Genomic DNA, 122,194 nt, shown 5'->3' with positions numbered 1-122,194 from the left:
ACACGACTGAGCGTCTTCACTTTCACTTTTCACTTTCATGCATTGGAGAAGGACATGGTAACCCACTCCAGTGTTCTTGCCTGGAGAATCCCAGGGACGGGGGAGCCTGGTGGGCTGCCGTCTATGGGGTTGCACAGAGTCGGACACGACTGAAGCAACTTAGCAGCAGCAGCAGCATTTGTCAAATAGAAACAGATATTTTCAGCCAGGAAACATCAGGTGTTATTAACAAAAGGGAGGCACCTGCTGGCAACACATGGTATTACAACCTAGCACAATCAGACACTGGAAACTGGCCAGGGCTGGGGTCCAACAGCCATCACGGGGGGATCCAGGAATCCACAGGTGTGGCAGAAATCCCATGTCAAGAGAAGATCCAGGATGAGGCTCCAGGAGGAGACATGGAGTCAGAGAATCTATTTCAGCAAACTGAAATCTCCAGCATTATACACCACGTGCCTGACACTAAGGAGATTACATGATAAATGTTAGCGGCTTAAATGATTGATTGTTGGATTGATTGCTTGATTCTTAGGATTCTAGAATGGCACCACTGAGCATTTAACCTTCTTATCATTTTTTTTCCCAACTGGACATATCCTTTATGTTATGAAGTCAATGGAGACACAAGGGATCTCTGTTTAGCTGACATTAAAGTGTTCAATAACCAAGGGAGGTTAGAACATCACGAAATCATCAGGAACAAGATGTCAAAATTTCTGAGTCTCTGTTGTGGACACAGAATTGGGAGAGTAGGACTGACATAGGTATAGTCCCATGTACAAAATAGGTAGCCAGTGGGAAGCTGCTGCAAAGCACAGGGAGCTCAGCTCATGCTCTGTGATGAGCTAGAGGGGAGGGATGGGGCAGTGGGAGGGAGGTTCAGGAGGGAGGGAATATGTGTACACTGATAGCTGACTCACGCTGCTGCACAGCAGACACCAGCACAACACTGTAAAACAATTATCTTCCAATTAAAAAATCATAAAATAAAAATATCATTTGCAACCTAAAAAATAAAAATGGCTTTTGAGTCTCTGGTAAAACATGAAAAAACATCCCTGGTTTTTCCTTTGGCCCACAGTGGCAGGAATGAAAGATGGCCTGCCTAATTGGGAGATGAATCAAACCCCAAATCATTCATTCATCCATTCAGTTCACAAATACTGATAGGGCTGTACGGGAGCCAGGTGGCCACTTACCTGAGCCTTGCACACAAAGGGACACAAAATCCATCCCCGATCTGGAAGTTAACCCACACAGAGCAAGTGCTCAGCAAAGACCTGGACAGGGCAGCCTCTAAGATGTCTCCTGGGGATCTAGGGATCCAAGTGCTGGAATACCTGGGCTACTGGCTGTGAATCTTGACACTGAAGAAACTAGAGTGTAGACAGCGATGCAATTCCAGCGCCCCCAGATACTGGGAGGCTTTTCATGGGATCCGAGCAAGCTGATCAACAGGTCTGAGTCAGGGTTGTATTAGTAATCTGGTGGCCAAAGGCTGCTTACAGGTTGCTGTCCCGAACCAGAGGGGGCCCACAATCTGGCCTAGCTTCAGGGGATGGGAAAGTAGAAAATGGAGAATACCATTTATTACCAGTTCCGCAACAGCCTGCTTTCAAATAGGAAAAAAAAAACAACGGTCCCTCTATTTCATGAATTTTACAGACTCCCAGTCTTGCTCGTAGGCTGTTCTCAGTGTTAGGGAGATAGATCCATTAATTTCTGGGGCCAGGGGCAGACTCATTACCAAGATCCCTTCTCTCACTCCCATCCTCTGCACAAACCCACTTGAGCCCCTTTTCAATTCATAAGTAAGGCATTGTTTCATGACGCTTTTCCCTTAATCAAAAGTTCTCAGATACCCAATAGAAAAAGTAGGCAAACAACTTAGACATGGCAATTAGCCAAATGGCGGGGAAACATGAAAAGGTGATTCACATTAGTGGTTACAGGGGTTACAGATTAAAACTCCAAGTCCTGGAATGTGTACTCACCAGGATGGCTACAATCAAAGCTCTGGAAACATTCGGGGGAGTGAGGCTGGGGAGTAACAAGGGCACACACATCATCAGTGAAAGGGTGGATGGGTCCACGCCCTGCAGAGGCCTGTCAGGTAGTTCTGCTAAAATCAAACATACATGTAACATCCGACTGAGCAGATCCCCTCCTGGGGATGAGCCAAAGGAAAGCAGGGTCCTCAGAAGCACCCATTGCAGCTGAACCGTGAATAGCCAAACCCTAAACTCAACCCAAATGCCCATCTGTGGAAGAACACAGGAATACATGATGTACAGCACCGAAGGAGATGAATGAATTGCTCTTACACGCAATACTATGGATAAAGCTCAAAAACAATGTAAAGGAAAAGAAACCAGACACGAAAGAGCACATCCCATCTAACTAAATTTATACGGAGTTTGACAGTTTGTTTGTGACACTGGGGTCACAATAGGGGGGCAGTGGGCGGTGGGGCTTGGGAAGAGGGCTTGAGGGGCCTCACTGGATGACGGAACGTTCTCTGTGCTGACCCAGCTGGTGGTCACATGGGTGTAGACAGTGGTAAAAATTCATCAAGCCATCCACTTAAGAATTTTTTGTTTTGTTTTGTTTTAATATTTGTTTGTTGGGCTGCAGTGGGTCTTAGTTGCAGCATGTGAACTCTTCATTGCGGGACATGGGATTTAGTTCCTTGATCAGGGATTGAACCCAAGCCCCCTGCGTTGGGAGCATGGAGTCTTAGCCACTGGACCACCAAGTCCCTGTCCACTTAAAATGTGTGCATTTTATCATCTGTAAATGATGCATCAATAAAAAAGTAAATAAAAACAATCAAACGTCTTGGTGACCACCCTTGACAGAGGCATGTCTGGACAGCAAAAGCTCACCTGTACTAGGGTGAACCCATCCCCTGGGAGTTTACCAGGGCAGTCTCAAACACCCAGTCCCCAGGCCCTTCGCAACAGCTTCCATCCTTACTGCTCAGCTGGCACCAAAAATGGCGTGTCTCTTTCCAGCCAAACAGGCTGCAGCACCGCCTGCAGGTCTACAGGGACTCCTTCCCTGGAGTTGTCCTCCAACAGCTCCCAAGCCCCTGGGCCCGAGTGCTGCCGGCCCCGCCCTGGACCGGGAGCCAGACCTGCTCAGAACCTCAGGGTCCTGCTGGACTTCAGCAGAAGCTTATGGGGCCACGAGTACACTGGACACGCAGGGCTGCTCTGGAAGGGAAGGTTAGACAAAGGAAGAAACGCTTTAGGAGGGTCCTGTATTTAAAACTCCTTTGTGTCAATCACTTATGCTTCAATTTTTTAAATTTTTATATAAATAAATCAGACACTTCTTTCTGCTAAAATTGCACAGTTTCAGCCGTGTTGCACCCCAGCCCACAGACCAGGGGATGTCAACTTCAGTTGTACATCAGAATCCCATGGAGCTGTGAAACGTAGGGTACCAGGCCCATCCGCCAGACCAGCTGAATCAGACCCTCCCACACAGTGATGCTCAAGGCGTGCTCCTGAAGCAGGAACATGTTAGAAATGCAAACGCCCACGGAGACCTCCTGGATTCTGGAACTGCTCCCAGCAATCTCTGTCATAATTGTTCCAAGAAGCCCTCCCAGTGACTGATATACGCTCAAGTGCGAGGCCCCCTCCTGTGGTTAGAAATTTGCATTCCTCACGGGTTCACAGGTGGTACAGACACTGATGTTCTGGGAACCATCACTGTCTAACTGTCTAATGGGCAGACCCAGCCCTGAGGGGAGGGGATTAAAAGCTGCCCAGGTGAGTGACTCTGACCCAGGTGAGGGTTAATAAATGCTTCCATGGACTGTAATCGTTGAACATGGCAGGAGACCCACATAGGTGAGGACACTACAGGAGGAGAAATTAAATTTGTTCTGGGGGCTTCTTCTCATCCAGTGAAACTGTAATTTGGGGTTCTCGGTGTGGTAGGACTTACTTTCTAGGTGCCCACCCCTAGTTTCTTCTGGCAAGACAGGAACTGGAGAGGTTTCTGGAAGACACTTTGTACAAAAGCCTCAACTGGGGGAAAAGCCTGGTTTTATCCTCAAAGGTTAATCTGTGGTCCATGATGGATGTGGAAGCAAGGGTGGGGAAACTGAAGAATAACGGGGATGGAGAAGAAGACAGTAGATGTGGGGCTGGGCACGAGCCAGTCAGAGAGAGAGCTGGAGAGGGGGAGGGGAGGGGAGGAGACACATCTTCTTTTCAAGTAGAACTGACTCTTTAAAAAAAAAAAATTGAGTTCCAAGAAGGGTTTGTGTAAGATTAGGGGGAAGAATGGAGTAGGCTGACCTGCAAAGTAGGAAAGAAAAGGATTGAAGTGAGTTCAGAGGGATCTGAAAGGACAGAGGGGGCAAGGAGGCCAGCTGGCCAGGGGGAGGGGTCAGTGGCAGAGGATCGAAGCTTCCTGTTCTCAGACTAATGGCTACGGGTGGAGGGGGAGGAAGGAGAGGGTGGGGGGGAGGAAGGAGAGGGTGGGACGAAGGGAGAGAGTAACTTGGAAGCATATATACGACCATGTGTAAAACAGATAACCAATGGGAATTTGCCATTTGAATCAAGGAACTCAAACCGGGGCTCCTAACAACCTAGAGGGATGGGAAGGGGTGGGAGGTGGGAGGAAGGTTAAAGAGGGAGGGGATACGTGTATACCTGTGGCTGACTCATGTTGATGTATAGCGGAGGCCAACACAATATTGTGAAGCAATTTTCCTTCAATTAAAAATGAATAAGTTTGGGGGGAAAAAAGCTTCCTGTTCTAAGAAGGTAAACCACAGGCTGGCAGGAAACAGTCACCACACATAGACTTTAGGGAAAAACTTGCATTTAGAATATAGAGAATAGTTGCACAGCTCACTGGTAGGAAGGCAGACAACTCAATGAAAAAAAAAATGGGCAAAAGACATGAGTAGACACTTCACAAAGGATACAGATGGCTGACAAGCCCATGAAAAGATGCTCAGCATGACTAGTCATCCGGGAAATGCAAAATAAAACCACAGCCAAATACCATGTAATACCCACAAGTATGGCTAAAATTAAGAACTTGCAATACCAAGTGTTGACAGAAGGGAGAGCATCTGGAATTCTCATATTCTGCTGGCAGAAACTGAAAATTGAACAACCACTTGGGGAAATTCTGGAGTTCCTTTTAACATTAAACATATACCTACCCTGTGACCCAGCAAATCCACTCAGATCTTTCCCAGAGTGCAATTAAAACAAGTATCCACAAAAAGACTTGTGGCTATATTTATATATACCACTCCCAAAAAGTCTTGGCAAGTGCCAAGGAGGAAAAACTTTCCTCTACCTTCTTAGCTTTGTGATTGGGGCCTGTAAATTAAACTGAAAAAGACACAGTAGTAAGAGAAAAAGCAGAGCTTATTTATTCACCCATGCAAGAGCCCTCAATAACAAGAGTAGTCCTTAGAATCTGGGCCTTATCTACTTACACACCTCACTTAGTAGGGGATATGGAAGAGGAGGGAAAAGACTTCTATAGGAAGAACAAGCAGGTTTCTTTAGGAAAGACAAATGGGTTTTAGGAAAACAAACTGGCCATTAGAACATTTGTGATGGTGTTTGTTCATGTAGGTCCTTCCATTTTCTTCATACACTGTGAAACTCTCCCCAGAGGGGATTTTTTGAAGGTTTATTCTTGGTCTCTCTCCTGCCCCAAAGAGGAAATTTATGATGATCGTCATTTCTCAGAAATTTCTCCTTTTAGTCAGATAAAGGAAGCTTCAAGAAGACTTCTTTCTGCATCCGTTGAATCTCAAATATCTTCAGTATAAAATAATCTTATATCGACTCTGGGGCTTTGAGCAGGTCTCACACAGGGATGCACAGAAAGTGATAATAGTGGTTATGTGTTTGTAGGGCAGGAGATGGAGGCAGGTAGAAACTGAGAGGTTGGGGACAGGAATAAAAGGAAAATATTTGGGGCACATTTTTAATTTCTTTTAAATTCTAGAAAGATATAAATGTGTTGCCCATTCAGAAAAATTTAAGGTCTAAGCATGTTTCTGATCCTTTTAAAGATAAGTTTCAACCCCCTATTTAAAAAAAGATGGATTTTTGCCTCATTAGCAAGCCCTAATAGGATCCAGCCCTGCTGCTGGCTGCTGCTAAGTCGCTTCAGTCGTATCCGACTCTGTGAGACCCCATAGACGGCAGCCCACCAGGCTCTCCGTCCCTGGGATTCTCCAGGCAAGAACACTGGAGTGGGTTGCCATTTCCTTCTCCAGTGCATGAAAGTGAAAAGTGAAAGTGAAGTCGCTCAGTCGTGTCCGACTCCTAGCAACCTCATGGACTGCAGCCTACCAGGCCCCTCCGTCCATGGGATTTTCCAGGCAAGAGTACTGGAGTGGGTTGCCATTGCCTTCTCCGATCCAGCCCTGAGGGAGGTGCAAAGATTTTATCATCATTTGCTGCAACTTCTACTGGGAAAGGTTATAAGAATCAGGTTACCCTTTCCACTTTGCCGGGAAGGATACTTTCAGCAATGTCTTAGCTATAAGTCCCAGGACTCTCCCTCATTGTCCCTCCTGGTCTCCAGGAACACAAGGCCAGCTGGAGAGGACTGGGTGGGCTGCTAGTGGGTCTCCAAGAGCCAGCCGACAATGGAAACCATCCCCCTTCAAGCAGATGTCAGCTTATTGCTTGCGTTTTGCACATGGGTAAAAGGACAGGCGAAACTCTGACAAACATCTGCATCTTGTCCTGACATTCTCACTCACTGCCCTTAAAAGAATCAAGGTACTGTCCAGCTCAGAGAGGAAACTGTTCTTGATCTGAAGAAGACCCCAAAATAAGAATGCAAGGTCAATTCAAGGTTTTTCAGATGTAGTTGATGACAGGGTCTTACATGCCCTGAAATTTTAAAATACAAACCAGATAGGAAAAGAAAGGATCAAGGTTCTGATTCTGGGGACACATCTCATTTCCAAAACATGCCAAGCACACTCCAATCCAGAGGGCATTGAACCCCTCGTCTACAATCTTGTCACGTTGCCCCTGCATCTCATCCTGAGCTCGTCCATTTAAATGCACCTCCCTCAAAATACATCTCAGATCATCCTAATATATAAGTCCACCCAAGCAGTCTCTAAAACACATCCCTTTCATCATTTTAGTCTCTTCAGAGTCCATGCGCGTGCATGCATGTTAAGTTGCTTCCGACTCTTTGCAACCCCATAGACTGTAGCCTGGCTCTGTCTATGGGATTCTCCAAGCAAATACTGGAGTGCGTTGCCATGCTCTCCTCCAGGGGATCCTCCCCACTCAGGACTGAACCCAGTTCTCTTATGTCTCCTGCATTGGCAGGCAGGCAGGTTCTTTACCACTAGCGCCAACTTCAGAGTCCTTACCACCCTCAAATTCTTTCTTATTTGCTCATCACCTGTCTCCCAATAAGAATGTCTCCAACAGTGTAGCCATAACTGGCTCCTTCTTCCCCTTCCCCAGTGTTTCCAGCAAGTGCCTAGCACATAGTAAGTGCTCAGTATGTGCTCAATGGATGAATAAATGAGTAAAAGTTCAACCTGAGATGTCTGCAAAATATCCAAGGAGCAATGTCAAATGAGAACTGTCTAAGGTCTACTGTACAGCACAGAGAACTATATTCATATCCTATGATAAACCATAATGGAAAAGAATATGAAAAAAAGGTGTATATGTGTATAACTGAAGCACTTTGCTGTACCGCAGAAATTAACACAACATTGTACATCAACTGTACTTCAACTAAAATTAATTAATTTCTATAAGTATAGTTATGTTGAAATAAACTTTTCAAAAGCAAAAAAAAATTAATTTTAAAACACCAAGAGAATGAGCAAAAAAAAAAGAGCTGTTAAGTGTGGGCATCTTTAGAACAAATTCATTCTTCAAATCTATAGGGATCAGTGAACCACCTGAAGAAAGACTTAATGAAAGAAAGAGTCTGAGCTCCTAGGAACCCAGGCTTTCGAGGGTGAGTAGAGAAAGGGGAGAAAGTGAAGAAGAGCAAGAGGAGTCTGGTGAGGCAGAAGGAAAACCAGGAGAAGCCAGTGTTATGGAGGCTGAGAGACAAGAGGGTTTGGAGAGGAAGGAGTAGACGCCCGTGTGGAATGTGACCGCAGGGTGGGCAGCACGGAGGCGGCAAGGATCTGGGCGAGGCAGGTCCAGTGTGGCGATGGGCAGAAACCAGGCGGGAATAGACAGACGCATGAATGGGCCGGGGGAGGAGTGGAAGCCCAAGTGTCAGAGACTCTATGCGGAAGGTTGGTTGCTTCGATCGGTGGAAAAACTGGGTGTAGCTGTAGGCAGACATGGATCCAGGGAAGATCCTCTTCTGCTTAATATTTTATTGTGAAAACTGTCAAACCTGCAAAAAGTTGAAAGAAGAGTATAACACACATCTCTTCACCCTTCACCTAAATTCATCATTTGTTAACATTCTGCCTCATTTACTACCCCTCCCCTTGACACACACACATAGTCATTTTGGGGTGCGGATACTCCTAAATACTGTAGTGTGCTTTTCCTAGGAACAAGACCATTCTCTTCCGTGAGCTCAATGCCACATCCCACTCAGAGAAACGGACCATTGAATCAATAATATCATCCCACGCACAGACTGTGTGGACATGCTCCCAGCAACAGACACATTCTTTACACTTGCTTTCTTTTTTCCCATTCTGTAGCCAATCAGGGTTCACGCATTCCCTTTGGTTGCCACATATCTGTTCTCTCCTTTAATCAGAAACAGTCCTTGGTTTTTTTTGTTTGTCTTTCACAGCACTGACACGCTTGAAGGGTCTGGGTCGGTTGTCACGTAGCTCGTCCCAAATACTGGGGACTTTGTCTGATTGTTTCCTCATGACTGGACTCAGGTTAAACATTTTTTGGCAGGATTACCACATAGATGATGTGAGCTTCTCAAGGGAGATTTTAAAGATGGAAAAAAAACACTCCTTGAATGATGTAAATGATTCAGTAGATCAGGGACGATGCTGGGGAGGGGCAGAATTGGAGCAATGAAGGAGGTCATGATGTCTTTAAATTTGCTGGGCTGGGGTGGGGGGGCGTGGTTGTGTCATGGGGTCCCAGAATGCAGATTGAATGAATGGATAGGCACAAGCATTTGAGAAATTAAAAAAAACTATAATTAAAAAAAAAAAAACAACCTCTCAGAAAAATAGAAATAGAGAGGAACTGACTCAACCCTAACCCTAGCTGCTGAGCCAGCTAACAACTTCTGCACCCTCTTCAACTCGAAGGGTTTCCCTCCCTTTACTATTTCACGTGAGCTGGGATTCAGGAAGGAGCCGAGACTAATACCTGTGCTCAGTCTACCCTCAACTCAGAAGGCAGGCACTAGAATTTTACTCTCTGTTTGAACCTAAAACCCAAATTCTCTCCTTGACCGCTGGCCCCCTCACACAAGGCTTGTTTACAACCAGCCAGCCAGTCTTCTCCTCCCAGCCTCTCAGGTTGCAACTGTGCCTTCTTTCTCACCAGTCTGCACCTGATTCTTAATGTTCATTTAATCACATCTCACTGCAGGCAGAGTGGGTGGTTTATCCCTCTGTTAGGAGGTAGGGCAGAGTTTGGAAAATTCTAAGTGTAACCTGCCTGCCTTAGATCAACGTTGCCTCAGTTCAGTTTAGCTCAGTCGCTCAGTCGTGTTTGACTCTTTGCAACCCCATGGACTGCAGCACGCCAGGCCTGCCTGTCCATCACCAACTCCTGGAGTTTACTCAAACTCATGTCCATTGAGTTGGTGAGGCCATCCAATCATCTCATCTTCTGCCATCCCCTTCTCAATCTTTCCCAGCATCTTTTCAAATGAGTTAGTTCTTCACATCAGGTGACCAAAGTATTGGAGTTTCAGCTTCAGCATCAGTCCTTCCAATGAATATTCAGGACTGATTTCCTTTAGGATTGACTGGTTGGATCTCCTTGCAGTCCAAGGGACTCTCAAGAGTCCTCTCCAACACCACAGTTCAGATGTCATATTTTTTACATTATGCAAGTAATATTTGGTTGTGTTCTTTTCATAAACATTAAGCCCTTATGAAAGATTCCCCCTTTACTCACCATTCCCAATACAGGCAGATCTTGGAGATACTGCAGGCTTGGTCCCAGACCACAGCAATAAAGCAGGTCACACAAATTCTTTTGGTTTCCCAGGGCACATAAAGATGTTCACACTGTCTTAAGTGTGTGATAGCATTATGTCCAAAAGACAATGTATATACCTTAATTATAAAGTACTTTCCTTTTCACTCAGGCCTGTGATACCAGCAGGATGGGCAACTGTCGCAGCTTTGCACCGCCAGGAAGCTCCATAGCCACTGAGCAGTCTAGAAGTGGCATGATAAAACAGTACAAGAAAGCCCATGTGGGCACAGCACTGAAGGCCAACGCTTTTGGAGGCACTTCTCAGGCCAAGGGAATTGTGCTTGAAAAAGCAGGGGTTGAAACCAAACAGCCAGATTCTGCCATCAGGCAGTGTGCCAGGGTTCAGCTAATCAAGAATGGTAAAAAAGAAAAAAAAAATCACAGCTTTTGTACTCAATGATGGTTGCTTACATTTTATTGAGGAAAATGATGAAGTTCTGGTTGCTGGCTTTGGTCACAAAGGGCACGCTATTGGCGACATTCCTGGAGTCCACTTTAAGGTTATCAAAGTAGCCATGTATCTGTTTTGACCTTATACAAAGGTAAGAAGGAAAGACCAAACTCATACATTCTGATGATGAAAGCACAATAGTAATACATTTTCATATGCCAAAAAAAGTACTTTCCTTCCCACAAGCCACGTGGTACAGCCTCCCAAAAAAAGTTCTTTCTTGATAAAAAATGATAACCATCATCTGAGCCTTCAAGGAGTCATAATGTTTTGCGGTACTAACACTGAAGATCGCCACTCACAGATCACCATCACAAACACGATAATAATGAAAAATTCTGAAATATTGCAAGAATTACCCAAATGTGACACAGAGACACGAGGTGAGCAAATGCTGCTTAGAAAGCGGCACCAATAGACATGTTCAACATGGGGTTGGCACAAACGCTGAATTTGTAAAAAAAAACAAGCAATGCCTGCAAAGCACAGAAAAGTGACGTGCAACCAAACCAGGTGTCTGTACCAGACAGAAGTGTCTCCAGCCCCGTTTTTATACATTTTCACATGCATTCGCAAGCCCACAGGAAACATAAAGTGTTGTTTTATTGTGGGTTGTTTGCTTTTTTTTTTCCTGTTTTTTTTTTTTTTTTTTTACATTTAACACATAAGAACACTGCATCTTTTCAGTTCTGAATCTCAGCCACCTTTCTATGTTCAGTTCAGTTCAGTCGCTCAGTCGTGTCCGACTCTTTGCAACCCTGTGAATCGCAGCACGCCAGGCCTCCCTGTCCATCACCAACTCCCGGAGTTCACTCAGATTCACATCCATCGAGTCAGTGATGCCATCCAGCCATCTCATCCTCTGTCGTCCCCTTCTCCTCCTGCCCCCAATCCCTCCCAGCATCAGAGTCTTTTCCAATGAGTCAACTCTTCGCATGAGTTGGCCAAAGTACTGGAGTTTCAGCTTCAGCATCATTTCTTCCAAAGAAATCCCAGGGCAGATTTCCTTCAGAATGGACTGGTTTGGATCTCCTTGCAGTCCAAGGGACTCTCAAGAGTCTTCTCCAACACCACAGTTCAAAAGCATCAATTCTTTGGCGCTCAGCCTTCTTTACAGTCCAACTCTCACATCCATACATGACCACAGGAAAAACCATAGCCTTGACTAGACAGACCTTTGTTGGCAAAGTAATGTCTCTGCTTTTGAATATGCTATCTAGGTTGGCCATAACTTTCCTTCCAAGGAGCAAGCATCTTTTAATTTCATGGCTGCAGTCTTATAAATTTCTCATCTTTATTTTTTTACTCTTACCTGGATTTTATACTGTGGATATAACATGTTTATATAGTCATTCTTCAATTAATAAATATTTAGGTTCTTTCCTGTTTGTTTTGCAAGCAGCACAGCTGAGCATCACAGCACAGGGTCTGTGGTCGTGTGCCCCTGGCTGGGGGTAAACACTGAGAAACTTCTATAGCAATTTGGTAGAGTGATGCTATGTCAAATCTCACAATAAAAATCATGGGCTTGTATTTTGTAAGCCTTTGTGTTTTAAAAACTTTATTCCTCTAGCAATTCATTTCTACTGTAAGAGTAAAAATGTATTAGTTTGTGACAGGCTGGAAATAAAGGCTGGAGCTTGCTCAGGATCACGGAGAAGTAGTGCTTTTGTGACCAGCCTTACATACCCACGATGTCACGCTTCTGCAGATTCAAAGAAGTGATTCTCTTTGTTATAGGATGTGGACATTTTTGTATTATAATAGACTGTGTCAACTTGCCCCTCAAAGGGGCTAAGACAGCCTCCCCACCTCCACACACACACCAATCACTAGTATTTTCTTTTCTTTTTGCCACCCTGTGCAAGATCTTAGTTTCCCCACCAGGGATGGAACCTGGGCCCTTGGCAGTAAGAGCACAGAGTCCTAACCACTGGACCACCAGAGAATTCCCACAGTTGAACTTTTAACTCACATGTTCCCAAAAACCAGGAAGGTGGAACTTCTTTTTACATGTTCATTGTCTCTTTCCGTTTCTTGGAGCCCAGGAAGTCAGCCAGGCCCTGGACTGTGACAACCCGTTTTTCACTTCGTCTGCTTTGAAGTCCTAGGTGGTCCCAGGAGGTGGGCCAAACCAGGATGATTCCCTCTTTGTGCAAGGAGGCAGGGTTGCACCCGGGGCCCACAACAAACCGCAGACAGCTGATGGCAGGGCCTAGGTCTCCCAGCCCAGAATTCTCACTCCAGACCCAGAAGGAAAGCCCAGGCCCAGGAGCTCAGCAGAACAGGCTGGGAACACAGGTGGGGCTCTGAGGAGTCAGAATAAGAAGCCAGAACTAACTCTAACCCTAAGCTTTGTCTCCCTTCCCCACGTACACCCCACCCCCTGCCCCCCCTCGGCCCAGGGATCACCGCCCTTTAGAAAGCCCTTGCCTTTGAACCCTTGCAACAAGGTCGACTTCTGAGGACACCCAAACTAAGGACCTTCCCAGCTCTCTCAGGAGTTGGTAAGATCAGGTGAAGCTTGTAAACAAAGGTTAAGGTTAACATCATGACCTCTCGGCACCTCCCCATGTGCCACACAAACGGAGCTCCTAGTCAGTGTGACTCCGGTGGCCTCCAGCTTTCAGACCCTAGGGGGCTCCCTGGGGGAACTCCAAGATAGAAGGGACAGGAACTGTGAAAGGCAGTCATTTTGGAGCTGATTTGGACTCTGCCTGGTTTGAACAGCTCCCCATACAAAAGTCACAACTTCCAACTCCACGTGGCGGGGATTCCTTCAAAGACACAGCTCTGCCAACACACCAGTCAACTAAGGAGTATGTTTTACGTATAGTCTAGCCCATAATGGATATCAAACAGGTGTGACCTTGCCCTCAAAGGCCCACAGAACCCAAGCAGAATATCTAAAAATTGGACAAGCGAGAAGAAAGGGCACCAAAATGCTGGGAAAACATAAGGAGCCAGAAAACATGGGGGCTGGTCCACAGGACACGGGAGTTCTGACGGCGCTCCTAGCAGCCAGGGTTGCAGGACTGGGAATAGAGTGAAAAATGATCGTATCAGATTATCACTCACAGAATAGAAGATCCCTAAGTCCATCTGGATAGAAATAGCTACCTGATTAAATAAGTCCATAGAGCAGAAGGAACAGCTTTCCTGCTGTGGAAATCTGATCGATACAATCTGATCAATACACAGAGAAGAAGGTGAGGAGGGAGGGGAAAACAGAGCAATGTTGAAGACAAGATCTGCTGGCTGATGGAGGCTAGAACCATAGAAAGTTTGAGGAGAAAAGGCACCTGAACAGTCTCCAGGAATCTCTCCTGAATTGTCTGTTCATGGGGCAGGGTGAGAAGTGACTCTGACCTCGCAGAGGGAAAGCCCCTTGGGACCACTTGACCAGAGAACCCAGTGTGTGCACACGTGTGCAAGCTCAGTTGTGTCCAACTCTTCTGCGACCCCATGGACTGTAGCCCACCAGGCTCCTCTGTCCATGGGATTCTCCAGGCAAGAATAGCGGACTGGTTAGCCATTCCCTTCTCCAGGGGATCTTCCAGACCCAGGGGATCGAACCCTCATTTCCTGCCTCTCCTGTACTGGCAGGTAGGTTCTTTAACCAGCTGACCCCAGAGAGCCAGGCATCGTTGCACAAGTCAACACCATGACCCTGTGGCCCAGAATCCCAGGCTCCATGTCTGCGGTGCCCTGACCAGGCTCAGGTCCTCCACCCAGCTGTGAGGACCCCACCAAGCCTGGGCTGAGGGGCCTTTGGCCAGGTGACCAGTCAACACACCTCGCAGGTCTTCAGGTCCCGACAGACAAGGAACAGCTTGGGAACCTTTGCCAACGGCAACACAGCAGAGACATAGTACAAGCAGATGCGTGTGCAGGGTACTGGATGTATTCCTGGAACCAAGAAGGACTTTAGTGGAAAAGCTGGCGAGGTTCATGCAGGGTCTCAGCTTGGACTCAGGGTGTTAGTGTCAGTTTAACTTTGACTTGACCACTGGGCTACGTGTTTGTAAGTTTGGGGAGGCTGGTAGAGGAGGATGGGAAGCTTTCGGTACTGTCTTTGCAACTTTACTACCAGTAGTACTTCTTGAAATGTAGTTCAAGTAAATGAAAAGTGTTTTAAGAAGCAGCAAATGTCCAGTTTGCCATCAAAGTCCATCTTAGGAAAGGAACAATTGCCACACCTGTGTTGATGTGAGCAATGCTCAAAACTAGGGCAACGGACCTCAAAATATTCTGCTGTGTGTGGGAGGGAGGTAAGAGCCAAGGTCCCCAGGTTCCAAGGAGGCAAAAATGACAAGATCCCATCTGAACAGGATGACAGAGGATGAGATGGTTGGATGGCATCACTGACTCAAAGGACATGAGTTTGAGCAAGCTCCAGGAGATGGTGAAGGACAGGGAAGCCTGGTGTGCTGCAGTCCATGGGGTTGCAAAGAGTCAGACACAACTGAACAACACCAATATGAATAAATTTGGCAGAAAAAAATGTTCAGTGGCCTGTCTGAGGGCCAGTCACACACTAATCAATAGCATTCCCCAACTCTGGGGTCCCAGCTGGGGGTTCCCGGGCTTGTGTGCTGCACCCACCCAGGCCAGGAGCTGGTTTCCTAGAAAATCACGTGCAAATCTGTTTCAAGAGCACATCCTGTCCCCACAGACTCCATGTGGCTTGTTCAAGCTGGGATCAGGAGCCCTGCTGCAGCCAGGAGCATTTGGGGGACATTTGGGGGGAATGTGCCTGGGACCAGACTTGACACGTGGGGAGCCAGATGACCGGTTCGATGTGAAGTGACCTGGGAGAGCTATGCTAGGCCCAGCAGAGGCAGGGCTGTCCGGGGAGCCTGTTTGCAGAGAGGAGGGAAACCCCCAGGGCTGCCACGTCTGCTCAGCCCTTTAAGCAAATACTGGCCTGTTTGCAGCCAGGGGAGAAACAAATATTGATGGAGTGAGGAGCAGCACAAGGCCAGGAGGCTGAGGCCACAGAGGGAGCCTGGCCGAGGAAGAGTCCTTGGAAGGAGCCCCAAGATCCCCAGGCCACAGAGCTCCCCTCTGCAGGGCCCCAGAGGGGCCTTTACACATGTCACCCTCACAGCTTTTTGGCTGAGATGCTGCTGAGGCACTTGGGATCAGTGGCCAGGACGGGAGCCACGCCAGGGGCTCGGGTGGTGGGCAGTGTTTGGCAAAGGCGTAGCACCAAAGGGCCGCCCAGGTCTGGAAGATCCCAGGTGAATCCAATCCTGCTGCAGCGGGTGCTTCATGGGTCCCGGGGGTGTCCATGGGGGGCTAGGAGCTTCTTGATATGGGTGCAGGGCTGTCATCAGAGGCCCCCCAGGGGCACTGGGTGAAAATGTACTTTGCTCCCCCGAGCCCTCCCACCCCCATACCCCTCCATTGACCCAGAGATGGAGCCTTGGACTGTGCATTTTTAGCACCTTTTCTGGTGAGTCTATGTCCATTCAGGTGTGAGGCCCATTAGACCCATTTCACAGACGAGTAAGTCGAGACCCAGAGCGGGAAGTGGGCGGGCACAGCTTCCTTTGGTTGCAAGTGTTGGGGGAGGGCAGCTAGGGAGGCTGGAGGGGCCAGGTGTCCTCTTCACCTCTCCCAGGCCCCAGGAGCAGCAAGCTTGCTTCCACTACTTTGGCCAGGAATGCCTTTCCCTCCCTCCACCAGGTTGTCCAGACCATCCCTCTGGCGAGGGGGTCTCACCCCTGCCTATAGGACCCCCACCTCCAGCCCAGGAAGGAGGCCCTGGGGGTGGGATGTCAGCAGGGGAGGGGGGAGTCACACTTGTGCAGAAGGAAAGCCTGCAAGACGATTGGGTGTCTCACCTCTCTGCCCTGCCCCTCAGTGACTTCACTTACTTTTCTGTAGTTTCTCCCTTAACATGTAATTTGGGGGAAATTAAACAATTTAAGAAACTTGGGGGACAAGAAGACGTTTTCACAAAAAAAGCACAAACTGTGACATTAAACCAGGCTGAGTTGGAGTCTCTGTGGCCATGTGGCCTTGGGTGGGTCACTCGGAGCCCTGGATGCTCACTTGCAACACAGGGGATTGTAGGAACTTGCAAACGTGGCCTTGATGTCTACAGCACCTCCATCAAAAAGCTGGGTCAAATAGCCCTCCCCTTGAATCTTATAAGTTAACAAAATATGTCAGAAGTGACAGTGCTGGGAGGGTGAGATGAATTGGGAGACTGGGATTAACATATACACTATTGATACTGTGTATTAATATAAAATAGATAATTAACAAGAACCTACTGTATAGCACAGGGAACTCTACTCTATGCTCTGTGGTGACCTAAATGGGGAGGAAATCCAAAAGGGAGGGGATATATGTATATGTATGACTGACTTACTTTGTTGTACAGTAGAAACTAACACCACGTTGTAAAAGCGATTATACTCCAATAGAAATTAATGAAAAAATAGAGTGCCAGTGTCGGTTCCGAGCCCAGACTCACTCTCCTGGAAGCTTGTCCAGGGCCCATGAACATAACCTGGGTGAGGCTTGCTGGGGGCCGGGACTCCACAGAGTCAAGACCACCCTTCCCAGGCACGGTCATTCTAAGCCCCCGCCCCCGCCGGCCTGGCAGCCATCCTTGGTACCAGAAATACTGCCTGGCTGGGTCTAGCCATTAAAAATCAAGAGCTTTTATTTTAAGCTACTATGTGCTCGAGTGGTTGTTACACAGCACTAGCTAACGGATACAGACTCTAAAAATGCCCCACTGGACAACCATCATCCTTGCTCCTTCTTTTTTTTACTTATTTTTTAATTGAAGGATAATTGCTTTACAGAATTTTGCTGATTTCTGCCGGACATCAACAGGAATCAGCCATGGGTATATGTATGTCCCCTCCCTCTTGAATATCCTTGCTCTTTCTTTCCTTTTTCCTCCATCTGGACTCTCTTCCCAAACACTCACAGGCCTCTCTCATCACCTTCAGGCCTCTGATGAGTGAAGCTACCCTTGGCAATTTCATGTAAAATAACGGCTCCAGCCCTGCTCACCCTCCCAGTCATGTGTCTCAGCAAAGCAGCATCACAACACCTCTATGAACCTGCTCGTTTGTTTATTGTTGCTCTTGCCCCCATACTCACAGCAGAATAAAGTCCAGGAGGGCAAGGATGGTGTGTGTTTCATCCCCTGCTGTCCCTCGCGCCCAGCACGTGATTCAGGCTGTTGGTAGAGTGAGTGATGAGTTCTCCTCATGCTCCTGTGACTCCTGTTCATCAGGTTATAGACCAGCCTGGGTAGAGTCATTCTGGGCATCCCCTCCTCGGCCTGCCTCACTCCAGACATTCACTGCCCTGGTCTTTGCCTTTGAACGCTGATGCCTTTAGAGTGTGAATGGGTCTCCACATCGTCTAGTGGTCCTCTTTTGCTCCATCCACCATTGCAGACGTTTCCACCCCTGGGGACACTTCCACTCTTACTTTTCAGATGGGAAATCAGGGGCTGAGTGACTTGTCCAAGGAGATGGGGGTAATTGGAGGCATGTCTTGTCCAGTGCTCGGTCAGACCACTGGACAGAGGCGCCTCCTGCTTCCTGGCCCCGGGCCCCACAGGACCCCCAGCCGGGAGACTCCACCAGAACCCTTTCTCCTGCTCAAGGTTGCGCCTGACCTGCCCTCCCTGCAGTAGAAGCTCTGGCATCCCTGGAGCCTGAAGACACTGACCTCAGCTCAGACTTGTTTAGTGTGAAGCCAACAGCAGGGCTCTTGGACCTTGGCCTCAGGGCCCCTCTGCACTGAGACCTTCAGACACTAAGGGAGAGGGGCAAGGAGGGGGTGCCCTGCCACCTCCGGGCAGCTGCCTCCTGCCCCTCAACCTCCCTCTCGCCCCTGTGGGCCCCTTGAAGTAGATACTGGTCATTCAGGAGAGCTTGCATGCTCGGTCCTGTCTGACTCTTTGTGACCCCACAGGCTGTAGCCTGCCAGACTCCTCTGTAACTGGGGAGGAAAACCACCAAGTGCGAGTCTCTGGAGCTCCTGAGAGCACTCTCTTTCCTGGGGTTCAGGCTCTTCACACGATCAGGGCAGAGGGTGTGGCTTGGGAGTCCTGGCAAGGGGTGTGGAGGCCAGGGGGCCAGGGTCTGGGCCTGTGGACCCCACCTCCAACCCACCCCACCATGGCTGAGGACCCCCAGCTCCTGCCCCTTTCTGGGTGGGTCCCTCCCTAGGGGAGCAGCTGGGCCCCGGGACAGAGGGCCCACTGTGTGTGCAGGGGCAGCAATGGGTGGCCTTGGTGGTTAGTGTTGATCCCAAGGTACCTGCAGTGCCCGGGGGGACAGAGACCAAAGAGTGGCTCCCAGGGGGTGGGGTGTCCACAGAGCAGGGCAGGGGGAGCGGAAGCCTCATGTGGTTGACTCGCCCCCTTCGGGTGAAGTGCTGGGTTGCCTCCCCCCCACCCCACACCCCCCGCCCCCAGCCAAAGGGCTTCACCCACTAAATGGCCCCTGTGGGTATGCAGCTCCACAGTCCGGGGCCGGGGTCTAGGGGCTGCAGGGCCTGCCTGCCTGGCCAGAGAAAAGTCACAACCTGTCAACCTCTGGCTGCCCTCTGGACGCCTGAGATAGGAACCCAGGCAGAGATGGAATTCCTCAGATGGTATTTTTGTTATTGTTTAGTTGCTAAGTCGTGTTTGACTCTGCAACCCCATGGACTGCAGCACGCCAGGCTTCCCTGTCCTTCACTATCTCACACTCAATGAGGAGATGTAAGACATTCAATCCCTGGGTCAGGAAGATCCCCTGGAGAAGGGAATTGCTTTCCACTCCAGTATCCTTGCCTGGAGAATCCCATGGACAGAGGAGCCTGGCAGGCTGCAGTCCATAGGGCTGCAGAGTTGGGCACAACTGAGCATCTGAGCACCTTATTAAATGGCTCTAAACCAGTGGAACAAACAGCCCTAACTGGGAGTCTGCTGTGTGCATGGCCCTCAGCCAAGAGCCGATGGGGACAAATAAGGGGACAACATCACTTTCAAGAAGCACCTACTATGCACTGAGTACTGTGCTTCCAAAGCCTTTGCCTGGACCACCTCCCTCAGTCCTCACAGCTCCTCCAACTAGTTGGGACTATTACCCAGGACAAGACTGATGTTCCAACGCCCCTTAGGTACACACAGGGGGCCCCAAACCTCCCCATCTTAGCCCTCCTGTTGTGCTCAGAGCAACCCCCCAACCACTAGAGAACCCCACCCCCCCACCGACCCTGCCCTTGTCCCCATGCAAAAGTGCAGAGGTGTGAGCTTTGGGAGTGGCTGGTGGAGGGAGGCAGAAGCAAACCAACTGGGTGATGAGAAAGCATCAGAGTCCTCACCCCCAGGAGACACAGACCAGTCAGAGGAATGAGCCTGGGAAGAAAATGAGCAGAATTAAACCCCAACATGAGGCAGGGATGCAGGAGAGGGAACCACCCAGAGCCAGATGCTGGGCATCCGACTGCCATGCCCCTGCTCTCTTTACAGTCCCGTGACGATTCTACAAAGCGTCTGGAAAAGTATCTAGAACAGCACTAGGTGGACCACTGCCTCCCGCTCTACTCCAGACCGCTTGCTAACAGGTTCTCCCTCCCCTTGCAGGGCTCTGCACACAGCTGCAGACCACCCCCCTGCCCCCTAGAGAAGTCAGCCAGCTGGAAAAAGCAGCCCCTTCATTAAGGCAAGGAGGGGACTCCCACTGCAGTCCCCAGGTCCTGGGAAACTGCTGAGGAGATAAAATTAGAGGGAAGGGCAGTGAGCAGCTCACAGGGCAGGAGTGGGCGGTTCAGTCTCTCATCAAGCTGATTAGATGCGGTCTCAGCCCAGGCCCTGGGGAGATATAACCCACCTCCTAGGGGGTTGAGGGCTTCTTCGCCAAAACCCAGGGGGCCCCAGCCACAGCCTTCTGGACAGAGCCTGGCTTCTCACTCTAGGAGGAGGACCAAGCGTTCCCACAGGCACCCTTTGACCTATGTGTCCAGCTGAGATTCATGTTCCTCATCCGTAAAATGGGCCTAATGAGCACTTGGCTCATGATAATGACTGGATTCACCTAAACAAGGGGCTCTGATCCTGCCTCTACATCAGAACCAGGGGTGAGTGCTGTCCACTAACCCCCTACACTGGAATCAGAAACTTGGGGCTCGGCCCAGGCATCAGCAATTCTAACACATTTTGTTGTTTCGTATTTTTTTTGGGGGGGGTGGTAAGGTCGTGTAGGTCTAGGAGTCTAAGCCGCTGGACACCAGGGGAGTCCCCGGGCTTCAGCATTTTAAGTCTCCCACAGTAGCTCTGAGCCAGAGACCACCGCTCTGGACCACACTGAACCTTCCCATCCATCATACGGAAAGTCTTATTGGTCACCAGGGGTCTGGAGATCCCTTCATTCACCTGCCTGGCTCCCGGGCTGGGAGGGCTTCCAGGCTGGGCTCAGCTGGCCCCTCCTGCACGTGGCTTGGCTTCTCCCAGCATTGCAGCTCGAGAGACAGACAGACACTGGAAGAGACCAGAGGGAGCAGAGAGCAAGGCTTCCTCCTGTCCCTACGGGAAGGTTCCACCCACACCCACCCACAGTGCTGCTCTGTCCCATCCCATGGATTACAAGCATGTCACCAAAGCCAGCCTGGGTTCGTGGGGAAGGAGATCAGACTCCTGGGATGGGTGGTCCCATTATAGCACACGTGGGGTATGGACGCCTTGGGAGCAAACCACCTCAGGGCAGCATCTGCACATCAGGTGGGGATTTGCAGTTGAGGACTGGGCCTTTATGTCGCATCAGAAGGGTCTTTTGTAGACCAAGGTCATGATCAGACGTGGCCAGAGTGAACTCCGGCTGAAAGTGCTGGTGACACGGCCTCCTGACAACCCTGACCCCCGCCGCCCTCCTCAGCTTGCGCACGCTGGCCTGCCTGGGGCCCTGACTCTGTCCCAGCCCCGCTCTGTGGGACAAGCACTCTGCAGGCAGTGCGGACAGGTCCAGAGGACTGAAGACACGAACAAGAAACACTTGTGCAAGCCCCACAGGCTTCACAGCAGTTTCCTTCTGGAAAAATCCACCCAGACTTGCCACTTTCTGGGCCAGGGCAGCTTCCCAGAACGAATGGACTTCATCCATCACCTGCCTGTTCAGTGGCTGCGTCTCCCCTGGTCCTCAGGAGCCTCTTCCTGGGTTCTTCCTCCCACTCTTGCCCTGAAGTCCATGCCTGGCCACTTGCCTGCTAGAAACTGAAAAGGTTGATGATACAATCAACTGCCCAGAGCAGAGATGAGTGACTCACCCCCGAGTGACTCACTCAGCTGTCTGCAGGCACCTCCCTTCCCTGGCAGGCCAGGCCAGCGGGGAGCTGAGCATTCCATCACTAGGCCAGGAATTAGCATATTAGGCCTGAATCTGGGAAAAACTGGCCCTAGCCTAAACCTAGCAGGGCTTTAACTTGCTGCTCTGGAATCTCGCCTGGTCTTAGGTCTCAGAACAGGGAAGAGTCCCCTCTCGTGACCTTGCAGTGTGTTGTTCAGTCGAGTCATATCCAACTCTTTGCGACCCCAGGGACTGCAGCACGCCAAGTTTCAGATATACATCGTTCCCACCCCAGTCTTCAAACTACCAAAATGACAAGTCTGCGACATGGAGGTTAAAAAAGAAGGCCAGTCTTTCCTGACGCCCTCAAAACCTCTACCCCTTTGACTGATGCTAAAAACCCTTGTTAGGCTGAGGGTGCACCACATGAATTAATCCAAGAGCTGAAAGGCAGGTGTAGGATGAAGTGGCTGTAGGCTGGGATTACCGGCTCTCTTTTCCCAAGATGAAGATGACAGGTCTCAAGCTTTAAAAAGAGGTTTTGTAAAGCATGAAAGTTAAGACCCAATTAAAATTAAAATCCTCCTAAAATGGCTATGCTAAATCTTTTTAAGTGAAGCCTTTGCAGAATGGAGAGGAAGGCTGCTGGAACGGGGGTGGGGTGTGTGTAGCTCACTCTCACCGCCTCCATACTTGTCTGCAGGGGGTCCTGCCGTTTCTGGTGGGACTGACAGTCCAGACTAAAAGATGCACAAGTGTTCAGGCTTCAGGACTCCAAGGTTCAAGAGACCAAGCCCTGGATCATTTTCTGTAAAATACCAACCACCACATGCATAGGTAGAGGGGAAATTAAAAACATTCAGTAACTGACTTTCATGGGATGCAGTATGATTGAGGATTTCTTCTAGTAGTCAGAAATAAAGATTATAAACAGAAAGTGAACACCTTTTGAATGGCAACAAGCAATCACCTCGCTCTGCTTGAACATGCAGGGGTGCCTTCTGTCCGTGCTGAGGGGTGTGGGGACGGGGAGCCTGTCCTCTTGGCACCAGTTCATCTGGCCCCTGGGGAAGAGCCCAGGTTTGCAGAAAGGCAGTAATGGCTCCACTGACAGACATGGGGTGAGAGGCGATAGGACTAGAAATGCCCGCACCTACCCAGAACCCCATGGAGCTTCATGACCAGCAAGATGTTAGTGCCAAAGGTAAACACAAGCCCATTACCGTGAGGGGCACCTAGTTTAAAGCTCTGCTGCACTACAGACCTGGCTGGCTCAGAAGAGGAGCCCCTTAAGCCACTAAGCATGACCAGAACCTGGTCCCCAGCATCCTGGCCGCCTTTACCACACCCAGCAATGGCTGTCCAAACCAAGTGCCCCCTGTTAAGCCCTGAGGCAAGGTGGGCTGGCAGCCACAACTCCTGGGTCCAGGTGCAACCCCAGACACACCTGAGTGTTGGTTACCGGGCCGCCAGGTGAGCAGGACAGAGACACAGTTAGGAACCCAGACTGTTTAAATCAACAAGAGAGCAGGAACGACCTGTGTCCAGGCCTGTTTTTAGCTGCTTAACTAACTGGGAAGACAAGACTTCAACATCAGTTTAACATTTGCTCAAAACCAGTGTTTTACAACCCCCACACCAGTTACAACTGATTAAGACTGCTAAAAGCAGTGGGGTGGGTGAACTTTTTTACAGTCTCCAAGTGTATCTTTCAAATAATTATAAAAGATGTAATAAAACTTCAGAGGTGGAAATCTGGCGGACACCACCTCAAAGCTCAGTGACAGACGATGGGGCAGACGGACCCTTATGAACAGGCCTGTCCCATGAATGTGAGGATGAGAAGAGAGGCCAGGACAGCGCCAGGCAACTACCCCACCACCCCAAAGCTGGGCTGCAGCCCGGCGCACTGGGCCTGTTTCCCCCAGAATCACTCCACACACAGCAGAGCATGGATTATTTTATTGGATGCTTTATAAAAAGTCCAAGCACACACATACTGTGCCCCCACCAGGAAGGGAGGGGTTCACATTAGTTGTTCTTATACCTTCAGGATAAGCCTCTCCCCAGAAATATTTGTATCCCAGCTACAAAAATGGAGTTGCAAAGGGTATATATAAAGGTATGATATTTTTCTTGCTCTTGTTATAGTACAAACAACTGAAGATGACTACCGATCTGTGAGAGTAAGAAAGGGGAAAATCACTTGACAAAAGGATGGAATGTCTGTTACCTGCAACAAGTAGCTGACTCATCTGCTATTAACAGGCACCTACCCTAAATTACAGGGACCCGGGTGCATGAAACTGGAGATGACAGGTGCGGGGCCCCTGCTGATTACACTCGCTCCAGAACCCCTTCTTCATTACTACAAATTAAAGGAGAACCCAGTACTTAAGATTCTACCCACTGAGGTATTAACTGCATCAAGATTAGTTATGTCCAAGGAGCATGCAATAGAAATATTTTTAAACCAACATGGTTAAGTGTTAAGATCTTTAGAAATCAAAATATGTATTCACATAATTATAAACTGAAGTCAAGATAAATCAAATCAATCTTCTGTGGTAATGATTTAAGTGCAAGTGATGCTGGCTTTCTTCACATTCAGTCCTTCACTCAGTTGTTCTTGAACAGGTCGATGCAGCTTTGCAGGAGGGACACGTTGTTCTGGAAGAAAGGAATCCAGTGAATGCTCCAGACCTCGCACCTCCAAGTCACCTGAGCTCAGGCCTCAGACCCACGGACGTCTGGGCTGGTGCTTGTTTTTCACGCAGTGACACCTGAACCACAAGTCAGTCCCCTTGGCCTGGTCACTGCCCTCAGCACCCTCACCCCACGCCCACCCCAGGTCTGCTCCACTGTAGCCACGCCAATCCCGCTGATGTGGCTGAACCTACACATGATACAAATGAGAGGTCAAAGGCCTTGGAAAGATTGGATAAAAAGTTGCTAAAAATCAGTTGTGGGTGAGATTACAAATGATAAATATTCACATAGGACTTGGCGGGATATGTTTTATGAAGTTCTCACTTTAAAGGAATTCAAATAACTTAGAATACTCAGGACATTACGTATAAATGACACACAGACGATACTTTAAAACCCCAATTTAGAAGGTCAGATACGGTAGGACTGGAAGAACCAAGCGAGGAAACATCTCTGTTGTGGTCAAAATAAAGGAATTCAACACACACACAAATGTCCAGTCTCCCTGCTTTAACCAGTGCAGATGAGCAGTGACACTGACCCAACCGCCCTGGACCAGACAGCACCCTAGGGGGTCAGCATCAGCTGCACCCAGGAACCTCCCAAAGAGCTTTGGGCGTGGGCACAAAAACCCTGAAGAGCTCGAGCAGGACTCTAACGTGCTCCAGCACTGAGAACCACTGCTCTCCATCTCTTCTGGGCTAAATTATCCTACACACATTACATACATAAGGACGTTTTTCTTCCTTTTAAAATCAAAAAGGAATTAGTATCAGAAGTCTAAAGTTAGCAAATTGGCAAACTTAAGCTTGCAATTGCTATGATGGCTGCTTACAAATTACTAGGACAAGCCCTCCACAGCATGGCCCACAGGGCATCAGGAGGGAAGCAGGGTAACTGCCACCAAGAATGCTCTTCTCACAAAGCAGCTTTTCATCAAGACTACACTTCAGATTTTTGGTTTGCAGTGGAAAAAAATACTCCATCAAGTGGCTCTCATCCACCCACAGGGGATTAAGCCACAAAGCCAGCCCCCACTGCATGACGATACTGGAATAGTGAATTGGGAAGTTAATTTGAAAAACACTCTCCAAAACTGACTCGTGTGAAGATAAGACTTACCCTGGCATGCTTTATTTCCAGTTCAGACATTTCAATTAGATTCTTCCTGAACGCTGCCACTCTCTTCCGTTTGAAATTGATTAGCTCTACAAAAGAAAGTTTACCAAGAAAAACTGAGCAATTTCCATCTTTAACTTCCATACCTCATTTTCACAAACAAAATGATCTCCAGAGCTCTGGTTCCCACCACACCTCACCTTTCACTTCTGCCATTGGTACACACACCTGACATGGAAACCATCCCTGAACACCTGGGGTTTCCTGAGCTGAGCTGCTTGGCCTTTTCCCTCCAGGATGCAGTGTGTGTGGGGAGTGGGCGGGGAGGGGGTGGGCCACACAGACTTGCAGCAAGGGTCTTTTTATGGGTTATTTTAAACTTCCTTTGATCAAATCCCCCTCAGCCCAAGAGGGTGCTGAGGGTCCGAGAAGCAAACTCACCCTTTCGAACCTTATCTACACAGCACTGAGTAGAAAAGAAATGTCATGTTAAGAGCCACGTAAAAACTCAGAAACATACTGACGTTAATGACAGTAGTTCAGATATTAATCAGGCTGGTCATGCAGAGTGTCATAATAAGCTCTCCTCCTTCCCTCCAGGACCAGACAGAACTCAAGAGACACCCATCCGTCTCCCAGGATGCCTGCCCACTGTGCTGTGCTTGTCCAACAGCTCCCATCTAGTCAGCCACAACTTGAGAGCCTCAACCTAGGGGCACAAGGCTAAGAGCCACTCATCTTGGTATCCTACAGGACACTGCACTTTTACAGGCAGTACACCCAGGCTTATCAAATGCCATCAGCACAAACCTTCCGCAATAGAGTTCGGCCTAAATTGGCACCATTTTAAGAAAAACACAAAAATTATCAAAGCCACTAACTCTGGTCTATATAATTACCTGAGATTTCAATGTGGTAGTTTTGAAGTCTCCTTTTTCCTTATACATTTAAATTAGCTATTTTTTTTTAAGCTAGAATTTTACTTTAAGTAGACTGCAAGGAGATCCAACCAGTCCATTCTGAAGGGGATTAGCCCTGGGATTTCTTTGGAAGGAATGATGCTAAAGCTGAAACTGCAGTACTTTGGCCACCTCATGCGAAGAGTTGACTCATTGGAAAAGACTCTGATGCTGGGAGGGATTGGGGGCAGGAGGAGAAGGGGACGACAGAGGATGAGATGGCTGGATGGCATCACCAGCTTGATGGACGTGAGTCTGAGTGAACTCCGGGAGTTGGTGATGGACAGGGAGGCCTGGCGTGCTGCGATTCATAGGGTTGCAAAGAGTCGGACACAACTGAGCGACTGAATTGAACTGAACTGAACTGAGCGAGGAGGAGGTGCCTCTCCAAAAGAAATCCCAAGGGCAGCCACATGGGCGTGTCCACAGGCCATGAGCAGAGATTCTGCACAGAGAAGCCCAGTTCCTCCCAGGGAGGGCCCCATGGTCCTGGCCAGACTCAGCCAAAACAAAGGAGCAGAACCCTCCAGATCCACAGAGGAGGGGAACGTTCTGAGAGAACAGTCTTATGATGAGATATGGGTTTCACACGGAAACCTAGAGTTTTGAAGGGAGAGGGTGTCTTGAGGATGAAATCAAGTACACGTCCACCGTAATGCACATTCACATTCTGTAAGACCAGTCTTCAACTTTTGCTCTGCTATGTTCCATGGCCCCCAAGAGCTTCACGGTAATGAGATCCCCTAGGAAAAGGCCACCTATTACACTCATGTTTAATGGAAATGGTATGCCATCTCCCAATAAAGTTATAAAACTATATTTTATCTTCTTATTTTTGACATGTGGAATCTAAGTTTTCTGACCAGGGATTGAACCTGTGCCCCCTGTATTGTAAGTGTGGCGTCTTAACCACTGGATCACCAGGGAAGTCCTAAATTGTTTTAAAAAGCCCATTATCCAGGAATGGTAGAGGGCAAGAAAGAACCCTGGAGATGGACCAGAACTGAGTCACTATCATGGACTCATGATCCCTGAGGAGCAGGTGTGTATGCACACACCCTGACACTTCCTCACTGTCAGTGGAAGGGTCTAGGAGAAGCACCACCCCAGAAGCAATGTACACACAGAGTGCTCAATATGGGCTCCTGGAAGAGATGGTGATTTTCAGGGCTGGAGTAGAAGTCTAAGACTAAAACAGAGTATCTAAACGCTCAAAAATACGGGGGTGTCATAGGACACGCCAGCTTAAAGGCATGCCCATGGGCTCACTCTGGACAGTAGAAACACCAAAATAGCTTAATACATTGAAAAATTTTTAAACTTCTGGAAAATAGGAATCCAGAATTCTAGTAAAAATGATTTTAAAAAGTAAGGGAGAGAAGGGAAAGCTTGTGCTAATAAAGGGTAGACAGCACTGAAGGCTGGCCTGGAAAAGGAGGGCTGGAGTGTAGCTGCCTCGGCTACATCCGGGAGGAAGGGCGATGCCTGGTCTCACACTGGCTCCTACAGTCTGTTCATCAGCGGCTCGCAGGAAAAAAAAGTCAAGTACACAGTGGACAAACCCCTGACTGTGTCATCAAAACACACAGATATGAGGGGATGAGGGACTCAACATATCCTCAAATGTGATGCCCTCGAAAGGACACAATTACACAGCATCCAGAACCCAATCGTGAGGAGATAGACAAGACAAAATTAAGGGACATCTATTAATATTTGTAAAAAGAAACTGGTCTTCCAAAAGACAAATGTGATTTTAAAAAAACCAAAACAAACAAACAAACAAAAAAACCAAACTAAACCTGAGATGTGTTCCTTCCAGATTAAGGGAGATTTTAGAGTGAAAACTAAATGCAACCCACATTGGTAACTGTATTGCAGAAACATAGCCAAGTTTTTACAGATAAAACGACTAAGGATATAACTTAATCTCAAACAGTTAAAAAACAAACCACCCAGATATGTTTATAAAATCACACAAGTAGGAACTCATGAACGTGTGCAGGTGACATAGAGGACATGTGCGCATCTTTTGCACCATTTGGACAACTTCTCTCTGTAAACTTTTTAAATTGTTTCCCAATAAAAAGTGCAAGTAGGGACTTTCCTGGAGGTCCAGTGGGTTAAGAATCGGCACTGCAATGGTGGGGCTATGAGTTGGATCCCTGGTCAGGGAACAAGGATCCCATGTGCCGAGGAGCAACGAAGCCAGCCAGCGTGCGACAACTAGAGTCCACGCACAGCAACGGAATTATCTCACATCCTGCAACGATGATCTGACAGAGCTAATAAAAATATTTTTAAAAAAGAAAGCAAAAAGAAAGAAGTGGCCTCACTCACCATCTTTTGCAGATTCAGAGAGCTGTTCAAACTTCTGGCAGCATTCCTGCTGGTGTGCCTCAGCCAGCTTGACATCTTTGCTCTTTAACCGGGCCTTATCCAGCGCTTTATTTGAATTCTCATAGTCGATGAGGGCTTTGGTGCGTCGGTATAAGAGATCCTAGAAGGCAAATCGACAGATATGATATATGGTAGTTAAACCTATACTGAAAAATCTCTAGAACAGAACAGGAAGACCAGTTAAAGTCTCTAAGAACCAGACAAGTACCTTGGTTTACTGCCTGAAAGGTCAGACGGCAGCCACCTCATGTACTTCCACCCCTTAAGATCACAACATGAGGCAGGGAAGGGCAATTGATTAATGCAATGTTGAGTCTTCCCAGACTTCTCTAACATGCATCAAGAGAAGGAACCAAACAGTGATGACCACAGGGTTACTTCCCAAAAGAAAACATGTCAAAAAACTAATCGCTTAAAATAAAACTAAACTATGGGGAAAAGAATTTTTACTTCCTGATGACCTTTCCCCATTAGCTTAAAATTTTATGCTGCCTAATTTAGTACATTTCATATAAAAATCGTATCAACAACCTCAGATATGCAAATAATAATACCACTCTAATGGCAGAAAGTGAAGAGTAACTAAAGAGTCTCTTGATAAGGGTGAAAGAAAAGGAAAAAGTTAGCTTAAAACTCATTCAAAAAAAAAAAAAAAAGATCATGGCATCCAGTTCCCAGCACTTCATGGCAAATAGATGGGGAAAAAGTGGAAACACTGACAAATTTTGTTTTCTTGGGCTCCAAAATCACTAGACATAACTGCAGCCACAAAATTAAAACATACTTGCTCCGTGGAAGAAAAGCTATGATGAACTTAGCATATTAAAAAACAGAGACACCACTTTGCCATGGTTTTTCATCTATAGTCACATACAGATTTGAGAGTTGGACCATAAAGAAAGCTGAGAGCCAAAGAATTGATACTAACTGTGGCACTGGAGAAGACTCTTGAGAGTCCCGTGGACAGCAAAGAGATCAAACCAGCCAATTCTAAAGGAAGTCAACCCTGAACCTTCACTGGAAGGACCGATGCTGAAGCTCCAATACTTTGGCCACCTGATGTGAACAGCCAACTCAATGGAAAAGACCCCGATGCTGGGAAAGACTGGGGACAGAAGTGGGCCACAAAGGATAGATGGTTGGATGGACATGAGTCTGAGCAACAGACGAATTTGAGATAGTGAAGGACAGGAAAACCTGGTGTGCAGTTCATGGGGTCGGTCGCAAAGAGTTGGACATGACTTAGTGACTGAAAGATGATGACATAAATAAAAATAATTTAAACATGTTGTCAGGACAGTGTGGACAGTGAAGAATGCATGTTCCATTCCCAAATGTCACTCTGCTTACACTTCATCTTGCTTTTGGTTAAGCAATGCTTCATGAGTCAAAGGATGCAGTGACAACTACAATTCAATAAGATAACAAACCCCAAAGCCCTTCCTGCCTCACAAAGAGCCCCGTAGGTGTATGTCCACTTATGTCCCCATCCAGCAGCATATTAACTCCCCAAACTCCTGTCTGTCTGTATTAACTCCCCCAAACACTTATTGGCACCAGCCCTCCTGCTCCAGGGCCCTGAAGAACACACACTAAGGACCTGGTATCACACCTAAGAAGGCACGTCCCTGAGAAGATCTGAACCTGGGGGACACACGCACCCTCAGAGTAGGACGAAGGAACTGAGAGACTAACTTCCACAAACACCTGATGCACAGAAGACCCAGCCTGACCTCCCCTCCCGAACAGTGAGCGCCCAGCCAGTGAGCTTCTGCTCAGGACCAGTGCCCTCAGGCCAATGACATGCCTTCCCAAACTCTTTGTCTTTGCACTCCTTGCCCCAAAGTACAGCCCACTCCAGACCTTCAATGCAATCTCCTGTGGCTTCCCATGCGGCATGCAATTTCTCTGCTCTTCCTGAATAAACTGGTGCTTGCCTCAGTTTACTTCTTTATTTAGGGTGACATCACTTACATGAATGATCCTAACAAATTCCCATCTCCCTTCATTTCTAACCCAGAGAATACACTTGCATCACCAGGCCTTGTTTGGGAGGAGCCCTCACCTTGGCAGCCTCTATGTTGAGCATGTAGTATCGCAGGAGCTCCGTCAGCTTTAAGTCTTCATCTGAGGAGACTCGACTCTCCACTTTCTGTTAAAAAACAAAACAAAAGGCCACCATCATCTAAGAAGAAATCTACAGATTATGAAATGTCTACTATGAAGACCAATGTAAAAATCCTTACCCTAAGTTTTTCAAACAGCTCAGCCACCTTCAACAGGTACCTGCAAATATACACGATTCTGACTTAAGGTCTTAAATATACTACCACCGACTAGCCCAGGCCTAGTAGAACAGGCATTCCATGGTAACAGCTGGGCAGTGGCTCTAGGACCCAGCCCCACCCTGCATGGACCCTAGAATCCAGATGCTCAAGCTCCTGATATATATAATACATGTACACCCTCTTATATATGTTAAATCATCTTTAGATTACTTCCTGTGCCTGATAAAATGTAAATGGATGCAAACAGTTTTAAGTACAATGTAAATGCTATGCAAATAGTGGCTGATGTGCAGCAAATTCAAGTTTTGCTTTTTGGAACTTTCTAAGAAATGTTTTTCTATCTGCAGTTTCTTCTCGTTTGCAGATGCAGAACCCATGGATATGGAGGGGGCCAACTGTACCATCTCATACCAGAAATAACCTGAACAGAGACGCTTAAGAATCTCACTCAGTGACAACTCCAAATCAAATTAATCAAACCACCTGGTGATTCAGGTGATAGAAATCTGCCTGCCCACACAGGAGACAATCCCTGGTCTGGGAGGACTCCACATGCTGTGAAAGGGAAACCAAGCCTGTGTGCCCAACTACTGTGGCTGCATGCCTAGAGCCCTGAGCTCCACAACACAAAGTCCACGCACCATGATGAGAACAGCCCCAGAGCAGTCAAAAATTAACTTTAAAAAAAAAAAAAAAAACACCCACAAAACAGACACATATATGTCTGACAGCAATCAAGTCCTTGACAACAGTTACCACACTTGGTACAGAAGTGCCCTGATTTCCCTATAGATGGCTTAGAAGTACTCCTGTTTGGAGGGTGTATAAAATGCATGCTGGAGACCATCCACCCTCGATGGGCTTGTACTCAGGACAGAACTGAACTATGCAGCCCTTATCCATTATACTCTTAATTGCACAACAGTTTTCAATTAGGGGATGAGAGAAAATGTCTCCCAACAAAAACTTACTTCTTGATGACTGTAGGCTCCTCTAAAGCCAGGCTATGCAAGCAGGCTGCGGTGTGGATATAATCATCTGCGACATCTGTGGGAACAAGGGCAGTCCTTTCATGTGAACAGAGCTGGCACTTGAGCAGAGGTAGGGGGCTAGTGGGTGAGTGCACTCACTTTTATGAGATCTGGTCATCCTGTCAGCCTTTGCACAGGAATCCTTGATCCTGTTGTAATAGTTGATGAGGAAAGTCTTCTCTTGCTCAAAAAAGTCATCTACCTCCTAAAAGGGAAAGAAAAAAGTTTCAAAAAAGCAAAACTTCTACATACGAATATATATTTTATATTTTAAAAATAAGCTTGGGCATAAGAAGTTTAACCTCTAAGGACCAGCGAAATTTAAATAATTTTTTAAATTAACATTTCACACCAGGGATTAGCCAAAGTGAAAGGCTGGCAAGAAACATCGAGAGAACCATTTTGAAGAGCCATTTAGCACAGCCCAGTAAAGCTTGCTGACCTCCTGCAGCAATTCCACTAAAGTGGTGGTCCGGCTAGGTGGGTTGCTACCTTGTCTCAGATACCTGCATTTCTGAAACATGGCCTGGGATGCAATACTGGCATCTGGGGGGCACTGACCAGGGATGCCGAACACCCCTACTATAGACAGGTATCAGCACACCTTCACCGCCACCTAGAGACAGCCCCAGAGCCTCCAAACTTCTGACCAGGCCTGCGTTACCCACATCCTAGTCTCCTTACTCAAGACCACAAGTGGCAAAGTCAGACACCAGACAGTAACTGAGGAGCAAAGAAATAAACCACACCTAGGCTGCTACTGAGAAACCTGGACATCTATTTATGTTCCAGAACAGCACTGTCCAGCAGAAGTAACGTGAGCCAAACGTGCCACTTAGAACTTTCTACTTAGCAGCACAGTATAAAAAGAAGCAGGTAAAATTATTTCTCATGTTTTATGTTTTCTTCATTACTAAAGGCCTACAAATCCAGGGTGTAAACAGAACAGAAACCTCTGTCCCTTAATTACGCCAGGGCACCGCACCAGTCAGGCGCTCAACTCCACACAAGGCTGGGGCTACAGGGACAGTGCAGCTGTGGAGACAGCCGAGACTGGCCACGTAGCTTGTTTTCTTAAGGATAACTGAGTGTCATCTCCTTACAGAAAAGGAGACAACAAAAACCAAAGAGTGAGGCTCTTACCCCTTCTCCTGGGAAAGAACAGGTATTTTGGGAAAATGAGCCAAAGTTCAGTAAGTTGATAAAAATAACCAAAACTTGAAAATATTTCCATTTTGAGAAGCTAATACCATTTGTTTCACAAATACCTATTCTGAAGAAAGAAAAGGTCACCTATTCACACAAAGAGAATTTTCTTAAACAGCTAAAGGCCACTTACCTTAACTCCTGAAAAAAGAACTTCATCAGCACTTTTCACCACACTTTTAAAAAAGCCACCAAACATCTCTTTAGTATTTTTCCGCCTGACACTTAGCTGAAAAGAAATTCAAAATAATTAATGGTACATATATTTTCCATCAAGTTCTGAACACATCCCAAGTAACTGTTCACTAGTATAAGCACATCCAAGACACCTTTAACCCCACTGTAACCACATCTAAAGTGTCAAACAAAACTAAACCTAAGGACAGGTGACAATTCTGACTCAGGAGGTATTCTGAAAAACCATCTATGTATCAAGTCTCATGTGTGTGTGCGTGCTTAGTCATGTCTGACTCTTTTCGACCCCATGGACTACAGCCCACCAGGTTCCCCTGTCCATGGAATTTTCCAAGCAAGATACTTAAAGTGGGCTACCATCTTCTACTCCAGGGGATCTTCCTGGCCCAGAGTCTCTTGCATATTCTATGACTCTGGAGATACTTTGAAAAACTATCTAGGCATCAACTCTTAGTGCCCTTAAATTCTGGGTAGAATTGTTGTTATGCTATTATTCACTGGTTAGAAGACTATGAGGAAATTTGTAAGTCAGTGCTTGTCTCATATATAATGAAGAAAAAGAATGTATTCTTTTAAGGCAACCATATGTCCCCTTTCGATGAAGAAAACTAATGTGGATCAACTTTCAAATAACCCCAAAATTAACTGAAGGGGAAAAGGGAAATCCAACTTTGAAAGTCAACTTTTCAGAAAATATGTATTTTTTTGTACACTGCAATTAAGATTGTGGAAATGCAATTAAAATGACTCACATCTTGATCATATTCCAAAAACACGTGGAAGTTGCGGTCTTTACTGAGAACAGGGTGGGAGGAGAGCCGCTGGAGAAAGACTTCGTGCGAAGACACCGTCTTCTTGAAGACAGCAAGGTACTCCCTGCAACACAGGGCACACGTGCCGCTCAGCCCACCGCCCAGCACCACTCCCGGGATGGCAGCGCGCTGCCCCACAGCTACACACACCTGAACCGGCCCCAAGCAGCCTGGCGTAATGCAGTATCCAGTTAGGTAATGAGGCAGCTCTCATTTGGGAATTTGTGGAATAGCCATGGAAGGGGAAGGAGCCGGCAATGGCACCCCACTGCAGGGCTCTTGCCTGGAGAATCCCAGGGACGGGGGAGCCTGGTGGGCTGCAGTCCATGGGGTCGCACAGAGTCGGACACGACTGAGCTGACTTCACTTTCATGCGTTGGAGAAGGAAATGGCAACCCACTCCAGTGTTCTTGCCTGGAGAGTCCCAGGGACAGAGGAGCCTGGTGGGCTGCCGTCTATGGGGTCACTAAGAGTCGGACACGACTGAAGCGACTTAGCAGCAGCAGCATGGAAGGGGAAGTGACATAACCAGAGTTGATGGACACATCTGTCAAGCCCAAACCCACGTGCAATTACAGCACACAACAATGGCTTCTTTAAAACCATGACAGTCCTTTAATTTTGCAGCCATGTACACAGCCATGTGTCTAACAAAGCTGGGAACTATCAGAAATTACAAAGTGGCTTTATCTCAACCTACACACTCTACGCTCAACAGCAGAAGACCAAGTCTGCAAGTTTGGTGCTCTATCCTCAGAGCTGCCCATGTGGGCCTGGCAGGAGTGTGAGCCCGGGGGCCTAGCTCACCTGGGCCTGTGGCAGCATATTGGCAAAAACTGCTGAAATGGACCCCAATGAATAGGAGAAGGGCAAGAGGAAGGAGCAAGAGGATAGTTCGTGCAAGTCTCCAACTATGGCATAAAGAATCCATTTTTGTTTCAAAGAATTACAATCAGATTAAAATAAGCTTCTTGCAGACCTGGACTTCTTTCAAGCCATCAATGTAGCCATTGTTAGAATGCTTCCTTGTTAACAGCATTTGCTACAATCTAATTTCAACTGTATTTCCAGTAAACAAACGTCAGGGAAGAAAGCTTTTGTACATTACAGTCAAAGGTTTAGTTCTTCACTTTGCCAGACCAACATTCCATGACTCGCATTGTTTACAAAGAGAAAAATAAGTCTATCCAGTATCACCAGGTGGTTCAGTTGCTAAGTCGTCTCCAACTCTTGCAACCCCATGGACTGTACGTAGCCTGTCAGGCCTCCTCTGTCCATGGGATTCTCCAGGCAAGAATACTGGCATCAGTTGCCATTTCCTTCTCCAAGTATCATCAGGGAATCGTTTACAGACCAGGCCCCCACATCCCCATGCAACTCATTGACAGTAGCCATGCAAGTCATTAACTGCTACACTTGAAAACCTTAGCTGGCAGATTCTCTTTGCTGTACAACAGTCATTTTTCTCCTCAGAAGACAGGGCCCCATCAAGGAAAGTCACTTACGCTTCTAGCTCTTGCTTCATCTTGGCAAATTCTTCTTTTGTCATTGACCCTTCACCCTCTCCCAGCTTCTGCATCTTCTCTCGAGGGCCATCGAAGTCGGGCTTGGTCGGCGCCGGCGGGATCTGCAGGCAAGGCACTGACTTCCTGAGCACCCTCACCCCACAGGAGGCGGAGGAAGGGGGGCTCTCTGAAAGTCAACTGTGCTTTTTCTTACCCTCGTTCCTTTTGGCCATTTAAAAAAGAAGGGTCCTTCCTACAACTGGGCACTCACTTTGACATCTGTTCGGTTAACAACTTAATTTATAAGGCAAACTGTATATCCTGCTGCAACTATCTAATTGATATATTACAACCAAGGCTAAAATAAAACCAATGAAGACACAGCATCCAGGTAATAACCTCTGGACTTACAAGGAATTTTTTTATCCCAGGACAAAAGATTATAATTTTGCATGAAGATTCTTAAAACATAAGCTTCAGTACTGATTTTGTTTTAACTATCTGGCCAGATTCTTGGCCTGGCAGGTCAAGCCACATTTCTCTGTCCTTTAAAATCAGCTAAGTCTCTTTCTGTAGCCAGGCATCAACTCTCCACAGCTGAGCACAAAGACAACTGCCTTCTCAGCAGACTACACACACCAACCACCACCAGGAATCAATTCAACCTGACGGCTGAAAGGAAATGCCACACCCAAAAGTAGACAAGACGGTACACCACGGAACTGCTTACCCTCTTAGACTGTAGACTATAAAACTGTGCTTCTAACAGTGTTTTCACTTACTTTAGACTTTACCAGTAACAGCTAACATATACTCTAGTTGACAGATGAACTCAGACTATTTTCACAACCCATTATACAAAGTGGGTAAATCTCTCAAAACAAAATGAATAGCAAAGTATTAGAAACTTGCTTCGATAATTATCTGATTATTCAAAATGCACTTACAATAAGCCCAGCATAGTCTGTAGTTTCAATAAGAGTGTCATGTAGCCACACAAAGTCTTCATGTTGCCTTGTAACGGAAAACTCTGGGCTCTGAAACGTGGGTAGTGTGGTCTGTAAAGAAAAAAACAAAGTGACAGTTAACTACCATTTTCCAAAAAAGTGGTTTGGGTTTCATGCAGTGCACAATGGGAAAAATGCACAATAAATCATCTGGTTTTTAAGAGATCTAATAAAGAACAAAGTGGCAACACACGACCTCCCTACCACCAGGAAAGTCAGAGCTAAGATTCCATGTGTTCTTTAAGGAATTCTAGTCACACAGCTCCACCTTTCAGGTTGACTCACACAGATATACGCACACTGCCTCCTGAGGAACAGGTATGCTAATCACGCACCAGGGCAGCAGAGAAACCCACGAGGGAGAGGACCTCAGAGACACACATGTAGTGGGGAGGCACCCGCCAAGAGCTCTCGCTCAAACGTCCTGCCTCACACTGTGCCTATACCACTTTATCTAGACCTGTACCTCAGATCCTCACCTGTAAGATGGCCATCAGAAAAAATCATAATGGAAATCATGTCCAGAAAATCAGGTCCATGTAACCCCTTTAAAACAGTGCCCGGCATAAGACAAGCACGGAGTACACTTAACTAGCATGGAAGGAGAAAGGCTTAAAATGTTCCTGAAAGGGCTCTGAGAAGTTAAACTTTCTGTAGTTTTCAGACTGGCATAGTGCTTTTGTCAAATGAGAAACCTGGAGAAGAATTAACACAACATGGTAAATCATTTACACTTGAAAATAAAATTTTTAAAATTTGGAGAAAAAGTCTTGAATCATAATAGGTTGGGTGATGGCCAAGAACTGAGCAAAGATGGGAAAAGCAAGCATTTGCCATGCATGCAAATTAGAAACAAAGGTGGAGCTGTGCAGGACTGGTGTGCTTCTCAGGTGGAGCACAAGCCACACTCACACCAGCAAAGTGGGCCCCAGGCTCCCCCACAGTGCACAGGGCTGTAACAGAAGCAGGAATCTGATGAGAGTGAGGAGGGGCCTCACCCAGGAGCACTACCCTTCAGCAGCACTTCGGCTCACACCCACTGTAGCACAGATGTAACCTGGCGCTGTTTTCACTACTGAAGTCATTCTGTCACTTACCTTGGTGTGCACTGTAAATTTGACTTTATCTCTCTCACTGAGTGCATCAGGTATGTCAATCTGAAGCGAGGGATCAACATTCAGGTCCACTGACACAGATCTCAGCTGAAATACATTTTTTAGCTATTAGTCTCAAGTCCACTTTAGTCCTAAAAAAGCATCCATCCAAAAATGGGGAGCTAGTAATAACTTTTAGCAATCTATCCATGACCATTGAGAACAAAGTCAGTTGAGGTATCTATCTGCAACTGTGGGGACAACTGCTCTTAAGTGCATGGGTGGGTCCAGTGAATTCTATAATCTGAGAAAAGCAACTATATGATTCTGATATCATGTGCATTACATACTTTGTGTGAAAAATACATTTAACCAGATACTTAAAGAACTTAAAAAAAAAAAAAGAACTTAAAATAGATAAAAATGAAGTTGTGAACTTCCTACATACATGCCCAAATTACAAAAACATTCAAGAGGTGTTAAAAGTTAGAGGCTGGGATAACTTAGAGACAGAAGGTACAAAGAACAGTTGTGTGGTGTGAGGTCTTGGATGGAGAGAAAAATCCACTCCAGCGTGGACCTATGTATATTCAAGGACTGTCTCAAGGATACGAGAGATCTAGAACAGGAGATGAACTGTAAACACCAACAAAGCCATAAACTATCAGAATTCCACTGTGATTACATATAAATAAAGCAGAAGGGTAAGCACTACCATGGAAACAAAAATACCTGATTTTTGAGAGCTGGAAATTCAAGAGGAAAATAATACTCAACTCCAATTTTGCCAGTTTAAAAAGAATTCTTTAAAGAAGTGTATTTTTGGGGGGAAAGTGGCTAAATGGTTTCCCTTAAAAAAAAATTCCTACTGAATCTAAAATATGGTAAATTCTTTCATTCTTATGACAGATAGGCTGACAGTGGATCTGAAGGCCTGTCAGATGAGAAATTGCATGGATTAAGCATCTCATCCTTCCCCAGGCCCACAACTGTAAGCTAGAGCGGAAGGGAGGCTGCCAGGACACTCTGGGTTACTGAACACAGGAAGATGGAGATGCCAAGTGGAGACTGGACCTAAGAACTAAGATGAGGGAACAGGGATCCCAAGTATTTCCCTCTGAATTCTTTTCTTCAAAATAAAACCACCAAAGACAGAAAAATTGGTTCCATCAGGTATAAAAAGATTAAATATATTTTCTAAAAATGTATGGGATTACTTCTTACTTCTTTGTAGTATCTCAGGAGGAGTCAGTACGTCCCATTTTCCTTCAGCACTGTAACTAAGAAAAAATTTTGATTGCAATAACCAGAGGTAGCCTTATAACAGCTTTCCTAGCTAGAAGAACTAAGCCTCATGTTCTTGCCACCAGAATTGATTTTAACATCAGGTATTTGTGAGACCACAACATACTTAACAGTTCCTGCCATGTCAACCTAAACATGTATTTCAAATAAATTCTTGATGACACCTATGAAATATTTGCTTGTTTGGCTTAATTTTCACATGTCCATTCATGAAATCTCTGCAAACAAAGATAAAGCTTCAAGGTCAGGGATACTTCATTTCATTAGAGCTGCGACTCTGGTTCTTGACACATTTCTGATAAAGCCTCCCTCCTGATAATTCATGACTGGGCAAATACAGTATTCAGAAAGACCTCACAACACACACACAACTCACAACAGTCTGACTGCAGAGAGTACTGGCCACCCGCCTGATCTTATGTTTCTATGTATCAGAATCGGTACATGAATAAAGCTGGTCTGGTTAATGGTGGAAAGAAAGGGCAGACCCGGGGCCAGGACTAAGGAGCATTTTCCTGAGCTCAGCAACAAGGGCCACGTTTCCTGTGACTCTGCTGCCTTGAGGTCACAAATCCTGGCTTCCTCTCAATTTCTGAACATGCTGACAATTCTGTCTAAGTGCCAAGCCCCATAAGCCAGCAAGCACCACCGGCACTGCCTCTGGAATTAGGGCCGGAGCACCCAGGCGGATGTACATGGGCTCATCACAGCAGGAATCAAAGCTGCAATGGGCTTCACAGGTGAACACTGAGGTCGGCCCTGTTCCCACACCTCCAACCTCACAGGTAACTCCAGACTTTTCAGTTTTCCTATCTTCCTTTCTGGTCAGCAAAGCTATTTCATTTTTTACTGTGAGATAGTGTGATAAGGACACAAAATTAACAGAGTCCATTCAAGGTTGGAAAGACTGCACCTTAAGAAGACATCAAGCACCCAGCTTCTTCTCCAGCTGTCATCACAAGAGAGTCCGAACAATCTCACCCCTCAACATGATACAACACCCTTCTCCCACAGACAAAACAATCAACAATTTTAAAAAGACTCAAAACAGATAACATGAAAAGTTTGCATTTGGGCCTTAAAGAATTGTCTTAAGAGTTAGGTGCAAAATTCTGAGTATGCAAACCCTCACCAACTCAAAAACCACCCCTATTCACAAGTCAAAGGAACTTCCTTGTACTGTAGCTCTCCAGACAAGGAAGAGATAAATCACAGAGGAGTAAAAAGTTGCGAAATGTTTCAAGCTTCTAAGTCAGCACTGTATCCTCACTCCGGAAGTATCCAGTGTGATTAAAAGCTCAGCACTCCTTCTGATCTGTCAACAGAACCAACACCCCACAGTCCCATGCCACAGTACCTGCTAAATACATAAACCAACAGGGTGGAGAGTACAGGAGCAGGTGGCACGCCTCCACACAAAGCCCCTACTCACCACCTGTCCCCTAGTTTCAGCAAGCATCCCCAGGCTGCCTCAGCCCCTGGACACTGTGTGAAAGGAGACTTCAAAACCAAGTCTAACCTTAAGCATGTTAATTTTGGTTTTCATCCCCTTAGGCCACTTGTGAGAGCCAAATTTAAAACTTATTTACTCTATGTGGAAGGCAAGTTTAAAAAAAGACTTTCTTTTGCAGATTTCTACAGAAACCACTGCATCACATACAAAGTTTTAGGTGGAATTTCAGTCCCCAAAATACTTATCACATTAACCCTGATAGTAAGGACTACAGTGATCTTTGTGAGAAAAATAGGGAGTAAACAAGCATTTCTTCATTTGGAAAACAAAATTTTAACTGTTTTAAGAAATCTGGGGGGCCTTCCTAATGGTCCAGTGGTTACCAGTTGGTGCTTCCACTATGGGGTGTGCAGATTTGCTCCCTGGTCAGGGAATGAAGATCTCATATGCCTCGTGACCCCCCAGAAAGGGAATCTGAATGCTTGATAAGAGAACTTGAAAAGGAGAAAAAACTAAAACCAAACCCCCATGCACTCTGTCACCTGTTCATCAGAGCTGGGGCACCTGACACTGGCCAAAGGATGGTCTGCAGAGTTCTGAGCTGCTACATGGGGTCCGGATCTCGCACCTGACTCACTTTGGTACAAGGCCAAGTTAACACCATCTGCAAAAACCCCCTCTTCAAAAGGTGAAGCGGTTCAGAGATGGCAAAGAGTACCTCTGTGGCTGGACAACACACAAAGCTCAATTCAGAAATTCAGAACCTTAGGTGGAAGATAAAGTATAAGAAACGTTACCAGTGGCTACAGACTCCAGTTTACACTACTGCCATAGGGCCAAATGACAAAAAAAAATGTGAACAAGAAACCATCTCCACGCTGACTCTCATCTGCTAGAATGAGGTCTAGCTGAACATTACTTAAATCTAACCAGTTTTGTATACATGCAAGAAATTGAATATGCCAGCCCTGGTATTTCCAGCTTAACGTGAATGTTACACGGAAATTGCCACAGGCAGAGGAAAAGCCTGTCTTTCACATTTAAGTGCCTCTCCCTTCTCTAGTCCCGGAGCAGAAAGCACCTGGCCAGCACGGGCTAAACCAGGTTCTTCCCATCAAACTGACGCTCTCTGAAGGATGTTCCTTTGCTATACCTTCACCTGACTGCCTAACATACGGAAGACCCCTACTGGGGACAGGACCAAAACAACAGATAACCCATGGTCTGTAAGCAGCATGGAGCCATTATTTCAGCTGGAAAGGGAGGGATGCCATGCCCAGTCCAATACGCTTTAGTAAGGAAATAAATCCAAAAACGCTCTGCTGCAGAAAATCCAAATTACTGGATTTGCAGCAATTTCTGAAAGCAGATTCACATGATGCATACTTATGAAACATACATTGCTCTGTTACTGTTTCAGCTCACAGGAAGGAAGTGTTCTGTAAGAAATTCTAGTATGACATCTATCTTTCTCTGAATTTCTCTTTATGGTTCAAGTTCTTCTGCCCTGAAGCTAACTGAAACCTGTCTGTGTTCTATGCCAGCTTACCCCTGGAGCACCAGTACATGAAAAACTGAACTATGAGCAACACAAGAGCTCTGCCCTTCCAGGTAGCACTGTATCTGTGGTTTATTTCCTCCCTCCACTACTGTCTCTCCCCTCCCTTTAATTCCAGCCCTGCCAATATCATACCTCAGTCTTCAAGGAACACAGAACCAAAGACTTCCAGAAGATCTGTCTACTCACAAACATAACAGCTACGGAAAGTCACTAATTAAAAACTAGGTAAAGAGCTGCAGCAAGTGATCAGATTTCCACCACTCATCTTGGTGAGATGAGCCCACAGGGACCCATCCCTGCTGACACCAGCCATTCTTACCGGTAGTCCACCAACACACAAGCCGTCCACAGTAGAACACAGCAGACTGCAGGGCATTTGGCAACCACGTAACCCAGAGTTCCCAGAACAGGAACCCAGGCTTGGAAGAAGGTCAGTGCAGCGCACTCAGCGAATGGATAAACTGAATCATCATTTCACAAGGCTGCAAGCCCATGAGCTAGTCAGATGCCAAGATGGAACCAAAGAGATTAAGATGAATCCACTGGCTAAGATGAAATTCATTGAGAAATCCATCTAATTAGAAGATATCCGGATTATTTTCAAGAGTTCACAAGGTGAAAGGCTGAACTACAAGATCTATAAACATCTCCTAGCACAGAAATTCTATTGAGAATCAACATACCACTGCTACAGAGGATGTAGCTGCCACACACGTGCATACGCGCACACACAGACTAGTTCCTTCCTTTCACAGCTGCTGCTGCTAAGTCGCTTCAGTCGTGTCCGACTCTGTGCGACCCCATAGATGGCAGCCCACCAGGCTCCCCCATCCCTGGGATTCTCTAGGCAAGAACACTGGAGTGGGTTCCATTTCCTCCTCCAATGCATGAAAGTGAAAAGTGAAAGTGAAGTTGCTCAGTCGTGTCCAACCCTCAGCGACCCCATGGACTGGAGCCTACCAGGCTCCTCCATCCATGGGATTTTCCAGGCCAGAGTACTGGAGTGGCTAAAACCCTTCATCTACTGCTTCCCTGATAGCTCAACTGGTGAAGTATCTGCCTGCAATGCAGGAGAGCCCGGTTCGATTGCTGAGTTGGGAAGATCCACTGGAGAAGGGATAGGCTACCTACTCCAGTATTCTTGGGCTTCCCTGGTGGCTCAGCTGGTAAAGAATCTGACTGCAATGTGGGAGACCTGGGTTGGATCCCTGGGTTGGGAAGATCCCCTGGAGAAGGGAAAGGCAGAATACTGCAGTATTCTGGCTTGGAGAACAACATGGACTGTACAGTCCATGGGGTCACAAAGAGTCTGACACAACTGAATGACCTTCACCTACTATTTGATCTCATGAAGTCTCCCTACCAAAAGTTCCCACTGTATCAAGTCCACAACTCTTTACAAAGCAGTCTTACTTTATGTTCAACCCAAGATCAAAGAGAAAAATTTGAGGAAAAAAATTTACCTTTACCACCAATAAAGATTACTCAGCAACATGGACAGAGCTGCCTGAGCTTAGGATTGTGTCATCTGAGTTTGAGACACAAAAGGCAACAGAGAGAAGAGAAGGCTGCCTGTTCCTGGTGGAATTCTTGTGTTTAGGTAAAGGTACCACACTTCCCAGGTCTTTCAGATGTAAGCATTTTAACCTCATTTTATCACTCACCAGCTACCCAGCACCCCCCAGCACAACATGCAAGCTTTTTATGTCCTGCTCTTGAGGATGAGGCTGGCAACACTTGCATTTGTGCCCCATACCACAGGCACTATAATGAGACCCAAGGGCTTGTGGAGCTACCCCTCGGAAACAAGTAAACCATAAACTCTTCTGACAGAAAACACGTACCACAGGTTAACATAAGCAACTATTGAGAAAACTACAGTTTTCTCTCCAGATCATGTATCAGTCTGAACAACTTACACCAAATGTGTAAAAAGGAAGAGGGGAAGTCAAGCCAAGGACCCAGTGTCTGTACTGAAAGTCAGTTGCTCTTGCACCTTCACTATTACCTATGTATTTATGTTTTGCCTTTGGGGTACGAGACAGTTGAGAAATTTCACTTTCCCCTTTTAGAGGGGGGTAAATTTCTTCTTACGAGTTACTCCGTAGGGACTTCCCTGATGGTCCAGTGACTGAGACTGCGCTACCCAGTGCGGGGAGGGGGCAGGTTAGATCTCTGGTCAGGGAGCTGGGCAGCTAAAATACATAATCTTTTTTTTTTTTTTTAAGGAGTTAACTCAATGGCTAATCAGAAAATATACAGGTGTTGGGGGTAAGGTATCCTTTCAGGGTGGGGGTTGAAGGAGCAAGTTTCTCACAGTAATGTAAAGATACTTCTCAATTTAGACCCATAGAAAACAAATCTGCTATTCATGCAAGACAAGATGTCCCACCATCCCTTCTCTCTATAAAGCTGGGTTCACTGAAAGGTTGTTTCCGTAAATACTACCTAACTTCACTGCATGTGCCTGTCACCACTGGTCAATGGTACCATATCCACCACTGGTCAATGGTACCATATCCTAATTTCCTCAAGCAATCAGGACAACAGAGAGCAACATATTTAAAAAGCAGGCTTTTAAACCATGTTCTACCCTGCAGCACAGTCTCAGTCAACTTCAATTCTACCCCACACCACTTTGGCATCAGAGCCTCAGGTTTCCACTGTCCAAAGTGGCTGGTGAACTCCAATACGGTAAGTGCAGCAGCCTTTGTAACCCTCCACTACCCAGAACCCTTCACCATCTTTTGATCAGGTTCCTCAATACTGGGTGAAGGCTAATTCTATTAATGTCAAAGACAGTCAACAATGCTTATGTTTTATGCTATTTCTTTAGAATTTATCAAACATCTGAAAAAAACTAGAAACAAACTGGCACATTAAAGATTAGCCTCTAACATAAGCTGACCTACCCCACCATACCATCTTAGAAAGTCTAAACTGGTGATTCTCAACCAAGACATTTGACAATATCTGCATTTATTTTTGACGGCCACTAAGGAAGCCCAAAATGTCTGTCAGTAGTGCTCAGATTAAGAAACCCTGGTTCAAGCTGAAGTCCTACATTATTAGATCTTAGTCTCTTACTAGGTCTCAAACCAAAGGAGAACTTAGATCTCAGAATCCAAAAAATTCTCGCATAATCTCCCTGGGCCATTTCTTCCCACAGCACATCAAGTGGGCAGATCGTGATCTGTCACGGTAGCATTCACAAAGAGAGATCTTAAGACACTCTGTGCAAGCTGCTGATCCAGAACTAAGGCGTGGGCAACTGAGAACTCATACTTCTCGAATTTAAAGTCATGCCATAAACACAGTCAGAGAAGGCAATGGCACCCCACTCCAGTACTGTTGCCTGGAAAAATCCCATGGACGGAGGGGCCTGGTGGGCTGCCATCTGTGGGGTCGCACAGAGTCGGACACGACTGAAGCGACTTAGCAGCATAAACACAGTGGAAAATTCCAGCCCACAAGAATCAGTTACTCTGGACTTTACAGTATTGGTGAAAATTCAGGTTGTCCCTGTAATATAAGTTATAGGACACTCCATCTAGGCTGGTAGAGTGGTGTCCCTACAGACAACTTCCACATGTGTTAACTGCCTGCAGACCAGAGCAGTAGCAGGTGAAACACTGATGACTGGCTCTGAAAAGGAAAACACCATCCAAAGCCTAGGTAACCAACTACTGACAAGTTAAGGTGAAAGTAACAAGGCCAGGCTGCAGTGGGGAGCAGGCTTACAAAGCTTCTGTGTACATTGGCACATTGACTTCAGCTCACTAACAAGAGTCAAAAAATACCCCAGGAGACAATCAGGACCCACACTCCATTTGCCACAGGTTGGCGAGATGCACAGGATCACAACACACACTGAGTCTGTAGGTGGGAATCTAAGTGTGATGTTTAAAGGACCTTGAGGTGAACAGGAGACCTGGAGAACATGCAAATGACTGGAGGCCTGAATAAAATATCTTAGGGGAACAAAGTTCTGCATAACCCAATTTCCCCCCCCAACCATTTAAAAACTACAGACACCTTAGGATGTTGATCCAGCCAGTGTTTGTTGGGCAGGGTGGGGGGGACGGGACGGCGCCTCAGTACTGCACTAATTTATCTTGGAGATGAACCTAAGGGTATCAAAGTTCTAGTTAACTGTTTCAGGGGCTAGACTTGGCAAAACCTTACTTTCCTAAACTTAAGGAACATAACACAATCTTTCCCATCAGTACAGAATTAGTTAAAAACTAAATTAACCATGCAACTGCTTTCTGGGCAAGGGGACAAATCAACACCATCAGCTCAAATGGAAACCACTAAATGGAAGCACCAGGCTACTGGATACAGGCCAATTCTCCTGTTTTGCGAGCCAAAAGTTCTGTAGACGGATTAAAAATCCTCGAGATCAACTATGCTCCCTGACTTATTAGTGGGGCCAACCTTGAAGAACCCCTATCCTCATGGAAATCCCTAAGCAGACAATCGGAAAATTTGAACTTCTAATATTTTCAGCAAAAAAGCAAAACTTTTCAGTTAACAAAGCTATATTACAGCAATATAACTGTCTGCCCAAGATCTGTCCGCCTGTTATTTCACTCTTGTCCCATTTGGAACTCCCTTTTTTGGTGAACATTAAAAACCATTTTAATGTTGGTTTCTTAAAAACCTCAGAGCTCAGTTGGTAAAGAATCTGCCTGCAATGCGGGAGACCTGGGTTCGATCCCTGGGTTGGGAAGAGCCCCTGGAGAATTCCATGAACTATACAGTCCATGGGGTCGAAGAGTCGAACAAGCCTGAACTTTCACTTCAACAACCATCTTAATCCATATCACAGGACCAATATCAGAGATGAGAAAGAAAAACGAAGCTGTGTTAAGAGTAACATTTAAATTTCCTATTTCCTTACTTCTGCAATTAAAAAAAAAAATCGGGGCAATAATTCTATATAGTCCTTTCCTGCAGTCACTAAAACCAGAAGGAAGTAGCCTTCACAATCCTGTCCTGCTGGAGGGTCAGAGGGTGGTGAAGGTACTTAAAACCAAGCAGGGCTATACAATACTAACAAACAGAAAGGTCCACTGAAATTTTAAACGGCAGTGTAAAACTAATTACGGGTTGAAAAAGGAGATGCAAGGTGGGGGATATCAAAATTTCTATTCGGTCATCTAAACTTCTAGAGAGAAAACTACCTTTGGAGTCCCAAGTTCCCACTTCCGGCTTTAGGGAGGGAAAAAAAAATTTTTCAGCTTTCAAAGAAATAAAAACACCCCCAACGAAAACGCTCTCCTTACACTTTTAGTAACTAACCCAGCAGCCGTACAACCGCCACTTATTAGATGAAAAGGTCTGTCCAAAGACCTGTGGACCAAAAAACGTGCTTTGGTTTCTAAAGCGATCGAGTTCCTAGATTACCATTTTTCAATTTTCTGTTAGAAACTTTTTTGTTGACGGTTCTGCACAAACCGCTGTGGCTCACACCAACCCCTGTATTCTCCAAAGTAACTTGTCAAGACAGGACCAATAAAAGCGGAGACCTAATTCGATCTTTAATAGGCTACGGTGACATGCATTTTAGATCTCCAGATTCGAGTGGCAGGGAAGGATAATTTAACATCCACACACGTCTAAAGGGCGAAAAGTTCAGCTATTTGAGAACCTCATAAAATGACACAAGTACCGCAGCGGAGCACTGAGCGCCTTAGTGAAGTTGCAGGGAACACGGGTCCAACTTCGGCCTGGGCGGAATTTCCCCAAAATTTCTGGAGGGGGTGGGGGCGGTTCGGAGCTTCGCTGCACCGCGCAAAGTGGGTCTCACGTGCACCGCCGGGCTCCCCGGGGGAGAGCTGTGTACCGCACAGGCACAGCGTGCGCCCTCTGCCCGGGTCCCGGGAGCGCCCCGGACCACGCGGAGGGAGGGCGGCGGGGTCCCCTGGGGGCCCGTGAAAGGAGCGTGGGGCCCAGAGGCCCGGTGGGGCCTCCCGGCCCGGAGCCCGAGAGCGACCAGGGCCTCACCTTACTGCGGTCCTCCTCCTGCTGCTGCAACACCTCGGGAACCGCGGCCATGGCGACGCGGATCTCGAGCGGGGCCGCCTGGCTGTGCGAGGAGAGAAGAGGCTGGGCCGCCGCCACCGCCGGGGCGCCTCTCAGGGGAAGGGGCGGCCGCGGCCCCGCCTCCGCCAGCCTCCCTGCCCGACGGCGGCGGGAGGCCTCGAGATTCCGCCACCGTCCCAGCAGCCCCGGGAAAGGCGAGCGGCGCCCCCACGTGCTCCCCCAGGGCGGCCTCCCCCGTCCCCGCTGCCGTCCATCTTGGAGCCGGGCAAAGAAGCGACGCGGGGGCCTACCCTCGCTCCGGGCCACCCGGAAGCCGCCAACCGCAGGGCCGCCCTGGGGACGCGGAAACCCAGGGACTCTAGGAGCGAGGTGCGTCTCAAGAAAGGGCAGGCGCGCCTGTGCCGGGGGAATTTATTACTCAGCCAGAGCCCAAGATGGCGACGAGCTCTGACGTCATGAGATCTCGCGAGGAGAAATGGCGCGCTTTGGAGGCGCCCGGGCTCCCGCCGGAAGGGAGGGTTTCCCCACAGAACGCTGGAAAATGCACGAAGCTGGGGGACCAGGGATAGGGGCGGGTCATGAGCGCCGCAGTGCTTGCTGGGGCCGCCCTGCCTGGGCGGGGCCTAGCCTGAGGGCAAAGCGCGGGACGGACGAAAGGACCGGCCCGTGGAGACGTTCGCGCGCTGAAGCTAGCGGAGGGCACCGGCTTCTGAGGTACCTCCCTGCCGGCTGTTCCCTACCGTGATTCTCGCGCGAGGAGTCGCTGCCGGCCTGGTCCTGTGGGGCTCCGCCGAAGCGCGTACATGGCGGCGGGGCCCTACTGACCGCCCCTGGCGATTCAGACCGGTTGGGAGCGCGAGTGCCCAGTCTTGAATGGATCCTAGCGGCGCCCACTGTAGGGGATGTGAGGGGTTAGATGAGAGCTGTCCCTCCATGCTGCTTATCAGAAAGTCTGATTTTCAGTCTTATGGTTACCTGGGGAGAAGGGGGGAGGAATAAATGGCAGATTTGGGAGTGACATATTGTTGCTCTTGTTCAGTCGTGCCCGACTCTTTGCGACCCATGGACTGCAGCCCAGCCGGTGGACTGCAGCACGCCAGACTTCTGTCCTCCACCGTCTTCTGGCGTTTGATCAAATCCATGCCCATCAAGTTGGTGACGTGAGCTTCCCTGGTGGCTCAGACGGTGAAGATAGTGGTGCTCTCTCACCGTCTTATCTTCTCTTGCCCCCTTCTTCCTTTGCCTTCAATCTTTGCCAGCATCAGGGTCTTATTGGAAAGACCCAATCTTTCCTTATTGGAAAGACCGCTCTTCACATCAGGTGGCCAAACTATTGGAACTTCAGCAGCAGCCCTTCCAGTGACTATTCAAGGTTGATTTCCTTTAGGATTGACTGGGTTTGATCTCTTGGCTGTCCAAGGGACTCTCAAGAGTCTTCTTCAGCACCACAATTTGAAAGGGTTGTGGCACATACCCCACTACTTCTGAAGAAAGAAATGGTAACCCACTCCAGTATTCTTGCCTAGAGAGTCCATGGGGTAGCAAAGAGTCGGACACCACAGCACATATGCAAACAAGGACCTGCTGTAAAGCACAGAAAACTCTACTCGATACTCTGCAGTGGCCTATATGGGATAAGAATCTTAAAAGAGAGGGGATATATGTGTATGTATAACTGACTCACTTTGCTCTACACCTGAAACTAATATAACACTGTAAATCGGCTATACTCCAATAAAAAATTTTTTTTTTCCAGAAATCTGATGTTTAGGGATTAGTGGTTAAACTGCTAAATGTGACCACCAGGCCCCTCTAGCGTCCTGTCCTGTGTTTCTTTGTATCACACAGCTCCCTTCATAGGCCGCAGTTGGCACCATAGTGAGTGTTAGGGACACGTTGTTCCAAGCTGTCTACTATTTCACATTTAACAAATGCTGGTGCTTCAAAAGTAGTTTTGTACAAATAGTACGAATTCAAAGCTCAGCTGCAGGACAAGAAATTGATTGATAAGCTGTTGGGACAAGGAATAGCAACTTTATTTGGAAAGCCAGCAGACCCAGAGGATGGTGGACTAGTGCCCCAAAGAGCCATTTTTCCAGAGTTAGAATTGAGACTCCTTTTATCCTAAAAGAGGAGGGCATGGCACTGGTTGTTGCACACTTATTGGTGCAGGAATCCTTTGTTCTTGTAGCTGCCCAGGGAGGTCTGGTCACAATGCTCCTAAAAACCTCAAACGACAATTATTTTCTGTTCTGTAACTTTTTATGCTTGGAAACGTGTTAATACCTTTAAAGATCAGAACTGTGAGAATGGGCCCTCCTGTATATTCCAGGCTATAGGCATAACATTCTCCTACAAAAGGTGCAAAGCCCACATTAAGCCCCGGCAGGGAACTACGGTTAGAATTAAAAGAATAGATCCAATATGGAGTCAGGTTTGTTCTCTGTTAAAACATGTCGAAAAACTTATTGAATGCAATTTTAAAGAGCAGTATCATACCGTTGCAGCTTTCACTTTGATAGTTCAAACATTTAACACATCTAACACCACTTTCTCTTTGATAGGAAAGCAAAAATTAAAAAGGCCTTCAACGTTACAAGTATACCAGAGGGAAGTGAAAAAAAGTCTAAAAATGGAGGTATTTCAGACCATCTGCAGACAGCTTCAGAGTTCAAAGAGATTTTTTGTAGAAGCAGCCCCCCGTGTTGTTTTCTCCACTTCCTCTTATTTGTGTGGCCGGAAGAAAAGAGTGAACCCTTATGAACAAGTGGACCAGGAAAAATACTCTGATTTGGTCAGGTCTGTCTTGTCATTCAGAGGCCATGCTCGGACTCCACAGTCTCTGTTCGAGGAAGATGCTTTACTCTATGGACCGGTGAGTAAGAGTAAGGCCCCAAAGCAAGAAGAAGAAGCAGGAGTTCCACAAAACTGGTTTCCTCTGTTCAATCCAGAGAAAAGCATAAAACCAGACCCGGCAAGGGATCCTTCAGTTCCTCTGAAAATCCCTTTGCAAAGGAATGCGATACCAAGCGTGACCCGAGTCCTGCAGCAGACCATGACGTCAGAACAGACTTTCTACCTGGAGAAGTGGAGGCAGCGCATGATTCTGGAACTAGGAGAGGATGGCTTTGCCGAATATACTTCAAGTAATCTTCTCAATCCTGATTCTTACGGTTATTATGTTTCCCAGAGTAGAAGGCACCCCTATAGCTAAGGAGGAGCTCTTTCAGATGATAGTATTAACAGCGTTTTTTTATAACTCACTTCATTATCATGACAACCCTATGAAGCACAGATACCATTATCCCCATTTTACAGATAAAGCAGAGAGATAAATACTTCGGCTAAAAGATGTATAAAATTCATTTGTTTTATAAGCTATAGACTTAAGTATTAGAATTTCCTGTTTTTTTTTTTTTTTAATGAAATAGTTGATCATCACATAATGGAGTTCTAGTTGTTGCTAGGCTTTCTGTTCAGAATCTAGTAAATGCCCCTTTGGTCTGTTTATCAGCAGTGACTGACTCGTAAATTTAAAGACGCAATAAGTCAGAATGTGTGATCTGTATTTAGATCTTAGTAAACTGAGGTAGATGTTCAGAGCCTGCAACTCCTGTCCTAACTCACTAACTTGAACAACCAAGGAGAATAGCTTTTGTAAAACAGATTCCACCCAAAAGCAAGATGAAAGAAGAGAACGTTAGTACAGGTGAATTCGTTGCTCCCCAGCAGGATCACAGTTGTTAAAGCTAAGTTTGCACTGAGCATCCTTTAGTCCGCACTTCCCAGAGTGCAGGACATGCACCCATACTGGTCCAGAAGCACTTTAATTTTTAATACAGGAGTAATACTTATTTTGAGGCATCTTAGAACAAAGATATGTGTATGCATAACACATTAAACTTGTTGTCACATGTGTTTTAAAGGAAAAATGTTAAGTATTTAGGTGGTGTTTGGATATGGCGAAAATGGTCAAGCCCTATATAAATTCCTCAGCTGCCTCAGCCAAGGACTGCATGCTGGGGCTGACTACCTTCTTAACGTGGTTAATTAGTAACAACAACCAAATTTCTCAGCTTGTTAAACAAGCAACATTTTTTTAAAATATTTTAATGGCATTTTAAGTTTTTTATCTGAAACACTAGAATTTAAAATGGACATTGTTTCCTATGGAAAGTTTTGTTTTGTTATATTCTTTTTAAACCAGAAACAGCTTGTGGGAATCTAAGAAACCTGTTGGGATGTTGTGTACCTAGGTCTGTAGCTCTTGGCACAAAGGAAGGAAGTACTTTGCTGGCTCTTTGATAAAGGAGAGGAGTTGTTTGGTTTGAGCCACCCCAATATCCCAGGAAGAAAGAAAACTGGTTGACTCCATGAAGTCAACTTTATAGATCTAGATTACTATGATATGATTTCTCCGTCAATTTAGGATCAACCTTAAACAGGCAGAATTAATTTTTTTTTTTTTAATAATGGGGCAGTCACATACAGATTCATGTCATGGCCCAAAATAAAGAAGAAAGAAAAAGAGCAGGAAGGGACGTCCCTGGCAGTCCAGTGGCTCCACTGCAGCAGCGCTAGTTCCATCCCTGGTCAGGGAACTAAGATGCCACATGCTGTACAGTGGGACCAGAAAACCCCAAAACATAGGGTCATTTTCCCAAGCACCAATTTACCTTTGAAGATTGCAGAGGATAAGAAAGTCTGACTTTGATTTATACTTGTATTGATCCTAATGGGAAAGCTGGGGTTTATTTTTTCCGTTTTTTTTTTTGTTTGTTTTGCTACATTGAATATTTGTTAATTCTAAAATACCCATGCTTGTCAGTTAGAATATAGGAGATTCATGATTTTTTTGTTGTTAATATAAGACTTGAAAACACTGCACTTTTATTCCTTTAATTTATTCAAGGAACACTCTAACTTAATTGCTATCTGCAATAATGCTTAAATCTTTTAAAATTTATTTTCACAAGTTGAATCATGTTTAATGTTCTTAACTTTACTGTCCTAAGGGATCCTGTAACCCAGATCCTCATGTTTGCTGCCTTGCACTTTACATGTGAAGAGCTCGCTAGGGGTGAAGACTGCACTGGAGAGTGGGTTGTCTCTTAGCTTGGCTCTTAATAAAGCCGTTTTTCTCCTTCCTGTTTTTAACATGTTTGTGTTCTGCTTCATTAAAGCTAATCTGTAGATGAAAACTACACTTCTTTTCCCTAGGTTTTAATTCCATAAGTCTTAAACATTTGTAGGCCTTTTATGTACTGATAAGTCCAGTTAAGCCAGGAAAATTTGGAGTGGAATAACTTAGGTCCTCAGTTGAATTTCACTTCACTTTCTAAGTTGTGTCCCCAGAGCAATTCCATTTTTTGCCAGTAATAGAACTGACCTTTCAAAAATCTTTGTAAAAACAACTTGGCAAAGGTACTATGGTTCAACATTGCCTCATTAGCTGAGATGACTCCCCATTTTCTGTGGGTGTGTCTCCAAGCACATCTGTTTCCTCCTCTGTTTCTGTGTGTCACTCTACCTGATGGCCCCTGAGTTTTCTTCTTGCTCTACTGGGTGATGGGCTGGAGTGAGCATGGACTCTGAGGCCAGGCCCAGGCAGCTTTTTGCTTTTGGGCAGTTTAATAGCCACTGCCTGGGCCTCATTAAAATGGGGGTGAAGAGCCTTATCTTGCCAGGTTGCTGTGTTTGAAAGATAAGTTTGAAAGTGCCAAACTTAGTGCTTAGCATAGCAACACCCTCTGTCTTTCCTTCCTTAATCAAGAGTCAAGTGAATATATAATATATCTCGCACTTGTTGAATGTTTGTGTCCTCTTTTTCTTAACTTAAAAGTGTATGAGGAAAAAAAAAACGAGGACAGAGCCACTATCTCTGCTCTCATCCTAAAAGCAAGCGCAGGTGCAGAATGTCATGTTTTCCTCCCCTCCCCCAAGCCCCACAACGTTAATCCCTGCATGCCTTGATTTTCATGCCTTTCCTGTCACTAAGCCTATTGGTAAAGGACGCCTCCACCAGTGTTCATAAGTCAGATTTGGTTGTAAAAAGAACCATAAACAAGTGCAGTTCTCTAAATGTCTAACAACTGTCACAGCTGGTTAACTTCCTGGTTACCTACATTAAATGAATTCTAAGATTCACAGTGCTGTGTGAATTCACTAGGTGTGGTCCTGCAGCCCCCAAATCTTCAATTCTAGCTTTGGCCTAATTCTACTAGAAATGCTTCATTTTAATCCATTGTATTATCTAAGCTCTTCTAGTCCCTTTTGTTCTCAAAGTGCGTTCTTAGATTTCACAGGAGGCCGAAATACAGTTTCTTAGAGGTTATCACTTAAAGGAAATTCATGTGATTTTTAATTTCACTCTTCAGAGTCTTATAGAGTATTTGTTCTTTAGTACTAGCTTTGTTTGGGGTATTTTTTGTTGTCCCTTTCTTCTGATTTTCTTTTCAGACATGTTTTTACAAGGGAAGCAGTTTCATGAAGCCTTGGAAAGCATACTTTCACCCCAGGGGAACTTAAAAGAGAGAGATGAAAGTCTTCTTGAATCTGGCTACATCCAAAGTGTGCAGCATGTTTTGAAAGACATCAGTGGAGTGCGGGCCCTGGAAAGTGCGGTTAAACATGAGACCTTACAGTATGTGGGTCTGCTGGACTGTGTGGCTGATTATCAGTAAGTATATTTGATTTTTCACATCAAGTGTGGAGGTGAGTTAATTCTGGATGGACGCATGGTTCCCATCCAGCACTAGTTTTTCCTCTCAACTCCTGCTTCAAGGTAGAGCCTGTGCTAAGTCACATCAGGTGAGAGCCACATCATCCTTGTCAATCTAAGTGCCCAAGTCAGGGTGTTTGGCGGAGGAAAGGTGTAACTGTCCAGTATGGCTAGGATGGCCTGTTTTCCAGCATGTCCGCCCGCCCCCCCACCCTCAGGCAAGGTACCAGCCATAAGATCCAATCTGATTCCTGCATTGTTTTTCCTGTTTCTCTAAAAATGACACCTTGGTCCATTGGCCCTGAAAATCAACTTTCTTCAAGGCTTCCATGCAGTGTTTGACATGCATAGGAACACTGAGCTCACTAAAACTTCCTGTGATCTTTAAATTGCTGCTGTTACTGTTTTCCCCACTTACTCCAGATTTCAAGGGTAGATATAATCTGCAGATATCCATATTCCCCAAAAAAGCATGTGAGCAATAAAGACGGTGGGGGCAAAATCTGTTAGTGTAACCTTTGGAACTCTGGTTAAAAGGTACTGGGCTCTGGAGACACGCTGCCTGAGTTTGGTTTCTGGGTTTTCTTCTTAACTTTGGGCTACTTATTTAGCTTCTCTGTACCTCCATTTGTTCATCTGTAAAATAGGACAAATAATAGTACTTACCTCACAGGTTTGTTACAGAGGTTAAATGAGACATTCCTGGTACAGTACTTAAAATGTATACTATCTGTTCAGAAAGTGTTAGCCTTGTTATTTTGACCCTCTTCTGTCTTTTTAACTGCTGTTTAGTCTGAATGAACTGTATCCACTTCCATATTTGGAGCTCTCAGGTTATTTCTAGAGTTTCAGAGTTACAAACTGTAGCAGTAACCAGGTCTCCTTGTGTTCTGTCCAGACAGTTTTTTTCGGCAGGTGCACAGGTTCATTGGTTTGTTTTGGTGAGCAACCTATGAGATATGAGTAAATCCAGTCGATCTGAAGTAGGCCTGGGCACAAATAGTTCTTAAATTCTCCAGGCACTTGTCACTTGCACCCGGGATATCAAACCATTGCTCTGTGGTACAGACCTGAAAGGGAAATTGTGGGGTCACAGGGAACAGGTGTTTTAACACTGTGTCTCATCATTCCAGTCTGCGTTTCAAAATAAATTAGGGTAAGCACCTTTTCATTTGTTAAAGAGCTATTTGTGGACTGTCTTACTGCAATTTTAATTTGGGTTTATACTATTAAGATTTTTTTTCCATAATATTAAGTTCTATAAGTAATAGTACATTTCTGGAAACAGTGGTACATGGCAGAAGTCGATACTGTAGGCTATTTTGATTTTATCGAGAGAACTGGGAATGGCAGCCCCCTGGGGATGCTAGGGCCTCTCTTTGTTTGCAGAGATTGTCAAGCTTTACAGAATGGAAAACAGTTACAAAGATGATGTGTAACCTCTACATCTGCACCATCCAGTAGGGCAGCAGTGGGCCCTATAGACCACTAAGCACTTGACTGGGGCTGGTCCAAACTGACGTGTGCTGTAAATACACAAACTAGATTTCAGGAAGTTTGCACAAAAAACAATGTAAAATATCTCATTAACAACTTTTTAATGTTAATTATATACTGAAATGATCATATTTTGGATATATTGGGTTAAATAAAATGTTAAGATTTTACGTTTCTTTTTGGATGTAACTACTGGAAAATTTTAAATGGTGTGTATAGCTCACATTTTCTTTCTTTTAGATAGCGCTCCTCTAGCCTGGTTTTATAAATACCTTGCATAGGTTCTAACTCCAGGGCTATGTTAACAGGAAGATCTCCCTCTGAACAGCTGGTTTTGAACCTGAAGTCAAGGCAGAGCAGTAAGAGTGCTTGAGGGTCACTGGTTCTCAACCCATCCGCCTTGCAGTCCTTTTGACATGTGCGGTTGGCAAGTGTAAAACCCTACCAGGATGGGGGAGAGGGAGGAATGTACTAGTTATTTTACTAAAAAAAAATGTGGCAGGACTTTTTTTCTTTTCCCAAGATCCCTAATAGAAAGTAATATATCCCTGCCCTGTGTGTAAACTTCTAGGACAGGAACCAGGTCTTCTCATTTGAATTTCTACATATTGCTGGTACCTTTTAAGTGTTGATGGACTTGAGCTCCAGGTTTGCTCTCTGAGGCGCCATGATGCTTGGTCCCTTACAATGGGGACTTTGCTGCTGGTCTTTTGTGGTTCATTCTGATAGACGTTTGAAGCAAAATCAACAAAGATAATAGCAGATGTAGTTTCAATTCCCTTGTCAACTATTAAACTGTAGAGGTCCAAAGAGAAGCCTAGAAAGTTTAGAGGCTTTCTCTGGGGAGACTGTTTCCCAGCCCTGGCCCTGGGCCCTCACTGCAGCCCTGTGGTCAACCCCTTCACACGTCGTCACTGACCTGAATGAAGGGCTCAATACCTCTTCAGTTCCAAGGAAAGCTCAAGAGGGCTGTCTGCTTGGAACTGGGGGCAATGGAAGCCATAGTCATTGGGTGACAAGCAGCAAACTATAGTAAGAAGAGGGTTAACCTAACAGAGTCTCAGTTTGAGCTGTCACCTTCAAGGGCTTCCTTTGGTTTCTCTCTAGGGGCAAGCTTTGTGTGATTGATTGGAAGACATCAGAGAAGCCAAAGCCTTTCATCCGAAACACATTTGACAACCCACTGCAAGTCGTGGCATATGTCGGTGCTGTGAACCATGACGCCAACTACAGCTTTCAGGTCAGGATGCAGAGCCTGGCTTGCTTCAGGCTTTGCCCATGCCAGGCCATAGTGCCTTCAAGTTCTGTCCTGTGTGTATCTGACCTCTTCCTCTGTTCTGTCCTTCTGCACTTCACACAGCACTTTCCCCACTTCCTGGGCTTTTTGTTGTTAATAGTTCTTCAATGATCACAGCGGGTTCTTTATGTTCATCTTTCTGTTCTTGTGTATCATCAGCCCATCTTAGAAACTGAGGCGGGAGCTCTCACTGCTGATTGTTTTGCTCTGGGCTTGCCCTGGAGTGAGAAGGGACCGAGCCTCAGTCCTGGTGCTGCTGCAAACTCTGGAATCACCCTGCTCTTTCCTAGGTGCAGTGCGGCTTGATCGTGGTGGCCTACAAAAACGGGTCCCCCGCCCACCCACATTTCATGGATGCCGAGCTCTGCTCCCAGTACTGGGCAAAGTGGCTTCTTCGACTGGAAGAATATACAAAGAAGGAAAAGAACCAGAATATCCAGAAACTAGATTAGGGGCAGGAAGCCTCATGGGAACAGGAAGCGCTTGTTCACAGTCGGGAAGTTATGTCGCTGTTTGCTGTGATCTGAGATCAGGTGCCATAGGGTCTGAGAGCTGCATCAACACAGGCGCAACCAGTAACTTGGTGGAATTACTGCAACCAAAAAGGTGAAGCCAGAAAAGTTAAATTCAAAGAATCAGACTCGTGCCCATAAAAGACCAGCTCCGCTACCTCTGGCTGGCATTTCCCTGGATAAGGGGCAGGCAGCACTGGACTGGCACAGTGTTGGTGACTCTCAGACCTTCTGTGTCCAGGGCAGGACATTCAGTCTTCACACTGAGACATTCAGGGCGGTGAGGTTTGGTGTGCCAAGCGCTTCCCTGGGGCACACCACGGGGATGGGGCCACACACCCCCAGGGTGTGTATGCAGTGAGAATTCCTATCAGCTAACTGCTTCTGCCAGTGGAGGTTCCTAAATCATGCCTTAGGTTTTGGGGTTCCCTGTATTTCATATGAGGAAGAAAGCATCCATTTACCATTTTTAAAGAATAAACATGTGATCTCTTAGCCTCCAGTAAACATTGCTCTCTGGAAAGATGGTGCACACTCCCCATATCGTTGCATTGCCCTTTGGCCTTCCTCCAGGTAATTCTCAGAAGCAGCTGGGCCCTCTCTGAGAACCGTACTTCTGGGTATTTTGGTAGCTATCTTCTGGTTTGAGTCAAGGAACCGTGTACATGGAGAAAATTGTTTATGGAATTTTCCAGCTACAGGGAATAATAATGACATGTTTTGGGTTGTTTTTTTTTGTTTTTTTCTGTGATCAGTGATAAAATTGATTAGTAGTCACTGGGTTTGGGAAACCTAAATAAACGCCCACTACCGCCCTGAGGGATGGCTCCCTGTTTCATGGAGTAGGTTAGCACTTAAGTTACAGTTGCTATCTTAAAATAGTAGGTGCTACAGTCACTTTTTGCTTTCATTAGCCATTAATTATAAGAAATAAAAGATGAAGTAAAGGCTTTTGGTTTTGCTTTTTATTTAAATGTGTGCATTTACAGGGTGATTTCACAAACCTGGAATTGTTTAGATTTTGTTTGTAAATTCAGAATCTTAACCCATCTTAATCTTGACCCAGTAGCTTTGGGGTGTGTTACATGCATATGCACACACGGTCACCTCACAGGGAAAGTGAGCTTTGAGTGGGGCGGAGGATTGAGGGAGACTTTGTGATGACTCCCACACCTCTCATGCTTTTCAAGCAGCCTAGTGAGTGAGTGAGTGAAAGTCGCTCAGTCGTTTCCAACTCTGCAACCCCATGGACTATAGAATCCATGGAATTCTCCAGGTCAGAATACTGGAGTGGGTAGCCTTTCCCTTCACCAGGGGATCTTCCCAACGCAGGGATCAAACCCAGGTCTCCCACATTGCAGACAGATTCTTTACCAGCTGAGCCACAAAGGAAGCCTCTCAAGCAGCCTGTATTCCTGTAATTTCCGAAGTCAGGAATCACGTGAGACTATTTGGAGTGTCCCAGCTGGTGTGGCCCCAGCCCCACCAAGCACCACCCTGGAGTTCAGAAGCCCAGACCCAGCAAGTTCTCTCTGGTGAAGATAGTCACACCCTGGACCTGTCATTCTGCACCCTGAGCTAGTTCAGTTCAGTCCCAAGCTGGTTCAGTTCAATCGCTCAGCCATGTCTGAATCTTTGTGACCCCATGGACTGTAGCATGCCAGGCCTCCCTGTCCATCACCAACTCCCGGAGTTTACTCAAACTCATGTCCATTGGGTCGCTGATGCCATCCAACCAACTCATCCTCTCTTGTCCCCTTCTCCCGCCTTCAATCTTTCCCAGCATCAGGGTCTTTTCCACTAAATCAGCTCTTCACCTCAGGTGGCCCAAGTATTGGAGTTTCAGTTTCAGCATCAGTCCTTCCAATGAATATTCAGGAGTGATTTCCTTTAGGATGGATTGGTTTGATCTCCTTGCTGTCTAAGGGACTCTCAAGAGTCTTCTCCAACAGCACAGTTCAAAAGCATCAGTTCTTCAGCGCTCAGCTTTCTTTATGGTCCAACTCTCACATCCATACATGACTACTGGAAAAACCATAGATATGACTATATGGAACTTTGTTGGTAAAGTAATGTCTGCTTTTTTAATATGCTGTCTGGGTTGACCATAGCTTTTCTTCCAGGGAGCAGGTGTCTTAATTTCATGGCTGCAGTCACTGGAGTGATTTTGGAGCCCAAGAAAATAAAACTCTCCATTGTTTCCCCATCTATTTGCCATGAAGTGATGGGACCAGATGCCATGGTCTTAGTGTTTTGAATGTTGAGTTTTAAGCCAGCTTTTTCACTCTTCTCTTTCACTTTCATCAGGAGGCTCTTTAATTCCTCTTTGCTTTCTACCTTAAGAGTGGTGTCATCTGCATATCTGAGGTTACTGATATTCCCCCTGCAATCTTGATTCCAGCTTGTGCTTCATCCAGTCCAGCATTTCGCATGATGTACTCTGCATGTAAGTTAAATAAGCAGGGTGACAACATACAGCCTTGACGTATTCATTTCTCAATTTGGAACCAGTTCGTTGTTCCATGTCTGGTTCTACCTGTTGCTTCTCGACCTGCATACAGATTTCTCAGGAGGCAGGTAAGGTGGTTTGGTAGCCCCATCTCTTGAAGAATTTTCCACAGTTCGTTGAGATCTATACAGTCAAAGGCTTTAACATAGTCAATGAAGCAGAAGTAGATGTTTTTCTGGAGCTTGCTTGCTTTTTCTATGATCCAGCGGATGTTGGCAATTTGCTCCCAAGCTAAGGCGGTGCCAATTGTGCCATGAAGGACCCTCAATCTGCCCAGGAAGCCCTGCGGGGAGTGAGGACAATTACAGCCTCCCTGCAGCCCCCACCCCTCAGCCTCCCCAGTGATGGATGCTCAGCCCTGGGGGTGCAGGGGGGTCAAACAAAAAGCAGTTTCACTGCCGAGGCTCAGAAGAGCACATCTAAAGGAGCCACAGCTTTTCAAGAGTCGCCGTGGCTGTTACCAGTGTCTGGATTCCTCCTGCTCCCGTATGTGACATGGCGTATTAACCTCCAGTGAAGTGAAACAGGACTTGCAGCAAGGAGAGAGTCTAATTGAGGATAATTCAATCATTTTGAAAAGGAGGTGCAGATGGCTCTCCTGAGACTTCCTCACAAAAGTGCAGAACAGCCAAACTGCCCTGAGCTTTGAGAGTATCCGGTAGATGGAAAGCTATCTGCTCAAAAACTATTCCCCTTTTTCCTCTGTGATCTTACACTTTTTTTTTTTTTTTTTTGGCATGTGGCTTGTGGAATCTTAGTTCCCTGACCAGGGATTGAACCCAAGCCCCAGCACTGAAAGTACAGAATCCTAACCACTGGACCACTGGGAAACTCCCTATGCCTTATTATTATTATTGCATTTAGCAGCTAGCAAAAGCTCCATGGTGGCACTGAAAGCCAAATTTCAATTTTTTCCCCCTCAGACTTGGCTTCTCACTCAGAGCCATTAGCCCCCATTAATCTGGGACCATTAACCTCTATAAATCTCTTCCAGTTCTAGGAAAGCTTGTCAACAAAATCCAACATAACGATTTTCTAAGCATTCACCCTAGTGAATACAGGAAGCAGGTTAGTCCTAAGTCATTGTGTTTCTAGGTAACCCATTTGCATGGAGAATCCCACGGACGGAGGAGCCCGGCAGGCTACACTCCATGGGATCACAAAGAGTCGGACACGACTGAGAGCACATAAAGTCTTTCTTACTTAATTTGCCTACAGGCTTTAGAAGGAGTTGGAGGGGATAATTTGTTTTAATCACTGATCTTTCCACCTGAGCAATTATACATTTGATTATAACCTACCCTACCCTCCTCCTACACGCAAAAACCGAAGCAAGGTAGGTTGGACCTTTTATGTTTAAAGAAACACCTTAGTCGTTTGGAGTTGGTGCCTAAGGAGAAACACTGTCTTAAATCAAACCAGTTACTAAGTAAAAGACAGAAGTGACTCTCCTGGGTTCCCACCACCTCCTTCCTTTCCTTCCAGGTTAACAAGATGTCCTGGCTGGCATCTAACCGCTCAACTTGAAAGCTATTTACACTAAAGAGAATTTCTAGGGAGACCACCTTATGTGAGCAAAGGCTTCCCTGGTGCCTTGACAATCACAGCTGTCAGGTTTAAGAAATGCATTTGTGAAGATCAATCATAAAACGCTATTCGGAGTTAGAGTGGGATTTGAGATTTTTCCTTTTTGCTCAAGAGGTTTAGGGAGGGAGATGGGGAGACGGAGAGAAAAAAATAATAGGCATTACACATAAAAGCCCTTCTCCCTAATCCTGTTTCCCTCTCCCTTGAGATGTGTGTGTGCCTGTTAAGTCACTTTAGTCGTGTCCAACTCTGCAACCTCATGGACTGTAGCCCGCCAGGCTCCTCTGTCCAAGGGACTCTCCAGGCACGAATATTGGAATGGGTAACCATTCCCTTCTCCAGGAGGTCTTCCTGACCCAAGGATAGAACTCGGGTCTCTGGCATTGCAGGTAGATTCTTTAACCGTCTGAGCCACCAGGGAAGCCTCCCTTGAAATAAACACCATCATAAATTTGGTGCATTCTCTTTCTAGCATGTCCTTTTACAGTCTTAAAACTTAGACCTGTGCTGGTCTCCATGCATAACAGGCAGTTCTGCTTTCTGTGTTGGTTTCTACCTCTATCACAACACGAGTCTCAAGACCATCCAGGTTGATGCCCCTAAATCCAGCGCAGGGCCCCCAGCTACTCTGCATGTCCCCTCCTACTTCACAGTCTCACCCGTGAGCTGTTAGACTGTTCTCTCCCGCCGACAGCGCTGCAGTGAGCACGCCCACATGTGCCTGTTCACAGGACACACGAGGCACACGCAGTGCAGCGGAAGCAGATGTGGGTCTTGGCCCTGCCACTTACCAGCTCCGTGACCTTGGGAAAGTTACCTGACCTCTCTGTGGCTGACTTCCTCATTTGTGAGTTGACGGAAAATGAGAGCATTTCTTTGAGCTGTGCAGATTAAATGTGGCTGCGTACCTCGCACACAACAGGAACCAGTACCTGTTGGCCATCCTCATCTTCATCAAGATGAGACCTGCTGTGTCCACCGGGTCCCCATCGTGCCTGGCGTGAGCGTCACTGCCCAGTCCCCCGACCACTGTGATGTCAGCTCCCGCTCCCACCATGCTAAGTCTTTTCAGTCGTATCCAACTCATGGCAACCCCTCCATGCTCCTCTGTCCATGGGATTCTCCAGGCAAGAATACTGGAGTGGGTTGCCATTTCCTGCTCCAGAGATCTTCCTGACCCATGGATCGAACCCTCCGCTCTTAATGTCTCCTGCATTGGCAGGCGGATTCTTTACCACTAGCGCCATCTGGGAAGCCCTTCCCGCTCCCACCAATGCTGCTGAAATGTCCTGCTTTCCTGCATCTTCACTATTAAGAGTGTGTAACATGCCAACACGATGGGGTGAAAATTTTTACTTTATAGCTTCAAAAGCGTTATTGCTTGAATTGTTGTTTGTGTCGCTAAGTCGTGTCCGACTGCAACCCCAATAAATGTAGCCCGCCGGCTCCTCTAAAATCTGTGTTAAAACAGGCCTGCCACCTAGTGGTGGGAGAAGATGGCCTGCAGTTAGGGCAAGAAGCCCACGTACAGGTGGACCCACGCGTACCTCATTGGGCATTTCAGTCATTCACACACATCTGAACTGGAGCAAACCACATGAGAGTTCTTCTCTTCTCTTCTTCCCATTTGAGGCAGCTTGTGATTCCTCACTTTTTCTGGTACGACAGTGTGGAGACCTTGCTGCTCAGTCCTGGGCAGCCTCTTCCAGCCAATAACTCTGGGTCCCTGGCTCACAAGAGCAGTGGGGTAGATTAGGAACAAAGCTGTTTACAGAACGGTGGCTTCTGAGGCTCCAGCCGGGGAGGCTTTCCCTGAGCAAACATTGTCCCATGCGGGGAGGTTCAGGAGCAGGCAGTCATCAGGGCTGTGCTGAAAAACTGCATCCCGGGGCTGAGCTGAGCCCCAGTCAATGTCCTTCCAAACCAAGGCCTTAGACAGTTTGCTGTTAAGACTTCTAAGATCACAGCTGAGAAAGTAGAGTGCACAAAAATGTTGTTCAGTCGCTAAGTCATGTCCAACTCTTTGCGACCCCATGGGCTGCAGCACGCCAGGCTTCTCTGTCCATCACTGACTCCCTGAGTTTCCTTAGACTCATGTCAGTTGAGTTGATGATGCCATCCAGCCATCTCATCCTCTCTCACCCTTCTCCTCTTGCCCTCAGTTTTTCCCAGCATCAGGATCTTTTCCAATTAGTAAGTTCTTCGCATCAGGTGGCCAAAGTATTGGAACTTCAGCTTCAGCATCAGTCTTTCCAATGAATATTCAGGGTTGATTTCCTTTAGGATTAACTGGTTGGATCTCTTTGCAGTCCAAGGGACTCTCAAGAGTCTTCTCTGACACCACAGTTCAAAAGCATCAATTTTTAGGTGCTCAGCCTTCTTTATGTTCCAACTCTCACATCCACACATGACTACCGGAAAAACCATAGCTTTGACTATATGGACCTTTGTCGTCAAAGTGATGTCTCTGCTTTTTAAAACACTATCTAGGTTTGACATAGCTATTCTTCCAAGGAGCAAGTGTCTTTTAATTTCGTAGCTGCGGTCACTGTCTGCACTGATTTTGGAGCCCAAGAAAATGAAATCTGACACTTTCCAACAAGAAAATATTAATCCATACTAATCGAGGTTATGATACATATTAAAAGATCTCTAGAAAAATGTTCTATGAACGATAGGGTGTTAAAAAGCAATGACTGGGACTTCTCTGGTGGCACAGTGGATAAGAATCCACCTGCCAATGCAGGGGACACAAGTTCAATCCCTGGTCCCAGAAGATTCCACATGCCACAGAGCAGCTAAGCCTGTGCGCCACAACTATTGAGCCTGTGCTCTGAAACCTGGGAGCCGCAACAACTGAAGCCCATGTGCCCTAGAGCCCATGCTCAGCAACACGCGAAGCCACCGCAATGAGAAGCCCGCTCAGCGCAACTAGAGAAAGACCGCACAAAGCAATGAGGACCCAGCACAGCCAAAAATAAATAAATAAAATTATTTTTTGTTAAAGCAATGATTAACATAACACTGTAAAGAAACTGTACTACAATAAAAATTTTTAATTGATTAAATGATTTCCACAGTACAAAAAAAAAAAAGCAATGATGCTGAGATGTCATATAACTGTAAGTCAGGACTGTCACTAAATGAATGGGATAGGAAACAATAGAAAACAGTCTAAACAACAAGCAAAGGTCAACTGTGATTAGAAACATCCATTCAGGCCAGTCCCGTCTATAGCATGGGCTCCCGTGTCTCTGAGCTGTTGTTTGCACCGAAGCCTTTGCCGAAAACAACTTCCCTTCATCCCTTTGTTTGACCGAGCCTTAGCTCTTTAAGTGCTTGGACCTGAGCCCCAGCCTGCCCTGACCAGCACAGAGCGGAGACGGGGAGCCTCAGCATCGGGCGGGCTGGACCCAAGTCCAGCCTTGCAGTGTCAGGCAAGTCACTCCCCTCCCCTGTGTCTCTCTCCTCATCAGGTAACTTGGGGACAGTTCTGCCCCCAGTGCTGTCGGGAAAATTAATTCAAGGAAATGTGTGATGATGCTGGAGATGGAAGGGGTACCGGACAAGCATCCGTTCCATCCTTCTTGGAGCTGGCACCGACCAGCACGTGACGGGTCCACCCTCCTCTGGCCTCCTCTGGAGCCACTGCTTTCACCGCCCGTTTGCATTCTTAGTCGTGTCCTACCGTTTCTCTCGCTTCACCCTTCCAGATGTTTGTGTCGCCTCCCCACTCACAGGACACATCAACAGCACCTGACAGATGCGGGGTCTTCAGTACATCTGCGTATGCGCTCATTAAACTGCCCCACGTGTGAATGCTTCTTTATCCATCACCACGATCAGCAGTTACACACAAGGTGGGGAATTTTTTAAAAATCCAAGACTTGGTGACCACCACAGAACACGACACGAGGGCCAGGTGGGCACAAGTTGTGAGCCTGTGTGCATCCTGAATGCAAGGCCAAGAAAGTGAAAGAGGCTGAAAAAGTCACATGGAACAATTTTAAGAGAGATGAGTGGAAGGGCAAACAACGAAAGGGAGCTAGCCTGCCCGAGAAGAGCAGGAAAAGACCTGGGGGGGTCAGGGTGGCCCCCAGAGACATTCTGGTTAGTTCTGGTCAGCTCTTTGCTGAGAGGCTGTGGCTTCACTCCTGAGCTTGGCAATTTGAAAGGTATTATATGTAGATCTGAGCTCTTCCCTGGTGGCTCAGAGGTTAAAGCGTCTGCCTGCTATGCGGAAGACCTGGCTTCAATCCCTGGGTCGGGAAGATCCCCTGGAGAAGGAAATGGCAACCCACTCCAGTATTCTTGCCTGGAGAATCCCATAGAGAGAGGAGACTGGTGGACTACAGTCCAGGGGGTCGTGAAGAGTCAGACACGACTGAGCGGCTTCACTTTCACTTTTCACTCTCATGCACTGGAGAAGGAAATGGCAACCCACTCCAGTGTTCTTGCCTGGAGAATCCCAGGGACGGGGGAGCCTGGTGGGCTGCCGTCTGTGGGATCGCACAGAGTTGGACACGACTGAAGCGACTTAGCAGCAGCAGCAGCAGACTGTAAACTCCATGTCTGTCTTGTGTCCTCGAAATAAACTCTACCTCTTTTCTTGTTGCTGTTTTATTTTTTTTTTAACGTTTTAATTTTTAAACTTTTTATTTTGTATTGGCAAATAGCCGGTTAATAACACTGTGATAGTTTCAGGTGAACCGCAAAGGGACACAGCCATACATATGCATGTATCCACTTCCTCTCCAAACTCCCCCTCCATCCAAGCTGCCACATAATATTGAGCAGAGTTCCCACTGCTGTAGAGTAGGTCATTTTTGGTATCCATTTTAAATATACCAGTGTTAAACTCTACCTCTTGAAAAGAAAGGCCAAAAAGTTACCTTGCAAAGGTGTGTGAATCCAGGGAAGGGAAGAAATGGGGCTATTTTTACAATTCACCATGCTAATGGCATGACCCAGACAAGTTATACAAAGTCTTTGAGCCTCAGTTTGTAAATGGGCAAGATCATAACTACTTTGTAGGGTTTTTATAGAGATTAGAAATAACAAATGTAAAGTCCCTTGCACATAACCGATACTCAGTAGTAGCTGTGTTATTGTTGCGAGTAATGAAGACGTTTCTTCTCTATTGGGCACGAGTGTTTCCTAAACTTCTGTCAATCCTGTACCACCACCAGGATGTTCACCATACCCAAGGACCACTTAGACAATTATTTACACAATGTTTTTCTTTCAACACTCTCTTATTTGAGGAAATGTATTTCAAAAGCAAACTGTATCTCACCACCACTCTGAAAAAGAGCTATGACCTGCTGTAAACAGGAGGCAATGTAAAATAAAGACAACAGAAATAAAACAGTGCTCTTCATTCTAACTCAGTTCGCTTGCTTTCTGAAGGTCAAATCTGAGGCCCACTTTCTCTTGGTTAAAGAAGCACCAAAAGCTACGGCTACAGAGGTTTTCTTCTTAGTGTAATTGGAGAGATAAGAGGCCTTTTTCATAGTGTGCTCAGGTTATTTGGAGCAGCACACAGAATGGTCTCGAGTTATCAGGAAAACACCAAGTCCAGACCAGAGACCAAAGGGAGAGAATGGCCTGTCTGTCCCCCTCCCACCCTCATGACGGCCGTGGGCCTCTGAGGGGCTCTAAGACGGGGGACATACTGTGGGACAAGGTCTCAGGTGTGGCTCCTGGACCTGTCACTTCCTAGCCACATAACCTTAGGCCCATCTATTGGTAAGTAGGAAACCTTGGTTTCCTCAATGGCAGAACGCAGCTGGTAACTTCTCACGTGCCTCATGGAGTGGCCATAAGACCCAATTGTGAACGAACTTGTATGTCGTTTTCCTTCTTAATCTGTAAACTACTGTATAAACAGAGCCAGTCGTGTGGATAGTCTCTGAGGCCAGGCATGAGGAAGTGGGGGCAAAGGGGTGAAGTTAGAGGAAGGGAGAGCCTGCCTGCTAGCCGCTGGTATAGCTAGATGACCAAGTTGCGGGCACACTGGTGATGGAATCAGTGCCCTTACAGGAAGAAGCCAGAGAGCTGGCTTGCTCTCCTCCCGCCTCTCGGGGACACAATGAGAATTTGGTGGCCATCTGCAACTGGAAAAGGACCTTCACTAGAACATGCTGACCACTGATCTTGGACTTGTGGCCTCCAGAACTGGGAGTAATACATTTCTGTTGTTTCTAAGCCACCCCATTTATGGTACTTTGTTATAGCAGCCTGAGCTAAGGCTTCTTAGTAAGAAGCTGAGAACTTCAGCCTGCAGGCTTCATGGTGTTGCAGGTGGACCAAAGCTCCATGGGGCTAAATGCCCCTAGGGCCACCCTCAGCCAACAGATCACACACAGTGGATGAAGAGCCAGCTCCCCACCCCTCGGGGTGCCCTGAGCCCCCAGCAATAACTTGCTTCTGGTTAACCCTGGGCTGTCTTCTCTTTCCCTTTAACTTCCCTGGGACCACATCACAGCCCCGTCTCCTGCCCGGACAGTCATGATCTGGTCAACTGGATGAATGGACAAGATGCTTGGCAGCAAAGGACAGGGGCACAGCTTGCCCACCGCCCCACACAGGCTGCTGCTCTCAGCACGTCCAGACCACACAGGGCACGTGCGCAGCCTACAGCTCCTGCACAGGAAAAGTGCTTCTCAGCTGTCCCCACCAGCCTGCTATTTGTCATCCCATCCATCTGCTGTCCCCACGAAACACTCCCCCACGTCAGCTAAAATGGTGCACTGGGCTTGGAACCGGTTGAGAAAACGTCAGGCGGATGGAACTGAGGAAAAACCTGAAATAGCAACCCTGTGGACTGTTGTGGCGGCCGCAGGACTCGAGCCTCGGCACAGAAGGCCAGACTCCGGGGCCCAGGAGGCCTCTCCAGGGGGATTGTTCCATGGTGTGGGGTGCAGGGAAGGCCCTGGGAGGTGTGAACAGCTGGGCCATCTCCCTCCACTCATCTACCTGAGGCCTGGTGCCTCCACCCCTTCTTCCAACTTCCTTTCCCTCCTGCTTCTTGTCCCCTCTCTGGGAACAGAGGCAATTCCCCAGACATAAAACAGGATATGTTTAAAGCTGCTATTAAATATGTTTGTCTATTAGTTTTCCAATCAGTCTTCCATGTGGCAGGAGTACAATAAGAATGTGTGGATTCTTGGAACTTCCCTGGTGGTCCAGTGCTTAGGACTCCATGCTTCCACTGCAGTGGGCTGCAGGTGGACCAAACTAAGATCTCTGTGTTCTTGCGAGCTGGAGATTGGATGTTTTGTTCCTCAGAGGAAAGGGGTCATTTTCACCAAGGCTGTTTTGATCTCAGAAGAGTGGGTCCTTACACATTCATCCATTCAACAAGTATGACCTGAGAGCCTACCATGAACCAGGCAGTGTCCTCAGCCCCAGGGATAACACGATGAGCAGAACAAACAAAATGCCCACCTCGTGGAGATTGCAGGGCAGTGGGAGAGACAGATAGTAAACAAATGCATGTATAAATGTCATGTTTTAAGTGCTGTGAAGAAAAACAACACAGGGGAAAGGAAACAGAGATAGAGGCTACCTCTTGAGTGGTAATCAGGCAGTGTTCCAGTTCCACAGGGCAGCATGACAAACCTCCTCAAATCTGAGTGATGGAAACAACAATCACTTTGTTATCATTCAAGATTCTGTGGACTGACTGGGTTCAGCTGGGTGGTTCTTCTGCTCCCTGCAGAGTTTTCCTGGTGCTGCTGTCGTATGGGGCTTCGCTGGGTGGGAACATTCGGGGTAATTCATTTACACACCTGTATCTCGGCTGGATGGTGAGAAGCCCAGGCTCTGCTGGGATGTCAAAAGAGTTGAGCCCCCTCTGCGTGCAGTCTCAGGGCTGTTCCCTCTTCGCTTGGCCTGTCCATATGGCCTTTCCCACAGCCTTTCCAGCAGGGTGGTCAGACTTCTTATGTGGCAGCTCAAGGCTCCCCAAATTCCAAAGTGTAAGGTGCCAGGACTTCCCTGATGGTTCAGGGGTTAAGAATCGCCTGCCAGTGTAGGGGACACAGGTTCAGTCTCTGGTCTGAGAAGATCCCACATGCCATGGAGCAACTAAGCCTGTGTGCCACAACTACTGAAGCCAGCTCCCTAGAGTCCATGCTCCACCACAAGAGAAGCCACTGCAATGAAAAGCCTTCACACTGCCACTAGAGAGGAGACCCCGCTCACCACAACTAGAGCAAGCCCTCACAGCAATGAAGACCCAGCACGGCCGAAAAACAACAAAATAAAATTTTAAAATAAATAAAATTTTATTTAAAAGACAAAAAGCAGAAGCTACCAGGCCACGTTAAGGCATAGGTCCAGAGTTGGCACAGCATCACCTCTGACACATCATGTCGGTTAAAGTAAGTCATGGGACCAACTCAGATTCCACATAGGAGGGGGGCTGCATGGGACAGAGCACTGAGGGGCATGGTTCACTGGGCGCTGGTCACCCAGAGGCCTTGATGATGGTGTGACATTTGGGCAGAGACCAGAATAAAGTGAAGAGGTGAGCATGCTGCTATCCAGGGCGTGTAAAGGCCCTGAGCAGGGATGTGCTTGGGCTATGAGTGGAAAGCAGAGTCCACTGTGGCTGGAGCTAAGCTCTGGGCCGTGAGGTCAGGGGCAGCCTGCAGGCCAGGGAAGGGGATCAGGGAGTTGTGACCTCCAGGACTCACAGCAGTCACCTGGTCTCAGTGCTGCTGGATCCTGGGCTTTTGGGTCCAGACTCCCCATCACTCTCACCAAGGCCCCAGGACTACCCTGTTTCACCTGCAGCCTCCCCTCCGCAGCTCCTCTGCTGGCTGATGTCTCCACAGCTCTGAGCACCCTCTACATGCTTCCAAGTTTTACTCATTTATCTTACCTCTGTCCTGTGTGCATGTGTACTCAGTCATGTCCGACTCTTTGCGACCCAATGGACTGTAGCCCACCAGGCTCCTCTGTCCATTGGGATTCTCCAAGCAAGAATACTGGAGTGGGTTGCCATGTTCTCCTCCAGGGGCTCTTCCTGACCTTCTGTAAATCAAAATGTACTGTGAACAGACAGGCAGGGATTTGGGTTGGCTTTGTGTGCAGGCCCACGAATAATACTTGTGTGAGCAAACTAATCGGTCACTCCCTGCAGCGTCCCCACCCCCATCCTGATCTAACAACGTTTGGGACATATGGGGCGGGACTGCCTAGTAAATAATGAACAACTAAATTAACTTGGCAACAGAATAGCTCTTATATTAATAGTTCCCTCCGTTTATCTCAGTCACCTTCCAGGAAGCAATTATCCAGGGAGAATGAAGAAGTAAAGAAAATAGCCTTGGAAGTAGCCTCAATGGAGACTGCAGGTCACAGGACAGCCTCCACTTCACCTGTGACCCCAGTGTGCCTCACAAGCCAGTCCTCAGACCAACTATCACAGCCTAGAGAGTCCTGGGTTAAAGGCGGAGGGGTGGTGAGAGGACATGGAGAAAGTAAGGCCAGGGCAGGTGTGGCCTCCTGGGCTGCAGGGCATGGAGACAAGCAGCCCGTGGGCCATGGTGGCTCGGGAAGCCTTGCCTATAAATGGTGTGACAGCAGGTGACGTTTATAAAGTGACCGGGTCACTCATAACAGATCAGATTGTGTTCACCGTCTTCTATTTAAGATGAGGAAGTACACACATCTGGGAAAGATTTTCATTCGAAGGGACAGAAAATGTGATAGAAAATACCTGTGAAGTTGTGCCCACCCCACCGCATCCCTCCTTTCCAATGGCAGCTCCTTCGTAGTCCCTGTCGCTGGGCCCTCCTTCACTCTCTACTGCCACGCTGGCCTGCCCACATGCCCATGAACGAACCTACAGCATTTCTCTTCCCTGGAACACTGGCATCTAGCCTCATGTCTTCACGCTCTCTCTGCTCTAGCAAGGCTCAGGCTCTCATATCCAACTCCAATCTCGAGGCAGAGCTCTCACCTTCCCAGACTCCTGGACATCTCATCAACTTGAAAAGATCCAAACCAGAACTTCTGACTCCAGACCTCCACGGACCTAACTCCTCATGCTTGGTCATCCTCAGATCAGTAAATGGCACTTCAACTCTTGCACAAAAGCTCTGGAGTCATCCTTGACTCGAGGGTGATGATCGTGTCATTCATATTTAAACTGGAACTGCCCCAGGCAAAAAAAGATGTATGGTCTGACGATAACCCACATCCAATTCATCAACAGACCCAGTTAGCTCCACTCTGAAAAATATAACCCGGCATCTAGACATTCTCACCACCTCCTCCACTATCACCCTGGTCCAAACATACCTCATGTCCTGCCTTTATTTCTGCAGTGGCCTCCGAGCTGGTCTCCCCACCTCCACCCAATCCTCCCACCTCCAAATCTGTTCCCATGGCAGCCACAACCACCCTGCTCCAACCTCGGAGTGATCACTTTTCTCTTTGGCTCAGAACTCTCAATGGTCTCCCAATTCATTCAGGAGAAAAGCTGCCGTCTTTGCAACAGCCTGCAGTGGCTGCCTGCTGCCCCACCTCTCTGACCTGTCTACACTCGCCCAGCTCTCCTCAGCCCCTGCTCTCAGACATGCTGAGCTGAGCGCATGCTTGTCCCAGCCTCGGCCTTGGCTGTCCTCTCTGCCCTCACTTTCTCCAGGCCACATGTCCCCTCCCACCTCCCCAACACAAAACACCTAAACTCCCCACCTTTTCTGTCTTCCCTTGTCCCACCGTCCTTGCTGTAGATGGCAGATTTTGTTGCCTAAAAAGGGCCACAGAGACATGGACGGTTCTCATTAGCTCATCTAGAACCATCCTCCCACCAGAGGGGAAGACTCATTTCCCTCCCCTCAATGTGGACCGGCCTTAGGGACTTGCCTCTGACAGAAAATGTGGCCGAGGTGACCCAGCAGGACTCTGGAGGCAGCCTCCTCACAGGAGACAGCAGCCTGATGCTCCCTGCACAACATTTCCTAGGAACCCACCACGTCAGAGGAAACCTGCAGAGAGACAATGAGGAGAGACACACAGGGAGGGGAATCCAGGCCCAGGCGACAGCCAGCATCAGGTACCAGATGCTCAAGAGAACCAGCCTTCAGATGGGCCCGAGGCCCAGACTCCGCACAGCAGAGGGCGGCTGTCCCCGCCGCCCCCTGCTGTGCCCTGTCCCCGTTCCTGCCCACCCCCTCCCCGACCCAAGTTTGGCACAGTGTTTATGGTCATAGTAATGGAACACCAATTCTGATCTTCACTATACTATGTAACATGGGAGACTTCCCTGGTCCAGTGATTAGGACTTGGCATTTTCACTGCCATAGGCCTGGGTTCAATCCCTGGTCCAGGAACTAGGATCCCACAAGCCACACAGTGTGGCCCCCCAAAAGTATATGTTTATTGCTTATTTCTCATCTGTCTTCCCCCAAGAGAGACAGTACTCCTGGAGGGCAAGGACTTGGGTCCATTTCTTCCAGCCTTGGTATTCAGTACCACACACACAGTGGGCACTCAGTCAATATTCGCTGAACACACGAATCTCTGCTAATTAAAGAAAACTGCTCCTCACTATAATTCGCAATACCTTCTGCCGAGGCATAAGACCTTTTCCTGAAGACAGCGTTCTCTGGTGTGTTTTGGACCAGCTCCCTGTTAAAAAATATCTCTTGTCAGCCATCTGGAAAATGATAAAGTTGGATCCATACCTCCCACTATACGCCAGGAAACAGTCCAAACGGATCAAAGATTTATACGCAATAAAATGAAACCATTAAAGTCCTAGAAAAAAGCATGACAGAATTCCGATACAACCTTAGAGTAGAAAGGCCTTTCTAACTACGATTCACACTCCAGCAGCCATAAAAGAAAAAGATGGATCAATTCAAACTACAGAAACATCACAAAACTTCTGCTTGGTCAAGAAAAGCCAGCATGAGCAAAATTGAAAGATGAATGATGATCTGGGAGAAAACCAGCAAACAAATTTCTACTGGTTGGACAGAAAAAAAGGCCAACATCCCAACAGAAATATGGTCATTCAGGCAGTTCATGGGGAAAGGAACTACAAACAGGCCTTAATCAAATGAAAAGCATGCAACCTCTTTCTCTCACACAGAATAAGAAAAATGTGAAACAAAACATGTGAGAATTGCACCATAGAGAAGGCTGAGTACCAAAGAATCGATACTTTTGAATTGTGGTGCTAGACTCTTGAGAGTCCCTTAGATAGCAAGATCAAACCAGTCAATCCTAAAGGAAATCAGCCCTGAATATTCACTGGAAGGACTGATGCTGAAGCTCTAATACTTCGTCCACCTGATGGGAAGAACCAACTCACTGGAAAAGATCCTGATAGTGGGAAACATTGAAGTCAAAAGGAAAAGGGGGCAGCAGAGGATGAGATGGTTAGATAGCAGCACTGACTCAGTGGACTTGAACTTGGGCAAACTCCAGGAGACAGTGAGGGGCAGGGAGGCCTGGCGTGCTGTAGTCCATGTGGCTGCAGATGGTTGGACAAGATTTAGTGACTGAACAATAACAACAAAACAAAATTACACTGAGAAACTATTTGTCCCCTATCAGCTTGGTCCAAATCCCAAACCATGGCAAAACAAGGTCGGTAGGGTGTGAGGAGAGGGCAATCTCACACTTTGTGAGACTGCTAATCAAATTGGTATATCTCTGTGTTGGGGAATTGGGCCATATTGATCAATGCTATGGAGGGTCTATCCTTAGCCCTAACAACTGCATTTCTGGGAATTTATCCTACAGATATGTCTGCACATATGTGAAATGACAAATGTACAAAGTTACTCACTGTAGCATTCTTCATAGTAGCAAAATATTGGAAACAACATAAATGCCCATCAGTAGAAGTTAGTGGTGTATCCACAGGATACAATAGCAGGGAGCTATAAAGGAGAATGCGGAGAAGGCAATGGCAACCCACTCCAGTACTCTTGCCTGGAAAATCCCATGGACGGAGGAGCCTGGTAGGCTGCCGTCTATGGAGTCCCTAGGAGTCGGACACGACTGAGTGACTTCACTTTCATGCCTTGGAGAAGGAAATGGCAACCCACTCCAGTGTTCTTGCCTGGAGAATCCCAGTGACGGAGGAGCCTGGTGGGCTGCCGTCTACGGGGTCGCACAGAGTCGGACACAACTGAAGTGGCTTAGCAGCAGCAGCAGCATAAAGGAGAATGAGGTTTCTTTTTTGTACTATTACGGTAAGAGCTATGAGATGTATTATTAGAAGAAAAGTATAGGGGTGGGGAGAGGGATAAATTAGGAGTTTGAGATTAGCAGATACAAACTATTATATATAAAACAGAAACAACAAGGTCCTATTATATAGCACAGGTTACTATATTCAATCTTTTAATAAACTGTAATGGAAAAGAATATGAAAAAGAATATGTATATGTGTAAGTAAATCACTTTGCTGTACACCAGAAACACAACACTGTAATTTAACTATACTTCAATAAAAAATAAAGAAAAAAAGAAAAACGCAGGGTTCCAAAGAGTATGCATGATGCTATATGTTAATTTTAAAAAACAACGGTAGAGAACAAGGACACATATGTTCGTATTTGCTTCTATAGGAGTAAAGAAACTCCAGAAGGTTCCCAAGAAGCTAACAGTGGTTGATCATGATGGATGGTAGAGGAGAGGCTTGGCAGATGAGAGACACGTATGGAGGAAGGACTTGTCTTTGCATACATTTAAAACTATTTTTTATTTCTGTCCCAAACACAAGATAATTTGCAATAAGTGATTCACTCCTTTAGCTCCAAAAGAGGTCCCTTATCAAAACGTAAATATTGGACCTCAATTGGTTTCACAGCTAAGAATCCATTCCTATGATCTCTCCCTCCCTCACCTTGGAAACCGCCACGTGAACCACCCCTGGATGCCAAGAGTGTGGGCTGCTTAACAGCCCGGTGGTCCTGCCTCCCCGCCACCTCCCAGGGACAAGCCACAGCCAACAGCCTCCCTCGGCCTCAAGGTGAGATTCCGTCTGTGGCTCCTGAGATCAGGCTGCGGCTAGACTCCAGCTGCACCCACATCCTCACCTGGTTTCTCTTCGTTGTACCTGGCACCCCTCACCTCCTTCCCGGTTTCTCTTGAGAGCCTCCCCCAGTAAACCACATGCCCTCGATTCCTGGTCTCAGGCTCTGCTTCAAGGAACCCAACCTAGGACATCAAGCACATACAGCACACGGGTGATAACAGATCCCTCTTTCCAAAACAAACCGCTAGGAGGCACTTCTGACGAGCACAAGAATTCGTTTCCATTCTCGGTGCTGACCAAAGATCAACCTACAGAAGAGAACTTCCTGACCTAGCCTGACTTCGTACAGGCTAATGGATGGATTCCGATGAGGGCAGAAGATAACAAAAGTTCATCCATATCCATCCTCACCACTATGGACTTAAGTTTCCAGGGGTGCCAACCTGAGAACCAGTGCCCTAAATCCTGATCCTGGATGCTGTAGTGGGATTTCCTGACAACTGGCTGAGAGCAGGACAAGCAAACAGGTGGGAGGAGGGGACAGAGGCTCGGGTGGTCGTCAGCTGGTTTTGCCTGCGGCAGCAGAATCTACAAGCTGCTCCCGTGATCTGTCCCCTCTGCCCTGGCCTACGAGAGCCCATGGCTGAGAACCTGTGTTCCCTCCCCCGCCCCCACCCCAACATGGCAAAGTCCTCACCCTGGAATATGACTGAAAGGGCTATGTGCCATTTCTGGCCAGCCGATTCAGAGGGTGGATGGGACCTGTCCACACCTGAACCAGACCCAGTGCCGTCCCATCCATGTCCCCTCAGCATTTGCTGTACTTGGTGTATTAACATTGCTCACGGCCAAGCCCTCGGGCTCTGCCTGAGGGGTTTTCTTGGCACTTGAGGCATGCCTGGTCAGTGCACAGGGCAAGATGGAAAGGCCCAGAAATTAATGCTCCCATGCCAGCATCCTCAACCAAACCCCAGGCATGCAGAGCCAGTGGACAATGGCTTGCTGTACCCCTCCTGTGGGCAACTGCCTTCCAGGGACCCCCCGCTGGGATTGACTGCCCACCAGTAACTTTCCTGGTTGTATTTGTTTGTGTATGCTCAGTCGCTAAGTCATGTCCCCCTCGTTGCGACCCCATGGACTGTAGCCCATCAGGCTCCTCTGTCCAGGGGATTCCCCAGGCAAGACTATTGGAGTGGGTTGCCATTTCCTTCTCTAGGGAATCTTCAACTCAGGGATCAAACCCACATCCCCTGCATTGGCAGGCGGATTCTTTGTCACTGTGCCACCTGGGGAAGCCCAACTTTCCTAGTTATGGTCCCTGTATTGCCTTCCTTCTCCTGTCCCACTCCCCCACACCCTACATCTGTTCTTTCCTGGGATCACCTCCTAAGCCAGCAACTTGACCTTGAACTAACCTCAGAAGCAGCTTCTGGAGGAAACCAAACCGCGACAATTCTCTTACTGGCCGAAACCCAGACGCTCAGCTCCAATGAAGCACATATTGACAAGGAACCAGAGCGGCAGGCACGGGAAGTCTGGGTGCCTAAGTAATGGCATGGAGGTGAGCTACCTGCCAAGCCAGAGCCAGCAGGTGAGGAGGAAACATCCCGCTTTAAGCCACATCACGTGCTGGGAATCTTTGTTCCCGCAGCTGTGCCCTGTCTTAGCTGGTACAGTTGCCCAATATCCATGTCCTCTCTGGTCAAAGAACCCTGCTTTCCTGCTGGGTACCCACTCGGACCTCTCCTAGGCCAGAGGTGTAGTCAGCCTGCCCTCTCAGCCCTGCTTCAGAGGAGGCAGGAGCCCCAGGTCAGGCCTGGGCACAGCGCATAGTAATTGGCTGGGGTCAAGGGGAGGCAATGATGAGAGAGAAACTGGGCCAATCAGAGACAAGAAGCATCAGCCCAGGATAATGCCCCATCAGGAACAGTGAATGGTCATCCAGCCCCCATTCGAACCTGCCTGAGAAAGAAGCCACCTGGAGGAAAACTGGATAAAAGAAAAAAAGGTACAGGATCAAATGATTTAAGCACCTAGGCCCAGCCACCCCTGAAGCTGGAAAAACCCCAGACGTTACAGCTAATACATTCTTTTTCTCCATTAAAGTCATTTTAAATGGACTTTTTGTCACTTGCAACTTGTTTAATAAAAATCTGACCCTAAAGAGAACACCACATCAGCTAGTTCACAATTCCTTCTGCAAAACCGGCCACAGGGCAGCTGGTCCAGACAGAGTCACTTAGGTATTCCCTTACAGGAATGTCAGATAACCGAGGAAAAAGAACCAGCCGCCTTCTAGCTTCTCTCTCCTGCGTCAAGTGCTGAGACCCAACACCACTCGCCCATTAGAGCCAGGGTTGAGCCCTCAGCACTGGCTCTGTCCCAGGAGGCTGCACCTGGCAACCACCCCACCCCACGCCACATGCCGCCGTGGGTCCCAGGACCCACGTGGTCCCGCAGTGCCGTCTTACCCTTCACCACTGCCCCGGGGCGGTGACACAGGTGGTGAGGATCCCCCAAAGCCTGCCTTCGTCTCACACCAGCCTCAGGTGCAGCCAACGTTGAACCTGAGGCCTTGTCTTTCCTTTCTGAAGGGAGGGTGGGGTGAGGTGGGGAGAGGCGTTCTAACCAGATTTAGGATCCCTGGACCCTTCCTCCAGCGGCCAGTTTCAACCGCAGCTCCAGGCACAGAGATGCTGACCCTATAGGAGCGACCAGAGAACGTCATGCTTGGCTCGGTGCCTGGTGCATCATAGGTGTGAAAAGAGAATTTATTTCCTCCTTCCTTCTGAAGAAAAGTGCTGCTGACTCTACAGAGAAGTGTTGAGTTATAGGATGTACCACTTAAACCAGACTGTAGCCTGAAGCCTGACCACAGTGTTGGGGGCGGGGGGAGGAAGTGGGGGAGAGAAGGTGGAAGCGACAGGGGAGGGAAGAAGGGGAGGATGATGTGGGCAGGGAGGAAAGAAGAAAACGGCCATGGCCATGCCGTAGGAACGTTCCCAGACCAGCCCCAATTCAAGGTTTTCTGAACTTTCCAGAGGGGGAATGAACCAGTGCGCTCAGCCAGCGCCTAGGGGTCAAGGGACAGTGAGGTGCTGTGGATCGGACCTCCTGCCTGGTTCCGGCAGCTCCTAGGACTGGAATAGACCTCTCCCACCACAGTGGCTCTGGGGAGATCTGGGTCCTTCTTCCCACCCCTCCAGGCATGGGGGGGGGGACCCTGAAAACCTCCCCACACTCCCTCCCTGCCAGCTTCCCTTTTGCTCCATCTCAGTCTCAGGCCGACTTTCTCGCTAACGTCCAGGTGAGGACGTGCAAGTGGCTGAAGGTCACTGTGCTCAGCACTCACAGGGCGTGAGGGAGATACTGATGCCACCATTGTCCCCCCCCACCACCACTCAAGGGCACTAAGTATGCTCCGGGGCTCCTCATGCTCCAGCCTGGCCCCCAGTGCCAGACTCAAGGAGGGTGGACGATGGCCTTCAGCCCTGAGGCCCGGCCCGGGAGGCCAGAGCATCTCCACGGGAACACCCTGGTCACCAAGAGTGTCTGTGAGCCCATGCAAGCTGAGCCCAGTGCCTCTGCCCAGCTCACCAGGCACGTGTTTACCTTTACCCAGTGCTCAAGATTTGCTTCTTCAAACCCACCCACTAGTACAAAACATCAACCCCCAAACAACCTCAAGTCGAAGGTCCCACGATAAGCCCTGGACAGGGAGCACCAGCACTCTCCTGTTGCATTCTGAGCCGGATAATTCCACAAGGATGTTCCCTTTATTAGAATAATTCCGGCCAACGCTTTCAGAATAACAGAATTCGTTTTCCTTGCTGGAGTAGCATTTCAAGTGGAAGTACTTTTATTTCAAGGCACCATATCAATCTCTCCAAGGGTGTGTCTCTCAGAACACCCCTACCCTCCATGTGTGAAAATCCTAAAAACAAAATAAAAATGAAAACTAGACCCAGACGGTGATCACAGCTCTCCACAAGCTTCCATTACTGTGATAGCGTTCCTGAGGGCCCAGGTGACAGAGGCCTCATGCCACTGTTATCAATGATAGCGTTGGCATGGAGCCCCCAGTGAGGCCCCCAGGACAGAGAGATGAATGGACCACTTGGACTCTGGAATAGCACGTGGGGCAGGGGACCTCCAAGACCAGGAATCCGTGGACACGTGGCAGAGTTGGTGTCCTCGCCCCTCTCCTACTTCTCCTCCTCCTCACTCAGGTTGGCGTTTTCCTGGAGCGAGGACGTCATCTTGTTTTGCAAGAGAGCTGCCAGTTTCTTGGATGTCTTTTTGAGGAACGCGCTGCCCGGGTGGGCACCGTTCACGTGCAGGTACAGGTCCTCCTGGGTGGGGCCCGTGTAGCCGCAGTCCTCGCAGACATACAGCTTATCCCGGCGCTGCTTATAGGCGTACTGCTGCTGCACCCCGTGGATCTTCTTCAGGTGGGACTCCAAGGAGCAGCGCTGGGTGAAGGCTTTGTGGCAGACGTCACACTTATAGGGGCGAATGCCTGCAGGGGCGAGGGGCAGACACAGAACTGTGGGTCAAGGCCAAGCCAGAGCCTCCCACTTATGAGGCCATTAAAAGTCATCCCATACAACCCAATGGCAAAAAAAAAACCCCAAATGATTCAAAAAACATGCAAAGGAACTGAATAGGCATTTTTCCAAAGAAGACATATGAAGGGCTGAGAGACACAAGGGAAGATGCCCAGCATCACCAATCATCAGAAAAGTGCAAACTGCCACCACGCAGGTTAGGAGAGCCAACTCATTGGAAAAGACCCTGATGCTGGGAAAGATTGAAGGCAAAAGGAGAAGTGGGTAGCAGAGGATTAGATGGTTAGATAGCATCACCAACTCAAAGGATATGAGTTTGAGCGAACTCTAGGAGATAGTGGAGGACAGAGGAGGCTGGCATGCTGCAGTCCATGGGGTCACAAAGAGTCAGACATGACCTAGCAATTGAACAAGGTAGGAGAAATCACCTCACACCTGTCAGAATGTCTATTATCAACAAGACAAGAGGTAACAAATGCTGGAGAAGGTGTGGAGAAAAGGGCACCCTCATGCACTGTTGGGGAGAATGTAGATTGGTGCAGCCACTGTGGAGAACAAGGTGGAGGTTCCTTGAAAACTTAAAGACAGACCTTCCGTATGATCCAGGAATCCCACTATCCGTATTTATCCAAAGAAAATGAAAACAGGATCTCAGGAAGCTATCTCCACCCCCATGTTCACTGTAGCTTTATTCACAACAGCCAAGACATGGAAACACCTAAGTGCCCCTCAACAAATGAATGGATAAAGGAGATGTGGCACATATCTGCAATGGAGTATCATTCAGCCAGGACAAAGGAGGAGATCCTGCCATTTGCAACAATGTGGATGCACCTTGAGAACCTTATGTTCAGTGAGACGAGCCATAATGAGGAAGACAAACAGTGTGTGGTATCACTTAGATGCAGTAAAGTCCAACTCCCCTGAGAAACAAGAGAAACATACTTGTCAGGGGCTCCCGGGTTGGGGAAACAGGGAGAAAAAAAGGATCACCATAACCAAGGATGAAGAATATGAGGAAAATGGTTAAGGCAGGAGACAAAATTATCCACAGAGCAAACATAATAAAAACAGATGCAAACAGCAAAACTCTACCACCTGGCTTTAAGAGGAGGTGCTCTAATCTTCTCACTTGCCTGCCTTAATGTTTGGGTTTCAGAGTGGGCAGAGTAAACCGTGCTTTTATTTTAGTTTGGGTTTTCCTGGAAAAGCAGGTATTTGGAAGGTGCCTCCAGGAAGGGAGACCCCAGGAACAGTGTGAGGTGACTCCCCACCTTCAGGGGAGGGAGAAGATGACAAGGTTGGGGGGGGGGGTCATCCAGTCAGTGGGCAACCAGGGTTCAACTGGTCAAGCAAGGTACGGGACAGAGGAGAACACATACCTCCGAGCCGAGTCACTCTGCCCCTTGGGAGCTGGGTTCTTTGTCCCTCTGCTCAGGCAGCACCCTGGAGAGCGCCCTTGGTGGGTGGGGCTCTCTCTCCTGGCAGGTCCTGCCTGCCTGGAGGTGAGGGTGGGGGGCCTCCAGCAAGAACGCCCACAGTGGTCAGCTTCGATGTGGACAGATGTGCTCAGAAGTGACAAGGGACAGGGGCAGGGGCAGGGCACTGATGGCATTAGCTACAGTCAGGAAAGCATCCCCAACCTAGATCTCATGCTGACTTTAAATCTGGTCTACTATTAGTGGGGCCTGCCTCCTGGCTGGAGAAGCCACAGGTACCATACAGAGCAAGAAGCTCAGCAATCAAATGACAGTCACCCCCATGCCCCCATGGGTACCCCACCGGGTGAGATGGAGCTTCTAGAAGTCCAGAGAGGTCCATGGAGCAGAGAGGAGGCTGCAAGTAGTTAGACCATCTCAGGGCCTGGTGGTCAGGAGGACCACTTCCCACTGGAATCCCCAAAGCTTTAGGCTCAAAATTTAAGAGTATGCAAAACCATCAATCAAGATAGGTATTTTCAATCCCTGGATTGGGAAGATCCCCTGGAGAAGGAAATGGCAACCCACTTCCTGGTTGGTACAGTGGTTAGGACTCGCACTTCCACCACAGGGGACATGGGTTTGATCTCAGGTAGGGGAACTAGGATCCTGCATGCCCCGTGGTGCAGCCAAAAAAAGAAAAAATTGTTTTGAGTTGCTTAAAAATAATGAAAATTAAAATTCACACTCTAAAATGCTTATTTGACTTATACAACAATGAAATGTATTACGATTTTACTATCCTAGCTTTAATGGAAGCAAACTATTAAAAGATATCTTCGAAATCTACTTTTTTTGCTTAACAATATTCCTAGGGTACCAGTCAGAATGGCAATCATTAAAAAGTCAACAAATAAATGCTACAGAGGGTGTGGAGAAAAGGGAAGCCTTCTACGCTAATGGTGGGAATGTAAATTGGTGCAGCCGCTATGGAGACCAGTATGGAGGTTCCTCAAAAAACTAAAATAGAGTTACCATATAACCCAGCAATCCCACCCCTGGGTGTATATCCAGACAAAACTATAATTCAGAAAAATGCATGCACCCCAATGTTCACAGCAGTACTATTTACAATAGTCAAGATACAGAAGCAACCTAAATGTCCATCAACACATGAATGGCTAAAGATATGGTGCATATACACAATGGAATACTACTCAGCTGTTAAAAAGAATGAAATAATGAATGTCAATTGCAGCAACATGGATGCAAGTAGAGATCTTCACAGTAAGTGAAATAAGTCAGACAAAGACAAATATCATATGATATCACTTATATGTGGAATCTAAAAAGAATATATAAAGTCCCTCAGTTGTATCTGACTCTTTGCAACCCCACGGACTGTAGCCCATTAGGCTCCTCTGTCCATGGGATTCTCTAGGCAAGAATACTGGCTGCTGCTGCTGCTGCTAAGTCGCTTCAGCCGTGTCTGACTCTGTGCGACGCCAGAGACGGCAGCCCACCAGGCTCCCCCGTCCCTGGGATTCTCCAGGCAAGAACACTGGAGTGGGTTGCCATTTCCTTCTCCAGGGGATCTTCCCAACCCAGGGATCGAACCCAGGACTCCTGCATTGCAGGCAGATTCTTTACCATCTGAGCCACCAGGGAAGCCCAAAAAAAGAACATATATGTATAACTAAGTCACTTTGCTATACAACAGAAATTAATATGTTATAAAACAACTATACTTCAATAAAAAATAAAAATAAGTAAATAGTCCTGGAGAGTTTACCATGGTAGTGTTTACAGCCTGATTTCATCCCTTTTTAGCAGCACCACAGTATTTTGTTGTTCAGCTGCACCCAAATCCCACCTTTTAAAGACTACAGAGATTAAGGAAGTGCTGCAGCCCACACCCTCGCATCACATCACGCTGCCTTGTACAACCTGGTACTAAGGTGTGGTCCACCCCACATCACATCACCTAAGAGCTTGTTGGAAGTGCAGAGCCTTGAGCCCCCACCCTAGACCTCCTGATTCAAGTGAAAGCAGTGGTTCTCAAATTTGAGCCCAAAACAGAATCACCTAGATAGAGGGCTTGTCAAAACACAGATTCCGGGACCCCCACCCTCACTGGCGATCCTGGTTCTGGGGTAGGGCCAAGAACCTGTATTTTCTAGCTGGTTTCCAGGTGATGCTGAGGCTACTTATGCTGAGGTCTGAAGCGATGCCAGATGAAGCCATAGGACAGCACTTGGGGTGTCTGAGGCAGACATGCACCCCAGTCTTTTCCCCAAGGTTACAAGTCCCCAGTGCCTTACTGGTGCTTCCTGAAGAGCTATATCTGTTTATGAAGTTACACAGATGATAAAGGAAGTCAAAATGGAAAAAAAAAAATACTCCCCACCCTCATTCAACCACCTGAACAAACTGAATGGCTTCCACTATTCTTCCACATCCAGAAGCCTCCATCATTGCCTCTACACTCAGTGTGAAAAAAATTCCATCAGCTCAGTGTTGTGGTGGGGTGTTCCTCCAGCCCACCCAAGCAGAAGGCAGGCCTGTATTATATTCTGCTGGTTCCAGAAAAACTGCCAAAAGAAACTTCATTATAATGCTCAGCACTCGGCACATAATAGGTGCTCAGTAAATCATTTTTGAATGAATGAACCCTCCTGGCCCAGGAAAAGAAAGGAAGATCCCCTGGAGGAGGAAATGGCAACCCAGTCCTGTATTCTTGCCTGGAGAATCCCATGGACAGCGGAGCCTGGCGGGCTACAGTATGGGGCCGCTAAGAGTCAGACACAACTGGGCAACTAACACTGTCCCTGTCAAATCACTTTTCAATGAATGAATGAATGAATGAACCCTACTGGCGCAGGAAAAGAGAGGTCAGTCACATCTTGGGGGCTAGTTTTCTACAAACGTAAGGGCTATGATGAGACCTGCCCCAAAGGAATACACCACGTAGGTTGCATGTTTGGGCCACAAGGGGCTTTGTGTTACCCAGGCCTCTGGGCCCACATGGCAGCTGGCTTCTACCACCTCTGGCCAATCAAGAATCACCCTGATTTCAAACCCGAAGCTCATCAAGACAAATTCACCCAGAGACCAGCTGCTCCTTTCAGGAGGGATCGGAAACAGCCCGTGACTATTTTAAAACATCCAAAGTCAGCCGGTGAGGAAACCAGCACACTTCCACCAGCTTTAACCTGGAGCAATGACTCCTGGATTCTGGAAGTGGAAGTAGGTGGAAGATTTCCACCCTACTCCTGGGGGCCTGAGAAGAGGGGTGGACAGGGCTGCACTGCTTGTCCCAAGCCCTTCCCCTCGGACAAGTCCACATGCAGAGTCACGTCTCCTTCCTCTCTTCATCCAGCTGCTCAGCTGAATTGTACGGGCACCGCATGCAGCGCAGACTGGATGGCAAGGGCAAGAGGGTATTGGAACCCTGCATCATGTGGACAACAGAGGTGGGGAGGGGGAGACAGAAGGCCCCCACACCTTGTTACTGCAGTTAATTCTGACTTCTGCAAACCTGCTCCCCCCACCCCATCACCACATTCACCCCTCACTCCCTGGAGCAAGCAGACCTTGTCACACAGCAGCTGCCTCTTGGTGACTCTGGGCTTGGGAACAAGTTCCTGCCTCCTGGAGTCTTCCTTTCCCCTACAGACTCAGAGGTCAGCAAAGAAGATGGCCAGAAAGGAGCCCAGGTGAGGGAGACCAACGCCAAGGTCTCCCTGTCTTGGACATAAGTGCTCTTGAACAATGGCTAATCGTGTCTGTGCTGGGAGTGGGGTTCCAGAACTAGAGACACAATCCCCAACACCTAGACAGTAACAGAGTCCAAGGCCACTGGAATTACCCATCAGCCACTCATCAACCCAGTCCATGCCTCAGTTTCCTCACCTGTAAAATGGGGACAATAATTAATACCCCCTTGTAAGGCTGCTCTGATGAGTAATTGAGATCTTATGAGCCAAGGATCCAGCACACACTAAATACTCAACGGGATGCAGTCTCAAGTGCCTACAGTCCAGGTCAGAAGAATACAAAGACACTCTTTAGAACTTCTTGTTGTTTAGTTGCTAAGTCGTGTCTTTTTTAGGACCCCATGGACTGTAGCCTGCCAGGCTCCTCTGTCCATGGGATTTTCCAGGCAAGAATACTGGAGTGGGTTGCAATTTCCTATTCACAAAAGAGTCAGACACGACTTAGTGATAAAACAACAACAATATTTACAGAGGACTTCTTTAATGTGTTACATTTCTTAAATGTAGACATATATTTTTAACGTACACCTGCTGCTGCTGCTAAGTCACGTCAGTCGTGTCCGACTCGTGTGACCCCATAGACGGTATCCAACAGGCTCCTCTGTCCCTGGGACACCTAAGTAATATTTAAGGAGCCAAAGCAATGATTCAATCACAGTATCATTTGTCAATGACAAAAACAAAAGCATGTTAGTTACTGGGGAAAAAAAAACAAAACACATTTGTTAAAAAGCATTATGGAACAGACGTGATGAAATTTTTTAAAAAACGTTAAAATAATTATTAAAAAATCAAAAATTTTAAAAAAGGATAACATTTTAAAATGTGGTCCCTAGAGACTTCACTGGTAGTCCAGTGGTTAGGACTCCATGTTTCCACGGCATGGGGCCTGGGTTCGATCCCTAGCTGGGGAACAAAGATCCTGTATGCCACATGGCACGGCAATATATATAAAATAATAATAAAATGTGGTCCCTAGGCAGCTGGTGGAGAGAGGCAGGAACAGACTTCCTTCCCCAGCCACTTTCAGTGCAGTGCTGTGGGCCTGTATCACCTAGTCCAGAAAATACTGTGTGTGGATTATCACAAAGAGTTCCTTCTTTTCAAATGTTCTATTTCTACTGCCAAATCAACCTTCATCTCACATATCCTCAAAGAAAAGTCTTTGTTACTGGCAATATCTGTTTTGTTCTGCTTGCTGTATCTAAGTCTCCTTTACTGAACTATATTCAAAAGTGGGCTTCCTCGAAAAGCTCTCTGCAGGCCTCCTCGTGGGAGTGGACATTTAGGGCGACATCCGCGAGAGGCACTGTGACCACGCCCATACACAGCGGAAGCAGTCTACCCTTCAGCCAGCTTCAGGGACATTATCTACAGGAAGACAAACACAAGGAGGCAAAGGATATATAAGATTTGTGATTGCATTCTCTAAAATTAGAATAGAGGGTGAGAAACAAAAGAAATAGGGAAGGGAGGAAAGGGAAAAAAAACCTGAAAATGAAAGACAGTGTTACATTTGGAGCAAGAAAAAAAATGACAATGCCTCCATATTTGAAATTACATCATGATCTCACAATGAGAAACGCTCTGACACCCATTCAACAGAGTGGGACACCTCCACCTGTGCAGGCAGGAAATAGCCTCCCAGATAGACAGTACACAAAAAAGCAGTGTGTACTAAAAATTTCTGGGGAAAAAAATTAAATGGTAGTCTGCTTTCAGGAGGGGCTTCCCTGGTGGCTCAAGATGGTCAGGAGTCTGCCTGCAGTGTGGGAGACCTGGGTTCGATCCCTGGGTTAGGAAGATCCCCTGGAGGAGGAAATGGCAACCCACTCCAGTATTCTTGCCTGGAGAATCCCATGGACAGAGGAGTGCGGCAGACTACGCTCCATGGGGTCGGACGTGACCGAGCGATTTCTTTGCTTTCAAGAGTCGAAATAGGGCTTGGTGTGGAGAGGAGGCTTCTTTTTCTTTCTTTAATTCTTTCCCTTTTATATTATTTTTTGTAGCTAAAAAGTAAGTCAAAATCAAAGAGGGGAGAGCTTGTTGAGTGAAGGAGTGTGTGTTCTTCTCCTCAGCTCCCTGGGCTGGGAGGGGTGGAGGTAACTCTATTCTTCCCCAGTGCACCCCACTCAAGCCTCTCCCAGCCTGTGCTTCTCCCAATCCAATCTCTCCACTCCTTTCCTTTCGCCTCCAAACAAAGGACACCATCGTTTCCTCCTCTTCAGTCAAGATGGGATTTGTTGGCCTTTCTTTCTCAATGTGGCCCAGATGGAAGATAAGGCCAGAGGGCCCCTTGGGGGCTGGGGTGGGGGTGGGGGCAGGGCAGAAACAACTGCTCTGGTCAACAGCCCCCCCATTCCCTCAAGTGACCTCCAACCTGAATTCCTCAGTCTCCCCACATGGAACTCAGAAGCTTCCACAGGAATGACAAGCACCTCGAACTGACTCTTTTATTCTAGCCAGAGTTGTAAAGGTATAACCAACATGGTTACGCGCTCTGGAGCCTCCCACAAACTGAGCGGGTGACCCCAGACATGTGTGTCCTTTTCAGCTGGCTACAGCAGCTATGCTTTCTCCTTTATAGCTTCTATGTCGACTGGAGTCTTTCACACAGTAAGTAGTCACTTTTACAAACGAGGAAAATAAAATGCTTTCAATTAAAGCCATATTTGTCTGATGAGCCTGAGACACCTGGTCACAGTAACGAACAACACCCAGACCACACCCCTGACACCTCTGCAGACGTGACTCGGCATTTCCTCTCGCCCCCAGGTGCCAGCGGTGCTCAGGGTCCCCAGGCATCGAGGGCAGAGATGGTGAGTACCAAGTCTGGCCCTTGCTGGTTGCTACATTCTACTCTAAATGACAGATCTCCCCCCACCAAAAAACCAAACCATCTCCTTCCATGGACGGCCAGCTGGTTCAACCTAAAAGATTTAAACAAAGCCAAAAGAATATTCTCTAAAAACAGACCCATGACATTTTTCATGGGCTGTGAACTGAATATACATTCCTTTCTTGAAAGCTCTCCCCCACTCTTCCCCCCTCCATCCTCTGTCTCATTTTGACCTGATGCTGGCCTCAGTGACCCTGTCAATTCCTCTCAAACAGAGTAAATCCCTCTATTCTGTGTGCAGTGAGTGCTCTTGGTTCCCCAACCGGACCCCCTTGAGTGGGCCCCCACTTGCCTGGGGCAGGACAGGCCTGTAGAGCCAGTCCCACCCAAGACCCCAGTGGGATCAGGCTAAGGCCACATCCCTGCTACACTGTCCAGCTCCCCCCTGCCTTGCAGGCTTCTCCCAAGAGCCCACTCTTCAATACATCGGTTTATAAGAATCACCATCTCAGGGACTTCTCTGGTGGTCCAGTGGCTGAGACTATGCGCTCCCAATGCTGGGAGCCCGGGTTCAATCCTTGGTCAGAGAACTAAAGATCCCCCATGCCACAACTAAGACAGGGCACAGCCAAATAACTATAAATAAAAGTAATTATTTAAAAAAAAAGAAAAAGAATCACCATCTCAGAAACTGCTTGTACGGAACCCAACCTAAAACCATCTGGATTGAAAATAGCCACTCGTTTGCCAATATATTTTCACAAGATGGTAAGAGAGCTTCTTCTTTCTATTCCAGTTTCTTTCAACCTGGAGTCAGATGTCATGTAGCTACTCCCCCCAACCCTCCACCTCACTCATACACCCCCGATCTACTCTTTCCTTGGTGAAGTCATATCCAAAAGAGAAGTCTAATCTTTTCTTTCATCTACTTGAATATTAAGGTCAGACATTTCCAGGCTCCGGTTTCCCTGGGTCTTTTCCAAGATGTTTCCTCCTCTTCTGAGTCTTTCCTTAGACGCCCTGTTCTCTCGGGGGCTGCAGAGGGAGGAGGAGATGAGAGGGAGGGGATTCACCCTGCTCTTTGGGCCCCACCCAGCTCTGTCCACCTCTCAACACTGTCCCTCCAATTCTCAAAACAAGGGTCCAGAGATCTTAGGCAAGTTTTTACATTAATCATGGACTGCCCCAACTGGACTGGGAGCAACCGTAACCTTCACTGAACTAGCTACTGTACTTGGGAAAACAGAGTCCGCATCTTTGCTTCTGGTCCAAATACAACATTTACCTGTCACTGTCCAGAGCAAAAATCCAGCATCTGTGTCTCAACCAAAGGCAAAGCCAAGTTCACAGAATTCTGGTGAGCTCTTTGGAGTTAGTGAGGTGGTTCACATGAGCTACAAGGTCAGAGGACCCCCAAGTCTTTGCTCTTTTTACCAGTTATCCCTTTGGCGTAGAGCTCAGAGCTTACAGGGCAGGCCTCTCGAGCCAGGAGGCCAGGTCTGTCCCTCCAGCTCCTGCTCAGCAGCATCACCAAAGCGGTGGCCTTTTGTTGATCTGCCAGCAGCTAATTTGTCAACAAGCCCTTGACTCCTCTCTCTGGTTCATCATTACCTGGAGGCAAGTCTCCATCAGAAAATAAATCAGAGCAGGGAGAACAGGTTCAAGACATTTCCTTAATACTTTTTGTTAACCACGATAAAGAATCTACCTGCAGTGCAGGAGATATGTGTTCGATCCCTGGGTCGGGAAGATCTGGAGGCAGAAATAGCAACCCACTCCAGTATTCTTAACTGGGAAATCCCATGGACAGAGGAGCCTGGCGGGCTACAGTCTACGGGGGTCACAAAGAGTTGGACACGGCTGAGCATCAGAAGACCAGAGGTCTAGAACTGGCTCTGGGCCCCTTAAGAAGCTTAAGGAGGAGTCACTTTAAGAGTTAAAATTATGATTAAAAAAATTAAAATGATTATCTATAGATTCAATGATCTAAGAACTGTCCAATAGAGACTCAAATGCAAATAACTTGGACTTTCCCAGAGGTCCTGTGGTTATGATTCTGTTCTTCCACTGCAGGGGGTGAGGGTTCAATCCCTGGTCAGGGAACTAAGATCCCACATGCTGCATGGTATGGGAAAAAAAAAAATTCAAGTCACTTTGTAGTTTTACATAGTTCACGATTTTTTTTGGTGGGAGGGCCATACCGCCTAGCTTGCGGGATCCCAGGGATTTTTGGCCTCTCCTTTAGCAGTCACTAGAGGTCTATAAAAATCTTGCTCCTCTTTCAGGGCTCAACCAAGAGGACACCTCCTTTGAGAAGCCTCCCTGATGCCACTTTCTCTTCTGTCTGGCACACCCGCTGGCTTTCCTGGGGAGTCCAGGGTTTGGGTCCTTTCTCTCTATGTGGGCTGAGGTCTCTAGAAGCACAGAGGTAAGTCTTCAGGCCTCAGGAAAACTCTGCCAACTATTTCAACATTTACCACCTCTAATAGCTCATATTTACTAAATGCTTACAGAGTGCAAAGCACTTTATACACCATTATTGCCCTGAAATCTCACAGCCATCACTTAGGTGATAGGTATTAAAACCCCATGCGCACTTTAGAGATGGACAAACTAAAGCAAAAAAAAAAAAAAAAAGAGTAATTTGGACAAGCCTGCACAGACAGCTAGCTCAGATCTGGATTTCTTAACCACTATGTGACTGATTCAACTTGCAAACTCTCCCTGAGAGTGGTCAGTCCCTCATATTTCCACTAACGGAGAATTAACTCAGTCACAGATGAGGCAGCTCCATGTTTACTCCAACTGACCATACCAGCAGCCCACAATGCTCCCTGAGCCCCCTTCACTTTGTCTTAAAGGCCAGGATCCAGGATCAGGGAGTGGCCAGAGAACCCACCAGGCAAGGAGCTGCAGAAGAAATAGGCCATGCCCTCAATGACATCCTCAGAAAAAGATGCAAAGCTGAGGAACTCTCCTGGACAGCCAACGACAAATGACTGGGCAACCGGTCCCCAGTTTCTTAACCTCTTGGGGTAGTTGCCTGTTAGACCAGCTTTGTAGCCACTTGTTGGGTCCATTGATAGCTGGGGCTGCCCCATCAACCACAGAACCCCTCCAACTTTTATAGGACCATCTACCACCTACAGGACCCTTCACCCTATTTAGGACCCTCCACAATTACCCTACCACTGGCCACTTCCTAAGTATTCTTCCTGCCTCAACCCAAGGTGTCAGCCTGGCCACACAGAGGTCAAACTTTTACAGGTTCTCCCATGTTCAGGACTGAAATGAAAGTATTAAAGCCAAACCCCAGAGAGCATCCTCTACTGATTCCACTTTCATCACATTCAAAGCCAGACAACAGTCAGTGACACTGCCAGAAGCCAGGCTAACAGTGCCTCTCGGAGGTAAGGTGACAGTGACCAGAGGGGGTGCGGGGCAGGGCAGTGACTTACAGGGTCTGTCAATACTCCAGCTGGTTAGATGGGTGTGTTCACTCTGTAGAAACTCCTACATTCTCAAACTGTGCTCTCATGACATGTGTGCTTTTCTGGATGCATTGTTACTTTTAAATGAAATTTTAAATGAAAATTTCACTTTAGCAAAGTTTTTTTAAAGGAAAAAAGAAAAACCTTTTAGCATGCCAGACCACTCTTTGGGGTGAAGGACACCCTTCTGAGGCCAAGAAGGGACTCACGGCAAGTACCCTAAGAACAAAATGTGTGACGGAGTCTATAAAGGAAATCTCAATAGCAAGGGTCCAAGAAGGACCCTGTGTGGGGCTTGGGGAGCTGCGAGCCCCACTGAGAGAGAGGAGTGGACATTTTCCCACTCCCAAAATGCCGGAGGGGAAACCCTGAACCCTGAAAGGGCCTGAGGGATCAGCAGGACTATAACAAATTCTAGGGACTGTAGGGAGAGAGAGAGGGATCCGCATAAGACTGACTGGGCAGGATGGGATGAGAGGATGGAGCCCAGTGGGGAGCGTGAGGGTTCAGAGGGGCTGGAGGCAGATTTGAAGATGGGAGCCAGACGGAGAGGGGCTTTATATGGAACCCATCAAGATGCAGACTTTGAATTTCATCCTGCCCAGAGTTGGAGATTTTTTTTTTAAGCTGGGAAATGGCATCTTAGAATTCCCAAGGGATCTCTCTGGTAAAGGTGTGGTCCTCAAGAAGAAGCCTGCAGACCAGATACCTCCTACACAAAACTACGGAGGCTAGCAGCAATCAGAAGTGCCGGCAGACTGGTGAGCAGGCACACCCCCAGGGCTGTCTGTGGAAGGAGATGGTGGGGACCCAGACCCACTGCACAAGAAGGGGGAGCTGAGGAAGGCTGGAGGGGCAGGCACTTGCCTGCCTGCCAGAACTCCCACACCCTGACCCTTCCTCCCCACCCCCTCAGAAGGCTTGGAGAGCGCTAAGTCCGCTGAGTGTTTTCTTCCCTTTGTGAGCTCCCAGGAGGAACCAATGTGATGCTATTTTGAGATAGGATCACTTCCCAAGAGAGAAGCACAAAATATCTGCAGAGGGACCACAGGAACCACGTTCCAGCGTCAGCCCGGCCCGACGGCACCTGACGCCCAGATGCTCCGAGTGGGCATCCCAGGGCACTTCCAACCAGTGACCTGCCTCCAACCTCATCTCACTGGGGGCGAGACCAGGCTGGGGGGTGGGGGCGGGGGTGGGTGGTCGCGGGCCCCAGGGGGGCACTGCTGCAGGTGGCCTGGCTCCAAATGGCCCTCCCTCGGCCCCCCTAACCCCCGCCCCGCGATCCTTCCAGAAACACAGCTGTGCTCAGGGCTCCCTCCTTCTTGACACATGAGCTCGCGCCGTGCCCCTCACCTGTGTGCCTGCGCCCCCTCACCTGTGTGCGTGCGCACATGCCGCTTGAGGTCGAAGGTGTCGTTGAAGCCCTTTCCACAGAAGCTGCACAGGTGCCTCTTCACCTGGCTGTGGCACTTGAGGTGCCGGTTGAGCATGCGCTGCAGACGGAAGGCCTTGCCACACAGGTCGCAGGTATGCATGGTCGCATCGCCGCAGGTGCCTGTAGTGAACTGGGGCAGAGAGGGGCGTGAGGTCCAGCGGGGAGTGCGGGGGGCTAGGGGAGGGGAGGGGTTGGCCCTGGCTCGGGCTGCCCCGCCCCCCACTAAAAATTCCCAGCAGGTGTAGGCTTTGGGCAGTGAGGTGGAACAGGGCCGCTCCCCCTATATCCATGCTCTTGATTTCCAGCGGCACCCCGCCCACAGCAAGTGGGGGTGGGACCACCAGCCTAGTGGGTTACACTCTCTGGAAGGGGGAGGATGGTGCCCTTCCTGGCCTTAGTCCTTCCTGCTTGCTAGAGCTCCAGCTGCCACCTCGGACCCTGAGGGGGAAGCCCGTGCTGAAGATGGAAGGGAGAAAGAAGAGAGGAGTGTAGGTCTGATGACGTCCCGGAGCCCCCAGAGACAGCCACAGTCAATTCCTTCCTTCCGGGCCTGCGCCGAGGTTGAATCCATCAAAAGGGACTGTGTCTTCACCCCCTGGACCTGGCAGAGCCTCTGTCACTTCCAGATCTTAAGAGACCTAGCAGTGGCTTTTCCTCCCCCCTCTCAGAAACCAGGGGCCACCAAGAAGCCCGAGCACACCATGCTGTGAGGAAGCCCAAGCAGCTCGGCGGAGGAGCAGTGAGGTGCCAGGTGTGGATAAGGGGCCACTGGACCTTCCGGCCCACCCAGGACTACCACCAGCTGAGTGAACAAACTGGCCCAGAGGAGAACTGCCTAGCCCAGCTGTGCCCCAGCTCCTGACCCAGAATCATGAACAAATGACAGTTGGCTTCTGAAGGGACTTGGTCAGAATCCCACAGCTTCATTACCAGAAAAACCATAATCAAATCCCAGGTTCTGAATGGTCTGCTCCATTCTCTCAACTGCATTTGCTGCCTCAAAGGAAGAAAACAGAATCTCTAACTATGTGATGAAAAACACCAAACCTGCTATGTTCATCAAAGGTTTCCTAGATCCTTTAGAATGAAAGTGAAAGTCACTCAGTCGTGTCCGACTCTTTGTAACCCCATAGACTGGGGCCTACCAGGCTCCTCTGTCCATGGGATTTTCCAGGCAATAGTACTGGAGTGGATTGCCATTTCCTTCTCCAGGGGATCTTCCCAAGCCAGGGCTCGAACCCGGGTCTCCTGCACTGTAGACAGACACTTTACCGTCTGAGCCACCAGGGAAGTCCTTTAGAAGATGGATCCAATTGCTCTGCCAAAATTCTATTCATAAAAGAACCTAAAAAACTTGTTTCAGACAAGTGTCATTCGCAAGAAGAGTTGGTCCTTTCCTGGCTTAACACCTTCCATGTCTCAAACATCCTCCTTTCATCCACCCGAGGTACCACCTCCACCAAGCCCCAATTCACCTGTTCCCCCCCAGATAAGCTTCTCCAGGCTCTGCAGTGCCTGCCCAAACTGATCCCAGTACCCCTAATACCAGAGCCTCTCAAACCCCAGTGTGCACATGAATCCTCTGGGGGTCTTGTTAAAATGCAACTTCTGATTCAGGAGGTCTGCTGGGGTCTGAATTTCTAGCCAGCTCCCAGGAGATGCCACCGTGCGGTCCACGGACCACACTTGAGACATGAAGGACTGGCCTTCAGATGGTTTAGCACTTTATTCCAACTCATTCCAGAGGCTTCCATCACACAGAAGCATTTCCTCAGGGTTCACCTGTTCTCCTCAACTAAATGCCTGGTGGAAGTCCGCAAGTGTTTGTGCAGGTTCCAGCCCCCATGCCCCAAGCCTAGATGGCAGCCCTGCACCGTGCAGGTCAGAAGGAGTTGCTGGGCAATGACACACAGGTGGCAGAATGTGAAGACCCCACAGCAGGGCTTTTCAATCGGCCCCCTCCAGTGGTTCATTCTCAACTGCTCCATCTTAGTCTCAGCCGACATTATGTGTGCCTAATCGCAGACAGAGCCTGTGCTCTGAGCTGGAGGGTGCCCCATCACCAGGATGGCTTGTCCCCAAGAAGCGGCTGGTCTAGGCACAGGCCACTGCCATCCAGGAAGTCCAGGGTGCAAGAGGCTGCTCGGAGGGGCACCTAACCCCAGATGAGGGTTGCGGGGGGGGGGGGGGGGGGGCAGCGGGGGGAGCGTCCTGGTGCAAGATAACATGCTTCTAGGGAAGTAAGTGTTTCAGCCAAAGAGGAGGAAGAAGATGGGGGAAGGGCAAAGAAGATTCAGGAGAGGGCTGGGAAACAGGAGCTGCGTGGGGTCCAGCCTGGCTAGCCTGAGCCCTGGAGAGCAGCTGATGAAGAGAGCCGAGGAAACAGAGAAGCAGAGAAGGGCAGGGCTCTACCTCAGGTCCCTGATAAACTGGACTGTCAGAGAGCAGTGGGAGGTGGGGTGCATTGGAAGATACAAGAGGACCACGGGGCTTGAGTCTAAAGACCTTCCTGCCTCATACCCCACCTCTGCCCTGTGTCCGCTGAAGTGGTGGGATGTGACAGAGCCTGGGGGCGACTCCGCTGTGCCCAAGGCTCTCCGGTCACCAGGACAGGTCGTGGTCTCCTCCTTGTCCACAGTGCCCAAGTCCCCATTCTGGTCACTGCCTCCATTGAAGGAATGTGAAAAAGACTAAATATAGCCCAAATCTTGGCAAAGGGTACTTGGAGCTTCTCAAAGCCAAGTCTACACAGGAAGGTCATTTGAGAGGTCACACAGCTAATAAAATAGAACACAGGCAAATGACCCTGGTCATTCTGATTAGAAACACGAAGAAAGGGAGAGCTGTCTTCTGAAAGCCCTGCATCAACGTGCCTGGGGAACGTGCCGACCACAGTTCCAACCTGGATTCTTATTTACTTTAATCCTCTCAATAAATTCCTATTTTTAAAATGCTCTGCATGCAACATCAGTTCAGTTCAGTTGCTCAGTCGTGTCCGACTCTTTGCGACCCCATGAATTGCAGCACGCCAGGCCTCCCTGTCCATCACCAACTCCCGGAGTTCACCCAGACTCACTTCCATCAGTGATGCCATCCAGCCATCTCATCCTCTGTTGTCCCCTTCTCCTCCTGCCCCCAATCCCTCCCAGTATCAGAGTCTTTTCCAATGAGTCAACTCTTCGCATGAGGTGGCCAAAGTACTAGAGTTTCAGCTTTAGCATCACTCCTTCCAAAGAAATCCCAGGGCTGGTCTCCTTCACAATGGACTGGTTGGATCTCCTCGTAGTCCAAGGGACTCTCAAGAGTCTTCTCCAACACCACAGTTCAAAAGCATCAATTCTTCGGCGCTCAGCCTTCTTCACAGTCCAACTCTCACATCCATACATGACCACAGGAAAAACCATAGCCTTGACTAGACGAATCTTTGTGGCAAAGTAATGTCTTTGCTTTTCAATATGCTATCTAGGTTGGTCAAAACTTTCCTTCCAAAGAGTAAGTGTCTTTTAATTTCATGGCTGCAATCACCATCTGCAGTGATTTTGGAGCCCCCAAAAAATAAAGTCTGACACTGTTTCCACTGTTTCTCCATCTATTTCCCATGAAGTGATGGGACCGGATGCCATGATCTTCGTTTTCTGAATGTTGAGCTTTAAGCCAACTTTTTCATGCTCCTCTTTCACTTTAATCAAGAGGCTTTTGAGTTCCTCTTCACTTTCTGCCATAAGGGTGGTGTCATCTGCATATCTGAGGTTATTGATATTTCTCCCGGCAATCTTGATTCCAGCTTGTGCTTCTTCCAGCCCAGCATTTCTCATGATGTACTCTGCATAGAAGTTAAATAAGCAGGATGACAATATACAGCCTTGACATACTCCTTTTCCTATTTGGAACCAGTCTGTTGTTCCATGTCCAGTTCTAACTGTTCCTGACCTGCATACAAATTTCTCAAGAGGCAGGTCAGGTGGTCTGGTATTCCCATCTCTTTCAGAATTGTCCACAGTTTATTGTGATCCACACAGTCAAAGGCTTTGGCATAGTCAATAAAGAAGAAATAGATGTTTTTCTGGAACTCTCTTGCTTTTTCCATGATCCAGAGGATGTTGGCAATTTGATCTCTGGTTCCTCTGCCTTTTCTAAAACCAGCTTGAACATCTGGAAGTTCATGGTTCACGTATTGCTGAAGCCTGGCTTGGAGAATTTTGAGCATTACTTTACTAGTGTGGGAGATGAGTGCAATTGTGCGGTAGTTTGAGCATTCTTTGGCATTGCCTTTCTTTGGGATTGGAATGAAAACTGACCTTTTCCAGTCCTGTGGCCACTGCTGAGTTTTCCAAATTTGCTGGCATATTGAGTGCAGCACTTTCACAACATCATCTTTCAGGATTTGAAATAGCTCCACTGGAATTCCATCACCTCCTAGTGATGCTTTCTAAGGCCCACTTGACTTCACATTCCAGGATGTCTGGCTCTAGGTCAGTGATCACATCATTGTGATTATCTGGGTCGTGAAGATCTTTTTTGTACAGTTCTTCTGTGTATTCTTGCCATCTCTTCTTAATATCTTCTGCTTCTGTTAGGTCCATACCATTTCTGTCCTTTATCGAGCCCATCTTTGCATGAAATGTTCCCTTGGTATCTCTAATTTTCTTGAAGAGATCTCTAGTCTTTCCCATTCTGTTGTTTTCCTCTATTTCTTTGCATTGATCACTGAGGAAGGCTTTTTTATCTCTTCTTGCTATTCTTTGGAACTCTGCATTCAGATGTTTATATCTTTCCTTTTCTTCTTTGCTTTTCGCGTCTCTTCTTTTCACAGCTATAGATACCTCCTATGACTGTTCAGTGTGGAAATCTCATATCAGTGGCACTTTTTGGTTTGAAAAGAAGAAAATGCTGAGGGCAGAGGGGAGGGGGTCAGTAACCACTGAAGGTGGTGCAGAGCCAGCGGGGCATCTGACTGAGCAAGATATAGACAGCTTTCTAACCTTGGGGAGCAAAGAGGAGTGAGGGGATTGCTGAGGGAGGGCACCCCATTCTCAGGAAGCTTCCCTCTGGTCTTCCCAGAGCAAAAGGAAAAGTTCCCCCATGACCCTCAGCGAAGGCAGGGTTCCCATTTGTCCATGTTTATGCGCATCCCCATTTCACAATATGGAAAACGGAGTCACCGCTAAATGCTTATCCAGAGAATCCCCAGAAAGGACCACCTGCTGCCTGTAAATCTGTCCTGAGCAGTCCAGCCCCAGACACTGATGAATTGTATCTAGAGCCTCTGAAGACAGTCTCTCTTTGAAAGATGAAGGCTTAATTAAAAGGCAAAAGATCATGGCTGATAAAGCCAGCTTCTGCCAAACTAGTTCACTTGTCAGAAAGAAAGCCTAGGACTTTCCAGTGGTTAAGTGGACTGACTCTCCAGACGGTCCAGTGGTTAAGACTCCGAAGTCCAATGCAGGGGGTGAGCATTCAATCCCTGGTTGGAAAATCAGATCCCACATGCTGAACGACCAAAAAAAATTTTTTTAATGGCAAAAGGGAAGGAAAAATTCCTTCATCAGAAAGAAAAGAGAGATGCCTTATTAGTCAGCCATAAGAAGGAATGAAATATTGCCATTTGTAGCAACATAGACAAACCTAGAGATGACCATACAAGTGAAGTCAGAGAAAGATAAATACTACATATCACTTATATGTAGAATCTAAAAAATAATACAAATGAACTTATTTATGAAACAGAAATAGACTCACAGATATAGAAAACAAACATAGTTACCAAAGGGGAAAGGAGGGGAAGAGGGATAAATTAGGAGTATGGGATTAACAGATACACAATACTACATATAAAATAGATAACCAACAAGGATTTACAGTATAGCCCAGGGAACTATATTCAATATCTTGTAGTAACCTATAAAGGAAAAGAATCAGGGGGGGAAAAATATATATATATATATGTATAACAGAATGTCTTTGCTGTACTGTGAAACTAACACAATATTGTAAATCAACTATACATCAATTTTTTTAAAAAAAGGAACAATTCCCAAGAATTCTGCAGTAAAACATTTGGAGGATAAATTTCTAAAGATGAAATTTATCCCACAGAGTGCACTTCACATATGCCTGGAAATTTGGTCTGGATAGCAAAAGGCTGGAAAATTACCTACATGTCCATCAATAGGGACTTGTTACAAAATTAAAAAAAGATGATAGGATCATATAATGAAAGCAGCTAGAAAAAAAGGCAGAAGACTGACTACCAGCCACCTGAGTAAGCCCTCCTGGATATCCCACCCAGTCAAGCCCCCAGGAGACTCCAGTCCCACTGGCATCCGACGGCACCCGCAAGAGACCCCAGGCAAAACCCACCCAGCTGAGCACAGTCAAGTCACAGAACTAGAAGATATCGTAACACATTATACCAAGCTACTAACTCTGGGGTTATCTGTGAAGCAGCAGCAGATCACTGGAATGGTAATAGATGTATCACATTCTCTTAAGACCATCATATTTGTGAGTGTTAAGTCGCTTCGGTCGTGTCCAGCTCTTTGCATCCCCATGGACCGTAGCCCGCCTGGCTCCTCTGTCCATGGGATTCTCCAGGCAAGAATGCTGGAGTGGGTTGCCATGCCCTCTTCCAGGGAGGTCATCCCAACGTAGGGATCAAACCCGTCTCCTGGAGCTCCTGCGCTGCAGGCATATTCTTTACCACTGAGACAACGGGGGAAGCCCCAAATGGGATTAGATGAGCTCTTTTCTTAAATTCAAATCCTGCTCTACCACTCACAGTCTGGGAAGTAGGCAAGTTACTCAACCTCTCTAAGGGTAATTTCACACTCTTCCCCCCATAAAATGTGGGCAATAATGATACTTGCCTCTTGGATTGTTAAGGAATACTAGTTGCCCGGTAAATCCTAACTCATAAGAGTTTGACAAGTTCCAGCGTCCTGTGATCCTAAATAAAACGTAACAAAACCTCTTGTTTCTCCACCTGTCTTTTGAGTTTTCCTCTCACTGATGGAAGAAAAAGGGAACTAACCTTCAGTGTGGGTCACCAGCCCCTAGTCCTTCATCTGCAATTCTGAAATCGAAAAAGTTCCGAAAACCAACATTCTCTCTTATCTCCATTGGCAACAAAACCAGAAGCTACCATTTGGTGTCAATACTCATGCTTCAATATAGAAATTATTAATGTGTGCAATTACAGGGTACTGCTCCAGATACTGTGTCATCTTCTGAAAAAGTTTAAGAGTCTCACCCTTAATCCAAAATTAACTCTCCAAAAGGCTCAGCGCTCAAGTGGGGAAGCTACCATGGAGGGTGGGAGGTGACATCAGTCTGGAGATTCATTAACTAATTGGCGATTAATCACGGCCAGAAAGATGAAGAGAGACAGTTAATTCCCCAACCCTGCAGCTTGGTGCTTTCTTATGCTGTCCTGTTTTCTTCAGGATCTCGGCTTTCGTTTTAAAATACACACAAAATTCCCCTCTAGTTCTTCTGAAAAACAGTCCTCTGCAGCAGAAACAAACCCATCATTGTATCGGAGCTACGGAGGATTTCAGGAGCGTCCGGGGAGGTGGGGACTTGGGCTGGCCCTCTGACCAACTTCAAAGCTGGCTAAGGTCACTTACCTGTCAACTTCTAAAGGGAAAAAAAAATCCTTTATTTTCTGTGGATGCTTCCACCAGACAAGTTCCTTAAACTAATGAACCTATTTCCTGCAGTAGGCTACCATGGGTCTAGGCTACCTTCCATGGCCATGTGGACAAGATTACCACTGACACATCTGCTTATGTCTGAGTCCTCAAAACGTGCTAAGTGTAATTCCCCAATTTCTTTGGGATAAAATTACCCATCCTGCATCCTTAAGCGTCACAATTCCACTACATGGCAGAATGCAGTCTTCCCAAATGCAGAGATGCTGAAGGGAACATATCCTTATCATCCAGAAGAAACAGGGGCTAAAACACTTGCAGGTGCCCACACTGACATGTTGATGGGGCTTGTAGTCTGCAAAATGTGTGCCTACACTTCCCAGGGACAGGCCCATGGGTCTGGGCACGCTGTGTGGGAGAGGGAGGGGTAACCCTGTGCTTTGTTTCCTGTCATGTGGTAGAAACTGCTTCAGGTTCCCTCATGTCACACTAGTGGCTAAGGTGGCAGCACAACAACACAACTACACAACAACGACTACACACTACAACGACAGCACAATATACTAAAGAAAACGGAGCCTTGAGCTGGGCTTTGCCACTAGCACCTGTGAGGAACCCAAAATAACCTCTCTAGCTTTATCTTTCTCCCCATAAATATGAGGAGACTGGACCACATCTGGGCCCTTGAGTAGATCCTGTGGGTGGACAGGCTTAGCTTCTGTCCCTGCTCTGAGGTGGACCATCCTACATAGGAGAGGCTAGAAAGCACGACACAACATTTCCCAGAATCCCTCGCAGCTGTGGTCTTTAGATGTGACCTGGGTTCCACCAGTTACATGCACTGTTGGAGATTTGACTTCAGGCGGGCCTGAGTTAACTGAGCCGAGGCAAGTATGCAGCAATTTTTTCACACCTTGCATTAGCAGAAGCATCATGATGGGCAAACAGCAGCCATAGCGGCCACCGCAGCAGCTCCCTAGGCAGCCCAGTTCTGCAGTGTGGCTCCGGGAGTCACTCCTGGGAGCTCAGCCTGGTCTCTCTTTATCCCAATTTGAAAGGAAGTGTTAGTCGCTCAGTCGCGTCTGACTCTTTCCACCCCATGGACTATAGCCCCCCAGGCTCCTCTGTCCATGGAAGTCTCCAGGCAAGGATGCTGGAGTGGGGTGCCATTTCCTTCTCCTGACCCAGGGATCAAACCCAGGTCTCCTGTACTGCAGGCAAATTCTTTACCATCTGAGCCACCAGGAAAGACTTACCCCATTTAATGCCCCATAATTAACCATCATCTGCAGCTCACACGTTGTTCTCCTATTTCTCCTTTTCCCCCTTTAAATTAATTTAAGCTTTTTCAAGTATCCATTCCAAGCATTTCCCCCTTTTTCCTTACTGTTCTTCCCCAAATACTGTCACTTATATCTAGGAACTGTTGACTCCTCCTTCCCTGCCTGTATTTCTTTTCCATGTTGACTTGTGTCCTCCTATGAGTCAGGCATTACTGTACCAGCTGCTGGAAATATGAGCCCACTAGGAATGTTCCCTGCCTTTGGTGGCTCTAGAGTCAAGAAGAGGAGTCTGGTCAGCCAAGGAGATGGTAAGTTACAAGGTTGGAGCTTCCAATTCTGTCTTGGGAGACTGAAGTCAACAGGCAAGGAGTTAGGGATGAGGCTTACGTTGCCTTCCAAACATCAAATGGGTGGGTTTTTTCCAAATAATACTTAAATCCACCCAATCCAGTTGGTAAATCCCTTGTCCTTGCTGGGGGCAACAAAATATTGGACGTCAACAAAACCTGCCACAGGTCTATTGGCTAACTCCCCACTGGGCAGTTTATACACTAAGAAAATCGCTTAGCATTTTGTATCCACTGTCTACCCCAATGCTTGAGAGGCCCATTCTATTATTTCTCCATTTTACAGATCAGGGAACTGAGGCTCAGAACAGCCCAAGCACAGCTGGCGAGATGGACCCAAATGAGGTTTTCCTTCTCCCACGGAGCATCCACACTTTCTGGCTTGGCCCCTTTACCATCTCAGCCTATCCCAGCTATATTTCCAGCTCCTCACCCTGACTCTCCCTGACCCCAGGCCCATTTCCCATCCTCCCTTCAGCTCTGAGTCCTGTTCTTACTCAAGCTTCAGGCTCAGCCCTAAAGCCTGCCTCTTCGCACTCTCTCACTGCCCTCGAATCCACACCAAGAAACCTCCCTCTGCTCAGAATGTATTGCATCTTTCCTCATGCTTCTGGTTGAGCGTTCACTTTCCTGTAATAGCGTTAATAATTAATATAGTATTTGTGTCTCTCCACCAACCCAAAGAATCCTAGCTGGAGTTACTGGGCACCTACCATATTTTCTGATTGACTCATTTATCCTCATGACTCTATGAGGCAAATGTCATTATTATTAAGATTCCCACTTTACAGATGAGGAAACTGAAGCCTGGAAGGTTTCAGTTCAGTTTAGTCGCTAGTCGTGTCCGACTCTTTGTGACCCCATGAATTGCAGCACACCAGGCCTCCCTGTCCATCACCAACTCCCGGAGTTCACCCAGACTCACTTCCATTGAGTCAGTGATGCCATCCAGCCATCTCATCCTCTGTCGTCCCCTTCTCCTCCTGCCCCCAATCCCTCCCAGTATCAGAGTCTTTTCCAATGAGTCAACTCTTCGCATGAGGTGGCCAAAGTACTAGAGTTTCAGCTTTAGCATCATTCCTTCCAAAGAAATCCCAGGGCTGATCTCCTTCACAATGGACTGGTTGGATCTCCTCGTAGTCCAAGGGACTCTCAAGAGTCTTCTCCAATACCACAGTTCAAAAGCATCAATCCTTCGGCGCTCAGCCTTCTTCACAGTCCAACTCTCACATCCATACATGACCACAGGAAAAACCATAGCCTTGACTAGATGAACCTTTGTTGGCAGAGTAATGTCTCTGCTTTTGAATATGTTATCTAGGTTGGTCATAACTTTCCTTCCAAGGAGTAAGCGTCTTTTAATTTCATGGCTGCAATCACCATCTGCAGTGATTTTGGAGCCCCCAAAAAATAAAGTCTGACACTGTTTCCACTGTTTCCCCATCTATTTCCCATGAAGTGATGGGACCGGATGCCATGATCTTCGTTTTCTGAATGTTGAGCTTTAAGCCAACTTTTTCACTCTCCTCTTTCACTTTAATCAAGAGGCTTTTGAGTTCCTCTTCACTTTCTGCCATAAGGGTGGTGTCATCTGCATATCTGAGGTTATTGATATTTCTCCCGGCAATCTTGATTCCAGCTTGTGCTTCTTCCAGCCCAGCGTTTCTCATGATGTACTCTGCATAGAAGTTAAATAAGCAGGGTGACAATATACAGCCTTGACGTACTCCTTTTCCTATTTGGAACCAGTCTGTTGTTCCATGTCCAGTTCTAACTGTTGCTTCTTGACCTGCATACAAATTTCTCAAGAGGCAGATCAGGTGGTCTGGTATTCCCATCACTTTCAGAATTTTCCACAGTTTATTGTGATCCACACAGTCAAAGGCTTTGGCATAGTCAAGAAAGAAGAAATAGATGTTTTTCTGGAACTCTCTTGCTTTTTCCATGATCCAGAGGATGTTGGCAATTTGATCTCTGGTTCCTCTGCCTTTTCTAAAACCAGCTTGAACATCAGGAAGTTCACGGTTCACATATTGCTGAAGCCTGGCTTGGAGAATTTTGAGCATTACTTTACTAGCGTGTGAGATGAGTGCAATTGTGCACTAGTTTGAGCATTCTTTGGCATTACCTTTCTTTGGGATTGGAATGAAAACTGACCTTTTCCAGTCCTGTGGCCACTGCTGAGTTTTCCAAATTTGCTGGCAAATTGAGTGCAGCACTTTCACAGCATCATCTTTCAGGATTTGAAATAGCTCAACTGGAATTCTATCACCTCCACTAGCTTTGTTCATAGTGATGCTTTCTAAGGCCCACTTGACTTCACGTTCCAGGATGTCTGGCTCTAGGTCAGTGATCACACCATCGTGATTATCTGGGTCGTGAAGATCTTTTTTGTACAGTTCTTCTGTGTATTCTTGCCATCTCTTTTTAATATCTTCTGCTTCTGTTAGGTCCATACCATTTCTGTCCTTTATCGAGCCTGGAAGGTTTAGCAACTTGCAAAAGCCAGAGCGTAGAACCCTAACCATTACTGTCAGATGGTTCTGAAACACAAGGGTGGCACAACTTTATCTCCTGGCTGCCTTGAGTACAGCAGGCACTAAATGCTGTGGATGGAGCTTCTCTCTGCCCTTCTCTGGTTCTAAGAACCAACTGTTTAATGAGTGCCTTCTAGTCATTGAAAAAAATGCATCTTGCTCGAGTGGCTTCCCCCTCTTAGGCCGTTCCTTGTACTTTGCACAGAACTCTAAAGTCACACCACGTGCTAAGTCAAGGGCGGTTTGACCAGTCATTTGAAAATGGACCATACCATGGCTGATAATTCTACAATCTTGGAGCATCTTGATGCCAAGATGTCTCCTATTTTCTAGTGGAAGCAGAGAGGAGAAGGAACCTGAACTTTGGCCTCAGTAAACAAACAAAAACTCCTCTGGAAATTTAGTTAAGGGTTGAGGAGCAAACTACACTCCACCCCCACCCCTGGGGGCAGCACAAAGACAAGGATCCTGGGAATAAGATCAGTTTCTTCATTCCCTTAATCCGGGGCCCCAGTGGAGCTGTTGGCCCGGGGCATCAGAGATCTCCTAAAATGGTGGTTAAGGGACTGGATAATTTTCCCCTGCCACTTTCTTTCCAGGGCAATGTGGGCAGTTGGGGGATAGAGGTTTAAACTAGCTACAGACCATCCCCAAAACAACGTTTCAATTGTCCTTCCAGCAGGGTGATAAATATGCAAGTGGGACACTTTGTAGAATTTCCTGGAGGGCAGAGGTAGCAGCCTCAGGCAAACTGTCCCTCCCACTTAACCCCAGCAGGCCCAGCAAAGCCTCCCACCAGCTGACTTTGAACCTTTCCAAGCAGGAGGCCCACACCCAGTCGACAGCATCCTTTAAAGCCGTCTTTCCTAAGGATTCCCAGCTCAAGCATCTAGCCTCAATTCATAACCAAATCACCCCAGCCCATCCCAGAGCCAAGCCCCAGGAGCCAGGAATATGCACGGGGGAGGGAAGACCCCTCCCACCAAAAGTAACGGAAGTTTTCCCAATCCACAGTGTTCTAGGGCTTCCTCCCCATCCCCCGGCCTGGGCAGGGGGCGCGCTGGGACCGCCCAGGAGCGCCCTAAGAATTAACACTTCACCGAGGGACTGGAACCCGCAAAAGTTCGCATCAAGGCCCACCTGGCTAGGAGCTGGGGTCATATGATTCCTAAAAACACCACTCCCTGGCTCCGGCTGGCTGTGAGTCAGTGGATTGAGACTTAATCTTGGAGGTAGCGGATACCTTTGAGCAGGCAATCTTGGAAGTTCCACCCAGGAAAGCGCAGATGGGCGTCGTGATAAACTGTGGCCTACAATTCCAAGAGGCTGGGTAGGGGGTGGGGACTAAATCGCGAGAACAGAGGGAAACAAACATTGCAAGCCACTGCGGGCGGGGCCAGGGGGCAATTTGCAGTTGAATCCGATTATCCGTCAATATGATTCAAGAAGATTTGATAAACACCAGTTTAAAAGTGCTCGGCACAGACCTCGTGTCTAACGGGCACTTCATAATTGGCACTGGGAATAGTTGATACTGTGAAAGACCTACTGTGTGCCAAGCTCCCAGGACAGTCTCCGGAACGCAAGGAACGGGGCGAAACTCCTTTCGAGTTCAAACAGCGCTGGGAACTGCGCCCCAGAGGAGGGGAACCCAGGGCCTGGGGTCCCTCCTTTCCCACCCCTGGAACTCCAACGGCCTGGTTGTGCTTCAGGCTCTATGCACAGAATGGGGGTAGGAGGCTGTGCCTGAGCGCGTTGGGCAGCTCCAGAGGCCACGCGGGAGGGCTGTGCCCGCGCGGGGAGCGGGTCTTCCGGGCGCAGCGGCCGGCTAGCCCGCAGGCAGGAGGACACGCGGAGGCGCCCTGGCCGCGGCCCAAGGGCAGGTGCAGGAGCGGCGCAGCGGGCGCGCAGGGTGCACCGGTGCCCGGCCGCGCGGGCGGGCGCGGCAGGGAGGGGCGCCGGCCCCGGGAGCCCGACGCCAGGGCGTGGTGCAGGTGGCGGCGGGGGCAGAGTCGACTCCGTACCTTGATTTTCGACCTGGCGACCGGGCGCTGCTTAGCCGCCAGGTGTCCATCCGGGCCCTCGCCGTCGCCGGGCTCTGGGGTTTCGCGCTCCGGGCCGCGCGGGGACGAGCTGCTCTCTGCGCCTCCGGGCTCCCCCGCGCTGCTGCTGCCGCCGCCGGTGCTACTGCCGCCGTCGCTGCGGCAGTCCTCGGGGGGATCGTGGAGCAGACGGCCCAGGCCCACTGCGGAGCGAGGGCCGCGCCCCGACACACAGACACGCGGCGTCAGGCCCGGGCGCCCGCAGCAGTTGACCTGCGGGCGGTGCCGCCGCCGCCCCTCCCCGGACCTGGGCACCTCGCCAAGTGGGCAACGCCGCGGGGGTGGGCGAGCGAGCCCCTGACTCGGCCTCCCGAGCAAGCTTGGGGTCCTGGGGGGCGGTGGGGGGGGGGAGGGCGTCCGCTCCTCTTTCCCAGTTCCCGTGCCCACGAGGTACGAGGGCCAAGCGCGGCTGGGGACACCGCGCGCCAAATTTCCACTCCCTGGGACCCGATCTCGAGCCACCTAGCCCCGGAGAGGTTGACCTATCCCTGTGCAACCTCACGAGGACGTGGGATTGAGGTTGCCCCTTTGTGGCCCCCAGTCCCACTCCTGGGCCACCTCTGCCCGCAGCAGCCAACGGTCCCGCCGCAGGGCAATTAGAGGCTCCCACTAGGGGGGAGGGAGTGCAGGGCGTCCCGGGTTCCCAGCCTCTCACTCTTGGTCCTCTCGCACCCCAGTAACTTCCTCCCCCCTCCCCCAAAGGAGGGGCATGGGGGACGGAGGGAGTCCAGCCCGGGTCGTGGAGTAGAGGGGAACCGGCTACCCCTGCCCCCACCCCAGGAACCCGGCGCCCAGGCCCGGCCCCCGCGCGGCGCTCACCTGGGATGTAGGTGTCTGCCCTCTCCTCGTCCGGGAGCTCATCCCAGCTGCGGACCGAGACCCCCAGGCTCCTCCTCTTCACCAGGAAGACTTTGGGCATCGTGGGGGCCCTCTCCCCGGACTGCGGGCCCCTAGTCCCGGTTGCTCCCCACTAAAGGCGGCGGCGGCGGCTTGGTCCCCGGCTCCCCGCGGCCGGAGCCCACCTTCCCGCCCCGCCTGCCCCCTCCCTCCGCCCCCCACCGCCGCCGCGCGGCCGGGCCTCTCCCCCGCACGCCGGGAGACTCCCAGCCTCCGGGCTCCGCGACACCTCTGCCTGAAATCGCGGGTGAGACCACGCCGAGGAAAAAAGTTTCATAAGGTGGAATAGAAAAGGCACCAGGAAACTTGGGAGTGAGCATGCGCCCTGCAACATAACGGTGTCAACAAGCTCGCTACCTGTCCGACCGGTTCCGGCGGCCGGGGCTGCCTGTTCCAGCCCTTCCTTAGGCATGAATGTTTGCAAAAGAATTTAACGTCTGATTCTCCCCCCTCCCCTTTGTAAAAAGGGAAGGACGCTTCTCTCTGAACCCCCTGCCCCATGCCGCACCACAGGCACTTCAGGGCGATCTCCTGGAACGAAACCCGGCGCGCGCTTCCCGGGGCATTGCTCCTCAGAGCTGGGGCCTCCCGCTAGTGCCCGCCCCCGGCCCCCACCCGTGGATTCGTCTCCGACAAGCAAGCCAGAAAATGGCTCAGCTCCTCTGGACCTTGTGGATCATTCCTGGGTTTGTTGAAGTCTCGGTTGTGTGGAGGCCGCGGGGAGACGCCCGGGATTCTGATCCGGTAAAGAGGGAACTGGGGGCTTCTGTTCCCCTTCATCTACAACAGCTCCCCCTTCCCCCAGTAAACACAGTAAAAAAAAAAAAAAAAAGAATTCTTTTTTAAATTCAGCATCTTTAGAACACGTTATTTTGGGCCATACAATCTAAGAAAAACCAGTCCGTTTGCTTCCACCCCAAGCGCCTTCCATCCCGCGAACCCTCTTCACCCCTAAATAAACACTCTGGAAAAAAAGCCAAGTGCTAGTTATGCAAACGCAGCTTCAAAACAATTTTCTTATCCTCGCTCACTCCGATGATTGCCTCCCCCAACCATTTGCTCCCCAAATTCTGAGGCTGGGAAATACTTTCCAGGAAGCCAGTCAAGATGGGTTTACCTCCCCTTACCGCCCCTACTGGGAGCCTGGCTGGATAGCTTAGGGTTTAATTTAGGTTTGGGGTTTGGGTTTTGTTTTGTATGGGTTTTTGTTTTTGTTTTTTTAATCTACCTTTATACCTGGAGGGCCAGGGATGGGGGGGAGGGGAGAAGGAAGGGGAGTTGGTAAGAAAAAGATGCCAAGTTTCTAAGAGCAGCTGTACCCGCCTTGGGGGATAGAGTGCCGCCGCCGGTCCCACGCCCCTGCTCGGATGTGCTCAGGGATGCAGGGCACCGCCTCCACGGCCGCGGGGTCACCCCCCTTCCTGGGGATCAGACGTGTGCCAGCTCCAGGGGCTGCGGGGGCGCGGCCGGCCCGGGGTGCCCTGGGCGCCAGCCGCTTGCCCAACCGCCCGACTCACCTGTCTGTAACCTGACCCGCAGTGCGACCTGCCCACAGGGCGGGAGAATCAACACAGCGGTTTTCCCCGTCCTCTTCCGCCCTGGAATGGCCCTTGGGGACACGGCAGCCTGGTAACGGATTTCTCGGCTCGGCGGCAACACTCAGGGTGCTCGGAGAGGGGCGCAGCTCAGCCCCGACTACTGGGGACAGACGCGCCCCGCCTCTGGGGCTGCCCTCAAGAGCTACCCCTGTTCGGCCTCATCCCAGTCTGGACCCCAGATTTTCTCTGCGAACAGTCAACGCAGAAGGAAAAAAACTTGGAGCGGAGGGAAGCCGGGGGAGGAAGAGGAAGACATCTCCATAGCGGCACGAGGAGACCAGGCTTCTTTCTCGTCCGAGGCCGATGGCGCAGCTTCTGGGAGCCTCTGCGAGTGTATTTTTATCTACCAACAAACTGGAGCCTGATTAGAAAGAAGACGCTTGGTTGAATGAAAGTAAAAATAGAGTAAAACTGTGAAATCATCGAAGTATGCCCCATCTCATAAAAACCTTAAAAGCTTCACTTTTTTCAAAATTCCTTATTTTACCAAAAAAAACCAGAAAACAAAAAACCCATTAACAGAGCTTTTTTTTTTTTTCTTTCACTGGATTTCAAATCACCGAGTATCTGATCTACTCTGTCCATTATTTGAAAACACTGTAGAATGACAGGATCTAAGGCAAGAAATCTCAAAATGTAGCTCAATACTTAGGGCGCTATGGGGGAAGGATAACAGGTTTAATCACACTTTTATTTGACCATGTTGGATGCACACCTATTCTTATATTTACTGGATATCTCTTTGGAAGAAAGGAATTCTGATGTTATCTTTCTTTTGTGTGTGATCAGACCAGATGGGTTTATCAACAGTATTATTAACATTTTCAAAGAATCAGTTTTGCCTCTGTTGACTTTTCTCTTGTGTAACGTCAGTATTTTAAGTTTTGTGAGAGGTGTTGATAGAGCAGCACCTCAAAGTAGGATAAGAAATGAAAAGAAAAAAAAAAGAAATGAACTCATTTCTTTTCAAAATCTCCAAAGTTTGGAGTTGGAAGAGTGGTCCAGAGCTCACCCAGTATTAGGGGGAGGAGGTGGCCCCCGTCGTTAGGTGTGTAGTCAGCCTTGCTTGAATACCCCCAAAGCTGTGGAGCTCATTTTTCCAAAATAGCAGCCCTTGTTCCATTTTGACAACACTGCTATTAGAAAGCTTTTCCTTCCATTTAATGGAAATCTGTTTCCCTGCATTTCTACTGCCCCTCCCCATTCTGCCCTCAGGGTCTGCTGCGCCCCCTCCCCCTGGTTCTAAACCAGGAAAAAAATACCTCCCCTAGCCTCTCCTAAGACTCCTTTTCTCTGGTAACGTATGGTCAAGTTGCAATAGACAGGTACAGACCTGCTCAGTGGCACCCTTAGAGCATACAGTTATGAGGACAGGTTAGGATGTTGGGAAAAATATTCCTTAGATTTTTTTTTTAACTTTTTATTGAAGCATATAGCATAGAGTTGGACTTCCTTGGTGGCTCAATAGTAAAAAATCCACCTGCCAATACAGGAGAGGTGGGTTTGATCCCTGGGTTGAGGAGATCCCCTGAAGAAGGAAATGGCAACCCAGTCCAGTGTTCTTGCCTGGGAAATCCCATGGACAGAGGAGCCTGGCGGGTTATAGTCTATGGAGTCAAATAAGAATCAGAGATGACTTAGTAGAGAACAACAACTTAATGTAGCATTAGAAAAAAATGCACAAATTATAAGTCCACAGCTTGATAACTTTTTGCAAACTGAATTCATCTTTGAATCAGCACCCCAGAACAAGACAAAACTGCTTGCTCTATTCAACAATAGACCAGCTTTCTTATAGGTTCAATAAGACAAAAAAGAAGAAATAAAAGTACAGGGTTATAAAGGAAATAACAAACCATCATTTGTAGTCAGTATGATTGTCTGGGTGGAAAACTCAAGAGAATCTTCAGACAAATTATTAAAAGTAATAAGAGAGTTTAGCAAAATTGTTTATAGAAAATCTGTGTATGTGTCAATTGCATTTCTACATAGTAAACAGTCAGAAAAATTAAAAGCCTAATTTAAAAAGTGACTTACAACAGCAACCAAAATACAAAGAGCCTTGAAATAAATTTTCTAAAAATATTGTGCAAATTTCCTGTGAATAAAATTCAAAAACTTTTATTGGAAAGTGTTAAAGAATATGCTAATCAATGGAAAGATTTACCATACTAACAGATTGTTAGACTCCACATGAAAAAGAGGCCAAAAATCTCCAAATTCATCTGTAGATTTAATACAGTTCTTCAGTTCAGTTCAGTTCAGTCTCTCAGTCATGTCCGACTCTTGGCGACCCCATGAATTGCAGCACACCAGGCCTCCCTGTCCATCACCAACTCCTGGAGTTCACCCAAACCCACGTCCAATACTTAAAAAAAGAAGATACTTCTGTGCATGTGTGTTCAGTTGTATCCAACACATTTGCGACCCCATGGACTGTAGCCCACTAAGTTCCTCTGTCTGTGGGATTTCCCAGGCAAGAATACTAAAGTGGGTTGCTGTTTCCTACTCCAGGGGACCTTCTTGACCCAGGGATCAAACCTGTGTCTCTTGTATCTCCTGTATTGGTAGGCAGATTCTTTACCACTGGGCCACCTGTGGGGTCTGCTCAAATTATTGTAAAGTACATATGAAAGAATAACCATCCCACTCCTGAAGAAAAACGAGGTGTGCAGACAATATCAGACATCAGTAGTAATTAAAATAGTGTGAGACATTGGTGCTAGGCTGGGCATTGGTGGACAGACAAACATAGGTGCATAAGTAGACATTAGTGTACAAGTTGACTGTCAGTACAGAACAGAGAACCCAGAAAGAGACCCACACTTGTGATCTATGAGAGAAGTCACTGCAGAGCAGTGGGGAAAGATGTGTCATTCAATAGGTGAAACCAGAATACTGGTTATCCATTTGAGGAAAAAATAAAGGAAACTGAATAATGTGCACACAGAACAATTTTCAGTGGATTAAACATTGAAATAAGCATGCAAATATATATATATAGATAGATAGATAATGTAGAAGAATGTATTCATGATCAGAGGGTAGAGAAGAATTTCTTAAGAAACAAACACAGACCACAAAAGTCGATAAGGCTGAAACAGACCATAAAAGTTGATAAGGCTGACTGCAGAAAAATAAAAAATGTATCAAGAGGCACTAGAGAATGGTAAGCTAAACAGCAGAGAACTTTTTGCAACACATATATCTTACAAATGATTAGAATCCAAACTATATAAAGAACTCTCATGAATGACTGTGAAAAAGACAAACAATAGAAAGAAGGCAAAAGACTTAGACAAGCATCTCCCAGAAGAGAAAACATGAATGGTTCATCAACATATAAAAAGATACTCAGCCTCATTAGTAAATAGGAAAATACAAATTAAAATGACAACAAAATATGATTTCAGGTGGCTCAGATGGTAAAGAGTTTGCCTGCGATGCAGGAGATCTGGACTCAGTCTCTGGGTTGGGAAGATCCCCTGGGTAAGGGAATGGCTAACCAATCCACTATTCTTGCCTGGAGAAGTCCATGGACAGAGGAGCCTGGTAAACTGCAGTCCATGGGACCTCGAAGAATCAAACACTACTGAACAAACTACCAACTCTCAAAACGTTTAAGTCTGACAATACTCCAAGTATGGTGAGGATGTGGAGCAGTGAAATTGGCCAAATATTTCTAATGGGTATGTATACTCACTGAAGCACTTTGAGGACTTCCCAGTTTCATTATTCAATTTCCTTTATTTTTTCCCCTGATAGTCCAGTGACTTAATAAGACTCTGTGCTCCCAATGCAGTGCATCTGGGTTCAGTCCCTGTTTAGGAAACTTGATCCCACATACCACAGCTAGAAACTCCTGCATGCTACACGTGAAGACTGAAGATTGAAGATCCCAGGGCAGCAACTAAGACCTGGCACAGCCAAATAAGTATTTTTAAAAAAAAATTTTGGAAGAGTTTTTCTTTACCTAGTCAGATTGGACACATACATACTAAATGACACAGATATTCCACTTCAGGTTCTGAATCTAGAAAAAGTCTTGCACTTTTGTACCAAGAGTCACAGACGAGAATACTCATCATAGCAGCATTTATTATACGTAGAAAAATAAGAATTTTAACGCAACCCAAACGACCATCAATAACTGATGTGATTAAAACATGGTGATAAATCTGTACAGTGAGAAGGAATAGCTCATAGCCACACACATTAACAAAAGTAGGTCTCAAGACATATTGTTGAAAGAAAAAAAGCAGGTGACAGAAGAAGTGTACTATAAGATTCAAATTACTTTAAAAAACAGATCAAAGTAAACTGTATCTTATTTAGGAATACAGACACATGTTAAAACCATCAGTCAACAAGCAATGACTTGGAAGAGTCTCTGGAGACTAGGCTGATTTAAAACAAGCAATACGGAAGGTTACCTATTGTATGATTCCATTTATATAACATTCTTCTTATTGCTTATTTTGTTAAAAAATTTTATTCTGCTTCTATTTGTAGTAAAGATATACAGGAAGGTAGATGGTCCATTGTTATAGTAGGTTTACCAGAAGGACAGACCCTATGACTTTCCTGGTGGTCCAGTGGCTAAGACTCCACACTCTCAATGCAGGCGGCCCAGGTTCCATCCCTGGTCAGGGAACTAGAGCCCACATGCCACAGGTAAGGATCAAATAAATAAAAATAGTATTTAAAAAAATCAAAATACTTTCCAAATTCCCTTAAAAAAAGAAAAAGGCCCTGCCTATGACCGTTGTAATCCTTGACAGTTTCTTAGAGGCAGCAACGTCTCTTCCAGTTTTGCTTGTTTAGTTCAGAAACTAAATGTATTCACAGTGATACCTATGTATACTTGAGTTTGGTGCATTATCTTTTAACATCCTATGTGGGAAAATGAGGACTCAGGGCAGTCATACTTCAGTCTCTGATCCCACTGAAATTAGTCATTTCCTTTTTCAAAAAATTAACTTTCTACCTTCATATTCGTTTTACGTTTTGTATTAGTTTGCTGCTGCTGCTGCTGCTAAGTTGCTTCAGTTGTGTCCAACTCTGTGCAACCCCATAGACGGCAGCCCACCAGGCTCCCCCGTCCCTGGGATTCTCCAGGCAAGAACACTGGAGTGGGTTGCCATTTCCTCCTCCAATGCATGAAAGTGGAAAGTGAAAGTAAAGTCGCTCAGTTGTGTCTGACTCTTTGCGACCCCATGGTCTGCAGCCTACCAGGCTCCTCCATCCATGGGATTTTCCAGGCAAGAGTACTGGAGTGGGGTGCCATCGCCTTCTCTGATTACTTTGCTAGGGCTACATAAAGTGTAACACTCAGTCGTGTCTGACTCTTTATGACCCCATGAAATGTAGCCCGCCCTGCTCCTCTGTCCATGAAATTCTCCACTCCAGAATACTGGATTGGATAGCCATTCCCTGTGCCAGGGGATCTTCCAAACCCAGGGATAGAACCCAGGTCTCCCATTCTTGAAATGACAAAATCATAAAAATGGAGAAAAGATCAGTGGTTCTCAAAGAGTTAAGGATTTGTAAATAGGTAACCTGAGGGATCAAAGAAGGCAATGGCAACCCACTCCAGTACTCTTGCCTGGAAAATCGCATGGATGGAGGGGCCTGGTGGGCTGCAGTCCATGGGATCGCTAGGAGTCTCGGACACGACTGAGCGACTTCCCTTTCACTTTTCACTTTCATGCATTGGAGAAGGCAATGGCAACCCACTCCAGTGTTCTTGCCTGGAGAATCCCAGGGACGGGGGAGCCTGGTGGGCTGCCGTCTATGGGGTCGCACAGAGTCGGACACGACTGAAGCGACTTAGCAGCAGCAGCAGCAGCAACCTGAGGGATTCGCGTGTGATGGAACTGCTCCATACCTATAGTAGCTAATAGTCCAACATGCATATATGATACTGCTGCTGCTGCTGCTAAGTCGCTTCAGTCGTGTCCGACTCTGTGCGACCCCATAGACGGCAGCCCACCAGGCCCTGCCGTCCCTGGGATTCTCCAGGCAAGAACACTGGAGTGGGTTGCCATTTCCTTCTCCAATGCATGAAAGTGAAAAGTGAAAGGGAAGTCGCTCAGTCGTGTCTGACTGTTAGCGACCCCATGGACTACAGCCTACCAGGCTCCTCCATCCATGGGATTTTCCAGGCAAGAGTACTGGAGTGGGGTGCCATTGCCTTCTCTGATATATGATACAGTTGTATAGAATTAAACACACATACACACAGAGGCTTCCCAGGTGGGGCTAGTGGTAAAGAACCTCCCTACCAATGCAAGAGACATAAGAGACATGGGTTTGATCCCTGAGTCAGGAAAATCCTCTCGAGTAGGGCATGGCCACCCACTCCACTATTCTTGCCTGGAAAATTCCATGGACACAGAAGCCTGGTGGGCTACAGTCCATAGGATCAAAAAGGGACAGACACAACTGAAGCAACTTAGCATTCATGCACACAAACACACACGCAGGGACTTACCTGGTGGTCCAGTGGTTCCGATTTCACTTTCTAGTGCAGGGGGTGTGGATTCGAAGCTAAGATCCCACATGCCTTCTGGCCAAAAAGCCAAAACATAGAAGCAATATTGTAACAAGTTCAATAAAGACTTAAAAAAAAAAATGGTCCACATCCAAAAAAAAGACTTAAAAAAAAATAAAATGAACACACACACACACACACACACCACCACCACTCACACACCAGTGAGTACAAGTAAAACTGTGTAGGTCTGGAGAAGACCTGTGGGTTGTCTCAATGCCAATATTCTGCTGATAATATACTTCACTCGTTCTCTATGACTTACCATTGGGGGAAACTGGATGAAGGACACACAACTGCATGTGAAACTGCATTATCTCAAAATTATAGTGTCCTACTCTGAATTCTCCAGGCCAGAATAATGGAGTGGGTAGCCTTTCCCTTCTCCAGGGGATCTTCCCAACCCAGGGATCAAACCCAGGTCTCCCACATTGCGGGTGGATTCTTTACCAGCTGAGCTACAAGTGAAGCCCAGCAAGAGAGTTCATCTTCAAAGTTTTCATCACAAGGAAAAAAATTATGTGCGGTGATGAATATTAACTAAATTTATTGTGGTAATCATTTTGCAACACATATATGTATCAAATCATTGCATTGTATACCTAAAACAGATTTAATGTTATATGTCAATTATATCACAATTAAAACACTAGGCAAAGCAGGAAAATGATCAATACAAAAGTCACCAGAATGTTGTTCACTTGGAAAGAAGACCAGGTGTAAAATTGTTGCTGTTGTTCAGTGGCTCATTCGTGTCTCTTGACCACTCTTTACAACTCTTTATGACCCCATGGACTGCAGCACATCAGGCTTCCCTGTCCTTCACCATCTCCTGGAGTTTGCTCAAACTCATGTCCATTGAGTCAATGATGCCACCCAACCATCTAATCCTCTGTCACCTGCTTCTCCTCCTGCCCTCTGTCTTTCCCAGCATCAAGGTCTTTTCCAATGAGTTCTTTACATCAGGTGGCCAAAGAATTGGAGCTTCAGCTTCAGCATCAGTCTTTCCAAAGAATATTCAGGATTGATTTCCTTTAGGATTGACTGGTTTGATCTCCTTGCAGTCCAAGGGACTCTCAAGAATCTCTCCAACACCACAGTTTGAAAGCATCAATTCTTGGGCCCTCAGGCTTCTCTACGGTCCAACTCTCACATCCATGCATGACTACTGGAAAAACCATAGCTTTGACTAGACAGACCTTTGTCAGCAAAGTGATGTCTCTGCTTTTTAATACAGTGTCTAGATTTGTCATAGCTATTCCTCCAAGGAACAAGGGTCTTTTATTCGCATGGCTGCAGTCACTGTTCTCACTAATTGTGGAGCCCAAGAAAATAAAGTCTGTCACTGTTTCCATTTTTTCCCCCATCCATTTGCCATGAAGTAGTGGGACTGAATGCCATGATCTTAGTTTTTTGGATGTTGAGTTTTAAGCCAGCCTCCTTCATCTTCATCAAGAGGTCTTTAGTTCCTCTTCATTTTCTCCCATAAGGGTGGTGTCATCAGTATATCTGAACTTATTGATATTTCTCCCAGTGATCTTCATTCCAGCTTGTGTTTCATCCAGCCCAGCATTTCATATGATGTACTCTGCATCTCAGTTAAATAAGCAGTGACAGTATACAGCCTTGATGTACTCCTTTCCCAATTTGGAACCAGTCCATTGTTACATGTCTGGTTCTATCTGTTGCTTCTTAACCTGCATACATTTCCAGGAGGCAGGTGTAAAACTAGGCAGGGATAAGCAGGGGGTGCCCAGGTGGTTCAGTCCATAAGGAATCTGTCTGCCATGCAGGAGACCTGGATTTGATCCCTGAGTTGGGAAGATCCCCTGGAGGAGGGTATGGCAACCCACTCTAGTATTCTGGCCTGGAGAATCCCATGGACAGAGGAGCCTGGTGGGCTACAGTCCAAGGGGTAGCAAAGAGTTGGACACCACTGAGCAACTAAGCACAGCACACAAACAGGGGTAGGGGTGGGGGTTCCAAAGTCCTGGCAATATTGTATTACTCAACCTGGAAAACGAGAATAATTGTTGTTGTTGTTATTTAATCACGTATTCACATTAAAAACTGTCTTGTCACTGTAATATATTTGACAATATTCTTTAAAATTTAACAAACCAAATCGGCTGATGTAGTGCACATCTTTACTTTTGGGTAATCTCCCTGTAAGAGTCACAAGGGAGCCAGGAGATTCCTTTCTCAGACTCCTCTGCTGCTGGGTGCAAGCCTGTGACCCGGGATCTACCCCTGGGGTTTAGGGTCCTGGAGGCGGGTCCTGAACTCAACGAGGTTGGATCCCGGCCACCCGGACGGCCGCGGCAGAGCCCCCAGTGGAGACGCTAGGAACTGCAGTCTGAACATCCTTTAGCTCGCTGCTCCCTTCCTAGACAGATTCTAGGGACTCCTGGAGATTTCGTGAGCTCCCTAACATCTTTAATAAATTATTTTCCTGATTAAACAAGGTAGAGTGCAGTCTGTTGCCATCTTGGGTCATCTATGCTGCAACTGGGGTTGTCTCCAGGACTTCATTAGGCTGTCTTCCAATCAAGGACATTACCCTCCGACGACTGTAATTCAAAATAAAAACAATAAACCACAAAATAGGTATCCTTTTTTAAAATCTCTCCTTTATAGAATAATTTGCAAGATTCTGGTTAAACTCCTGGATGCGAAATCTCTCTCTTTCTTCTCTCAGCCCCTTCCTGGTGCCCTAAATAGACACCTAGTATGCCTCTAGTCCCATACTATCCCAAATGAGAGCTACCAGCTGGTCACATGTAGCTGCTGAGCACCTGAAAGGTGGTTGGTCTGAACTCAGATGTGCTTTAAGTGTAACACACTGGACTTTGAAGACACTATGAAAAAAAGACTTCAAAATATTTCATTACTACTTTTGTATATCATTTTATATGTTGAAATGATTATACTTTGAATGCGTGCATGCTAAGTCTCTTCAGTCGTGTTCAGCCCACCAGGCTCCTCTGTCCATAAGATTTTCCAGGCAAGAATACTGGAGTGGATTGCCATGCCCTCCTCCAGGTAATCCCTATCCAGGGATCGAACCCATGTCTCTTACATCTGCATTGGTAGGCAGGTTCTTTACCACTAAAGCCACTTGGGAAGCCCAATAGTTTGAATATATTGGGTTAAATGAAATATTAAGATAGAGTTCAAGGGTTTTGGTTTTGTTTTTTGCTTTTTAATGTGGCTACCAGAAAATTTAACACTACTCTGTTATTTGAGTTATAATTTTATCTGACAGTTCTGGTCTAGACTATTGATGACCAGCAAGGGGAGCCTGTGCAGTTCTGGAAGGCTGTTCTTTGCCATCCTCACATTTTCTGGTCAGCACTGTGATTTTGTGGGGGGGGGGGGGTATGTTGACAGGGAGGTCACATTGAAGGCCAAGGACTTCACTTTGTACCATGGCTCTGCCATTGACATGCTCCAGGGACATGCAAAGTCATTTAAATTCTCTGAGCCACAGCATCTTTATCCATAACGAGGGATGATAACGTGTCTCTTACCTACTTCACACAGTTACTGAGAATCAAATGGACCATATTTGTGAATGTGAGTGTTGGAAGCATTTCCTATTGTTTAAATACCAATGACCAATGTTAATCGAATTGCCTTCTCTAATCTAGACACTGGGTCACCTGCACTAGCCACGTTGTTTCACCAAACAACCATCTGTGGGAGAGAAAAACTTTTTGTACCCATTTCACAAGTGAGAAAACAAAAGTTTTAAAAGGTTAAGGACCACTGCTCTTAGGAAAGCACCAGCTGCCAAGAGCATCCACCCTGTGCTCAGCAGAAATGGGCAGTGTGTCCGTCAGGGACCCCAGCTGGCCTGAGATGTGCCATGGGGGGACTCTCCCTTCGCCTGAGGATTACTCAGTCTGTAAACACACTAAAAGTCTTCCAAGAACAAGATCTCAGTGTCTCTTCCACACTAATGAGCTCTCCATGCTCCTGGGTGCACCTGTGTCTGGGGCAGGGACACCTCTACCTGTGGAGGCCACCTGGTGTTTCCACCTGCCCTCCGGCATCCATTTCCCCCATCTTCTAGTAACTGAACATGCAGTTCTGGGTGGGCTGACTTTACCCCCTGGGGCAGGTGGGCACTTAACCTGGCTAATTAGACCCTTTGACTTGGCTACTGTGATTGCTTCCGGGGCAGAGATCCAAACTGAACCAGCACTGGGGAGGAGCTGTTGCCAGGACACTCTTTTTTTTTTTTTTTTTTTTTTCTGATGCATGTCACTAACCTGGTGACTGACTATGCCATAAGGGCCACAGCCAGTGAATAAGGTCAGCAGTTACTCTTCGAGGACTCTAGCACACTAAGGCAACAGTGGATACCCAAGCGTGACTCTAGCCTCGACCAGGACACTCTTTCCCTGGAGGGTGAGGGAGGATGTGACACAAGCCCAGGGCAGGCAACCAGCAGCTGCCCGAGAATGCTGGCAACACAGAGGAAGGCGATGCCAAGAGATGGAGAGAGCCAGCCTGAGTCCTCAGGACAGTTCTGGATCCAGCCCAGCTTGAAGCAAGTCTACCCCTGGGACTCCTGAATAAATTCTCTCTCTCTCTTGCTCAAGCCAGTGGGAGTGGTGCTTTGTCATTTTCTACCAAGAGTTTCACCTAAATACCTAATAAAAATGACGCTTGTTTGCTTCTCTGCTCTCCAGTGAGTCATAGAAAAGATAGTGTATCCCTTACCCATGAACCACAACCTGGGTCTCCAAAGCCCAGCAGGACACAATGATTGTTTTTTTTTTTTTTTAATTATTTGTTTATTTGACTTAGCTGGGTCTTAGTTGTGGCACATAGGATCTTCAGTTGAGGTATGTGGAATCTAGTTCCCTAACCAGGAATCGAACTCAGGGCCCCTGTGTTGGGAGAGAGGAGAC

General features: G+C 47.4%; 3 protein-coding genes, 1 long non-coding RNA gene, 2 other non-coding genes and 1 pseudogene across 12 annotated transcripts; 2 read left to right on the top strand and 5 right to left on the bottom strand.

The window, feature by feature from the left end:
- The first annotated feature begins 8,202 nt into the window (after positions 1–8,202).
- Positions 8,203–11,433, top strand: LOC102394133 (annotated as a pseudogene).
- A 12,464-nt stretch (positions 11,434–23,897) lies between these two features.
- On the bottom strand, positions 23,898–49,078 carry SNX5 (sorting nexin 5). Of its 4 annotated transcripts, none has more exons than XM_025264209.3 (14): positions 48,936–49,078; positions 48,607–48,688; positions 38,282–38,386; positions 37,125–37,235; positions 36,178–36,299; positions 34,613–34,736; positions 33,799–33,894; positions 32,559–32,664; positions 32,400–32,475; positions 31,387–31,426; positions 31,206–31,292; positions 29,081–29,240; positions 25,785–25,870; positions 23,898–24,623 (listed from the first exon to the last, which is right to left on the bottom strand). In XM_025264209.3, the coding sequence occupies exons 2-14, from the start codon at positions 48,655–48,657 to the stop codon at positions 24,573–24,575; spliced, it is 1,215 nt and encodes a 404-aa protein (XP_025119994.1). In that variant the 5' UTR covers positions 48,658–48,688; positions 48,936–49,078; the 3' UTR covers positions 23,898–24,572. The 4 variants fall into 4 exon arrangements, with proteins under 4 accessions (XP_025119994.1, XP_044783948.1, XP_006077296.1 ...); XM_044928013.2 differs by lacking the exon at positions 48,936–49,078 and adding an exon at positions 39,503–39,558 and having other exon boundaries at positions 48,607–48,747; XM_006077234.4 differs by lacking the exon at positions 48,936–49,078 and having other exon boundaries at positions 48,607–48,747.
- Positions 42,840–43,075, bottom strand: LOC112578956. The gene has a single exon (XR_003103396.1). It is a non-coding gene; the product is annotated as a small nucleolar RNA SNORD17 (small nucleolar RNA).
- Positions 48,889–59,622, top strand: MGME1 (mitochondrial genome maintenance exonuclease 1). Of its 2 annotated transcripts, none has more exons than XM_025264211.3 (5): positions 48,889–49,014; positions 51,210–51,791; positions 55,105–55,324; positions 57,971–58,103; positions 58,451–59,622. In XM_025264211.3, the coding sequence occupies exons 2-5, from the start codon at positions 51,278–51,280 to the stop codon at positions 58,610–58,612; spliced, it is 1,029 nt and encodes a 342-aa protein (XP_025119996.1). In that variant the 5' UTR covers positions 48,889–49,014; positions 51,210–51,277; the 3' UTR covers positions 58,613–59,622. The 2 variants fall into 2 exon arrangements, with proteins under 2 accessions (XP_025119996.1, XP_025119995.1); XM_025264210.3 differs by lacking the exon at positions 48,889–49,014 and adding an exon at positions 49,215–49,359.
- A 7,610-nt stretch (positions 59,623–67,232) lies between these two features.
- Positions 67,233–74,947, bottom strand: LOC123329223. The gene is made up of 3 exons (XR_006639987.1): positions 73,479–74,947; positions 71,659–72,936; positions 67,233–70,795 (listed from the first exon to the last, which is right to left on the bottom strand). It is a non-coding gene; the product is annotated as an uncharacterized LOC123329223 (long non-coding RNA).
- A 5,668-nt stretch (positions 74,948–80,615) lies between these two features.
- Positions 80,616–110,780, bottom strand: OVOL2 (ovo like zinc finger 2). 3 transcript variants are annotated; one of them, XM_025264206.2, is made up of 4 exons: positions 109,047–109,178; positions 108,150–108,370; positions 94,250–94,439; positions 80,616–81,298 (listed from the first exon to the last, which is right to left on the bottom strand). In XM_025264206.2, exons 1-4 carry the CDS (start codon positions 109,144–109,146, stop codon positions 80,985–80,987), a joined length of 825 nt encoding a protein of 274 aa, XP_025119991.2. In that variant the 5' UTR covers positions 109,147–109,178; the 3' UTR covers positions 80,616–80,984. The 3 variants fall into 3 exon arrangements, with proteins under 3 accessions (XP_025119991.2, XP_044783946.1, XP_025119992.2); XM_044928011.1 differs by lacking the exons at positions 108,150–108,370; positions 109,047–109,178 and adding an exon at positions 110,642–110,780; XM_025264207.2 differs by lacking the exons at positions 108,150–108,370; positions 109,047–109,178 and adding an exon at positions 107,266–107,815.
- Positions 110,781–121,536: 10,756 nt separating this feature from the next.
- On the bottom strand, positions 121,537–121,666 carry LOC112578942. The gene has a single exon (XR_003103383.1). It is a non-coding gene; the product is annotated as a small nucleolar RNA SNORA3/SNORA45 family (small nucleolar RNA).
- Between the last annotated feature and the right edge of the window lie 528 nt (positions 121,667–122,194).

Source organism: Bubalus bubalis, chromosome 14 (genome assembly GCF_019923935.1).
Source record: "Bubalus bubalis isolate 160015118507 breed Murrah chromosome 14, NDDB_SH_1, whole genome shotgun sequence".
NCBI classification, from domain to species: domain Eukaryota; kingdom Metazoa; phylum Chordata; class Mammalia; order Artiodactyla; family Bovidae; genus Bubalus; species Bubalus bubalis.
The sequence above is the reverse complement of the archived record's forward strand: the minus strand, read 5'-3'. Positions and strand labels throughout refer to the sequence as shown.

What these genes read in the sequence shown, in the direction of transcription:
- OVOL2 (XM_025264206.2), bottom strand. Translation starts at nt 109,146, where the DNA reads ATGCCCAAAGTCTTCCTGGTGAAGAGGAGGAGCCTGGGGGTCTCGGTC. An exon ending in TCGCCAGGTCGAAAATCAAG is followed by an intron (nt 94,440 to 108,149) that starts GTACGGAGTCGA and finishes TCTCTGCCCCAG; the next exon opens with TTCACTACAGGCACCTGCGG. An exon ending in GCATGTGCGCACGCACACAG is followed by an intron (nt 81,299 to 94,249) that starts GTGAGGGGGCGC and finishes TCGCCCCTGCAG; the next exon opens with GCATTCGCCCCTATAAGTGT.
- SNX5 (XM_025264209.3), bottom strand. Translation starts at nt 48,657, where the DNA reads ATGGCCGCGGTTCCCGAGGTGTTGCAGCAGCAGGAGGAGGACCGCAGT. An exon ending in AATTTACAGTGCACACCAAG is followed by an intron (nt 37,236 to 38,281) that starts GTAAGTGACAGA and finishes TTTTCTTTACAG; the next exon opens with ACCACACTACCCACGTTTCA. An exon ending in ATGAAGCAAGAGCTAGAAGC is followed by an intron (nt 34,737 to 36,177) that starts GTAAGTGACTTT and finishes CCTGTGTTGCAG; the next exon opens with GGAGTACCTTGCTGTCTTCA.
- MGME1 (XM_025264211.3), top strand. Translation starts at nt 51,278, where the DNA reads ATGGAGGTATTTCAGACCATCTGCAGACAGCTTCAGAGTTCAAAGAGA. An exon ending in GACTGTGTGGCTGATTATCA is followed by an intron (nt 55,325 to 57,970) that starts GTAAGTATATTT and finishes GTTTCTCTCTAG; the next exon opens with GGGCAAGCTTTGTGTGATTG. An exon ending in ACGCCAACTACAGCTTTCAG is followed by an intron (nt 58,104 to 58,450) that starts GTCAGGATGCAG and finishes GCTCTTTCCTAG; the next exon opens with GTGCAGTGCGGCTTGATCGT.